Source organism: Cottoperca gobio, unplaced genomic scaffold, assembly GCF_900634415.1.
Source record: "Cottoperca gobio unplaced genomic scaffold, fCotGob3.1 fCotGob3_70arrow_ctg1, whole genome shotgun sequence".
Lineage (NCBI taxonomy): Eukaryota > Metazoa > Chordata > Actinopteri > Perciformes > Bovichtidae > Cottoperca > Cottoperca gobio.
Genome location: NW_021167062.1, coordinates 197,474 through 335,000, shown reverse-complemented (window position 1 = coordinate 335,000; position 137,527 = coordinate 197,474). Strand labels below are relative to the sequence as shown.

The 137,527-nt window shown below is 42.2% G+C and overlaps 8 protein-coding genes across 10 annotated transcripts in view; 4 read left to right on the top strand and 4 right to left on the bottom strand.

The window, feature by feature from the left end:
* Positions 1-10,142, bottom strand: part of socs7 (suppressor of cytokine signaling 7) — a 21,344-nt gene extending 11,202 nt beyond the window's left edge. Inside the window, 5 exon segments of the mRNA XM_029428349.1 lie at positions 681-826; positions 1,682-1,816; positions 3,608-3,712; positions 7,380-7,459; positions 8,272-10,142. Coding sequence (XP_029284209.1) covers positions 681-826; positions 1,682-1,816; positions 3,608-3,712; positions 7,380-7,459; positions 8,272-9,815 — 2,010 coding nt within the window. The 5' untranslated portion in view covers positions 9,816-10,142.
* A 6,699-nt stretch (positions 10,143-16,841) lies between these two features.
* On the top strand, positions 16,842-40,877 carry gpr179 (G protein-coupled receptor 179). Its single transcript, XM_029428340.1, is given in 13 exon segments — positions 16,842-17,240; positions 17,242-17,738; positions 18,438-18,546; positions 24,787-24,874; positions 25,471-25,622; positions 25,624-25,707; positions 26,177-26,245; positions 32,663-32,772; positions 33,217-33,455; positions 34,358-34,496; positions 34,633-34,735; positions 34,956-35,105; positions 35,464-40,877. Coding segments are annotated over 13 exon segments (5,532 nt in total). The 3' UTR covers positions 38,857-40,877.
* Positions 40,870-47,852, bottom strand: mrpl45 (mitochondrial ribosomal protein L45). The gene is made up of 8 exons (XM_029428364.1): positions 47,755-47,852; positions 46,375-46,570; positions 45,493-45,610; positions 45,262-45,360; positions 44,119-44,167; positions 43,881-44,030; positions 43,201-43,374; positions 40,870-41,266 (listed from the first exon to the last, which is right to left on the bottom strand). Exons 1-8 carry the CDS (start codon positions 47,815-47,817, stop codon positions 41,168-41,170), a joined length of 948 nt encoding a protein of 315 aa, XP_029284224.1. The 5' UTR covers positions 47,818-47,852; the 3' UTR covers positions 40,870-41,167.
* Positions 47,853-51,049: 3,197 nt separating this feature from the next.
* npepps (aminopeptidase puromycin sensitive) lies at positions 51,050-75,759 on the top strand. Its single transcript, XM_029428347.1, has 23 exons — positions 51,050-51,400; positions 54,525-54,609; positions 54,786-54,863; positions 55,008-55,129; positions 57,141-57,248; positions 58,037-58,237; positions 58,517-58,613; positions 58,692-58,725; positions 59,656-59,770; positions 60,513-60,677; positions 61,337-61,441; positions 61,523-61,583; positions 61,661-61,770; positions 62,054-62,117; positions 66,736-66,875; positions 68,190-68,324; positions 69,781-70,000; positions 70,147-70,289; positions 70,832-70,888; positions 71,201-71,308; positions 71,670-71,825; positions 72,445-72,492; positions 72,989-75,759. Exons 1-23 carry the CDS (start codon positions 51,278-51,280, stop codon positions 73,133-73,135), a joined length of 2,622 nt encoding a protein of 873 aa, XP_029284207.1. The 5' UTR covers positions 51,050-51,277; the 3' UTR covers positions 73,136-75,759.
* Positions 75,760-76,435: 676 nt separating this feature from the next.
* cunh6orf120 (chromosome unknown C6orf120 homolog) lies at positions 76,436-81,598 on the top strand. Its single transcript, XM_029428367.1, has 2 exons — positions 76,436-76,570; positions 79,175-81,598. Exon 2 carries the CDS (start codon positions 79,223-79,225, stop codon positions 79,778-79,780), a length of 558 nt encoding a protein of 185 aa, XP_029284227.1. The 5' UTR covers positions 76,436-76,570; positions 79,175-79,222; the 3' UTR covers positions 79,781-81,598.
* An 842-nt stretch (positions 81,599-82,440) lies between these two features.
* Positions 82,441-83,215, bottom strand: mrpl21 (mitochondrial ribosomal protein L21). Its single transcript, XM_029428366.1, has one exon. The coding sequence runs from the start codon at positions 83,172-83,174 to the stop codon at positions 82,587-82,589; it is 588 nt and encodes a 195-aa protein (XP_029284226.1). The 5' UTR covers positions 83,175-83,215; the 3' UTR covers positions 82,441-82,586.
* An 863-nt stretch (positions 83,216-84,078) lies between these two features.
* Positions 84,079-102,953, top strand: wipf2a (WAS/WASL interacting protein family, member 2a). Of its 3 annotated transcripts, none has more exons than XM_029428359.1 (8): positions 84,079-84,489; positions 90,112-90,282; positions 90,492-90,621; positions 91,303-91,419; positions 92,285-93,055; positions 94,824-95,069; positions 97,883-97,984; positions 100,562-102,953. In XM_029428359.1, exons 2-8 carry the CDS (start codon positions 90,220-90,222, stop codon positions 100,603-100,605), a joined length of 1,473 nt encoding a protein of 490 aa, XP_029284219.1. In that variant the 5' UTR covers positions 84,079-84,489; positions 90,112-90,219; the 3' UTR covers positions 100,606-102,953. The 3 variants fall into 3 exon arrangements, with proteins under 3 accessions (XP_029284219.1, XP_029284218.1, XP_029284217.1); XM_029428358.1 differs by lacking the exon at positions 84,079-84,489 and having other exon boundaries at positions 90,197-90,282; positions 92,285-92,365; positions 92,402-93,055; XM_029428357.1 differs by lacking the exon at positions 84,079-84,489 and having other exon boundaries at positions 90,197-90,282; positions 92,285-92,401; positions 92,438-93,055.
* A 12,409-nt stretch (positions 102,954-115,362) lies between these two features.
* On the bottom strand, positions 115,363-116,733 carry LOC115006238 (zinc finger protein 239-like). The gene is made up of 2 exons (XM_029428363.1): positions 116,105-116,733; positions 115,363-116,020 (listed from the first exon to the last, which is right to left on the bottom strand). The coding sequence occupies exons 1-2, from the start codon at positions 116,712-116,714 to the stop codon at positions 115,719-115,721; spliced, it is 912 nt and encodes a 303-aa protein (XP_029284223.1). The 5' UTR covers positions 116,715-116,733; the 3' UTR covers positions 115,363-115,718.
* Positions 116,734-137,527: the final 20,794 nt, after the last annotated feature.

The following is a 137,527-nucleotide window of genomic DNA, read 5'->3' as shown; positions in this document are numbered from 1 at the left end:
CAGCCCACCTACAGCTCACCTACAGCCCACCTAAGCTCACCTAACCAGCCCACCTACAGCTCACTACAGCCCACCTACAGCCCAACTACAGCCCACCTAACAGCTCACCTACAGCACACCTACAGCCCACCTACAGCCCACCTACAGCTCAATACAGACCACTACAGCCCACCTACAGCTCACATACGCCCACCTACAGCTCACCTAAGCCCACCTAAAGCTCACCTACAGCCCACTACAGCCCACCTGCAGTCACCTACAGCCTCAACTACAGCCCACCTAACCAGCCAACCTACAGCCCCTACAGCTCACATACAGCCACCTACATCTCACCTACAGCCCACATACAGCCCACCTACAGCTCACCTACAGCTCAACCCTACAGCCCACCTACAGCCCACCTACAGCTCACCTACGCTCAACTACAGCCCACCTACAGCCCACTACAGCTCACCTACAGCCCACCTAAGTCCCCTACAGCCCACCTACAGCTCACCTACAGCTTCACCTACCAGCCACCTACAGCTCACCTACAGCCCACCTACCAGCTCACCTACAGCTCACCTACAGCCCACCTACAGCTCACCTACAGCCCACCTACAGCTCACCTACAGCTCACCTACAGCCCACCTACAGCCCACCTACAGCTCACCTACAGCTCACCTACAGCCCAAACGTACCTTCTCCAGCTCTCTCAGACTGGCGGTGAAGTTGCTGGCTTCAGACCGGCGCAGGGCGCACAACATGGGGGGCGGGGCCTGTCTGGAAGGGGGCAGAGCATCCACCGGCGAGGGGGTCGAATGAGGGAGGGCCCGGAGGAAGGCGTCTACATGAGGGGAGAATATCAGAGACTTTTAAAGCTGCTGCATGAAGCATTGAACTGACATGTCATGAAACATACAGATGCTGCAGATGTTGTGCATATTGACATATGGAGACCTTTAATATCTAAGCTGCTATAAGTGAGATATTTGAGAGAACTCCCAGCAGTGGTGGAAAGTAACTAAGTACATTTACTTTACTTTATACATTTTCTCCACCACATTTTGAATATTGTACATTTCAGTCCACTACATTCACTGTAAAGCGTTAGTTTCTTTGCAGATGATTAAAACATGAACTAACATTCTGATGTATTAATATAGATTAAACGACCCAGAAGTATATCAACCTTTTAAAACAGCTGAATTTGACCAGCTGCAACATTAAAGTGATGAAAACATTTAAGCATAATTAATTGATCCAATAATATATATATATATATATACTACCATTCTGAAATAGGATATTCTGCATAAAGAATACTTTTACTTTTGGTACTTTAAGTATATTTTGATAGTCATACTTTTGTACTTTTACTTGTAACAGAGTATTTCTGAAGTATTATTAGTACTTTCGACCCCTGCCTCCCACACGCTACAGTATAATCTCATTGTTAGTACCAACAGCGTCAAATTCATTCAAGTCATTTCAAATACTAAAGGTGTTTTAATGTATTTAACAACAGCTTATATAAATATAAATAGATGTGTGTATTGAGAACATTGAGGAGGAAACGAGACATGTTGATTGTTTCCTCCTTCCACACCAGAGACTCTGTTTGCCTCGTTTGCTGCACAGCGGCGCTCACTTCCTGCTTAGTGCCAGGAAGTGATGCCGTAGATTCACCGACATGTCTTACCATTGAGGCTGAGACTGTGCTGGATGGTGGCGTGGGAGGGAGGAGGAGGAGGAGGGAGAGGCAGGGGGAGGGACTGCAGGGAGGCGCCCATAACACTCACTAGGAAAGGCCCAGGCTGAGGCCCGGCTATATCATCTGGAGGAAGGACAGGAAGGAAAGGAGAGAGCAAGGAGGGAGGGAAGGAAGGAAACAAGGGAGAGGAGAGGGATGAAGGGAAGGACGGTGGTGGGTCAGGAAGGAAAGGAAAGAGCAGGAAGGGAAGGAAAGAGGGAAGATAGGAAGGAAAGGAGAGAGCAAGGAGGGAGGGAAGGAAGGAAGAAACAAGGGCAGACGAGGGATGGGAGGAAAGAAGGAAGGAGGAAGGACAGGGTGGAAAGAAAAAAGTCAGGATTGAAGGAAGAGGAGGTAAAAGGAAAGAGAAAGAAGGGAAGGAATTAAACAAGGGCAGGAGAGGAGAGCGAGGGAAGGAAGGAGGAATAGGACAAGAAGGAAAGGACAGAATAAGGATTGAAGGAAGGTGGGAGAAAAGAAAAGAAAGAGCAAGGAAGGAAGGAAGGAAACAAGGGCAGGAGAGGAGAGGGAGGGAAGGAAGGAAAGGAGAGAGCAAGGAGGGAAGGAAACAAGGAAAGGAGAGGAGAGTGATGGAAGGAAGAAGGAAGGACAAACAGTGAGGGAAGAAAGTGAGAAAACAAAACAAAAGTGTCAAGACGGGAAGAAAGGAAGAAGAGAAAGTGAGGGAAGGAAATATAAACAAAGAAAGGAAGGACAGAGTGTTTCAACACCATCAGACAGGAAGCCTCGGCCCACCAAATTAAAAGACTTCACCTCTTTCTTAATATTGACCAATAAGATTCCTCTACTTTGTGGGTTTACTTTGAATCTTTAATGTCAACAAATCTCATGGAAAGACCAAAACCAACATTATATTCACTAACAAGCGCCGGGCGCATCACAGCTGATGTATCTGCTTCCTCTGAGCCTCAGAGCTCCGCTGTTGTCCCAAAACTATTAAAACACATCAGTGAGCCTCACTGCTGCTCTGACATGTTCCTTCATCATCAACACACTGTAGTTTGTTTTGACTCCCACACACACCGTCCTGCTGCACCAAATACTCACTCGAACACTAAATGTGGATTCATCCGCCGCTGAAAATAGTCCCTGACAAATGTTCTATTTCCTCCTGTTAGTTGGATAAAGCTACAGTGAACAGCTGTTTTAGGAAAGCACTGAGTCTGAGACAATCAGGGAAGACTTGCACATTGTTTTGGTCTTTTCATGTGATCTTAAAACAGAAACAAAAACAAAGAACATTTCCAATCTTTACTTTAAAAGAGGACGGAGAGATCTGCTGCAAATGTGGGTCAGAGAATTACACCAGGCTCCGAGCAAATACAAATACGTGAATGTATATGTATATTTGAAAGGTCAGAGAATGAAATCAGAAATGTGTGGGACTATAAATGCCCTAATATTCAGGACTATAATCTACATTTCAGATTGTGTCCAGTGGATGTCTTGTTCCATATATTCATGCATTAGAGCCGGTCTGATTTGGGCGTTTAATGACAGAAGAAGAAGAAAGAAAACAGTTTCCCTCTTCGATTGAGTCGTTGCTCTCAGATTTCAAATTAAATGTGTAGTTTGCAGCCGACCTTTCAAAGCTTCTCACTAATCAGATTACAGCAGATTGCAGAAACGTGTCTCTGTCTGTCTGTTTCCGGAAATTTACAAGAGAAAACAAAATGGACAAGTAGGAATATGACTAATGACCAGAGCGTCCTCTTCATCATTTAGACAGGCTGAGCACTGCCACCATCACTGACTATGTTCTATAAGTGTGTGTGTGTGTGTGTGTGTGTGTGTGTAGAAGGAACCAGAAGAGGACAGAAGCAGAAGAGACAGACAGGAAGGAGAGAAAAGTACCTAACAGACTGAGACTTCGGCGTGGGGGAGGGGGAGGTGTGGGAGGGTGTGGCGTGTTCGCCCCTCGCCGCGAAATATCCACATCCACCAGGGAAACTGTCTCACCTGAAGCCAAGAAAAGTAGCAGAGGAGAAAAGAAAGGAAAAGTGAGATAAAGAGTAGGAGAAAGTTAAACTCCGGTTTGTGTGATTGTGTTGGTTTGTCTGCTGCAGAGCTCCATTAAAGCTGCGCCAGACAGGATGTTTATGGAAAATTACACCCAGCTAATCAGCCTAAATCACTGCAATGAAGAAGAATCCCGGCTAATTGAGATGCTGCAGATTCACTGTTTGCCAAAGTGAAATTCTGCAGTTGGGGATGTTTCACTGGCAGGGGAAGAAACAAAACCAAGTGTAAGAGCCGAATCCCTTCAGATCTCTTCCTCTATCTTCTCTTTAGCTGCGTCTCTTCACAGACGTTGGTAAACACCAGCACGCTTCTGCGCAGCACTTCTAGGTTTTGAAGTCCTCCAGATTCAAAACTACTCATCCTACTCGCTCCTATGGGGGCGCCAACGTGAAATGTCGCCTGCATGTTGCAGCTTTAATGTTTCTGGCTAATTGGAGGTTCGCCCCGTGCAGAGAAGAAGGAGGATATAGTGATACTGAGATGTACGAGCAATGTGGGACACCGACGCCCTTCGGAGCCCTGCGGACATTGTGGGACGATTCTCATAAAGTCAGCGAAATAATTTTTGCCAGCTGAGCTACAGAGCTCCTCATCATTCTTCCCCACCGGCCTTTAGTGTCTCGTCTTATCAGGCGCACCAGTTACAGTCTGACTCAGAAATGTGCAGCTTTAAACATGTGCAGCAATTTTGTATTTATATAAAGGAAGGAATTCTGTTTAATGCATTTTCTTACTTTTTATTGTTAGAACTTTTTTAGCATTCTGGGAAATGAGGCTTATTCACTCTCAATGTTTGCGTCTACAGCCAGCTGGTTAGCTTAGCTTAACTTAGCATAATGACTGGAAACAGGGGGAAACAGCTAGCCTGGCTCTGGTAACAAAATCCACAACTTGTTGTTTTTCTCGTTGTTTTGTAAACAAACAAGTTCCGACTTGTTTTTAATGAACGTTTATCACTTTACCTTCATAAACTTTGACTTCCTGTTTGTATTTATTACATCTCATGACACATCTTCTTCCTTCCTGTTTACATTCAGTTGACTCACTGTCCACCACAATATACATTATTTCACATAAGTTACATTTTGTCCCAATATTTTAACTTCTGCACTATTTTATGTTTTAGATTCTCTTTGGTTTTTTTACTTGCATGATTTTCTTTTTATACATATTTATGAGCATTGTTGGAGGGAGCCTGAGATCTACTAACGAGTGCGTCACTGTTGTGAATATGACAATAAATAAATAACTTGATCTGTGGAGGAAGGCTAGCTTCTCCCGTTTCAAGTCTTTGTGCTGAACTAATCTCCTGCTTCACATTTAACAGACGGAGAGCGGAGAGGTGTCGGCCTTCTCACAACTCTCTGCAAGAAGGCCACTAAATGTAAATCCCAAAGTGTTTCTTCAATATCAAACCTACATGTCGGTGCAGAACAGTGAATGCTGAACTTGTTAGTCCCGGTGTAATACTCCACATACTCTGCTAATGGAAGTGCATCCCATCAGAAATGCTGGGTGTTGAACTTCTGAACTTTTTGGGTTCAGACCGAAATGTCTGCAGCACAGAGAAGCAAAAACAGTCCTGAAAGATGGACATGAATATAATCTTGTTTATGTATTGATTGGATATGTTTCCATGTATTATATGGACTCCTACAATCCTGTGCTTTGTGTAAAGACAAAATGGAAACATTATACATTTGAGAAGTTAAAAGGGGTTTTATAGAAAAACAGCACAGATACTCAGGTATCATTCATTTCAGACGATGCTTGTTGATCAGTTGTGTTTAAAATGCCAGTAACATCTAGTTGTATGACTTCATTGAATAATAACGTGTTTTACAGGCACACTCTTGTTTCTTTGGCGGAATATGTTTCCGTTACAGAAATAGGTCACGGGCTTGGTTAGCGTAGCTTAGCACAAAGACTGAAAGCAGGGGGAAACAGTTAGCCTCTTACAAGTGAAATAATAAAGTAGCTCCAAAATGGCAAAGTGTGCGTAGACGTGTCTGTTGAAGCTCGGCCAGCTGTCTCCACCTTCTTACAGTCTTTTGCTCTGCAGAGATGAAACTCCAAGAAAGTGTTCACCAAAGTGTGTGTGTGTGTGTGTGTGTGTGTGTGTGTGTGTGTGTGTGTGTGTGTGTGTGTGTGTGTGTGTGTGTGTGACTTTAACATGTATCATAATCTGCCTGCACACAATGAAGAGAAAGCAGAAACACAACGCAGGCGCTACATTATCACTGCTGAACTTTAAACAAGTCTAAACGTATTGATTGCAGCTTTAATCCTTCAGATATAATTACCAATACAACTGTGCAAACCTAAAATGTGATTACTGTAAACAAGCATATAGATTAAGTTTCTCCTAATGAAACGATTTCCCATGAATCCTGTATTAAAGGTTGGCGTTGCTGTGTTTGTGAGGAGGCCTCACGAACGTGTGTGTAGAAGTGACCATGGTGGAAACACTTCAGATCTTGTGAGTACAAATAGACAAATAGTGAGAACAAGATGTTTTTGTGTGGACGGAGGTGGAAATCATCTTAGACTTTACTGACCATCCACCAAATGTCATGAAGCTTACATGTTTTATATTTGACATGTTAAGCTGCGACGTCACTACAGATCAATGCGGGGGATTAAAGAGTCAAATATGTCTCTCTGAAAATGGAGTAAATGTTCTTTGTTTCTTCTCCCCACAGTGATGTAAAGATGCAATACTGCAGATGCATGTATATATATATATTTAAACCTTTGGAGTGATAGTTTGTTTGCATGTCTGCAGATTCTTAAGATGAAATCAAATGGAATATCATCGTGTTGTCGTGCAGCAGCTGCAGTATACAGTTGGAAATATGAAATATCAATAAACAGATGTTTAAAATCCCCAAAACACCTCTAATACAGCTCTCTGAGGTTACTTTAACTTTATTGACCACACTAATGTTAACAATGAGCATAAACATGATCAAAATGCAATTTCAAAAGTCGTGATGATAAACTATTTGGATGATTGATCATTTTAAGGATTTCTTTACAGCTGCACACTTGTGATGATTTGCTTTTTGTTCTCGTTCATTTGTCAGTGAATTGAATATTTTAGGGATTGTTGGTTGTAGGTATTAGCAGATTAAGCCATTTTATTTTCCCTTTATGCATCTAATACTTATATATATATACCTATATACACCTATACTTTCAGTACACATACAGTCCTGTCACTACACTAACATCTCTGGACATATTTCTGTGAACCTTTGCACATACCTCAAACTATTTAGTGTTTCTTGATTTTGCAACTGCTTGCTTTAATATCTTTGAATATATCTTACTGTTTGTGTGATGCATCAATACTCCAAAGATAATTCCTTCTATAGCAAAACCTACTTGGCAATAAATGTCTATTTCTGTGTAAGTACATTGAGAGCAATGCAGCAGAAGTTCCTTGTATTTGTACACACGTGTCCAATAAAGGTGCTTCTGATTAATGAAGAGTGGAAACAACTTGTAGTTGCAGAAGGTTTGGCGTGCATCGCCCTGTGTCAGGGGGCTTTTCCCCCAAGAAAGAAAGCATTTCTGAGAGAACCAGAGTGACAGCTCTTACCGGTGAAAGCAGAGAGGGAGGCAGAGAGGGAGGCAGGGGAGAAGGCACTGTGGGCCCTGGTCAGTCGGGGCTGGCTGTGGCTGCAGGACAGACGTCAGCGCAGGCGGCAGAAGAAGAAGAGCATGAGAAGAGAGTGCAGAGAAGAAGAAGAAGAAGTGTCAGTAGCTGCAGAGGTTCAGAAAATTAGTTTTTCCAGTATGCGTGCAATTTTTTGGGTCCTGCAGCTTTTTTATTTTTTCTGTTTGATGCTCTCAGCTCTGGCAGTCAAGACTTCTGACGCTATGTTTTTTTAATCATAGCCTTCTTCAGTGTGCAGCTGTGAATAATGACTAAGCAGTGAGAAGGATGGAGGATGACACGGTTTGAAAAATCTCTGCATCTAATAACATACAGCACTGAAAGTTAGAGGATGTCTGAGAGAAGATGAGCTGCGACCATCAGAATACAATGACTGCTCAACATGTTAAAGTTGGAGAGGGTTATGTCTGGACTCTGAATGAGTCGTCAAAACAGTGACTGGATTTCCAATGTTTTGCTTCTTTTGAAACATTGAACACTTCTACTGCACATCAGATATCTCTGAGGGGTTGTTGCAGGACTTCCTCAGGCCTCAATCTTCCTGACCTTCAGTATATTTTGTAAAACAAACAGATTTTTGTCACTTTATTTAACTTTGTTGACTCCCATTCTTATGCTAAATCTAAACACAACAGAGGAAACGTATGAAGGGACACTTGGAAGCAGAAAGATATTGCATATATGTATTGCATATATTTCTGGTTCCAAGATAGTTGGCCTTGATTGCTCCCTTGGAATGTTTTTTTCCATGTGTCATCCATGCATGCTTGGTAAATTGTAAGACTAATCATTAGGGCCATGTAGAGCTGCTCACCTGTCCTGCTCAGCACCAGGGCTGCTCGCCATGTCCACCAGACTCCCGGCAGAAGATACTGAGTAGGTCACTGAGGGCCTTTTGTCCAGCAGGTGATTGGAGCCGCTGCAGCTTTTAGTCCGGAACAGTTTACTCAGGCGGATCTTTAAAGAGCCCTTTTTGGACTTCCCTGGAACTTTGAGCGTCTTTTCCCCACCCACGGACCAGCCTGTGGGAGTCCTTGGCGCACTGGCGCACCGCTCCGTCCGCCTCCTGGGTGTCGACCCCTGGCTCGGGTTTGGGCTTGTGGCCCAAGGTGAGCTCTGGACCGCTGTAGGTGACGGTGACGTGGCTGAAACCTGGGCGACAACCTCTGAATCCCCGGATCTTACCTGCGAGAGCCTGCTGGCTATATTCCCATGGAGGCTGCACACCTGCACGCCAAGGTGCGCTGCTGCCGCCGCCTCGGTCGCCACCGGGGCCATCCCCTCCACCTGCCTCCTCAGCTCCGCTTGGAAGCTGCTGATGGAGAAAGCCCCAGACATTTTATGAACTATTTCCCTTTTCCTGTTGAGTAAAAACTCGCGTCGTCCGTTCTCATCATCCGGCTCACCCTCCGGACACTCGTCCATGCCCAGGCCGTCAACATCCCCGCTCCCCAGCCCCTCCAGGACCAACAAAGCATCGCTGGTCTCTGTCGGGTCATCCCCGGGCTCTACTCCCCCTCCTGCCGGCCTGTGTGCACCCTGACACGAACACTGCGGGAGCTCCCCTGCCTTGAACAGCATCTTGGGTACCGCACCGACCCCCAGCTCCCCGAAACGTCGGGCCAGCTCAAACACGGCTCCCTCTCTGTCCCTGGAGGGGCATCCCCATTTAGAGTCAATCACGGTGAGAGGGTTGGATCTCTCCGACAACAAGGGCCACTCGGGCGGGGTAGTGATGAGTCGGTGCCGGCGGCATAGCTCCGCAGCTTCCTGCATCTCCGCGGTTACGACCGACGAATGCGCTCCCCACGTCCGGTCCAGCAGGTTCTGCTGCTGCACGTCTCCGGGACTCAGGGTGTTGTTATTGATAGCCGGGCCGGAGCAGCCAGACCCCGGGCTCTGCTCCAAACCCAGAGCATCCCTCGGCTGATTCCGACGGTCTAATTCTAAAATCCCTTCTCCGTTCCGCATTATATTGGAGAAAACCAGCAGCTGAGGCCGTAGGCCGGGGCTGGGGGCGAAGTCAAAGCCCTGGGCCTCCATAGGGCTCTGCGGCGGAGGAGGCGCGGACAGCGGGGCTCGGCTCTCCGTCACCCCGGTGTCAGGTGCAGCCGTGCCCTCGCTGTTTGGCTGGGCTTTGTTCAGGCGGCCGCTGGGATGCTCGAGGCCCGCCGTCGGATCTCGGCTGATATCCAACCCCGCTTTGACGCCGCTGTGAGCCAGGACCTCCTTCCCCAGCCCTGCCACCACTCCTCCCGGTGGCAGATTCCCGTTTTCCGCGTCCAAGCGGTCATCCTCGGCCGCGGAAACCAGGCGCATCAACACGAAATCAGGCGACATATCTTGCGCGTTGTTCATAATTATTACTCAGGATCGCGAAACGAGTATTATTAGGCGATCTGCTCTTCACATAGCTAACCGCGGAGATCTCTTTCCTATAATAAAGAAAGGGCCAAGCCGCCGCTGCCTCCCATAAATAGGCTATGAGCGAAAATGCCAAAAAAACATATCAGGCGTATTTTTCATCCTCCTCCTCTACGACAGCACAGCATCCATCTGTCAAATATCGGGGAAATGAGTGCAGTTTGCTCCCGGCAGCAGGCGGACCCCTGGGTCAGACATGCGGTCTGATTTGAGTAGAATAAAAGCCAGTAGAGTCTCCGGTCAGTGACCACAGTCTGCCTCTGTGTTCCCAGCCAGGCCCCACCCGCTCCTCCTCCGCTCAGCCCATAATACCACTTTATGAGCGCCGATGATGGGAACTATAAATTAGTCTGTGGCGTTTTAATATCACAGGGCTATACCTGATTCAGCCCCACATCTGAACAGCTGATTTCTGTTTTCATTCTTTAAAAAGGAGACAAAGATAAAAGCAAAACAAAAAATATTGTTTTCTTCTTTCAGTATTTCTAGAATATTCATTGAGGGATCAACTTCCTCTCGTGTTTCTGCGGTGCGCAGCTGCAGGTTTACATTTTTACTGGTTTTATCTGCAATATTTCCTTCTATATTTAATGCAGGAGAGTTTGAGGTCTTTTATATATATTTATTTATTTTATGTATTTATTATATTATATATATATATATATATATATATATATTATATATATATATATATTATATTCTATATATTTTTTTAAATATATATTATATATATATATATATATATATATATATATATATATTTTTTTTTATATATATATATTATATATATTTTTTTATATATATAATATATATATATATATATATATATATATATATATATATCTATATATATATATATATATATATATATATATATATATATATATATATATATATATATATATATGCATCACAGAATAATTGGTGTAATCAATGTTCTCATTAAAATAGTGCAGCCAGTTGTTGCTGCATATATTAACGAGGCACTCCCCTGGTGATGTCATAGTGATGTCATCAGGGTAGTTTTGTATTGGCTTGAGACCATAATTATTATATAAAATAAAAAAATAAAAAATAGGGTTATGTTTTAGGGGAAATGTAATGCTGGTTGGATTATGTTTTCTATTAACATAATTAAGTAATGTTTTTAATTAATGTGTCTGGCAAGTTGCAAAATGTTGGTTGTTTTTTGTCTTATTCTTTGACGGTTTGCATTTAATGTTGAGGTTTGGACTAAACTAACATTGTGAAGGTGTCAATGAATGAGAATGAATTAATGGAGAAAATAATCATCAGATTAAACCATAATGAAAATAATCGTTAATATTTCAAAATGAGCTCCAACTCCACCAAGTACAACAGTAAAATTCTGCTTTTACATTATAAGTAAATACGTAATAATAATCTAATGGTATAATATATAATACTTTTAATGCTTTAAGTACATTTTCCTGGTTATTCTTGCATACTATTACTCCAGGAGCATTTCCAATGCAGGACTTTAACTTGTAAGTATTTTTACAGTCTGGTGTTAGTACTTTGACACCACCTATGTGTCCAGAAATATTTTATAGCTCACCTTTAATGAGGTGTTGGGAGTCGAAGTGGTTCTCTCTGGCTTTCTCCCAGATATGTGAATGAGTTAAGAACAAGTTTATTAAGCCCTCCGTCAGAGGACTGTCACTCCTTCAACCTCAATGTTCTCGCGCTTATTCTTGGCTGCAAAAATGTCACAAAACGCTCTGTACTCTGTGTGCTGCCGCTCAACGACCATCTCTGTACGTCCACACATGCTTTTGCATTGCTTGGCTTTTATAGATAAATCTCTCCTCGGGCTGGTTTCTTTATTAATGTGTATAAAAACATATAATCTACAGATGTTTGGAGTTTAGAACATCATGCTGCCCCTTCTTAGGTATGTCAGGGATTATGCAAATAACTCTTCGTGAATTGTGCTTAAATTCTTCACTGTAATTGCATTAAGATGATACCTGTTTCATGCATTATAACTGTTCTTTGTACTGCATAGTAGCTGCATGTTGTGCTCGTACATGTGTAGTGTGTGACAGTGTGTCTGCTGGTATTGTTTCTATTTATTGGAAGGTGATTGGTTACAAACTTGCACTGACTATGTTGCACATTACGACCACTATTGCACAGCTCCTCCACTTTTAATTAATTAAGAAATACTGTACATATCTTTTCTAGATTTCTATTTCTTGTAGACAATTTCTTAATTTGTATTTTACAGAAGTTTTCTTTTTAGTAATATTTCTGTATTTGCTCTTATTTTTAATTTCTCCTACTGTGTTTCTGTGTGCACCGTTACACACCAATAAACCAAATCCTGATTGTGATTGTGAGGAGGTAACACAATATAAAAAGAGTGTAAATATGTACCTCAAAATCTCACTTTTGTCCTTTAAAATCCACGCAGAATTGTGCGTCTACTGTTTAGTGGTCAGCTGGACATAAAAGGAGAATGATGATGAAGTTTTTAAAGGCGTTGAAGAGACGGTTTGGATTCTTTAAAGTGGGGTTGTCTGAGGTACTTAGTCAGAGTATTACCTGCAGTAGATGTGGTTTGGAGAAACACACAGACATCTGCAATCTGCGCTGGAGCAAAGCTCTGTACTGCTGTGGACGGGGGCAGAGAAATGTATTTTATCCACCTAAAAAAAATCAATATCAGTTTAAGTGTACGCTATATGTAGAAGATGCTCACCGCTTTACTTTGCTGTCAGACAAACCTTTCCAACAGGGAACTGCAGCCGTGACACGCTGCTCTCCTGCTGCCTCCATCAGTTCGGTAGTTTGTGTTAATGTGAGACTTTACTGAATCCAAACTAACCGAACTTTCAATTTAAAACCCGGATGAGTACCGCGTTTGCGTAAGCGTGAGACCTTTTATGCCGAAGTGTGAAAATGCGTGTGTTTGTGAAGTAGTGAGCGTGAAGCTGGAAACATGAGACTTGTTTTATCCTGCAGGAGTTGTGTGAGAGTTTACAAACACATGTCTTGCTAAACGCGGCCCCCATTCACTTCAATTCATCAAGACTCTTCTTTGTTTTCACATTCTTTGTTAACAATGGAGGCATGCGAGAAGAACAAAGTTTCTGGGGTCAGTTATTGATCTGCAAAAGGTCATTTTGGGGACAAAGCTTGTAAGTTCCTGAGCAGCATTATCAAAATGTCTGGCATCAAAGCTCGGGCTCAGAGAAATCCAAACACAAATATTTCTGGTAAAGCCATTACACTTGATGTTATTTATTGCCGACTTATGAACAGTAACAGTTGCTGCTTGTTGTTGAAAGTGTTTTTATGCAGCAGCAGAAGAATTAAACAAAGCCTTTCTGATTGTCCTCTCGTGAAGGAAGTTCTTGGAGGATAATGCTTTGTTTTGCAACTGTTCTGCACTGATCATTCATTTCTTTTGAGGGCCCCCTGGTGGCTGCAGGGCCTCGAGCAGCTGCTGAGCTTCTTTCTACTGCATGAATATCATGCAGACAGCAGCCGATCCGTCAATAACAACACAGACCTGCTGCATTGATGCCGTGTGGCCGGCAGATGGCACTGCAGGACACCGAGCAGTGATGGATGATGCTGCTGCTGGACACAGATAATGATGGGCGAGTGGATGAAGGGCCATTAATCCTTACAGTGTGTGCGTGTGTGTGCGTGTGTGCGTGTGTGTGTGTTTACATGTGAGAAGAAGAAGGCAGTGTTTGTTCATGTCTGAGGTTTACGTGTGGAGTAATCACACTAACAACCTGCAGAGCTGAATATTGATGTGATGCAGCCTGGAGGTCAGAGGTCAGAGGTCAGAGGTCAGCAGCATGCAGCATTAACATCACGCCGCTCTTTCAGTGTTTTTTCTCATCTTCTCATCTTAAACACACAATATGTCATTTTCAAAACAATAAGCAAAGACATGCAGTGAGCTTCTCCCCATTCGGACTTCTTCCCTGTTCATCTCTATACATCTGAAAAGCAGCGTTAAAATGTTTATCTTAAAACGGGATTTAAAATTCCATTTAAGACGGACCGACCATAACGCTAGCGCCTGAGCAACGGGGACAAAATGAAAAACGCACCTTGATTTAAATGACAGATTTCTCCGGGTTTGAAGTGGGGGGGGGGGGGGGGGGGGGTGCATAGATGTGTCCTGCAGTCCTCCGAAATGGGACCGAAGGTAAAGAAACAAAACATGTTTTAGTAAATTGTTTTTCTGAATGGAGGATTAAAAAAAAGAGTTTTGTGGCAAATTTAGTTTGCAAAACTTGAGGCGAAATTCTTTGTTTCCATGGTGATGTTATGTGTTATGTTCTTTTACTGCTGCGACGGCACTTTTGGTGTCTTATGAGTCAAATTATGGCGAGCTTTAGTTTGTGCGTGACACAATAAATAAGTAGACAAGACTTCGAGAGAGGAGCGGAAAAAAGCAGAAAGTGACTCATGTTGGGTTTAATCACACGCTGGTGTGTACGCTCCCCTCTGAGGGCTTCATGAGAGCAGACGACCATTACACTGCAACACTACATGTACGCACACACACACACACACACACACACACACACACACACACACACAACCTTTGCCTTATTGTCTTCCTCAGGATTGACTGCAGCACCTTCATTGCTCTGCAGTGAAGTCCCAGGGTGGGGGTGGTGTTTGTGTGTGTGTGTGTGTGAGTATGTGTGTTTGGGGGGGGTGATTCTCAGAAACTGGTTGCCATGGCCACTAAAACAAGGATTCTGGCATCTGGAGCCTGAAACCCTAGAAAGAGAGACAAAGAGGAATGGCGAAAGAACAAGAAAGAAAGAATAGAGAGAAAAAAAGGGAGGGAGTAGCGAGAAGAGAAAGAATCTGTCTCTCTCTCTCTCTCTGTCTACGGAGAAGAAGATCCAATAGAGAAAAAAAAGAGGAGAAGAGAGAGGGAGAGAAAAAGACAGAGGAGGAGAAAGAGAGAGAGAAGAGAAGAGGAAGAGCAGAGGGAGGGGAAAAAAGAGAGAGAGGAGAGAGAAAGAGAGAGAGAGAGAGAGAGGGATAGAGAGGGAGAGGGAGAGAGGGAGAGAGAGAGAAGAGAGAGGGAGAGGGAGAGAGAGAGAGAAAGAGAGAGAAGAAGAGAGAGAGAGAGAGAGAGGGAAAGAAAGAGAGAGAGAGAATAGAGGGGCGAGAGAGAACGAGAGAGAGAGAAAGAGGGAGAAAGAGGGAGAGAGAGAGAGAGGAGAGAAAGAAAAGAGAGAAAGAAAGGAGAGAGAGAGAGAGAAGAGAGAGAAAGGAAGAGAGAAGAGAGGGAGAGAGAGGGAGAGAGCGGGGAGAGAGAGATGAGGGAGAGAGAGAAGAGGAGATGAGAGGGGAGAGGGGAGAATGGGAAGAGGAAGAGAAGGAAGAGAGAGAGAGAAAGAGAGAAAGAGGAGAAAAGGAATGAGAAGAGCGAGAAAGAGAGAGAGGGCTAAAGATTAGATAGCTAGATCGAGAAGAAGATCGAGAGAGAGAACTATCTGGAAGAGCTCTGTCTACTAGATTAGCTCTCTCTCTTCTCTCTCGCTTCTCTCTCTCTCCCCTCTCTCTTCTCTCTGTCTCTCTCTCTCTCTCTCTCCGCTCTCTCTCTCTCCCTCTCTCTCTGTCTCTCTGTCTCTCTCTCTCTCTCTCTCTCTCTCTCTCTCTTCCCTTTTTTCTCCTCACGCTTCTCATGCAGCATCTCTCTCTCCTCCAGACACACAAACATGAAGACAGTGTGCTCATAGACACATCTGCACACACGCAATCGGGGGGGATTCCCTGACATTGCAAAAAATGTAAAATCTCTTGTTGATATTTATAATTCAAAGCAATAATCAACATGCTGCATCTATGATCTGTGTGTGTGTGTGTGTGTGTGTGTGTGTGCAAGTGTGAGTGCGTGTGCATTAAAAGAGCATTCCCATCCACTTTCTTCATGATTGAGGGGTTAATCCATCCAGCAGATTCTTCTTGATGGACGCTCAAATGCAGCAGAGCTTAACCCTTATCTCTGACTGACTGCATCACACACACACACACACACACACACACACACAACACACACACACACACACACACACACACACACACACACACACACACACACACACACACACACACACACACACTCACACATACACACACACACACACACACACACACTCACACACACAGATGTACCACTCTCATCACCTTTCAGCACTGGTGAGCGTCCCTGTCAATACGGAGGAGGGAGGCACAGGGTGAAGGGGAGGGAGAGGATGATGTGAGAGAGAGGGGGTGGTGTGAGGGAGGGAGGATGGACGAACATCACAAGCCTCCATCAGACGGGCTTTAGGCTCTTTGGAGCAACAGATAGCAGAGCAGCAGCAGACAGAAGAAGAAGAGAGAAAAGCAGGACACTTGCTCTTCATCCCTCCATCTCTAAGACACACTTCTCTCCTCCTCCCACCATAAACACGGGGATCCCACAACTTTGAGGCTTTTCCCTCTTCCTCCTCCTTCCCGCCTCCCCCTCCTCCTCCTCCTCCTCCTCCTTGTGCACGCTGCGTTTGCTTTGCTTTGGAGCATTTGGCACACGGAGTCTGAGCGGCACCGCAGGCGGGAGATACCGGACGGACTGCGGAAATGCTGGGGTTTCACCCTGCGTCTTCCGCCTCCTTCCACCACACCGCCGCCGAGGACACGCAGCTTTAATGATCTCTTTGTGCGAGCGTGCGTGTGTCCATGCGCTGCACAGATGGAGCTGTGCGCTCCGTGTGTGAGCGCTGCAGACCTCCCGGACACCTGCTGCTGATGTGAAGATGAAAAAAGTCCAAACATTCGCCAACATGTGACATTTCTTTCTCCTCAAGGGAACTACAAAGGGGTCAAGCGCCAAAAAGAGAAGGTGTTGTTGGAGTGTGACCCCCCTCCCTTCCTCCTCCTCTTCTTCTTCTTCAGAGTAAATTCAGGATGGATCCTGTTTGGCTTCTTCTTCTGCTCCCATCCCTCCTCAAAGCGCAGGTGACTCCAGACTTCACACCAGGAGTCACGGTGGAGGCTGACAACAGCACAGGAACCTCAGATGTCTCCCCCTCCAGTTCCCTCAGACCCCCAGAGCCTTCTGCGTTTGCAGTGACACCCTCAGAAGCTCCCCCAGTGGAGGAAGATGATTGGTCACCAGCAGAGACCTTCCTGTACACTGGAGAGCCCTACACTCTGGATGTGGCGCGCTGCTCACGGGCGTACAGCCCGCCGGGGCAGACCGGATCCCTGCCCCTCAGCTTCAGTGCCCCCCTCCGGCCGGCTCTGGACGCGCTGGCCAACACAGCCAACTTCCTCAACATGATCTTCCAGGCCAGTGACCTGCGGGGAGAGCACGGTGCAGGAGGATATGGAGTGGTACCACGCCATGGTCCGCGCCCTCCTGGAGGCCGACCTGCTTATCCGGCGGGCCCTGTTCACCTTCGACGCTGACCCCACGTCCCTGGTGCCGCAGCTGGTGCTCTGTGCCTCCCGCAACCCGATGGCCAAGGTGCAGACCATCATCCTGGAGGACTTATCCAAGGCCTGGGACAGCCTGCACCCGCCCGCCCCGGCCCCCGACGACAGCTGGTTCAGAAGCTTTAAATTCCCAGAGCCTAACAAGCCGATGGCGGCCCTGTCCAAGCGGGTGCTCCTCAACGACCTCAGCACCTTGGACACGCCCAAGTGGAGGCAGGGCGACAGCTACGTGACCAATCACAGCGGGGTGCGATGGGACAGCGCCCCCTTCCTCGACTGTAAGGACGGACTCTTCGTTCCAGACTGGATGCTCACCCTGTCCACCTCCTTCTACGGCCTCAAGCCAGACCTGACACCAGAGTTCAGGTTAGAGCCAAAAGAGACACACACACACACACACACACACAGACATACAGACAGACAGACAGACAGACAGACAGACAGACAGACAGACACACACACACACACAGACATACAGACAGACAGACAGACACACACACACACACGCACGCACACACAGACATACAGACAGACAGACAGACAGACAGACAGACAGACAGACACACACACACACACACACACACAGATGGAAGACTGTGTTGACTTTCATGCTCTTCACTGAAGCTAATAGTAAATTGTGTTTCCTGTACTGTCAGTAAAGCATATTAAAAACCAGCAGAACGTTTCAGGAGAACTCGTCTGTGAGTCTCAAAATAAACCCTTTTTTCTTTGAAACCGACAGCAGCAGTATTTTCTATTTCTCCTGCTGTTCTCGTTCTGTTTTGGACCCTGTGACCTTTCTCTCTCCACCACTCTGGAGAAACGTTTGATAAACATTTGGAGTAAAAAGAATGTGTGATATTTGAAAGTGAATCCGCTTAAAGGTCGCGCAGGTTTCTGCAGATAAAGGAGGAAAAAGGGATTATTGTAATGAGTCTGATATTTGGAGCCACTCTTTGTTTCTTTACTCTGACACACATGTGCCCCCCCCCTCCTGTGTGTGTGTGTGTGTGTGTGTGTGTGTGTGTGTGTGTGTGTGTGTGTGTGTGTGTGTTCCTGTGTCAGAGGTGTGATCCGTGTGGATGTCAACATTCAAGACATCGACTTGGACCAGTGTGCAACAGGAGACGGCTGGTTTGCCGACACTCACCAGTGCAACCGCACCACCATGGAGGTAAACGAAATGTAGAGAAACGACCGGCTGCTCGCTGTCGTTGAGCTGAACCTCAACAGAAATGTTACACACTTATAGAGGAACAGTGATGGTAACACAAGTCACACGCTGTTTGGGGCTAATAGCAATCGCTAACAGGCTGAAACAAAAATGGCCACCATGACATTTTTATTAGCATTAGCTGCTAAACATCAGCATGTTAGCATTATCTTGCAGGTATGTTCATGTTATCTTTATAACTACAGCACTTGAGTACCTCCGCTGCATATTTGCCTCACATGTAACGAGGATCAGATGATTGGAGAGTTTAAAACGCTCTGGTGAGTATAATTAGCATATTTACAATAACATAACTTTAGTGAAGTAGAGACGTCTTCTAACGTCTTGTGTATAAACAGGGTTGTCTGCGTGTATAAGGATATTTCGAGTGGTCGTCGCTTTAGATTTGTACATTGTTATTGTATTTTGTGGGTTCCTGGCAGCTGTTGAGATGTCAGACTTCTTCAGTTTGTCCTGATGCATGAGAGTTAAGGACAGTTTAAAAGGTGCTAAACAAAGACACAAAGAAGTGCACACAGTCAACCTGGACTCCAGAGGATTAACCCGGCTTCCACTTACTGCAAAGTGTGTTTAATCTTCTATATGTTCTCTTTATGGTGTAGAATATTTAGTATATGGTTCAAAGCAGAGCGAAGGGAAGGTGTGTGTGTGTGTGTGTGTGTGTGTGTGTGTGTGTGTGTGTGTGTGTGTGTGTGTGTGTGTGTGTGTGTGTGTGCTGGACTGCAGCTACACACTGTTCTGTACTTCTCATCGGTTAACGATTCAAAGGAAACAATAACAAAATGAAGGCGTGTTGGATTTTGAACTTCTACTCTCCTGATATTTCTCTTGAATTTGAAAGCAGCAGTTTGGTGCAGATTAAAACAATCAACCAATCAGAGCGTTGTAGTGTCCCAGCACAAGTCTTACGTTGTTACGTTTAAGGGATGAATGAACCTTCACATTCTGTGTGATGCACTGTGTGTCCTCCCTGCCCTCCAGATGCCTGGTGGCAGCGAGGACACGTCTTTTGGTGCGTTCACTGACCACTCGTTGGTTTAAGTTCCTTCAGGTTCACATTTAACATACAAACACGGACAGAAACTAAACCAAAATACTTCAGGGAGGTTTATTATTCCATCACGGTATCCAAGATGGACTTCCTGGATAATTATTAAAAATGGACCAAACATTTTTAATAATCCGACTAACACCCCGTCTATGGTAGAGGCAGAGCTGGAAGCTGATGGGGGATCATCGTCAATTTCCCTGATGGAAGTCACTGAGGTAGTCAAACAACTCCACAGTGGCAAAGCCGCAGGGGTTGATGAGATCCGTCCAGAAATGCTGAAGGCTTTGGGTGTTGAGGGACTGTCTTGGTTGACACGCCTCGTCAACATTGCGTGGAAGTCTGGGACAGTGCCTAGGGGTTGGCAGACCGGGGTGGTGGTCCCCCTATTTAAAAAGGGGGACCAGAGAGTGTGTGCCAACTACAGGGGTATCACACTTCTCAGCCTCCCTGGTAAAGTCTACTCCAAGGTACTGGAAAGGAGGGTTCGGCCGGTAGTCAAACCTCTGATTGAAGAGGAACAATGCGGATTCCGTCCTGGTCGTGGAACAACGGACCAACTCTTCACTCTCGCAAGGATCCTGGAGGGGGCCTGGGAGTACACCCATCCGGTCTACATGTGTTTTGTGGATCTGGAGAAGGTGTATGACCGGGTCCCCCGGGTGATACTGTGGGAGGTGCTGCGGGAGTATGGGGTGAGGGGGTCACTTCTGAGGGCCATCCAATCCCTGTACGCCCAAAGCGAGAGTTGTGTCCGTATACTCGGCAGTAAGTCGGACTCGTTCCCAGTGAATGTTGGCCTCCGCCAGGGCTGCGCTTTATCACCAATCCTGTTCGTGATTTTCATGGACAGGATATCGAGGCGTAGTCGTGGAGGAGAGGGCTTGCAGTTCGGTGACCTGAGGATCTCATCGCTGCTCTTTGCAGATGATGTGGTCCTTATGGCATCATCGGTCTGTGACCTTCAACAGTCACTGGATCGGTTCCCAGCCTAGTGTGAAGCGGTTGGGATGAGGATCACCACCTCCAAATCTGAGGCCATGGCTCTCAGCAGGAAACCGGTGGATTGCCTACTCCGGGTAGGGAATGAGCCTTTACCCCAAGTGAAGGAGTTCAAGTACCTCGGGGTCTTGTTCGAAAGTGAGGGGACAATGGAACGAGAGATTGGCCGGAGAATCGGAGCAGCGGGGGCGGTACTGCAGTCGCTTTGCCGCACCATTGTGACGAAAAGAGAGCTGAGCCAGAAGGCAAAGATCTTCGTTCCTACCCTCACCTATCGTCATGAAGGCTGGGTCATAACCAAAAGAACAAGATCACGGGTACAAGCGGCCGAAATGGGCTTTCTCAGACGGGTGGCGTCTCCCTTAGAGATAGGGTGAGAAGCTCAGCCATCAGGAGAGACTCGGAGTAGAGCCGCTGCTGCTTTGCGTTGAAAGGAGCCGGTTAGATCCCCCAGTCGGAGCTGGAGGATGTGGCCCGGAGAAGGGAAGATTGGGGGTCCTTACTGGAGCTGCTGCCCCCGTGACCTGACCCCAGATAAGCGGTAGACGATGGATGGATGGATGGATGGTCCAAACATAATAATCTAATGATATAATATATAATATAAATCACAGGGGACATTTTTCTACCTTGAGCACTTTTTCAAAATATTTTAAGAACATGTTACTGATTATACTTCCACTCTTTGGACTCTGGTTAATTGTGACAACATTTCTCACAATTTAAAAAGATTTAGACCAAACAATCAATAAACAGAGAAAATATTCATCAGAGTGAAAATAATTATAAATTAATAGTTTAAAATGAGCTTCGCCTCCACCAACAGTAACATCCTGCTTTTACATTAATGCACAATGAATAATAATATAATGATATAATATATAATATAACAGGCACAGGGGACATTTTCCTGATTATACTTTAAAATACATGAAGTAATGCAGGACTTGTACTTGTAACAGAGTATTTTTACAGCGTAATGTTATTACTTTTAGTACAGAACCTGAATACCTCATGTAAATACTATCTAAACTCATGTTTGTCACACAAACACACTAAGTGTTTGCGACTAAAGCTCTTTCTGTCTGTGCTCGTTACTTTCTTTCTGCCTTTTATCCTTTGCTCATGCTTTCACTCATTCACACGTTCACACTGTTCTGCCGGCTCCCCCTGCACCTCCACTACCCGTCATTTAGCTTTCCCTTTTCCCTGCCGGCCCGTCTGTGCAGACCCAATCCTCCACCTCTCCGTCTATTTAAAGATGGATGCGCTGGGTGGGTGGCTGCAGGATGATCTGATGGATTACGGCGATAATCCATCCCGCTGACATACTTCCCCTTTATGCGCCGCACTCACAGAGTCTGATACACAAGACAAGAACAGTCCTAAAAATCCCCAAATCCACATGGCACCCTTTGTCCCGTCATGTCCTACCTGGCTTAGAGGATTCACCAGAGCAGAGCAGGGTCACCCCCCCCCCTCCTCTCATTTCTACACTTTTTACACATTTTTTTTAACCTGATGCAAAGTGTTTATTGTTCTATTGTGGGGCTGAACACACACACACACACACACACACACACACACACACACACACACACACACACACACACACACACACACACACACACACACAGCATTTATCACAGTCCCTGTAACATCAACACTGTAGCAATACTTGTTGTCTGAGCAAAGGAATTAATTAATTAATTTGCCTAAATAAGTAATAAAAAAAGCTTCTTTAGTAAATAAAAAAACTATTAATTAAGAATAAATAGTGTTTTAAAATGTGTAGAATTCTGCCACGTGGGTTACTTCCTTATTCATCAGCTCCTTTGCTTGTAAATGCCTCTCTGTGCATGTGTGTGTTGCACAAAATCAAATTGCCTTAATAAAGTTGTATTGAATTGAACTTGCATGAATCACCTATTAATAGTTCAGCCCTGTTTTATGATCTGAGTTACTTTCCAAGTTTCCACGACATGGACGTGAACGTCAGGCCGCCAAAGTGCCGCCGTGGTTTTTATTTAAAGTCAACATGTAACTGAATCCACCGACGCGCTTCAGATATCTGCTGAACTGAGATGTTCATGAGGAGAATTAAGTTGCTCTGCGTAATCCATATCACATTAATGTTCGGCCCGTGCCATTAAGTCTCTCAGCATCTGATAAGGGGGTTGTGGGTTTGTATGTACATAAGTAACATCAGTGTGTGTGTGTGTGTGTGTGTGTGTGTGTGTGTGTGTGTGTGTGTGTGTGTGTGTGTGTGTGTGTGTGTGTTCAGGAACAGGGTTTCTCTAGAAAAGGATAATGCTCTCAGTAGAGGCATTATGTATCCATTTAGCTTTTAACTTAGATTAACACAGAGCCATCCAAGTGTGTGTGTGTGTGCGTGTGTGTGTGTGTGTGTGTGTGTGTGTGTGAGTGTGTGTGTGTGTATGTGTGTGTGTGTGTGTGTCGCATCAGAGGGAAATAGAGTGAGAGAGTAAATTGACCTCTTTTTATTCGTTCAGGTGCCGTTAGCTCCACACAGCTGCAGTAGAGCTGCTTCGTGACTTCTCTTCCCTCCATATTCAAATAAAATACATAAAGTCAACAATGTCTGCATTCACGCTTCATACAGTGAACCATAAAGCACAACATTGAAGGAATACTTCACCCACAAAATGACTTTGTATATCAACAACTCACACCCTGCTCACTGAGGCGTGCAACTCGTCCGAAGAGTTTTAAATAATAAAGTGATTTATTTTCTTAATAATGAGGAGAAATGTTTCACGATCTCTATTGAATATATGTCAATGTTTTCAGCTTGTAATATCTTTTTTAATCTTTATTTCTCATGTTGTTGGATGCATGATACTGTAGATATGTGTACTTCAATATGAGGTTCCTTAATCTATAACCTAAATCTATGACGTGCAGGTCGGGGACATAATAATAACAGTTGCTTTACATAATGTCAACACAATGAAAGTGGGATTTAACAGAAGCAGTCGATGGAATAATTGCAATAATATGAAGAAAAGCTTTATTTTGCAGGTTTCTAAGATGTTCATGGAAAGATGTTATTTGGTACTAATTATAAAACTGTTTAACGGATCTCAATCTAATTGATTCTAATTAATTACTTGTGTAACTTAGAGACTTAATGAACATGCACAGATGTGAAGAGATGATTTATGGAAACACAGACAATTTTACAAATATGTTATTTCAAGTCTTATTTTAGTATCAAAGTGCAGAAACTTCCAGGAAATGTTCCAAATGTGTAAAGCAAAGCGTCCGAGGCTTCACCTGTGACTTACACGCAGCATAATGCTGAACTTTGTATCTTCACAAAGTGATATCGTGTTGTTCCGCTCAGTAATAAAGGGACAAACACTCATCGTTGTTTCAGGACACAGTTACGGTTGAATGTGTAACTTTAGGAACATGAAACTTCTTGTCGTTTTCGTTTGATTAGGACAATGTTTTCATATCGTGTGCTTCCAAATATTTAATGAAAGGAATGTGAGCAATTTATTAAAAGGGGACATTTTAGGCTCCTTGTCAGGTTCATACTTGTATTTTGTGTTTCTACTAAAAACATGTTTTTATGCTTTAATATGCAAAAAGCTGGTTATGTTTCTCACACTGTCCGTCTGAACACACCTGTGTGTGAAAGGTGTGAAAACGTTTTAGCGCCTGTCTCTTTAAAGCCCCTCTGCTGTGATTGGTCCTCTATGGGGGATGAAGGTATACATTAAATCCTCACGGCTCGTTTAAAGGTGCAGTTTCTGAATACGGGCTGAGTGCATTCCTCTGTGCATTGAGTGCTTTGACACTCGCAGTATTTATAAAGCACTCAGCTCTGCGTCATGATGAGATACAATATGGGAACTTCACAATCTGTTGCAACAACCAATTAAAAGCAGTACAAACCATGAACTGTATAAAATATGGACGCCGTCTAAAGAAGCTCAAAGTGATGAATTATATAAAGATTATAAATGAGGTTCCACTCTCTCGGTAAAAACTAATAAAAGAAGCGATTCATTAGAAAGTACGAGCACTATTTGTTCTTATTTGTTGTTGTTTGTTGAATGAAAAAATAATAATCTGATTAATTATTCTGTTTCTTCTTGCAGTGCGTCCCAACTCCAGGCCGGGGCTTTCGACTGGGTCAGTACTGCTGCCGCTGTAAAGAGGGTTACTACGACCCAGAGACAGACTCAGGTGAGTCAAGAACCAACCTCTGCTGCTCCACCTGAGAGGATCATGTTCACCTCCACCTTTATCATGTTCACCTCCCCCACCTGTGAGGAGTCCTGCACACTGATTACTGTCCATTTTGTACACACATTTTTATTTTATTTGATGATGAGGCCAAAATAATTTATCAAGAATCTAACTCACCTGTAATGGAGGGTTTTAAATATAAATTAATAAGTAATAAATTAATAAATAAATCACTAATTTAATTTAATTTAATTTAATTTAATTTAATTTAATTTAATTTAATTTAATTTAATTTAATTTAATTTAATTTAATTCAATTTAATTTAATTTAATTAAACAGTTTAAAACATTTCTTAGAAAAATAATCAGAAAGTAATCAAATGTAATAAGTTACATTACTTTGGTTTTCTTTTCTTTTGTATCTGTAGCACGTCATCATTAAAACAATAAAAAATAACATTATTGTGGTGAAGTAATTAAAATGGTTGCATTACATTTTAAACATTACATTGTACCTTCCCATCACTGTTTCCAGACTGCTGCATGTTTCTGTCAGTCACATGTAAATGAAGTCTTCACATGGGTTTGTGTAGGTGTCGATGCAGATGGCGGCCGTGTGAACGGGAGCGACGGCGGTGGCGGTGTGTGTTACCCGAACATGCCCATCTGCCTCCCCTGCTGGCCGGGCTGTACGAGCTGCCAGGACGGGACCCCCTGCTGGGTGCAGGAGGCCTGGTTTCTCAGGGGCAGGCGTGCTCGGCGTCCAGGGTGTCTTCATGCTCCTCATCTTCGTCAGCATGCTGGTGGCCTACAGGCATCGCAGAAACCGGGTGAGCCACCGTACGGAGAGGGATGCATGCAGGAGAAGATGCTGCTGTGCTTATCTTACAGAAACATCTCTTATTATTATTATTATTGTTTAAAGGGGACATATCTTAAAGAGAAACATCAGAAAACATGACACATGCAGGCTCATTAAAATACCTTTGTTTTGTGAGGGGGCTTTAGAGAGTCCTGAAGCTACTAAAGTGCACAATATGCCCCTTTAAAGTCTCCTGTGATGGTTAATGGAGACTGATACCTTTAACCCTTCTATCGTTCTCTGTCTGTTGCTGAGTGTGTGTTGTGTATTATATTTTACAGAGACAGAAATGTGTGGTTTTTTATTTCAAACAGAAATATTATACACATTTTAAGATGTTAAGTATATTATTGCCTGTAAATACACTGGTACAATCCTTTAACTTCTCAGCCCGCATGTTCTTACACCTTCCTAACTTTCTTCTCCTCGCCCCTCAGAGGATCCGGGCGTCCGGCCTCCTGCTGCTGGAGACCATCTTGTTCGGCTCTCTGCTCCTCTACTTCCCAGTGAGTGTCACAGATTAGAGCTTCTTTACAGATCACTGCACAGCAGAGCGGATTATATCATAATGAACCATTTGTGGGAGGCTGAATGGGGTGAGGTGTGTGTGTGCGTGTGGGTGTCTGTGTGTGTGTGTGTGTGTGTGTGTGTGTGTGTCTGTGTGTGTGTGTGTGTGGAAACAGGGGGGTTGGTAGTCGACAGTTTTCATGATAATTATCCATCAATCTTTAGATTCATTTGACCAATTGAAGAGCCGTTAACGTAAATCAGCCGTGACTTTCTCTCCACTGTGTGTGTGTGTGTGTGTGTGTGTGTGTGTGTGTGTGTGTGTGTGTGTGTGTGTGTGTGTGTGTGCGTGTCCTGCAGGTTATTGATCATTGATTTGGTTCAACATGTAATACATGAACATTTGAATGGGATGTTCTTTGCTCCTCTCTGCTGTCACTGCTGTGATGATTTCATACACAAGATATAAATATATTCTTCTTAGAATAATATATATATAATAACATATTTCATTTAAAGGCAGCAGAGATTCAGTTCCCTTTCCCAGGAAATAATTCTTTTAGTTTGTTTAGAATAAATTAAATGAGCAGCAATGATTGAAAAGAGTTAGAGACACGCTCTAAATAAAACATACGCTCAGTTGATAGTTTATTAATAATAATTCATTATTGTTAATAATAGTGTGCTACAATACTTTCCGAGTTTGAAGAACATTAGCTGTTGGTTGTAAATGTACTGCAGTGTTTAGTCTGTCACGTACACACGTAACATGTGCAGCAGAACAAGTTAATATAAAGTATAAAGATAAAATGTGTCACAATTATAGGAAAAACCACATAATAAGATTGGTGCACGCTCGAGCACAATGAGGGGAATGCAAAATATTGACTTTGTAACATAAGATTTAAACTGTTAAACACGCTGTACAGGACGTAGGACGGGACACGTGTGTGTGTGAGATCAACTAAATGTTTTGGGTATTTTGTGACGATGCTGTTTGGAGAAATTCAAAGGTAAATCGCAGCCCACATACCTGACTGTAGTGAAGGTCGCAGAGGAAAGGTCAGAGGTCACTCTCTCATCTCAGCGAGGGGTCACTGTGGTCGTCGTGCATTTCATCTACAAACAGATCTGCTGCAGGGTTAGTTGGTGTGCACGGAGAAAGATCCGTGCTGAAAAGTGCAAGTTAGAATTGATTAAAGGAATCAAAGTGAACACATTTGAGGTATTTGTGCTTCAGTTCGACGTTGAGTCTTGCTGCTGCTGTTACTACTGTCGATTAATGTAAAATAATCTCCATCTCAACCACTACAACAGTAAAATCCTGATAATATAATAATATTGTAATATATTATAGTATAACACTCACAGTGGACTCTTTTTCTTAATGATTCATTTTACTTTTAATACTTTAAATACATTTTTCTGATTATACTTTCTGAACATTTCAGACCAACTCAACATAATGAATTTAAATGAATTTAAATAAATAATATTGATTATTAAAACTATTTAAGTTCAAAATAAGCTTCATACATTTCACATGATAAGAAAAATAAGTATAAATTATTATTTTTTTAATATTTCATCATAATTTGATAGTTTTATCACTTAAAAAAAAAGATGTGACTTCTGTGACACTTTAGATAAAGTCAGTAAATATGAAGCATCATAATTTACCTTGGAAGGTTTCTCTGTGGTTTGTAAAATGTTGGCACTTTAACTTGGAGGATAAAAAGCAATAGATTTGTTTTTTAAATAATATTTTGGCAGCCAGTGTGATTTAAACCACTCTTCTTCTGTGGTGTCCTTATCTTCCAACCTGCTGTTGTTTATCTGCAGGGCTGAGAAATGCAATTAGTAACAGAAAGGCCGAACCTAAAATCTAAAATGGTCATATAACCAAAGCGATGGGTGTATTAAAGGAATAGTACACCAAACATTTGTCTGTCCGTTTTAAAGGTGGCTCTGAAAAGTGTGCAGCTCGTTTCTTCCCTGAGTTATGATAACACAAAGGAAACAAAACAAAGCATCCATAGAAAAGTCTCAAACCTTCCTGCAGAATAACTCAAGTCTTTTGATTGATTGGTTCAATATGTTACAGAGACACTAAAGACACAACTTGTGCGCTGAATATACAAAGATACTATTCAAGGCGACATAAAGTGACAGATTTTCAGTGGAATGTTCCTTTAAATTATTATTATTGTTATTTTTTAATACTGGAGGTTATATTGAGTATAGCAGCCTCTACATACATCTGTAATACTGGGCATGGAGGATTAAACATACGAATACAAATGTGATTTTCTTGTTCATCCACGTATCTTTATCAACTGTCCAATTATAATTTATATCATTTTTTATTTTTATTTCTCTATGAGGCTCTGTGAGGCTGTACGCAGGCGAGCTGAATGCTAACAGCAGCATGCTAACATGCTCACAGTGGTAATGCTGATATGCTGATGTTAAGCAGGTGCATGTTTACCCTGTTAGGTTAGCATGCTAGCATTAGCACTAAAGGCCCTGTCGCACATATCCGTATGACAAAAACGTATGCCGGCGTATACGAAATATCGGCAATAGGTTGATATAAATTAAGGGTAAGTTACGCCGAACACGCCAGATACACGGCCCTGTCACACAGCTCCGTACGGCAGAAACATGCCGGCGTATATGAAAATTAGCTACGTCCAACTTTTCCACAGCGGTGTTGTAGCTGACGCATACATAACGAATACATAACAAATTATTATACATTATACATTATTATTTAAAACATATCAGAGCGTCTGGACAACGGAGCTGGAAACGTTCCATCTGGTTCACGTCATGCTGATGCTGGAGAACGGCTAACATGCTGAACGCTAGCTGTCCTGTAGAAACACGTTTAATAAGTTACTCCGTCGTCAGGCATCATCTTAACATCGGGTAGGAACAGGTTATCCACTCGTTATCAATACATTGGCTGTAGGATTCACCGTCAGCCGACGTAGCCGATATCTAACGTTCCTCTAACGTAGTCACGTAGGTATTCACGTACTATATTTACGTAGGTAAATATTCACGTACGTATTCCGTATTCACGTATGTCTAACGTAACGTAACGTCTGCATATCTTATGAAGCACACGTCGGGTCCGTCCGGTAATTTTGAACATGTTCAAAACATCAGCGTTCAACAACGTACACCAGCGTAACACCGCCTGCTCTTAATGAACACTACTTATACCTTACCTTATATCAACGTACACCAGCGTAACACCACCTGCTCTTAATGAATACTACTTATACCTTACCTTATATCAACGTACACCAGCGTAACACCACCTGCTCTTAATGAACACTACTTATACCTTACCTTATATCAACGTACACCAGCGTAACACCGCCTGCTCTTAATGAACACTACTTATACCTTACCTTATATCAACGTACACCAGCGTAACACCACCTGCTCTTAATGAACACTACTTATACCTTACCTTATATCAACGTACACCAGCGTAACACCGCCTGCTCTTAATGAACACTACTTATACCTTACCTTATATCAACGTACACCAGCGTAACACCACCTGCTCTTAACGAACACTACTTATACCTTACCTTATATCAACGTACACCAGCGTAACACCACCTGCTCTTAACGAACACTACTTATACCTTACCTTATAGCAACGTACACCAGCGTAACACCACCTGCTCTTAACGAACACTACTTATACCTTACCTTATAGCAACGTACACCAGCGTAACACCACCTGCTCTTAATGAACACTACTTATACCTTACCTTATATCAACGTACACCAGCGTAACACCACCTGCTCTTAACGAACACTACTTATACCTTACCTTATATCAACGTACACCAGCGTAACACCACCTGCTCTTAACGAACACTACTTATACCTTACCTTATAGCAACGTACACCAGCGTAACACCACCTGCTCTTAATGAACACTACTTATACCTTACCTTATATCAACGTACACCAGCGTAACACCACCTGCTCTTAACGAACACTACTTATACCTTACCTTATATCAACGTACACCAGCGTAACACCACCTGCTCTTAATGAACACTACTTATACCTTACCTTATATCAACGTACACCAGCGTAACACCACCTGCTCTTAATGAACACTACTTATACCTTACCTTATATCAACGTACACCAGCGTAACACCGCCTGCTCTTAACGAACACTACTTATACCTTACCTTATATCAACGTACACCAGCGTAACACCCCCTGCTCTTAATGAACACTACTTATACCTTACCTTATATCAACGTACACCAGCGTAACACCACCTGCTCTTAATGAACACTACTTATACCTTACCTTATATCAACGTACACCAGCGTAACACCACCTGCTCTTAACGAACACTACTTATACCTTACCTTATATCAACGTACACCAGCGTGTTGCCGATATTTTGTATACGTTATGCATTCGTTGGGTATTCGTCTGATATATTGTGTATTAGGAAGTGATACGATATCAATAGGTTAGACATGTGTATCTGTATATGTTCACTTTTCTCATCCGACCCGATGAAAAGTTGGACGTATTTGGACTCTGATAAATTTTCGTATGCGCCGGCACACGTTTCTGTCGTACGGAGATGTGTGACAGGCCTTAAACAGTGCAGCTGAGGCTGATGGGAATGTCATTATTTTTGCAGGGTGACGTCATAAACCATAAAAGATTTGACCCGATGATGGGTGAATGAAAGGTCAGAGGATCTGCAAAGTTATTACAGTTCATCCTGAGGGAGACGTGGATGAGTGAACACGATGCATCCATCAGTTGTGGAGACACTAGAGGCAAAGACAGAGGACCAACAAAGTCTTTAGGATTCAAAGGCAACTTCATTTAATTACACCGGGGTCCTAGCTTTATATCGACCAATCAGATTACTTCTCCGTCTATAACCGAGACCCCAATCTGCGTCTGAGTGCGTCCATTTCTGCTGATTATGTTTCCTGCAGGTCGTCTCTGGTTCTATATGTGTTCACTGTGAGTGGTTTTATCCTTTATGAGTGCTTCGAAACACAAGGATGTAAATTTGCATTCGCATTTTCGGCTTTGGCTGATGCTCTTATCCAGAGTGACGGAGACTGACAGCAGAATGAGCTTTAATTCCTGGATTACAGTCATCCACTCTACTGTTACATACTGAGCAGAGAGCCTGTTGTTGGATGTGAAGAAACACATTTAGTTCATGCATCATCAGGTTTTATCTATTAAAGCTCATGAGACACGTTGTAATGTGTCTGTTCATCTACAGTAAGGCAGTGACAGCAGTAGTGGCAGTCAAAAGAAGTAGTAGTAACAGCACTGGAGTAGCTGCTAGTAGTCCTGCATTGGAAATGTTACTCACGTAAACGTATGTGAGTATAATCAAATGCAGTTAAAGTACTAAAAGTAGAACAATGTCCCCTTGTTATACTGTTTTATATTTTATCACCAGAATCAGAATTAAATGTTAAAAATGTTAAAAGGAAAATGAACAAATCTTCACATTTATGAAGCTGGAACCATGAAATGTTTATTCATGTAAAATGATCAATTATCAAAATAGTTGCCAATTAATTTTCAGTTAATCGACGAATTATGCTCTTATAGTACATGTAGAAATATGAGTAGTCAGAGTATCTTTACTTGTAAGTAGTAAGTAGTACTTGTAATAGAGCAATACTAGTAGTACTAATAGTCGTTGCATCGGGTTAATATATTTATAGTTATATATTAGAAACTAGAGACCATCTTGCAATAGTATCACACACGTCGCGATGCCAAATCGGGCCAATTGCCCCTTTCTCTACTTTACCACCCCCCTCTCACACACACACACACACACACACACACACACACACACACACACAGACATACACACGCGCACACACACACACACAGACACACACACACAGACACACACACATACAAACACACACACACATTTTCTAGCTCAAAACATGTTCAGGTTACATAACAAATGGTTAAATGAGACTGAATATGATAAATTGCTGTAACACTTGTAATATATATTATATATATATATATAATATATATATATAGATAATATATATATATATATATATATATAATATATATATATATAATATAGATATATATATATATAATATATATATATATATATATAAAATATATATATATATAATATATATAATATATAATATATATATATATATAAAATATATATATATATATATATAAATATATATATATATATATAAAAATATATATATAATATATAATATATATATATATATATATATATATATATATATATATATATATATATATAATATATATATATATATATATATATATGTAATATCGTAGTTTGACTTACAGCGAGTGTTTCTGTGTCTGCAGGTTTTCATCATGTACTTCAAGCCGAGCACGTTCAGGTGTATTCTGCTCCGCTGGGTCCGAATGCTCGGCTTCTCCATCGTCTACGGGACAGTCACTCTGAAAATGTACAGGTCGGTTTGAGATATTTTATTTTACAGTTACATCGAGTTAGATTTGAACAATAATTCCTCAAACGCTCCCCAAACCAGCCACTTTCAAATCTAAATTAAAAACGTCGTTCTCCTCCCGTGCCTTTGATTGGTTTCTTCACTCATTTCTAAACGTATTACTGGACTGTAACTGTATCTGGTTATTTTATTTATAAAATCTCATTTATTCCATCTTAATTAATTTTATTCTGGTTTTTATTGTTCGTTGTTTTTAAACGCCACACTAATGCTTTGAATTGCGTTTGAAATGTGCGTTTGTTGTTTCCTACTTCTGGAAAAGGGAAATTAAATGTAATTGTCAGATGAAGTTAAAAAGCTTCACTTTCAGGTTACTTTACCTGGATATTCACACTTACCAACATTTTGTCTTCAGCAGCGAAACATTGATTTATTCTTGCCTTGCAGGGTGCTGAAGGTGTTCCTCTCACGCACGGCCCAGAGAGTCCCCTACTTGTCCAGCCTCTACCTGCTAAGGATTCTGGGAGTGATGCTGATGACGGTCAGCTGGTTCCTGTGTGCGTGGACGGTGGGCGTACTGCAGAACCGCGACAGGAACATCCCGGTGTTCGTCACAACCAACACGTCGGACGGCCAGGGGTTCAACCTGTGTTACATGGACCGCTGGGACTACATGATGGCAGTGGGTGAGTGGACGCAGAGGTGAAGCCTGGACACTCTGACTGAAAGATGTTTTAATTATGTCAATGTTTGATTAGTTCAAACCATTTAGAAAAACAAATCAACTCAAGTTGCTCAGATTTTGAACTTAAATAATGGTGAAGAAATTCTTACGCTAAAGTCATTACTTAAGAAATACATCACTTACTCCGTGTTACCTTGAATTCTTGAAGCAAAACGGTAAATGAAGAATAAAAAAACTGAGGAATTGAAGTAAATGGGCGTGGGGAGTTTAGGAAACTACTGGAGAAATGTACGGTATTATTACAGGATAATTCCGGTTTATTACAATATGGGTCAGATTTTTCTAGTTAATTTCTCTCAGTAATAACAACACTGTACTCATCAAAGTCATTGTTTACGTAAGTGAAGAAAGCGACGTCCAACGGGGCGAGAAACACGAAGGGTCAGATTATCAACCATGTTGTAAACAGGATTATCTACACAACTTTATTTTGGAGGTGAAACCACAAGTGAGGACACCAGTCCACAGTCATAATCCGTCATTGCACATGAAAACTGTGTGCACGCAACTACAGAAAGTGCGGTAGGTCAAAATTGAAACATAAAACTACAAACAAAATCACCTTCGATGGCAGTTCACGTTTTATATTATGTGTTATTCCTATTTTTGACTCCTGCACTATTTTGTGTTTTATGACTTGTCTTGTATTCTCATTTTTAATACGCGTCTGCCTTATACATTTTGTAGTAGCACTGTTAGAAGGAGCCTGAGAACAAAGAATATAATTGCCAACAAATGTTCCAGTGTAATTGTTGTGCATATGGACACATAAACACTTGAAATGTATTAGATTAAAAACAATTGCACTATTTATAACTCTGTCCTTACTTTGTTCTGCCACAGCCGAGCTGCTGTTCCTGTGCTGGGGCAGCTCCCTGTGGACCACCGTCAGGCCAGTTCCCTCAGCTTTCCACGAGCCTCGCTACATGGGCATCGCCATCCACAACGAGCTGCTTCTGTCCTCCATGTTTCACCTGTTCAGGTAAACAGCTAGCATTTCTCTGAACCTCTTTAAAGCAGGAAAGCTAAGCCTCCAAATGCCTGAGAACTACCCTCCGCAGTGTATTTGTACACTCCACAGACATGTACAGTCATTTTAAGTTTTCTGTCTCCCTCAGGTTCACCTTTTCCTCTCTCCATCCTGATTGGATGTTGCTGCTCTCCTTCACTCACACCCACGTGACCATCACTGTGACACTCGCCCTGCTCTTCATCCCCAAGGTATTCAAGTCATTTTTGAAAAAAATAGTAATCACAAATTAGCAAATGGAAGAAACCTCAGGAAGAGCAACTGAGGATGGATCCCTCTCCCAGGACGGACAGACGTGCAATAGATTGTGTGTAAAGAATAGGCCGTGTATGTGAATGTACACGACTACACACAATGTTGTTTTCATATGCAAAATGTTTACATGTGATTGTATGTCTGTGTGTGTTCTAGTTTCTTTATGTGTCTAAGCCGGGGAGAGAGGAGATTGCAGCAGAGGTATATGAAGATGAAGTAGACCTGCGGCGCTCGGGCTCGTACCTCAACAGCAGTTTTCACTCTGCATGGAGTGAACACAGTGGAGTGGACCCGGATGACTTTCGGGTAAACTGTCTTGTCCCCTCACAACGATGTTATCACTTTGCATTGGGACATCATTTACAAAATGGGGAAGAAATTCCAAAGGTCACATTTAAATAAGGAAAATAAATGTCCCTTAATTTCAGTTATGACCACATGTAGACTCACTTAAACATATCTTAAATGTATTATAATTTAAATCATAAATGAACAGTAAATACTATCAGCGGCAGCATGAACATATGTATTACGACCTTTCTCCACCCTTTATCCTTATCCTAAACCGTGTTCTTCTTACATGAAAATGTGTCTTGTACCTCTCCTCTGACTTGTTACTCTCCATATCTTTTCCTCAATTCCCTCCCTTCTTCATATGCACCAGGATGAACTGAAGAAGTTATATGCCCAGTTAGAAGTCCACAAGACCAAGAAGATGACTGCAAACAACCCTCATCTGTCAAAGAAGCGAAGTTCTCGATGCGCATTAGGGAGATCTATTATTAGACGCATTGCTGAGATCCCAGAAAGCATGAGCCGGCAGTGCAGCCGTGACGACAAAGATGGATCCTTCCACAATAGATTCAGTGTCAATCAGTCCGAGTCTTACAGGAGGGCTCCAGATACTGTCAGTATCAGTTACAAAAGTTCAATGAAATCACCATCACCATCACCATTACCATCACCATCCATGCGCAAGTCCCAAAGCGATCATCATTATGTCAGGGAAAGAGACCCTTCTTTGCGTGACTCCATGTTAAAGGCGAACACAGTGAAGAGATCTTCCAGGCGATCTGAGACAGATTCCTTGGATATTCCACCAGGGGTCTGCAAGTCAGCCAGCGCCCAAAATCTGACAATTGATACCAATCTCCTGCATCCTGATCACACCAGGCTTCATAAGTCCTGGAGTCTAACCTCCACTACGACCAATTCTATGGAAAACATATCCAAGGTTAACAGAGCCAGCACGGTGATGACAAGATCCAGGCAAAGCATTTCCATTAGTGAACAGACCAGAAGTGCTCTCCAGTCAGAGTCATTTGACAAGACTGATGTATGTCCTTGGGACGTGGAGCAAGAACAATCAGGGGACAAGAACCAGAAGCATGTGACCTACGCAAACGCTGAGGATGGTGAGGACCAAGGTCCATCATCTCCAAAGAGGCTTGTCTGTCCCTGGGACCATTTACCACCTGTAGAAAAGAAACCTTCAGAGGATAAGGAAAAAGGTGCGACAGAGTCCCCCAAACCCAAATCGCAGGTGTCAGCAAGTGCACCAGGAACTCCAAGACCAAAGGTCACAAAAGATCAACGTGTCTTCTCCTTCCGTACCACCACCAGTAAGTGGCTCTCTGTGAAATCAACTATGGAATCCTTCGATGCAGGAAGCAGGTCCAGCATAGAGGGAAAATCAAATAAAGACGACTCTGTTTCACAAAAAAGTCAGGAAAGTGCTTCCACAACGCCAAGATTGGGAACATCTAGTAGACGTCCAAACATGGAAAAGAGGTCACTGCAGAAAAGAAGTATGACAACAGCAGAAAAACCATGCCTTGTGAAGCAGAATGCCGTCAGACGTTCCTCTGGGGATTCTTTCGACAGAAGCCCAAGAAGGCTTTCGATTGGAAAAACTGCCGTCTACCCTTGGGACACTGATGATATGCAAAAAGATGGCACTTATGAAAATGTTTTTTTATCAAGGCAGAACAGCAAACGTAGTAGTACAAGTTCTTGGGAAACTGCCAGCGGCTGTAGAACTCCTTCAGCTCACAGAAGAGGTAGTAATCGAATTACACCAGTTCGCAATATTTCTTACGCAGATATGTGTCCATGGGATGGAGCTGGTAATTCACAGGAAGGAGAGGGACTAAAGAAGCAGCAAAGCATTAAAGTAGACGTCTGCCCTTGGGAATCTGAACCATCTAATGTATGTCCATGGGAAACTCAAGAGCAAGGGAATGTGAGAAGACAAAGTGGACGTGGTGAAGCATGTCCTTGGGAATCGCAGGATATTCCCGTTATTTGTTATACTAACACGTCCAAAGATTTACAGACACAACAGTCTTTGAAACGTCCAGCAGATGCATGTCCCTGGGAGACTGCAGAAAGTCCCCGACCTTCAATGAGGCAAGAACATGAATATGTTACTGTTTGTCCTTGGGATGTTCAGGACAAGGCTGAAGTTGTATACGAGAACCTAAATACTTTGGAGACCAAGAGAATGTTGTCGGTGCCCCTTGAACAAGAACATATGAAACCTGCCGTCTATCCCGGTGCATCAACAGAAAGTTTAAGTAATGAGCAACAACACCTTGCAAAGTCACCTGCCCTGCATTTTGGTAGACAAGTGACCAAGGCAGCAGAAAGTTGTCCATGGAATTTCCCTGATCCCCCTGAAAACATGGGAGACCTTTGTCCATGGGAACAGGGTAACACAGAGCCAACAAATACAGGCTTAACTACAAAACTGACCGTCAAGGTAGATATTTGTCCTTGGGAGACTGGACATCAAGACAAAACAGAAGATTTGAAAAACTGTGTCTCGCCTTTGAGAGCTGCTTCCGTGCAGACTGATGAGAAAGATGATACAAGTGTAAACATATGTCCTTGGGAAACTGACCCCCCTAAAACAACCGCAGCTATCAAGATGCTGTCACAAGGACAGGAAAGGTCGGCAGATGTTTGTCCATGGGACAGTGGCAAACCGGATTCAGACAAGACACAGAGCCCCAAAACATCAGAGAGTCATGTAAGGCAAGACACAGTTTGTGCAAATATTTGTCCATGGGATACAGAGGAATCAGGGGAAGTCAAAACTCAAGTATCAAAAACATCAGAGGAGCCACAAAGAAATTCACAGGAAAATGTTTGTCCATGGGACACCGAAGCCCCAAAACTTCTGAAAAAGCAAGACAGCAATCAGGCAGGTGTTTGTCCATGGGATACAGACAGGACAAAGGTTCTCCAAAAGCAAGATAGCACACGGGCAGATGTTTGTCCATGGGATACAAATGAGCCAAAACCTCTGAAAAAGCAAGACAGCGATCGGGCAGGTGTTTGTCCATGGGAGACAGAAGAGCCAAAGGTTCTCCAAAAGCAAGATAGCACACAGGCAGATGTTTGTCCATGGGATACAGACGAGCCAAAGGTTCTCCAAAAGCAAGAGAGCGTACAGGCAGATGTTTGTCCATGGGATACAGACAGGCCAAAGGTTCTCGAAAAGCAAGAGAGCGTACAGGCAGATGTTTGTCCATGGGATACAGATGAGACAAAGGTTCTCCAAAAGCAAGATAGCACACAGGCAGATGTTTGTCCATGGGATACAGACGAGCCAAAGGTTCTGAAAAAGCAAGAGAGCGTACGGCCAGATGTTTGTCCATGGGACACTAAGGAACCAGGAGTTGTCAAAAAGCAAGACAGCCCTGGAGGAGACGTTTGTCCCTGGGAATCTAAGGAACCACAAACCTCAACTGAAAGCAAAGTTGATGTTACCCAAAGTGACCAAGATGAAGTCACGGAGAACCAGGGGCCATTCAGTGTAGAAGAGACCCCAGAAGATATCGGAACAGAGCAGATAGACGAGCGGAATGAAAACTTAGCCCTGGGCCGACGTGATGCTTTGTGTCCCTGGGGCATGGTAAGGAGCAGATCTGGTTCATTCACAGATAATACCTCGGACGTCTTTACATGGGAGCCCGAGAATATTCCTGAGGAAGATGAAGATGACGATGCAGAATTTGCTGCTGAAGCTCTTGTATTTCCACCTGACTTGTGATCTAAATCTAGCCAGTATTTTCTTTCACTTTGGACCTCTTCCGCTAAATTAAGGGGAATGTGAACCCTATAAAACCATTTTGATGGTACCCTGTTGACGGTCAAGGGAACTTTGTGTTAATTTCCCCAGCTCCACAGGGAGGACAAAGTCCAAGTTCAGCTCACGATCGGCTCCCCTGTAGCTGGCACAGCTGAAAGCCCTTTTTGTTGGACATGTACTTGGGCTAATCAAAGACAGGATTTGGGGCTGTTATTTCATGTCGGAATATCCATTTGGGCCTTGCCGCTGTCCGACTAAGAAGCTTGTGTGTAGTAAAGACTTGATGAGCTGGACATAATTGTGCTGACCTGACTGTCAATAAGTTTTGTTTTAGCTGTACACATTGCATTATGTCCTCATTAAACCAGCAATGAATGACAGACAGACACTTCTTGGTTGATGGAAGGGCATTTAGATGAAGTCCCTTTTCTTCCTGCATCTACCCCCAATTTTAAATTGAAATGTTGTTTGTGTCTTTGTATGTTTTTAGGTTTCAATTTACCTATTTACCATGTACGTACTGTATGGTTGGCCCATGGATCAGGGGAATATGAACAAAACCTGAATTTAACAAGTCCATAGGGCTTGAAATAAAAAATATAGCATCGGACCTAAAGGATGGATCTCATGATCTTAATCCGGATTCGCCAGAAGTGTTAAGTGTAAAGCAGTGGATGTCAAATTACATTTTTATGATAGATAAATCTATGCATACCTGTTTGCTTTAGTGGCTGATTTAATGACTAAATGCCAATTATTAATATTACTCTGTTTTCATTTAGATTTAATGTGATAAGATTCCACCTCTTAGAGAAACAATGCCAAAAACTGTATAAATCGCCATAAACCCAAAAAATGTAACCCATTTACAGTGGAATGAAAACTGCATAATTGTTTTATAATCTGAGCATTTAGAAAGTCAAGTCAATACTTTTTAAGCAGTGGACAACAGTTTCACTAAAATGGGACAATGAGATTAACACGGTGTTAAAAGATTCATGCTTTTTAAATGTTGGGTCATTGCAAAGAACATCAAATTGTACATGACATTTGTGTTGCAGCTAATCTGACCTCTTTTCAACTCTGAAATGTACTAAATGTTGCAAATAATGGTAGTTATGCAGGTGAATCCTCAGTTTAAATGAAAAAGAGGGCTGCCCCTCATTAGTTGATTAGTTGCTAGTTAAGGTTTTTGTCAGGGTTCTTTAAAAAAAACACGTCTTTGTGTATTTATTTACAAATATTCTTACATTCGATATAAGAGATTCTTCTGCATGACTCCATTGAGATGCAGACGGCTGGTAATACTTGAGAAATAAAGACTTTTTTTTATCAATTAATGGATAAGTCAAGGATATCTTAGAACTATTAGATATATTAGCTAATAAAGAGTGGCGCTACATTATAATGTGTGACTATTTAAAAAGAAAGTGAGAGTGTCAGGTACAGAAAATAGCAACTTTTAACAGTTGTGTTTCAAATTGTGTTTGAAAAGGTTTTATGTTGAATAAAACTTACAATATTAACAGTTTGTGTTGTAATAAATCAAACGTCTTATTGCAGCAATCTGTGAAGTCAGGTTTCAGTTTCTCAGCACCTCTGCTTCAGCGTCCTTCAGTCTCAAACAGCTGCAGTGATTTCTTTCGTTCATTCAGCGATCTCATTATTTAATCAGCACGGCTATTTTGTTTTGTCAATGGAGTGACCTAGTTTTGTGAGAACTGTTGGATGTTAGTGTGTTTTTGAATGAGCGTGCTGTAATGTGTTGTCACGTAAAAATATTGTTGTAACACATCACTTGATTTGCATAGAGAGGTTTCCGTTTTCACTTTTGTATGTAATATCTTCTATGAAAGAGTTTTCTGATAAAGAAACATCCACTGAAACCTTCTGGCGTGACGATGGGACACTTTATTTTTGTATTTCCTGGAGGTTAACATGCAGTATATTCATCGCAGAAATAAAACCATTCAATTTCTGGAGATTTGTTCATTTTATTTGTTGCACACATTAAGTTAGTCTTAAAACAATTAGAGAAAACAGCTGTTATTGTTATTGCAGACTGTTGTGTGGTTTTACTGGCTGCAGCAGTTTGTTCGTCCTAAAACTCACCTGCTGCTTCAGACAGATAAGAGCCTTCAGACAGGAAGCCTGACTCCCTGTCGAAGTGGACAAACTAACCAGCTACAGCCAGAATTTAAACAGCATTTGACGCACGACTGCTGATAATGTCCTACTGTGGTTAATGTAAAGAGGAGCGCCTCCTGGTGGACTATTTATTCCACTGAACCGCCTCTGATTTGGGAACTTGATAGTTTATGGCATCAAACTCTTCTCCTGGCTTCAGATCTGGACCAGGAATCAAGACAGTCTGGAAGAGAAAGAGGACCAGATGAGTATTATTTATAAAGCGGAGACAAACTTCAGTAAAACAGATTTATAATCACACATAATAAATACACATCTCTCAAGTGCCATCTATCCCTTATGGACCTTGTTGTTCCGAGGGGGATTAACCTTCAGTACCAAGATGGAACAAACTGTTTTCTATATTCAGCATCTTATTACTGGGATCAAACATCTTAATTAAACAGCTCCATCACCGTGAAAGAACCATCTCAGTATGATTTCATTGTTTGCTCCTGCGTTGCCTTCGTGTTTTATATCCCTGAAGATGTTTCCCCCAGAAGTTAACTAAAAGGTTCACTAGTCACAGCTCCTAAACACATAAGCAGACGTAATTGTGTAAAATCTAGATTTCATTCCAGTTTAGTGGATTTCTGGAGGTGCTTCGTTTGTCAGCTGGCTTTACAGATTGTGATTGACAGGTGGCAGAGCCTGAAAAAACCACAACGAATTAGTCAAACCTCAGACGTCTGGTGGGACTGCTTTATATCTGTAGCGTGACGCAGAACAACAACACTGATGGGATGAAAGGAAACTCCCAGCATTGTAATGGCATTAACAACAAGCGCCTCATTATTAATATGATCATTTAACAAATATAAAATGGCAAAGTGACCACGAGAATGAAGACGGCGTCGCCAGCAGAGACTGTTGCACTGATGGTGACGTAACAAACACCTTCCAGGCAACATTACTGCTCCATCTGTCTGCTGTATCTGAGACGCAGCAGGCGCTGACTCACAGATTTAAGGTGATTATATTCTTCGTTTCGCAGTGATGCGTATAATGCAAGTCAACTTCTATTCCAGTCTCACGTCCTGAAGACGGACAGACGCCGAGCACGACCTCTCAGGTAATCTAACGGGGCTTTGTGCAGCGTTTTATCGACGCTCACCGACACGTGTTTGTTATTCAGGGAACTTGTGCATTTAAAGTGCAAGCAGCCGCGAGTCATGTGTCGAGAGCGGACATCACATTCCTGCATGTGCTGGTTACATGTGGTTCGATCCTGAATCCACAGAGAGAGAAAGACAGAGTTCAGCTGCTGTTTGTGGTTAAAAGGTTCAACGTGTCGTTTTGAGCCGCCTGCAGCATTTCACCTGTGAACTGGGTCCATTCACTCTAAACACAACGAGTGTAAACCCGTTTATAGCTTAGTAGTATTTTAATGTATTCTTTGTATTGTCGTGTTTGTGCGTCTCCACCAATCTGTCAAGTTGCAGTTTACATCCATGTGGGTCCAAAATGTCATCACTTCATCCTATTAGACATTTGTGTGAATGCGTCACAATTTGCATAAAAACACCTGATTTATGGTCAGAACTTGTGTTTTGTGAGGTCGCAGTGACTCCGAGCTTCGACCAGCACATTCTAAATCCGTTCATCTTCGAGTGCAAGATGAGAGTTTTGCCAAATATGAAGAAATTCCCTCATGGCGCTCCTGAGAGATTGCGTTCGCGAGAATAGGACGGACAAACTGACAACATAACGTCTTCGGCTGTCACGGGAACTTTCAACACAAAACGTGAATTATAACCTTCATAAAGAAGAAGGATTTATTAAAGGGATGTTGTATAAGACTGCTTCAGTGTTGTGGAGGTTAAACACTTCTGTAAACACGATGGGAGTCCAGACAGTTCATTAAACCGTCAACAATCCGCCTCTTTGAAGGGACGAAGCAGAGGATGTATAAAAGTATATACAGCAAGGAACAGAATAATTATTTACTGAAAAATAAGACAATTACACTAAAAAAGCTTCACCTCCGTCACGCAGTCGTTAAAGTGATGTATGGACCGGCCAGTTAATTGAGTTTAAAAATGTCCATTTGACAGGAAGTGTGCGATGGACCGCTGCCTTTCTTCTACTCAAGATAAATGTCGCAGAGCAGCGGGTCACCTTAATAATTGGATCTTTGGCCGGAGCCCAGGACGGCACTATTTTTCCATGCAACCTCCATCTGCCGTAGGGGTTGACGACGTGTCGTTCTAAGACCAGATACTCCAGGACGTCCTTCGGCTGCTCTTCAGTGCCCAGCATCAGCCTCCCGAAGCGGTCGTAGATGGCCAGAGTCTGCAGGACGAGCAGACGCAAAGGTTCAATCAAAATCCTTTGAGTCATCGTCGGCTTTCTATTGACATCGCGAAAGACTTCGGTACTGCAGTTAGTTCAAAGAGAGTAGAAGTAGAAAACTGCAGTAGGAAATGTTAAATATATCTTTTTATTGGTGCCTTTCGTGTTCAGTTCAATGAAAGGTTTCTCCTTTAATTTATTCAACAATGTTTTAGCATTATACTGAAAACAGAATACTCGTTTATTTATCTCATATTTCCCTCCCCGTGCAGCCTCAACTGTAACACAGTACTATCTTTAAACCCGGGAACAAGCCACTGCTCTTCAAATGGCTTTCTTCGTAGATACATGACATTAAAAGCTGTTCAGGGTCCTGGGATGTCGTGTCGTTTGAATATACGTATATAATAAAAGCTGCATTAATGATGGAAACAAGAACAAGCTGCACACGGATAGTTCGTACTCAGATCACAACTGGACCGCATGGATTAACACACGAGTCGTACCTGTTTGGTGTGCATGCGGACCGTCACCTGGCCGTACAGGTTGCCTTTGGAGACCATTTCGGGGCAGCGTGCATGGACCACTTTGGGCGGCTCCAGGGACTCTACAAACCTCCAGCTGATCGTCTTGTAACGGTTTCCTCTCGTCATCTCCTGAACGGAGTAGAAACTCAAATAAATTGGGGATTTGATGAAACTGAATTAGTGAAAGACTTCAGCGATGTTTAGAAGAACAACTTACAGGATAACATCTTTCTGTCACCAAGGAGTGAAGTTTCTCCCTGTTGAACCTGCGAAACCAACAGCAGATTTAAGGGTAACGTTTGGTCACATGACATGCTGCATTACTGTGCATCAGTCAAAAGCTTCCTGACAGCTAGAACAGCTGGTCTCACCTCAAACAAAACCTCTGTAAAAATCTTTATTTGAAATCTTTGGTTTGCTTTTGTGACGGGTCTGCTGAACCTGTCTTGTGTCAGTCACTGTGTTGTATCTGTTTACGGTGTCAGTGGAGCTGATGGCAGTGTCCGTCAGATCTGGAGCACCTGGGCGCAGCGCACCTCACGATCATAAAAGGTCCAGCATCCGCGATGCTGCTCTCTCTCCCTGCCTGAGCCAGGAAACCCCGGGTTTTGTCTTTGTCTTTGGTTTGCATACCTTGCTGCGCAACTTATGTCCTGTTTTACAAATAAATCGCTTATATACTTTGGCATTTGGTGTCCTTATCGTCTGTCTGTCCTGCCCTAAACATTTGTTGTTCGGTAGCGTTTAGGAAGAGGTTGAACAGGATCATTTGGATGGTCTGTTTGATGTGTAGCTGCTGTAGGTTGTTCTTGTTTGGACGGTGTGATCTTAGAGCCAGCTGTCGTTTACGCTCGTAGCAGATTAACAGGTGTGTGTTGTGTAAAGTTCACATTATAAAAGACTAAATTCTGCATATGTACAGATATTTTATGATGTTTTGGAAAATGTGACGTTATATTTCCAGCAACAACAAAAACAAACTTAAAAAATGTACAGAATTAATTGAATAGTTGATACATTCCAACAGTCTTCATCAGCAGAACTGTTAACCCGTTCAGTTTCAGACTGATGAAGACGTGAGATGCAGGAAAAACCTGTAAAGATTAGTTTGCGTACTGCACATTACGTTTGTCTGTTAGACTAGTTATGTGCTACAACTCCATTAATCCTCATAACAAGTAGAACAAAGCCAGTTTTTGAGTGCTTGCTTTGCTGCTCTGCAGCAGCGGTGAACAGCCTGAGTGGAAGTCTCACTTCTCTAACAAATGTCTCACTGCAGTATTCAGCATCCCTGACTACGAGGCTGAGAGGAGCGGCGTCAGCTGGCTGAGTGAAGCGAGACACCAGTTCAGTTCCTTACTGTGCCAGGTGGTTGTGGGCCTCAATAAAGATTTCCTGAGCTTGCTCTGCGAAACTCTTCGTCTTGAACTGAGTGTCGTGCTCTTTGATTTTACGAATCCTGTAAGAAAAGAAAAGAAATACATTCGGCGTTCTCACATGGACGGCAAAGTGTCGACGTTTTGGAGCCGAGTCAATGAAACAGGTGACAAAGAGGCAGCACAGGAACGACATGAGGAGTAAACAATCTTACGCTAGCTGTGAGCCGGCGCTCTGTCGTAGCTGTTCAGTTCGTTGTTTCAGGCCTTCTTTAGTCAGAGTGGACAGACGAGCGTCGCCCTCCGGGGGGATGTAGGGGTCGAAGATTCCCGCTGGTAAAGCCACAGACAGGGAGGATCCATTAGCATGTTCCCTCCGACCAGAGAGAGATCACACAACACATTGTTGTCGTCTGATCGATTAGGAGTCGCTCCACACTTCTGGGTTTGGGACTGACATTTAAATACAACAATATCCCCGGTGTTGACATTCGAGGACGTGCAGATGACGAATCGATCTAAAACAAAACTTTCTTTATCCAGATGATTACTGGAGTTTCTGTAACAACCAACGAAACAATACGCGAAAATATGAACATCTTTTTCTATGAAACCAAGTTTTTCTTCTCGTCTCCACAGAAGCAGCGAATATTGTTCAGCGACGCAAAAAGAAAAATATATATATATATATATATATATATATATATATATATATATATATATATATATATATATATATATATATATATATATTTCTTTTTGCGTAAATGAAATGAAAACAAAATGGGAATTCAGTCTGATCATCAGGCTTTGATAAAACAGTAAATTTAGCACATTTATTATTTTAAATCAGAAGAAATAACACATGAAGAAGAATATGAATTTGGACCGGACATTCAAAACCTTTGCTATGAACGCACTTTGGTAGAAATTATAAACTTACCAATCTTCATCATTTTATACCTTCAAAGTCTGATGCGCAACCAAAAACCCACAAAGCTTTTCCCGTCTTTACATTCAGCGGTTTGAAACCGAGACGGTACCACACCACCAACACATTCATGGAGGCCAGTTAACATTTATAAAAGCGTTATTACCGGTGCAGGCGATGTTGATGGGCCTCTCCAAGTACTGCTGTCTGAGGACGATGCCTGCTTTCCTGGCCTTTTTCTCAACGTCAATCACCTTCTTCTCTCTCGTCTTCACTGCTGGAGGGATGAAGAACCGCTTCTTAGTCCGGACCGGCAAGTAAAGTGGGGCCGGGTGCCACACGTCCAGAGACCCCTCAGCATTCTGAGAGGATGTGTAGAAGATGAGACACAACTTAGTTTATCTCGAGGGGGACTGTTGTGCAGCAAATAAAACAACATATACATAAAGACCATCAGTGAAGGTTAAACCGTTAATGGTTTTACCATCAGAGGAGTTTTAAATCAATCCAGCATTTATTAACAATCTTGGTTTGTGAATAAATTGTAAAAACTTCAGAAAAAGAAGCAAATCTTCACACGTGTGAAATGTTTTCATGAAAAATGACTTTAAATTCAAATGAATTAATGGACTAATCGTTTCAGCGGTACTTGTATAAACTTGTATAAACTGTTGGAGGATTTCACTCATAACAAACATGTGTTAGTTCAACATTAAGTCGTTGAAGCTGTCAGATGGAGTACAGTATAATACAGATGGAGTACAGTATAATACAGATGGAGTACAGTATAATACAGATGGAGTACAGTATAATACAGATGGAGTACAGTATAATACAGATGGAGTACAGTATAATACAGATGAAGTACAGTATAATACAGATGGAGTACAGTATAATACAGATGGAGTACAGTATAGTACAGTATAATACAGATGGAGTACAGTATAATACAGATGGAGTACAGTATAATACAGATGGAGTACAGTATAATACAGATGGAGTACAGTATAATACAGATGAAGTACAGTATAATACAGATGGAGTACAAGTATAAAGTAGCAGAACATGGAAATACTCAAGTAAAGCACCACAAATGTGTACTAGGGTAGAGAAAATGTGCTTAGCTACATTCCACTACTGTACAAAGCTTATAAGCTTTACAAAATGCAATGACACTGTCTGAAAGGTGATCATTCTACTTTGTGTTTATCATTGAGGTCATAATTAGGGGGGGGGGTTTCACAATGAAAGTTTGACAAAAGGTTAAACTTGTGGGATAGTAAGTCAGACATTTAACTTCCTTAAAATCTAATCTAATTTGTTGACTAACCATGCACGGTATTTGTACTTATTTATTCCTTACATATTATCCATTTTGTTTTGTTTTTTAGCTAAGACAAGCGTTAGCTTTAGCTAAGCTAAGCTAGCCCCGTCAGGACTATGCGCAGTGCAACATGCGCACAACAAGCGAAACAAACCAGCTGCTTCGACAACACATAGACTGTCTGCATTTAATATCATAAAGTGTTATTAAATGTCTCATTACCTTCAAACTGCTCAATGTTGTTCTGTGAAGAGCAACCAGCACCCTCCTCATGGGCATCGCCATCTTGACACCGTTTGACACAATGTCGAAAATAAAGACTTCCGGTTTCCCAATTTCAAAATAAAACTTATATTTTATGAGCTGTCTTCAGTGTTTGTTTTTTTGTCGGTCAATAAAACGATATTATTCAAAATGGTTACCTAATGCACACTGTCAATTTTAGGACACTTTCAGGTTCATCATGTAAGGTAACTTAAAGCTTTTTTTGTTTTTATCAAAATTTAAAAAGTGCAGGAATGTTGAATGTTCTTCTTATGAATATAGACATTTCCAAAAATAATAAATAATTGTACGATAAAAAGCATATCATTTTCACAAGCAATTTAAATCTTATCTTGCCTAAAATATAGCATTACTTCAACCATATTTACCATACTCGCATTATTCCTCAATAATAAAATAACTTCAATCAGAGCCAGCATCACTTCTGATGCAGACACAGAGAACATCTGCAAACATTGTGATGTAACCATGGGAACATTCACCTGCATCACATTAACTGAGCTTCATGAAACTGTGATGGTCTCCTCCACCTCTTGTGTTGACCCGATACCTACAGCATTCTTTAAGCGGATATTCGACAGCATTTCAAGTCACGTCCTACATATTATAAACACGTCTCTTCTAACAGGCATCTTCCCAGACGTCTTCAAAACAGCCGTTGTAAAACCCTTGCTAAAGAAACCTAACCTAGACAGTAATACGCTGACCAACTATAGGCCAATATCTAACCTTCCATTCATCAGCAAAATACTAGAAAGAATAGTCTCGGTCCAAATAAACTCCTTTCTTAAAGAAAACAACATCCTGGAGGCTTCAGAGCATGCCACAGCACCGAAACTGCTCTGACTAAAATAATTAGTGACCTCAGACTAAACTCTGATACAAACAAGGTCTCAATTCTTATCCTGCTAGACCTGAGCGCAGCATTGGACACGATCGACCATGACATCCTAATTAATCGTCTAGAAAAACTGGTTGGTCCTTCTGACTGTATTAAACTGGTTCAGAACATATATCAAAGGGAGAAAGTATTTTGTCAGGCTTGGAAGATCATGTGTCAGAGAAGCATGATGCCCACTTTGGAGTTCCACAAGGGAGCTGCCTCGGTCCATTACTGTTCTCCCTATACATGCTACCACTGGGGGACATCATTAGAGAAACACAATGTGTGCTTCCATAGCTACGCAGGATGACACACAACTGTACATCGCTGCTGAATCACCAAATGATACTACAGCTGTTAACTCCATCACCACCTGTCTGTCAGCAATAAATAAATGGATGAGCAATAATTTCTTAAAATTAAATGAGAACAAAACTGAAATCCTACTAGTAGGTCCTGTAACAAAAAGAGAGATGATGCTGAATAACATGGGGAAACTTACTCCTTTGATTAAACCTGAAGTCACAAGTCTTGGTGTTATCATAGACTCAGATCTAAGCTTTAAATCCCACATAAACAAGGTGACAAAACATCATTCTTCCACCTTAGAAATATAGCTCAAATCAGACCATGTATAAATCAAAAGGATGCTGAAAAACTAATCCATGCTTTTATCTCAAGCTGGCTCGATTACTGTAATGCACTCTTTACCGGCCTTCCAAACAAAACAACGGAGAGACTTCAGCTCATCCAGAACGCTGCAGCGAGGCTGCTGACTAGAACCAAGAGGAGAGATCACATCAGTCCAGTGTTAGCCGCTCTACACTGGCTTCCACTAACTTTTAGAATTGACTTTAATGTCCTCCTTCTTGTATACAAAGCCCTAAACGGAACCGCACCAAGTTACACTGCCAACTCTCTAATCAACTATGTGCCCCCAAGAACATTACGATCATCCACTACTGGTTTATTAAATGTTCCCAGAAACATCCAACAGAAAATTGGGGATGCAGCCTTTAGCAATTATGCACCAAAGCTATGGAACACTTTACCTGAAGACATCAGGGAGGCAAGCTCACTCAATATCTTCAAAACTAAAAACATATCTCTTTACTTTTAATGGTGATATTTTATATATTTTTATCTTAGCCACTTTAAACTAATTTAAATGATTTCATACATTTTTAAGTTTGGTTTTCCTGAAGGAGGATCATTTAGTGTTGAGGAAGTAAGAAAGTTAAAAGTAAGGTTGAGAGAGCAAGAGGAAAAAGTAATGTCAAAGAGAAAGATTAAAACAATGGAAGAACATAAAGACAGTTTATGTTCTGGGAGAAGGGAGCAGAGAACAGGGATAGGAAGAAATGTGGATTATTTGCAAAGACAAATATAGATGAAAGTACAGACAAAGGGATTATGAAAATGTCAAAGAATGTGTAAAGGCTGCTATTTTAATTCAGCTATTTTTATACAATTTTAATTCTGCTATATTATATTATTTTAATTCTGCACTTGTATCTGCTATTTTATACTATTTTAATAAGGCTATTTTTATAATGGTACTTCATGTTCTTATTCTGTCCTTGTACTAATTGTTATGTTTTTGCTGTGAAGCACGTTGGGCTGCAATTATTGTATGAAAGGTGCTATACAAATAAAGCTTATTATTATTATTATTATTATTATTATTATTATTATATTTATTTCAACATTTATCTTAAGATTGAGAAAGTATCAAATATTCTCTTTTGTCCTCAAACAAATACGTATAATACATATTGAGTTTGAATTTTTTGAACACAGGTTTTGTTAATGGTGACTTCACTAAAAATGTTTTAGTTTTTAGTATTTATTCCTTTTAATTTACATTGAAAATGGAAGATGAATATTTTTGAGTACTCCTCTTGCCATAAAAGAGCAAAGTGACCCATGTGGCCCTTCATTTTAAAACAGCAGCAACTACACAAAAGAAAGAGCACATGTTGTATAATACACACAATCCACCTGTAGTGTGTGCCAGTACTGTTTTTGTAAGGATCATTTCATTTGATCATCTGTAAATGCTGTAGCTGAAAATAACACAATTTGTATTCGGTAAATGACTACATTTCAAAGTAATCTGACCAAGTCATCAAATAAAGAGTCATATTTCCGTTGAGCACTTCTCTTTCAATGTATTAGTTCCACCAATATAAATATTTCCCACTCAATCTTCCTTATAAAACACAAATCGTAGAAGTGTAAGGACCCTTTCTGTAAATTGTAGTTTTTAAAGCAAAGCCCTGTACGTGATCGGCACGTACGCTGACACGACGTGATGACGTTGCGTGTCTGTAGGTTGACGCTGCTTAACTTGAGTTGTTTGGACTGTCTGCGGGGAGAGAAGTGCTGAGAGGGTTTAGTTGATGTTGCTGCTCCTGGGCCGCAGGGTTCCCACTGTCACTCGTACACAGACTCACTACCTGCTGTCCATCCTCACTGTCGAGGCCCGTTTTGCTCAGCTCTGTACTAATAAAACTCAGAGCGATAACTAGAGTTACACACAGCACCGTCTTCGTTAGCGGCCAAAATACAGGAACCATGCCCGAAAGGAGGCCCTTCGTACGGTTACCAACTGACGTTTACCCCGTCAACTATGGCTTGTGTCTGAAGCCGGACCTGATCGACTTCACCTTTGAAGGCAAGCTGGAGGCGCTGGTGGAGGTATGTTGAACCCGAGCGTCTGGCTACATACATGGATGGATTTGTCTGTGCATGGCGGGGATCTTGTTATGTAATCTGACCAGCTAACGTTACCAGTAGCTAGCTAATTTGCTGTGTTCGACTGATAACGGCAAATTGTTAGCCACTAGCCCATCAGTAGTAACCTAGCGTAACGTTAACTGACTGTGTTGGAAGACGTTAGCTAGTGTTAACGGTCGTTGGCAGTTGCTAACCTAGCTAACCGTTTATTGACAGGCTCACGTTGGCTGAAGGAGACTAATGAATGGAAAAAAACAAGTCTTGCTATTTCTGTGACTAGCCAGAAGCTAATTGAAGCTAGCTAGCACAACAGTCCCACCAGACTTGCACTCTCATGTTAGCTTTAGCATCCTACCGTGGACATTAGCCTGCTAACAGGCGCTTTGCAATGCGCTTAATGTGTTTTAAGAACCGTTAGTTGTATGCCAGCAACGTTAACCCCTTGTTGCACCAATGCTTCACTATAAATCATGATCAATGTATATGTTATAGATTATTGAAGTTGTTAATAACTAGCAAACAATCGGCTAGCTAACGCTCACTACTGTTTGCTAAATCATGGCAACATCATGTCGCCCCCTCCCACCCGCTGCTCACTGGTGGAAGAAGTATTCAGGTCCATTACAGAAGTACTAATCCCACACATTCAAGCCCTTACTTAAGTAATATATGTACGTTTTATCAGCAACATGGACTTAAAGTTTGAACAAATTAAAAGTAGTCATTGTGCAACACAATTTCCCTGTTATTATGTTGCTATTACATGAGATGTTTCTGGATCAATATTACGGCTGCATTACTGTGTATGTTGCATTTTATTGCTGTTGATGTTATGTTTGTCATAATTGTAACACCTTTGTTATACTCTCGGCGGTTTAATCTCCATCAATGCATCATATTCTATAAGATCATCATATGTTTGTAGCGTCTCTGTCCTGTGAGAACCACGTGTCTCTAAAAAGTCTACTTTTCATGAGCTCCTCACAAAAACAGCCTGTTTTCAGCTTTGTGACGATGCATTTTACAGCTGATCCAAGAGGCTTTTTAAACACTTTATTTATCTGGAGGAGGAGGAGAATCTTCTCAACACATAAAGCAAAACATCATCCTTCAGTTTATCATGAACACATCTGTAGATGCTTGTTTTTCACTGGACAGGAAGGGGATGAAAAACTGAAAAGTAACTAAAGCTGTAATATAAATCTAGTGGAGTAAAAAGTACAATACTAATCTCAGATGTAGAGGATTAGAAGTATAAAGTTGTGTCAAATGGTACTCAAGTAAAGTAAATGTACTTCTAATTAATGCTAAGTACAGCACTTGGGTAAATGTGGTAAACTGTCCTGACAGCATTAAAAAACGTGAGTGAATTTGCCTATTTTTTTAGAACAGCTCTAGTTAAACTATTCTTTAAACAGTCCGTCAGGTAAATTTGAGGAATGCACACTGTTAGTTATCTTTCAGTTGACTTAAGGTAATAGGTAATCAGTTGGGTTCCTGTGGCTTGTTGCAAAGGTGGGTGTAGATGGTAGCTACTATGTAACTAGCACATAAAACAAACATACCAGCTCACTTTGCATTTATTTCAGAGAGAGAATGTGTGCTTACAGTGTGGAAATGGCTCCTTATATGGCCACTGACACCTGCCAATAACATGCCTGCTTGTAAACATGAAAATTAATCAAATGTTTTGCCTGACCAAATGTCCAAAACTCTCAGATGTACAGTTTACACATTTATATAAAACAAATATGAGTGTTAAATCCTCACATTTGAAAAGCTAATAAGCAAATGTTGAGGCCATAGTGTAAAAAAAAATCAATCTTTCAAGTCCCTTTTTTAATAATCTTCCTTCAAATGTTATTTATCAAAACTGGTAATTCTTCTGTCGCCTGATGCATTGTTTCAGGTCCAACCCATTGAAAGTTGTCACTGGGTGTGTAGTACATGTTTGGCTTATTCTCCGTATCGGTACCTAAACTCTGGTGTCTTTCTTTGCACCAGTACTGAAATGACACGATTATAAATGAGAGATGAAATGCTAAATACAAATGATTAAAGCAGGGCATACTTAAACATATTTAGACAAACTGCATTGTTAAAATATTCAATCGAGTTTTTAATATATTATATTCTGTCCTTGTGTTAATGATTTAAATGTCAATCCTTATGTCTGGAAGTCTGAACGTTAAGTTATCTTGAAAGTTTTCTTAATCCTGTGTTGCTAAGAAGTGAGATTTCTCAACCAGTTTGGTTTAGTAATACCTGTTCCTGTACAAAGCCTGCATAAAATACAATAGACCGGATGAAATTTGAGCAACGTGTCACTTAGCTATTTGCCTGACATGTCTCATAAGTTCTGCTGCTATGTCAGCGTCCAACCAGCAGTGCCACAAACCGTGAATGTCACCATTACTGCCCTTTCTGAAAACTGCATTGCATCCAAGTATGCCACTGTGTTTCACCCTCAATTAGCCGGGCAGTCGCATCCTCTGTTTTCACATCCCAAGTCAGAAGCCCCATCGTCTGTCTTCCGTTCTTTGTTTTCATCCCTTTCTTTCTGTACCCAACTGGTTCCTTATCTGTGCCCGTCTCAGCCCTTCAGCCTGTGGAGGTTTAGCTCACAGCTACTAGATTCATTCCCGTCTCAGCTTTCTGATCTTCGATGTGGATTTACTTCAGAATTGGATTTGCACGAGTCGAACAAAACACAAACTGGCTTTTTTACATGTTCAGGTAGACGTTTCATCAATGCTTTACACTTCGTTCTCTTTACTTCACCCAGCGTTCGTACGGCTGCTGGAAATCCTTGAAAACACTTGAATTCTACTGTTTTCAAGGTTTGAAAATCCGACTGAATAGTATGCTTTTTAGATGAAAGAATAAGTCTAGATGTGTAAAGAAGAATTTAACACCGCTGTAAGGTGCTAGACAATCTTGAAAATGCACCTGGACAATGCTTGAAAAATGAATTTGACTTTGGCAAAGGTGTTGGATCCCTGTTTATCTTTCCCAAACATATTGAGATTATGGCACTGCAGAGATTATCAAAGTATTCATTATGCTGTTGTGTAAATATTTACAGGTTACACAAGCCACAAATCAGATTGTGATGAACTGTGCTGACATCGACATCATTACAGCTTCCTTCGCACCACAGGGAGGAGAAGGTGAGGCTCGCTCTTTGTCAGTGTTAATTCTTTATTAGTAACATTATCATAAGGGAAATTAAGTTTGTATGTATCTTGATTTTTGGGTAACACCTGACTTTTATAAATTCCTGACATGAAAAGGGAATATTGCATGCTCATCATGGTCTCGTGCTTTTATCTTTCTCTCTTTTTAGAAATTAATGCAACTGGATTCAATTATCAAAATGAGGATGAGAAAGTCACCCTGTCATTTCCTAGTGCTTTACAGAAAGGTAAGAAGAGAGTCCACTCTGCTGTTCAACAATATTCTGCTGACGAAGAAATCAAATGTATGAAAACTATATTTTCCCCCATCGGTCGTGTCTGAACTAACAGTGCCTCTATCTCTCTGCACCTACCCCCCCCCCCCCCCCCAGGCTCCGGCACGTTGAAGATAGACTTTGTTGGGGAGCTGAACGACAAAATGAAGGGATTCTATAGAAGTAAATATACATCTGCTGCCGGAGAGGTCCGCTACGCTGCTGTCACACAGTTTGAGGTGAGCTGGAAACCTCAAGGGAATGAGATGTTTTCTTTTTGGGACAGTTGAATATGTTGCTTAACCCACTACTTGCCTGTGTTGCAACATATGAGGGAGTGATGGTCATGTGACTCTTGTTGTTTTACCAGAACTCTTGTAAAGATGAGGCAATATCTAACATTTTGTTCTATTTATACGCTGTGTGTGTGTGTGTGTGTGTGTGTGTGTGTGTGTGTGTGTGTGTGTGTGTGTGTGTGTGTGTGTGTGTGTGTGTGTGTGTGTGTGTGTGTGTGTGTGTGTGTGTGTGTGCGCGTGTGGGAAGATAAGTTATGACCGAGGGTCTCCCATGCAAGTTCACAATGAGTTTTGGTTTCTATGTATCCTCCAAACACACAGGGAAGAACTTCTCAGCGCGTCACATCAGAATGTGAAGTCACAAGTCTGTCATCACCCCGTTTCAACATTCAGCAAACAAAAATAATTCAGAGCTACTTAAGTTTAAAATCTGTGTATTGTTGTTGGAATGTTACACTTCAAGCTAATTACCCCAAAACAGCCTTTAATGTTATGTAATTATTCTTGAAGGGTTTTGATCCAGCAGTGCCACTGACGGGCTCAAAGACAACAGAATAGTCAGTAGGAAGTGTCGCCTGACCCTCATAGTGTTGCACTCATCGTGTGACAGATGTAGTTGTACAATGAAAAGGAAAGCATGAGAGAAGTTCAAACCCCGCCTACTTGAATCCTCTCACAATGACACACTGCCTGTTACTGAGTGAAGTGGGCGGGCTTGTTTGTTTTGGGAAAGATAAAAAAAATTGTCAGACGTTGCCGTCTCAATTCTGCCTTTGGAAAGATGCAGCGTTATGAATGTGTTCAGAACGTATTCAACAACAGAGTTCAGCCAAATATCTGGCTCCTAAACCTGTTATCTACTTATTACTATCTACTAAACAACCTACTGCTGCTTAGTACATCAAATCGTAGCTCTGGGCTTTTAAATTAAACAACAGCCACAAATGCCACAACTAAATTTGACGCTTTCGGTTTCTGCTCTGAAAAACAGCTGACAGGGTTTTTTTACCTGCCACAGATAAAGAGGCTCGACTGCGGCGCTGCCTGCTCGTATAACAAAGGGAAAGAGTCTGGTGCTGCTCGCACAGCAAAATACATTCTGTGTCACTTTGACTCCTGAAAGGACAAATGTAATCCCAACAGTCTTTAGGTTGCCACCCAAATAATATCTGTACGTAGGAGAACACAGTGATGTAATGTGAACGCTGCGGCACCCCGAGCCACACGGGACGACCAAACCTAGTTCTTATAATCTGCAGAAAACACACGGTCTATAAATAAAGTAGTTACTTAATACTTTCCCTCTCTCTGGCTTTATATCCGTTTAGTTATCGTCATACGCAGAGAAATTACAGAGATGCAGTCGTTGGATCTGACGCTACCGCCAACAATGCTCATTAAATATGCATAAAAATCATGAAAGTAAAAATAAGACGTAAAAGAGTGCAGAAGTTAAAATATATGTCCAGTATCAGTCGGCTCTACTAGATGGACAGGTGTACAGTAGTTACACAATGAATAACCTGGTGTGTGTGTGTGTGTGTGTGTGTGTGTGTGTGTGTGTGTGTGTGTGTGTGTGTGTGTGTGTGTGTGTGTGTGTGAGTGTGTGAACTGGTAGTGAAACAGTAAGTAAAAGTATAAAGGTGAAGTGTCATCGTGATGAGCTCAAGAGTTCAAAAGTCTCATTAATCACAAACAGCTTTCTTGGCTGAGTATATGAACACATGAACACATGGAAGGATTTTAACTCTGTTTTAAGTCTTTATTGTTTTTGTTTTCAGGGGTTCTTTTTCTGTGTAGTTATCTCCATTATGACCTCCTTCAGTCCTCTGTGCCTGTGTCTGAGCAGGAGCACATAAGTCAAATGTTCAGTCAAATGTTCAGCCAGGTCTGGACTCCTCTGGGTCTCAGGGGCTCAGTTTGTGTCCTTTCTCTCTCTCTGCTCCTCCTCCAGGCCACAGACGCTCGCAGAGCTTTCCCCTGTTGGGATGAGCCGGCTATCAAAGCCACCTTTGACATCGCTCTGATAGTTCCCAAGGACCGAGTAACCTTGTCAAATATGGTACGTGTCATATGTTCACTGCTCCCTGTGAGAGTCTCCCCAGACTGTCACATTCTGCGGTCCAGCTTCTTGTCCGTGTGTTTCCCCTCCCTTCATATCTTACATAATAGAGGGCAGCAGACGGTCACTGCATGTGTGACCTCTGGCTGATGTTATGTTGAACCACATGTGCAATGAGGGTTTCAGTTATTGTAAGAATGATTCTCCTGAACAAACAGGTCGTGTGTTTTTAACTGAAGGTGTTTGCAGCCAAAGTGCAGCATAAAGAATTCATCTGGTTTATATTTATATTCCTCACATCATCAGCCCTCCAGGCTCACGCAGTTCATCTGGGGGGTGACGGGGAGCTTAATGTGGGTCTTTCTGATGACTGAATGTAAATGACATGAATGCAGTCAGTGTTTTTATGTCCCATCCTGTTGTGTGTCAGTGTCGGGACAACAAATCGTGTTCTGGAAGACAAATAAATATATAATGTTACGGACGAATGATTGTAACGGACAGACTGCAGACGTCGTGTGCAGAGCGGAGGTGAAGGGAATTAGATTATTTTGGCCGGCAGGACTAAGCTTTCCACAGATTGATGCCGGTCCAGCTCTTGACCTTTTGTGTCCACATACCTGCTGAAATGTATTTTCTCAGCAAGTCTACCGTGACCTTTTTAAAGTTCAGTGCAAAACAATTGAGAGAGCGACGAACACATTGTTGGTTTTGGATTTTTCATGTTTTCTTTGTCTGTTTGCATTATACAACATCTCCCTCTTTAACTCTTCCTCTCCCTTTTCCAGAATGTGATTGATCGAAAGCCATATCCTGAGGATGAAGACCTGGTGGAAGTGAAGTTCTCCACCACACCCATCATGTCCACGTACCTTGTAGCTTTTGTCATCGGTGAATATGACTACGTGGAGGGCCAATCATCCGACGGTATAACGGTACGCGTGTACACGCCTGTCGGGAAGGCAGAACAAGGGAAATTTGCGCTGGAGGTGAGAATGTTGTCGAAACTCTTTCTAAATGTTCCCGTCCAGCTGAGCAACGGCTGGATGGTTTTTCCTTTGCAATAAGAATTATACAAACATGACTGTGGGTGCAGACAAGTGCTTGAACAGACATATTTACCAGCATTAACCCTGACGAGTTGAATCTGCGCGCTCCTTTAGTCTGGCTGTGTTGCAAACAAAAGAACAAACTGTTTAAATTATTTGCGTGCTTTAAAATACACATTGCATATTTTTTATTAAACGTTGCTTCTTTTTTTCTTGCAGGTTGCAACTAAGACCTTACCTTTCTACAAAGAGTACTTCAGTGTTCCTTATCCATTGCCTAAAATCGATCTCATAGCTATCGCTGATTTTGCTGCTGGTGAGTATCTGTCCATCAACATCACTGATTTGAGACGTTTCCACTGAAGATGTTAAAGTAAAACTGCTTCCTCCTCAGGTGCCATGGAGAACTGGGGCCTTGTTACCTACAGGTGAACTTGAACTCCTCTTTAACTACTCATCTCATAAACAGCAATTTATTTAAGTATTAAAAGTGGAGAAATTAACATTCATTTAATCACTTTAGTTTAGCTGAAAATATGAAAGTTTTTTTTCCAAAGTGAATTTATGTAATTGTGTGTATGTGTATGTATATATATATATATATATATATATATATATATATATATATATATATATTTTGTATATGTTATATTTGTTTTGGTAATACTGGCAGATTAGCAGTAAAGTAAAAGCTTTAGACCCAGAATGTTTAGTCAAGATATTAATCTTTAATGCAGTAATTACGCATTTGACACGATTGATTTTAACTTTAGTAGAGATAATAAAATGTGCTGATTAGTCTTTTGATAAAAACAATTGATTGATAAATAATTTAAGACAACTGCCAAAAGCATGTTGTTTTATATGATTCTGAATATCTTTTGGTTTTTATAGAAAAAAACAAGTAATTTGAAAAACTAGAATTTTATTTATTTATTTTTGCTCCTTTCTGACATTTTATAAATTTAAGTGATTTAATTATGAAAATAATCATCTGATTAATTAACGAGGAACATTATTTTTAAACTGTAGTTGTTTCTTCCGTTCAGATAACTGTTGTTGTTGTTGTTGTTGTTGTTGTTGTTGTTGTTGTTGTTGTTGTTGTTGTTGTTGTTGCTGCTTGTCTTTTTGTCTTGTCTAATTGCTTCATGGTCAGCTGGACGTGCTGCCACCTGTTAGTATTCAGCTGGCATGTGATTAGCATACAGAGGCTCCATGCACCGCCATCTACAGCCACCTGCACGCCGGCTTTCTTAATAAACAGCCCAGCAGCTGATGTGGACTCTGGGCGGTTGATGGAGACCTGCTGGTGTTCAGAGTCGACCTTCAGCGTGTTAACCTTCACTCTTCTTCTCCAGGGAGACGGCGCTGCTCATCGACCCGAAGAACTCCTGCTCGTCCTCCAGGCAGTGGGTGGCGCTGGTGGTCGGACATGAACTCGCCCACCAGTGGTTCGGAAACTTGGTCACCATGGTAACCAGCCATAATCTTCAATCAGCTATTTGTGACTGAGAAGAACATCAGACCACTTTCTTTTTTATACACAAAAGCTTCTTGTGAGCAGCTTTGAACACAATAATAATCATAGAACTGGCATCAAAACTAAACTCATGATAGAATAACAACAAAGAGCACAAAGTGAGAGACTGTTTCTTAACCGTATCAAAATAAATACAAAGTAAGGAAGAGAAAAATGCTTTAAATGAAGAAACCAGGAAAGTAAGAACTTATGATGTCTGCACTGAAGGGACAGGGTCGGCCGTATCTTCACCGTTTGTTACATTCCACGAGCGAAATATTGTTCTCAGTGGAATACGACCGTACACCTGCTGATTCAGGTGGTTAACTCACTAAAACACACTTCATGCAAACGTTACAGAAAAACTCACCAAACCCTCTTGATCGGTCGTGGTGATCGTTTGGTGTAAATAAACCCTTAATTATGTGCCGGCTGTACGCGCCGTTGCCCCGCGGCTCTCACTCTTTGGAGGCAAACCATTAAAGTAGCAAAATAAAATCCCAAAGATCAATCAACCGGTGTGCTCCGCCAACAGGAGCGCTTGTTTTGTGTCACATCGTTGTCTGATTGAAGAAGAACATAATTGTGTTTAGATTATCCTTGTTCAATGTTACTGTTTGTAATGTAGGAAATCATATTTTTGGAAGGGAACTCTTCTGAAGGACTTGGACTCAATGCCTTCGTGTGTTTGTACAGGAATGGTGGACCCATCTGTGGCTTAATGAGGGATTTGCATCCTGGATCGAGTATCTGTGTGTGGACCACTGCTTCCCAGAGTACGACATCTGGACCCAGTTTGTCTCGGCCGACTACACCCGCGCTCTGGACCTGGACGCACTGGACAGCAGCCATCCCATAGAGGTGAGCTGTGGAGGGATTCACTGCTGCTGGCTCCAGCAGTCTGTTAGCAAGAATGTTTTTACTTGTGGCAACTAGTGATGCTGATCCCTCCACCAGGATGCATCGTCGTTACACTTTCTAATGTGATTATGCTGGTAAATGGACATCCTGTACGTTTTATTGAGCTGGTGCAGATACGGGTTAAGTTTATAATAAGATGCACTACTGTTTAAAAGATTTGTTTCTCCTGCCACAAAGTCTTGATCGTCAGACGACTCTGCGTTTAAAGATCAGATAGATGTTGTTTTGTATGAAGGTTTGTTTTGAACATGAGAACATGAAGCTGTACGATGGTTCAGACAAAGATCCCTCTGAGCAACACTTCAGTTAGAAGAACTCAGCAGTTGAACATCAACATGTGTGCAGCAGATTCAAACAGGAACAATGAGATCACAGTAAAGCCTCTAACGAGCTGGAACTAACGGGCAGCGTGTTGCTTTAGGAAACGTATTCTCCAAAGCTCACAGTAGAAACAGAAAGTTAGAACACTTCTGGAGAAATGATAGAAAACTACATCTCCCCTGTCTTTGATAATTATACTGTTTGTATCTGTTAAAATAACAGTTATTGATGAACTGCAGTGTAACAGCTGGCTTCTGTCTTTATGTTTTGTGCTCCAGGTGAACGTGGGCCATCCTTCAGAGGTCGATGAAATCTTTGACGCCATCTCCTACAGCAAAGGAGCGTCTGTGATCCGCATGCTGCACAACTACACAGGAGACAAGGTTTGTTGTCCCACACTTGTTGTATTGTTTCCATCTCTCCATGTTGTGCATTAAGGTTCACCTCTTACTCTCTCTTTGTAGGACTTTAGGAAAGGAATGAACGCCTATCTTTTGAAGTTCCAACATAAAAATGCTTCGACAGGTAAGGAAATCCTTTTCTTCCAGATGAAACTGCTGTGTAATCGTATTCCCTGTTTGACTCCCTGACGTCTTCCACAGAGGACCTATGGGACTGTCTGGAACAGGCCAGTGGAAAGCCCATCGCTGCAGTGATGAGCTCGTGGACCAAGCAGATGGGCTTCCCCATCATAGAAGTGGAAGAGGAGCAGGTGAGCTTCACCGGACGCAAGCCGTTAAATCTTCCACAAGGTTGAACGCTTTACACGGCCGACGTTTTGTTCACGGACCGAACTGATCCACTTTACTTCTTTCATACGAGCGGAAGGGACAGAGGTTTTGTCTGGTGGCTCGTTCTACATTTGTACTGTTTGTTGATGCACACACACACACACACGCACACACACACACACACGCACACACACACACACACACACACACACACACACACACACACACACACACACACACACTAACCGTGATGTTTGTTTACAGCAAGGTGAAGACCGCATCGTCAAGTTATCTCAGAAGAAGTTCTGTGCCAGTGGACCACACAGTGGTGAGTTCAAAGCCGTCGTGTTTAAGTTTTTGCAAAGAAACACCAGAAAAGAGGTTAATATATATTATTATTATTATATATTATACTATATATTGTATTAGGGCTGCAACTAATGATTATTTTCATTATCGATTTTAAACGTTTTGGTTTCATAAAATTGTGCAAAATGTCCGTCCCAGTTTGTCTTGTTTTATATTTCTATTCACTTTAATGTGATATAAAGCAGAAAAGTTTTATATTTCTATCTTTCAGGCTAAAAACATTATTCCAATCGATACTCAAAATAATTGGAGATAATTATATAAATATATTATACTAAACTCGTACTATATTTATGCTAATAAGTTATACTGTTATATTATATAATTTGTTATATTTCTTTCAGCGTATCATACTTAATTATATTATATGTTATTATATATATTATCTGCTAATCACAACGTGTCAGTTTTGCCTTGTAATTATGTCTTTAATTGCTCTTGTAGCTTTCTTTATCTCTGTTCTTGTGCTGAACCTCCCCTCTGTTAAAGGGTTAACTTATTGTCTTATTGTCTTGACATGCTTCTTCTTCTTCTTCTTCTTCTTCTTTTCTTCTTCTTCTTCTGCTTCTTCTGCTTCTTCTTCTTCTTCTTCTTCTCCTTCTGCTTCTTCTTCTTATTATTCTTCTCCTTCTGCTTCTTCTTCTGCTTCTTCTTCTCCTTCTGCTTCTTCTCCTTCTCCTTCTTCTCCTGCTTCTTCTTCTCCTTCTGCTTCTTTTCCTTCTGCTTCTTCTCCTTCTTCTTCTTCTCCTTCTGCTTCTTTTCCTTCTGCTTCTTCTCCTTCTTCTCCTTCTGCTTCTTCTCCTTCTGCTTCTTCTCCTTCTGCTTCTTCTTCTTCTTCTTCTTCTGCTTCTTCTTCTTCTCCTTCTGCTTCTTTTCCTTCTGCTTCTTTTTTTCTTCTGCTTCTTCTTCTCCTTCTGCTTCTTTTCCTTCTGCTTCTTCTCCTTCTCCTTCTGCTTCTTCTTCTTCTTCTTCTTCTTCTTCTTCTTCTTCTTCTTCTTCTTCTCCTGCTTCTTCTTCTGCTTCTTCTTCTCCTTCTGCTTCTTCTTCTTCTTCTCCTGCTTCTTCTTCTGCTTCTTCTTCTCCTTCTGCTTCTTCTTCTTCTTCTTCTGCTTCTTCTTCTGCTTCTTCTCCTTCTTCTTCTTCTTCTCCTTCTGCTTCTTCTCCTTCTTCTTCTCCTTCTCCTCCTTCTTCTTCTTCTTCTTCTTCTGCTTCTTCTCTTCTCCTTCTGCTTCTTCTTCTCCTTCTGCTTCTTCTTCTCCTTCTGCTTCTTCTTCTTCTCCTTCTGCTTCTTCTGCTTCTTCTTCTTCTCCTTCTGCTTCTTCTCCTTCTTCTTCTTCTTCTTCTTCTCCTGCTTATTCTTCTTATTCTTCTTCTTTTCCTTCTGCTTCTTCTTCTCCTTCTCCTTCTTCTGCTTCTTCTTCTTCTTCTCCTTCTGCTTCTTCTCCTTCTGCTTCTTTTTCTTCTTCTGCTTCTTCTTCTGCTTCTTCTTCTTCTTCTTCTTCTCCTTCTGCTTCTTTTCCTTCTGCTTCTTCTCCTTCTGCTGATTCTTCTCCTTCTGCTGATTCTTCTTCTCCTTCTTCTTCTCCTCCTGCTTCTGCTTCTTCTTCTCCTTCTTCTTCTTCTCCTGCTTCTGCTTCTTCTTCTCCTTCTGCTTCTCTCTTCTCCTTCTGATTCTTCTTCTTCTTCTGATTCTTCTTCTTCTCCTTCTTCTTCTTCTCCTTCTTCTTCTGCTTCTTCTTCTTCTCCTTCTTCTTCTGCTGATTCTCCTTCTTCTCCTCCTTCTGCTTCTTCTTCTTCTTCTCCTTCTCCTTCTGCTGATTCTTCTCCTTCTTCTTCTTCTGATTCTTCTTCTTCTTCTTCTTATTCTCCTTCTGCTTCTTCTTCTCCTTCTTCTTCTTCTTCTGCTGATTCTCCTTCTTCTTCTCCTGCTTCTTCTCCTTCTTCTGCTGATTCTTCTCCTTCTTCTTCTCCTTCTGCTGCTTCTTCTTCTTCTTCTTCTCTCCTCCTTCTGCTTCTTCTCCTTCTTCTCCTTCTTCTCCTCCTTCTTCTTCTCCTGCTGCTGCTTCTTCTTCTTCTCCTTCTTCTCCTCCTTCTTCTTCTTCTCCTCCTTCTGCTTCTTCTCCTTCTTCTCCTCGTTCTTCTTCTCCTCCTTCTGCTTCTGCTTCTTCTGCTTCTCCTTCTTCTTCTCCTGCTTCTCCTTCTTCTTCTTCTCCTGCTTCTGCTTCTCCTCCTTCTTCTCCTCCTTCTTCTCCTCCTTCTTCTCCTCCTTCTGCTTCTTCTCCTTCTGCTTCTCCTTCTTCTCCTCCTTCTGCTTCTGGTTCTCCTTCTTCTCCTTCTTCATCTTCTTCTCCTCCTTCTTCTCCTCCTCCTTCTGCTTCTTCTCCTCGTTCTTCTTCTCCTCCTTCTGCTTCTGCTTCTTCTGCTTCTCCTTCTTCTTCTCCTCCTTCTTCTCCTCCTTCTGCTTCTTCTCCTCCTTCTGCTTCTCCTCCTTCTTCTCCTCCTTCTGCTTCTTCTTCTGCTTCTCCTTCTTCTCCTCCTTCTGCTTCTGCTTCTCCTTCTTCTCCTTCTTCTCCTTCTTCTCCTCCTCCTTCTTCTCCTGCTTCTCCTTCTCCTCCTTCTTCTCCTCCTTCTGCTTCTTCTCCTGCTTCTGCTATCTCCTTCTTCTCCTTCTTCATCTTCTTCTCCTCCTTCTTCTCCTTCTTCTCCTTCTTCTTCTTCTTCTTCTTCTTCTTCTGCTTCTCCTTCTTCTTCTCCTTCTTCTCCTTCTTCTTCTTCTTCTTCTTCTTCTCCTTCTGCTTCTTCTCCTTCTTCTTCTCCTTCTCCTCCTTCTTCTTCTTCTTCTTCTGCTTCTTCTTCTTCTCCTTCTGCTTCTTCTTCTCCTTCTGCTTCTTCTTCTCCTTCTGCTTCTCTTCTTCTCCTTCTGCTTCTTCTGCTTCTTCTTCTTCTCCTTCTGCTTCTTCTCCTTCTTCTTCTTCTTCTTCTTCTTCTCCTGCTTATTCTTCTTATTCTTCTTCTTTTCCTTCTGCTTCTTCTTCTCCTTCTCCTTCTTCTGCTTCTTCTTCTTCTTCTCCTTCTGCTTCTTCTCCTTCTGCTTCTTTTTCTTCTTCTGCTTCTTCTTCTGCTTCTTCTTCTTCTCCTTCTCCCTTCTGCTTCTTTTCCTTCTGCTTCTTCTCCTTCTTCTCCTTCTGCTGATTCTTCTCCTTCTGCTGATTCTTCTTCTCCTGCTTCTGCTTCTTCTTCTCCTTCTTCTTCTTCTCCTGCTTCTGCTTCTTCTTCTCCTTCTGCTTCTTCTTCTCCTTCTGATTCTTCTTCTTCTTCTGATTCTTCTTCTTCTCCTTCTTCTTCTTCTCCTTCTTCTTCTGCTTCTTCTTCTTCTCCTTCTTCTTCTGCTGATTCTCCTTCTTCTCCTCCTTCTGCTTCTTCTTCTCCTTCTGCTTCTTCTTCTCCTTCTGATTCTTCTTCTTCTTCTGATTCTTCTTCTTCTCCTTCTTCTTCTTCTCCTTCTTCTTCTGCTCTTCTTCTTCTCCTTCTTCTTCTGCTGATTCTCCTTCTTCTCCTCCTTCTGCTTCTTCTTCTTCTTCTCCTTCTCCTTCTGCTGATTCTTCTCCTTCTTCTTCTTCTGATTCTTCTTCTTCTTCTTCTTATTCTCCTTCTGCTTCTTCTTCTCCTTCTTCTTCTTCTTCTGCTGATTCTCCTTCTTCTTCTCCTGCTTCTTCTCCTTCTTCTGCTGATTCTTCTCCTTCTTCTTCTCCTTCTGCTGCTTCTTCTTCTTCTTCTTCTCCTTCTGCTTCTTCTCCTTCTTCTCCTTCTTCTCCTCCTTCTTCTTCTCCTGCTGCTGCTTCTTCTTCTTCTCCTTCTTCTCCTCCTTCTTCTTCTTCTCCTCCTTCTGCTTCTTCTCCTTCTTCTCCTCGTTCTTCTTCTCCTCCTTCTGCTTCTGCTTCTTCTGCTTCTCCTTCTTCTTCTCCTGCTTCTCCTTCTTCTTCTTCTCCTGCTTCTGCTTCTCCTGCTTCTCCTCCTTCTTCTCCTCCTTCTTCTCCTCCTTCTGCTTCTTCTCCTTCTGCTTCTCCTTCTTCTCCTCCTTCTGCTTCTGGTTCTCCTTCTTCTCCTTCTTCATCTTCTTCTCCTCCTTCTTCTCCTCCTCCTTCTGCTTCTTCTCCTCGTTCTTCTTCTCCTCCTTCTGCTTCTGCTTCTTCTGCTTCTCCTTCTTCTTCTCCTCCTTCTTCTCCTCCTTCTGCTTCTTCTCCTCCTTCTGCTTCTCCTCCTTCTTCTCCTCCTTCTGCTTCTTCTTCTGCTTCTCCTTCTTCTCCTCCTTCTGCTTCTGCTTCTCCTTCTTCTCCTTCTTCTCCTTCTTCTCCTCCTCCTTCTTCTCCTGCTTCTCCTTCTCCTCCTTCTTCTCCTCCTTCTGCTTCTTCTCCTGCTTCTGCTTCTCCTTCTTCTCCTTCTTCATCTTCTTCTCCTCCTTCTTCTCCTTCTTCTCCTTCTTCTCCTTCTTCTTCTTCTTCTTCTTCTTCTTCTTCTTCTCCTCCTTCTTCTTCTCCTCCTCCTTCTCATTGTCTCCTTGACTTGTGTGTTGACAGGTGAGGATTGCCCCAGCTGGATGGTCCCCATTAGTATTTGTACCAGCGAGGACCCCAAATGCGCCAAGCTCGAGATTCTGCTGGACAGAGCCGAGACCACCGTAACCCTGAGCGGCGTCGCCCCTGACCAGTGGATCAAGGTGAGGTCAAGTCCTCCAACATCAGCTGTTGATGCTTCAGTGCCTCGGATTTTAACAGGTTTCGTTTTTAGATTCCCAACAGTCGTCACCTGCAATCAGGGACGCACTCACTGATCATCATACGGCGTGAAGACACTGCCATCGTAATGTGGCTCTGTAAATCATTACATGTGGCTGATGTTGACAAGGTCATGAACATGCCAACAAGTACAACTTGAAGCTCGTCACCATGTTTGGGGAATTTAAACATTTCTTCTCCGTTCGGAGGAAAGTGAAACTTTTACCAAAGGGACAGTCCCCAGTGTTCCAGAGCTGAAGGAGTCCATCATGAGAGGGAGAGGAACGTTCAAACAGAGTTCAAACACTGGAGTTCCTGTTTGTCAGCTGAGAGGAAGTCATCGCACACACTTCTCACACACAGTTCAGTCAGTTATATTGTTTCATCTTTTATTGTGGCAATTTGGGAGCGTGAATTTGGAAAGAGCTTTAATTGGCGTGTTTGATCTCCTGGATGTGACTTTCAGATTAACGCAGCTGTTGATAGATTTCGGTCGATTTCTGGTTTTGCCGGTCCAGTCGAGCTTAAACCGGTTTCACTTGGGCTGAACCGGCCTCATTTCTTATGACTCATTCTGACAAATGAATAAGTAGCCCTCATTATCGTGACGTCTGACGTCTAACGTGGAGCTGCTTCTCCTGATCAAGTGTTTATTGACTGGAGACACGTCGCTCTCTTTCATGATCTCCGTCTCATTATATTCAGCTGTGTGCGTACGAGTCCAGTGCGATGCCTAGTGCTACGTGTGGGTGGTCCTTTCGGTGTTTTGCTTGATATCAAAGCAGTTTAAACACTTGTGCACTGGCCCAACCCTGGCTGGTGTTTCTGTGTGAATTAAGAGTCATCCGGAAGTAACCGGTGTAAAGAAAGGATTGTAAATGGATTAGGCTTCATACTGCTGATGTATAAATAATGCCTTGAACCCCCACTGCTCCAGTCCTGCGGCTCGGCTTGTTTCACCTTCATGTTACCAACTAAAGTATGAGCCAGACTCACGAGGCTAAACTCCAGTTGAGTTCAAGTTATCTCTCTCCAGATGTTTCCACAGTTCAGTCAGAATTCTCAGTGTTTTGGCAAATTTTGCCACAACGAGCCTTTTGTTGACTAAACCCTCGAGCATTAGCGTTCGGATGAGGCTGTTGCACTCCCTGTAAGCCGAGCTGGATCAGAGCACTCTGTCTGAGAGGTACAAAAAAAATTGTGACGCTAGATTTTTCCCCCACAGTCTGACCCAGTTGTGTCCCTGATGTTTACAGGTCAACCCCGGTACTGTGGGCTTCTATCGCATCCAGTACAGCTCGACCATGCTGGAGAGTCTGCTGCCGGGCGTCAGAGACCTCAGCCTGCAGCCTGTGGACCGACTCGGCCTGCAGAACGACCTTTTCTCCCTGGTGACACACACACACACACACACACACACACACACACACACACACACCACACCCCTACTGCAATAAAACAATAATTTCCTCTTTTTTTCTTCTTCATGGAAATCCCCTTCCTGTGTAAACATGTGCATCGTGCAGAAGAGGACAGGAAGGCTGAAATAGGGAGAGTGAGGCATGTTGGTCTGAAAGAGGAAGAAAGTCAACTTAAGTTGTTAGAAAAGATTCCTAACATTAATGTTTTGTTGAGAAACCAAGACAGAACTCTGGAAGATATTTTATGTATTAATAAATCAAATCGTCATTTGTTGTTGTTTTGTGTACGTGCACGTCGGCTGTAGTCGTGTGTTCAAGTGCGACCTTTTGGTCCAGACAAAGGCATGAGTCTCCGTCAACACCCGTACTTTTATGTGTCGGGGCCTTAAAAGCTGATAAATGTGAAGTTACCACAGAGACCGACTCCTAATTCATCCTCGTCTTCCTCCCTTCAGCTGCTGCTGCGAGTCAGTGCGGTGAAGAAGTTTGAGGCTCCCTGTCACACTTTCATGCTCTTCGTTTCTTCTTATTCAATCTGAGTTCTTATTCGACATCCAGTTGCGTTTTGACAAATGGCAGCGATATTTAGAGCAGAGGATCAAACGGCATCTCATCATAAATCTTCCTTTATCTGAGCTTCTTTACTACAAGGAAACACTTTGTAACGTGACCTCCACCCTCAGACTCACGGTGAGCTTCTTTACTACGAGGAAACACTTTGTAACGTGACCTCCACCCTCAGACTCACGGTGAGCTTCTTTACTACGAGGAAACACTTTGTAACGTGACCTCCACCCTCAGACTCACGGTGAGCTTCTTTACTACGAGGAAACACTTTGTAACGTGACCTCCACCCTCAGACTCACGGTGAGCTTCTTTACTACGAGGAAACACTTTGTAACGTGACCTCCACCCTCAGACTCACGGTGAGCTTCTTTACTACGAGGAAACACTTTGTAACGTGACCTCCACCCTCAGACTCACGGTGAGCTTCTTTACTACAAGGAAACACTTTGTAACGTGACCTCCACCCTCAGACTCACGGTGAGCTTCTTTACTACAAGGAAACACTTTGTAACGTGACCTCCACCCTCAGACTCACGGTGAGCTTCTTTACTACAAGGAAACACTTTGTAACGTGACCTCCACCCTCAGACTCACGGTTACGACATCAGCTGATTTGTCAGACTTTTCACAGGAAGTTTATTATCAAATCCAAAAAAGACCCCAAACCTGCTGATGAACTGAATGTTTTTAGATCAGCTCGACCTCTCGTTTGTTAAATCAGCAGTTCATACATTGATCTGCTTCTCGTTTTATAAAACTTCCACTTTGAGACTTGAGAGGAAACTTGTATATAATATGTCAACACTATTTGATTTGGAGCTTCAGAAATGCATTTTCTGAGCTTGTCGTGTGGCTTCAGTCTCGTGCAGGGATGATCAGCACGGTGCAGGTGCTGAAGCTGATGGAGGCGTTTGTCAACGAGCCCAACTACACGGTGTGGAGCGACCTCAGCTGCAACCTGGGAGTGTTGTCCTCGCTGCTGTCCCACACCGACTTCCACGAGGAGATCCAGGAGTTCATCCGGGACCTCTTCACCCCCATCGGCCTGGAGCTCGGCTGGGACTGCAAACCAGGGGAAGGTGAGGAGAACCTTCAGCTGTGAATTGTGTTTAGTTTCTTTTACCCAGTGATGAAGTTTATAGTTTAGCTCTGACCTCCTCTGATGATCGCCGTATGGTGGCGAGAGAAAGACGTTGACGTGAGCGCGATGGCTTTGGTCCTGCAGGTCACCTGGACGCCCTGTTGAGAGGTCTGGTTCTGGGGAAGCTGGGGAAGGCGGGACACAAACCCACACTGGAGGAGGCCCGACGGAGATTCAGGGACCACGCGGAGGGCAAGCAGGGCCTGGCTGCAGACCTCCGCAGCCCGGTACGCAGAACAAGACACAGAGCGTGTTTCGTAACAGCATTCTTACTCTAGATGTTTTGTAACAATAATAAACTTTATTTATAAAGCACTTCTCTTAACAAGGCTACAAAGAGCTTTCCTGAGAAGCAACAACACAAGGGTCATAAAACACACGGAGCGATGAAGTTCAGATGAATTAAATATTCATGAACGCTCCTATACAAGAGAATTTACATCAAATAAATTGCGTTCTACTCGAAACATTTCCAGAAGATGCCTGAAACCTTTTACATTTATTTTAATGTCTTCTATGCATTAAATTAATACTTGTTTTTAATCTCAAAGTCTTCCTGACTCGGTGATCAGCTGCTGACGCAGTAACTTCTCCGATACTTAAAATACGTCAACATACCTGAACGAGTTACACCGCCCGCCCAACGTCCAAAGTTACTGTTTAATAACTTCTATTTATATTACTGTAGTCACAAACTACAGTTAGATTGAGTTTAATATTAAAATGCATCATATTGGAGCATTGTGTAATACTTTGTTTGTTTATCCAGGTGTATCTAACGGTGCTGAAGCACGGAGACAGCAGCACGCTGGACACCATGCTGAAGGTGAGACGGAGACGTGTTCAGGGACGGTTCCATCAACGTTAAAGTATCCGAGAAGAACACCGTGTAGTTGTGTCTTCCACCACACACAACATGTTTACACACATTTTAAAGATATTAGAATAGAAGCAATAAAATGGGCAGTAAAAGACATGATTACTTTAAGATAAGATCTCTGGGGCCAAAGTGCTGCACAGCTGCACAGCGAGCGATTACAGACGTACGACTGTCACAGCAGCAGAGTTCTGTTGTTCTGTCACGTATTGTTCTTTGGTTCCTTCTGATGCATCTGTTCTCTGTCACTCAACCTTTTAGCTCCACAAACAAGCGGACATGCAGGAGGAGAAGAACCGTATCGAGCGAGTGCTGGGCGCCATCTCTGCCCCCGACCTCATCCAGAAAGTCCTCAGCTTCGCCCTCTCGGTACACGAACACGTTTACCGCCCGCTGCTAAAGTTCTGCTTTTGCTTCTCCGGGTGATGAAGGAAATTAGAGAAGTGTCACTCAGTGTTGTTCTACTTGTATCTAAAGTCTGACCCGGTTTCTGTTTCTTTTTTTTATTTGGACTTTGAGGCAGTTTGCTTTTCAGGGCTGTTTCCAGGCGTGATTACTGCCGCTGTAGAGAACAATGAGGCACTAACAGGACGTGAACGTCATCAGTGCACATTGAGTTTTCAGTTCAACGTCCAAGTGGTTTGATTTTCCACGAGCCAGTGAGATGCTGATCTGCATCAGCTGACTGAGCTCACCTGAGCTCACCTCTCTCTGGTCTTCTCCCCGACAGGAAGAGGTCCGTCCCCAGGACACGGTGTCAGTCATCGGGGGCGTCGCTGGAAGCAGTAAACAAGGCCGGAAAGCTGCCTGGAAGTTTGTCAAGGACAACTGGGAGGAGCTTTACAACCGCTACCAGGGCGGCTTCCTCATATCACGGCTCATCAAGGTAAATGAAAACACTGCTGCTGCTGCCTGGGGTCATGTGTTCATGTTGTCCGTGTAAGATTAACCCTTGTGCTTCGCTACACTCATTCATTGTTTAACCCTTTAAATGCCCGTGTGTTTACAGAATTCCACCATTTGTCATTTTCTGTATACTTTTTACAGTCTGTATATGTCAATGATTAACGTTGACTTTAATGCATTTTTATTTGGTGCAGGAAACCCGGAGAATCTTGTATCAGAAAATAACTGGTGGAAAACGTCAGAGCACTGAAGCCTGATATTATAGAAAGCATTGTTTTATTCTATAGAGGCCTAGCGATCAGAAATTGAGGATTTAATGAGTCTCAAAAGGACATTTCTGTCTGTATTTTGGCTACACCGTTTATTATGAACTTATTATAGAAGCTGAACTTCTAAAATTGGAAGAGAATAATAACGTGCACCCTTTCCAAAGTTTACACGACGTGTTTTATCCCAACCGGTTTCATTCCTTTGGGTTTATTCTCACTCGGCAGTTAGTCTTGAACTTCAGTGTCTGTTTGCGTTTGTTTGAAACTAAATCTGTATGTTGCAGAAGTTTTTTTATGAAGCTCAAGTTTCTTGTTCACGTGTCTTTGCAGCTCACAGTTGATGGATTTGCAATCGACAAAATGGCTGCTGAGATAAAGGTGAGGGCGCTTCACTTCTGCAGATATTTGTTTTATTTTCTGGAAGTTTAATGATGATAAAAAGAAACAAGGCATTTAGTTATTTCCCACCACTAGGGGGCAGTATGACCTCCCACTACATGGATGTATGTACCATCTGCATCTCAAGATCTACTTACTCATCCAGCAAACACAACATTAACATCTCCATAGAGACTTTGGACCTTACTGTCCCCAAAGGGAAACTGGTTTCCACAGCACTGTACACGTCGGAGACGAACAGTACACAGTAACAACATGCACTGAGGCTCCAGTAGCCACTAGAGGCATGTTTCTGTACACCAGATGGATGAAATCTAGCATTGACTTTACTTTTAACGACTGCATATCCAAAGTATCCCTGAATGCACGTTTCATGCAGCACAAAGTGCTTCACAATAAGGGAAACGGGGATAGAATGTAAAATAAGTTTGACACCTTTGCTCAAACGGACGTCTCTGTGTTTGTGTTGCTGCAGAGTTTCTTTGAGAGTCACCCGGCGCCGGCGGCTGAGCGTACGGTGCAGCAGTGCTGTGAGAACATCCTCCTCAACGCCGCCTGGCTGAAGCGCGACGCAGACGACATCTCTCAGTATCTACTGCAGCGCAAAGGGCCCCCCGTCTGAGCCGCAGCCCCCGCCGCCTCCTCCAGCCCCCTCCCCGCTCCCTCCAGCGCGGACCTCCCAGCATCTTAGCTGCCTCGCCCCCCCCACCCCCCCCACCCCACAACAGACCAGAGCGGGAGACCAGAGTGTACTCACAGCAGGCTTCATTTCTCTAAAGAAACTGAAACAAGAAGGCAAAGCCAGGAATTTAACAAAGTGTTGGAAACACAAAGAGACTCTTTCTACGTTAGCGAAGCAAAGTCATTTTAGTCGGACCAGGAATGTAGTTTTACCCCCGCCTGCCCTCGAGCAGGCGACGCTTCCACCATAACGTGATCAACCGGCGCTCAGCGGAGTCGCAGAAACATCCACATCTCGTAATAATCACTGCTGACGCACTCTGCATCACCTGCCCCGTCTGCACACCCTCCTCCGTCTCTGCGTCGTAGCTGAGAAAACTGTGAATCCCCCATTCCTCCCCCCCCCCTTCCCCCTGCTGCCACTCATTTTGAATGCATGAAGTGTGATTTTCGGCATTTGCTGCTTTGTTTCCTTCCGTTTGTTTTCTGTACAAACTAATTATTTTGTTTCACATGCCCCCCCACCCTCAGTTAGTTTTTCACTCCTCCCTCCTCCTCTGCCGGTCGTTGTGTTTGGGTGAAAGCAGAAGGCCCCTGGGCAGAATGGGGTAAATAGTGTGTGTGTGTGTGTGTGTGTGTGTGTGTGTGTGTGTGTGTGTGTGTGTGTGTGTGTGTGTGTGTGTGTGTGTGTGTGTGTGTGTGTGTGTGTGTGTGTGTGTGTGTGTGTGTGTGTGTGTGTGTGTGTGTGTGTGTGTGTGTGTGTGTGTGTGTGTGTGTGTGTGTTAGTTAGGACGAGGCGAGCAGTGCTAGCATGGTACGACATTGTAAACTGTATAAAGCAGTTTTTTGCAGACAATGTCTCTTAAAAATAATTAAATGAAAAAGTTCATGGTCACCTGTTTCCTCCACCCCGTCCCCTGAAACGCCCTCGAGCTCTGTTCAGTCAGAGTTTGTACAGTTTAAATCATCAACCCCCCCCCCCCCCCCCCCTCAATGACATGAAGATATCGGCGTGTTTTTTAAGACATCAGATGCAGTGATTTATTTAAATGTTGAGATAATCTTATATTCTGAGGAGAGAGTAAAAACTAAAATAACGCGACCGCAGCAGCAGTACTCTTTCATTCTGTAGTAACATCAGGAAACGCCTCTTAATAAGAGTCCGGACTTTGTGGACAGATGGACTCGACTCCTGCTGGTAAACTTGGAAGCCTTAAGTTGGTCGGACTGGTTTGCAGTAAATATTTAACGGTGAAGTGATGAGAGCTGATCTCCACAGAACGTCAAATGTATCTAATGTGACAGATTATGCAGACTTGTTGAGCGAGTATATCTATATAGAATTTACAATTTGATGTGGTTTTTGAAAAACATACCAACTAAGTCATCCAACCTGTTGTCGAGAGCCCCCCCCCCCATCACCACCCCCACAACCCCCCCCCACACCCCCCCCCCCGAAACATTTGTTGTTGTTTTTCTTTGGTTTCTTTTTGTTTTTTGTTTAAAACTACAGTTGGTGTTCATTAAAGTGAAAAAGGATTATACAAACAAATGATGTGAAATTAGTACAAGTTGGTTTTATGAGTGTGTGAGTGTGCATGGCTGGAAACAGATTTGTAATTTATTTTGTATTATCTCGACGGCGTCAGGGGAGGAGATGATCATCTTGGATTACAAAATGGATAAAGCAGCACTGAAACTGATGAATAACGTGTACATATATACGCCCGCTGAATCACACCTGATGAGAATAAAATTGGTTGCAGATTGACGTAGGTGATTAGAGAGAAAATTCACATGTCGACACATTTTGGTTTCATAAAGTGTCTGTTGTTCAGGCAGCGTTTGACTCGCGCAGAGATCTTTAATGTTCTGTCTTTTGTTTTTCTAATGAATCAGAGTTTAGTTAAACATGTAGGATGTGATTGTGGTTCTGACTTGAAGAAGAGAATCTGGACAGTCCAATAAAGCAACTCTTGATGATAGTTATGTCGCTACAAGACACTTCTCGGGTGTATCACTGCTTTAAAACGAGTCTCTGAATCCCTCTGCTGTACTTGTATGCGGTGAAGGGCACAAGGACAAGTTTTCATATTGTGGTTCGTCTCAGACGCTAGAAGGGTTCCAGGTTGTGTGTAGCAGCTACAGGAAGAGCGATGAGGACCATCCTGCAGTCACCAGGAGGCACCGCAGCGGCTACATGTTTACCTAATCTTAAGAGGGCTGTGTCAAATCTTAATTTTTTACATTTTTAAGCATATTTGCTTTTATATCTGATAAAAGAAAGAGCTGCTGGTAAATAGTAGAAATGTGGAGATGCAATTAAACTAATGTTTCTGTGCGGGGACAAATGTTCCTAACCTTTTTTCTTAATACTGTTTTCAGTTGTTATGCTTGCATAGTGCATATTCTTAAACAAATGTGTTTGATCAAATGTAAATCAGTAACATAAAGAAAGCATGGAGCAGGGTTATGGAGCAGGGTTGTAGTCCAGTGTGGGGATCTACTAAACTGCTGCAGTTGCTCTAATTTCTGTTGGATTATATCTTTAGGTTAGTTTTTGAATTTTACTTATCAGGGTTGTCCCAACCCCTGGGCAGTGGTGGAAGAAGTATTGAGTTATTTTACTTGAGGAGCACTTTCAGATGGAAAAGTCCTGCATTCAACATTTTTCTTAAGTGAAAGTACAAAATGTACTTTAAGTACCAAAAGTAAAAGTACTCAGAGTTAAAATATTTATTATATTATTGGATTATGATAATGTTTTTGATGATTAATGTTGCATCTGGTAAAGGTGAAGCTAATTTTAATTATTTTATATACTGCTGTGTATCAATAATAAATCATATTGTATTTGTTGATAATATTTTGTATTTATCTGAATCTGTAATATCAAAGTACAATACTTCCCTCTGAAATGCATTGGAGTAGAAGTATAAAGTAATATAAATGGAAATACTCAACTTCAAGAACCTCAAAACTGTAAAAGTACAGTAACTCGTGTGTATATACTTTGTTATCACTGCCCTTGGGTCAGAAATCAGAAAACAAACACAACTTTGCATTTCCGTTAGATAAAATTCAGTCAAAAACAAAACACGCAAAATAAGATAAAGCTATAGCCTTCAAATGTCCTATTAGAATTTTAAAAAAGTGCAAAATATTCACTTCTCCTTGCTTAATTATTTCTGTTGGTCATTATGTTTGTGCTTTTTAAACTCGTATTTATGAGTGGTGCAGTTCCCATGTCTCACCGATAGGGGCGCCAGGAGCGGCTCGCGGCTGTCGGTCAGTCAAAGGAAAGCGAAGAAGAAGTGAACTTTGTTTCCAGCAGGTTTCTGTGTTTGGACGAAGATGTTTAGGAAATGACAGCTGTGTAAGTAAACGGGAGTGGGGTGTTAAAATGCTCATTAATACATGTTTAATAATCAAGTCGTCACGTAATTAATCAAGTTTTAAGTTATTCGGCAGCCACTGTTTTCTGTAAACTTGAGCGGATTTAGCTCCAACTGAAAGCGCTAGTTAGCAACGTTAGCTGTGCGATAGCTAACTGAACTGTGATAAGCTAACCTAGTTCAATAAGTAAGTAGCTTGCTGTTAGCTCGGGCTAGCCTGATTCCCGCTAATCACAATGTGAGCGGGTATTTTACCAAATATTTATAGAATCCCGTATTCTACTTTTATTGTATCTTATAGTTTGACAGTTGGGTTGGCCGGTGTTAGCTGGTTAGCATTAAACTCAAATACAACGTGAAGTTATCGATACTATCTGTGTTTTAAATACAAACCGGGATTTATAATATTACATTTCTCACATATATCTGGGTTGAAAGTCTTAATCTGAACATTAGAGCGAATATCAGGTGTGTGAAACACGTTAATAATCGTTGTTTTCACTCGTATCAAAGGTCAGTTTCACCGGTAGATTTAAGACCGAGCCGTTTATTTTTAGCTCTGCTGAGGGTCAGTCGTTTATTTTAAACTGTCCTGACAGTTAGCAGCTCAGATTATTAATGTTTGACTTATATTGACTTATACTTATATAGCAGCAAACCCTCAGACAGTGGTGAAGAAGATCTGTACTTAAGTAAAGGTACTAATACCCAGTAGTGAAGAAGATCTGTACTTAAGTAAAGGTACTAATACCCAGTGGTGGAAGAAGTATTCAGATCTTTACTTAAGTAAAGGTACTAATACCCAGTGGTGGAAGAAGTATTCAGATCTTTACTTAAGTAAAAGTACTAATACCCAGTGGTGGAAGAAGTATTCAGATCTGTACTTAAGTAAAAGTACTAATACCCAGTGGTGGAAGAAGTATTCAGATCTTTACTTAAGTAAAAGTACTAATACCCAGTGGTGGAAGAAGATCTGTACTTAAGTAAAAGTACTAATACCCAGTGGTGGAAGAAGTATTCAGATCTTTACTTAAGTAAAAGTACTAATACCCAGTAGTGAAGAAGATCTGTACTTAAGTAAAAGTACTAATACCCAGTGGTGGAAGAAGTATTCAGATCTGTACTTAAGTAAAAGTACTAATACCCAGTAGTGAAGAAGATCTGTACTTAAGTAAAAGTACTAATACCCAGTGGTGGAAGAAGTATTCAGATCTGTACTTAAGTAAAAGTACTAATACCCAGTGGTGGAAGAAGTATTCAGATCTTTACTTAAGTAAAAGTACTAATACCCAGTAGTGAAGAAGATCTGTACTTAAGTAAAAGTACTAATACCCAGTGGTGGAAGAAGTATTCAGATCTGTACTTAAGTAAAAGTACTAATACCCAGTGGTGGAAGAAGTATTCAGATCTGTACTTAAGTAAAAGTACTAATACCCAGTGGTGGAAGAAGTATTCAGATCTTTACTTAAGTAAAAGTACTAATACCCAGTGGTGGAAGAAGATCTGTACTTAAGTAAAAGTACTAATACCCAGTGGTGGAAGAAGTATTCAGATCTTTACTTAAGTAAAGGTACTAATACCCAGTGGTGGAAGAAGATCTGTACTTAAGTAAAAGTACTAATACCCAGTGGTGGAAGAAGTATTCAGATCTGTACTTAAGTAAAGGTACTAATACCCAGTGGTAGAAGAAGTATTCAGATCCTGTACTTAAAAGTACTAATACCCAGTGGTGGAAGTATTCAGATCTTTACTTAAGTAAAAGTACTAATACCCAGTGGTGGAAGAAGTATTCAGATCTTTACTTAAGTAAAAGTACTAATACCCAGTGGTGGAAGAAGTATTCAGATCTTTACTTAAGTAAAAGTACTAATACCCAGTGGTGGAAGAAGTATTCAGATCTTTACTTAAGTAAAAGTACTAATACCCAGTGGTGGAAGAAGTATTCAGATCTTTACTTAAGTAAAAGTACTAATACCCAGTGGTAGAAGTATTCAGATCTTTACTTAAGTAAAAGTACTAATACCCAGTGGTGGAAGTATTCAGATCTTTACTTAAGTAAAGGTAGCAGCTCCTCAGGGTAAAGTAAAAGTAAAACACTTAAGTCCTCGAGTAAATGTACTTAGTTACTTTCCCACTGTCAAATTGTTGTACAATTGTGATGGCTTGTTCACTACTTGAGTATTTTTATTTTACTTTCTTTATATTTAGTATTCAGACTTTTACTCTAAAAATACTCCAAGTAAATATCTAGCTTTAATTTTCCAGCTGATCCAAGAGGCTTTTTAAACACTTTATTTATCTGGAGGAGGAGGAGAATCTTCTCAACACATAAAGGAACACTTCATCACACAGTGTATCACAAACACTCGACACATCTGGAGGTACAGGCTTCACACTGGACAGGAAGTAACTGAAGTAACTGAAGCTGTCAGACTAATGTCGTGGAGTAAATATTTGCTTCGGAGAAACGGTTGTCTTTGCGACAATACTCAACAATGATACCACTTGGAAACTCCAGGCAGGAAGTGGAAAAGTATATTAAAAGGTATTAACACATTTACTTTCTTTGTTTGGGTGCTCGTCAGGCTGTCTGGTGTCGTCCAGGCGGTGACTGACTGACCGATGCCTTCATCATGATGCTGAGCAGCAGCGCCCTGGTTGTCGCCCTCCTGCTGTCCCAGGCCAAAGGCTTCCTGAGCCCCTCCGAGGACGACAGCCTCCCCGAAGAGTGGGTGCTGCTTCATGTGGTTCAGGGCCACATCGGGGCCGGAAACTACAGCTACCTGCGCCTCAACCACGATGGCAGAATCATCCTGCACATGCAAAGCCTCAAGGGGGACGCAGACCTCTACGTGTCGGATAAAACCCTGCGGCCGAGCTTCGACACCTACAAGCTGCAGTCGGTCACCTGTGGCCATGATGTGGTGGTGGTGCCGGGGGACTTCACGAGACCTGTGGGCATCGGCATTTACGGCCACCCGTCTTACAAGGAGAGCGAGTTTGAAATGCGGGTGTTTTACGATCAGGTGGTTCCCCTGGACCCGTTCGAAAAGGGCTCATACACTTCAGAAAACGGACATCAGAAAAAGAAATCCCCTCAGGCAGCAGAGGAGGACTTTCAGGAAGAGGAGTCAATCTTTTGGACAATTCTAATCGGACTTTTGAAGATTATACTTGAGATTTTGTTTTGAAAATAGTTTCCTTCATTGCTGCTGTGAAACACGGAGGACATGCATCTTTTGGCCTCGGTCAGCCTTGATACGTGAAAGAAGATTTTCTTTCATTCTGTAATGATGAGAAAATATCGCACCAAACTCCAGTGAGAATTCTGCTGTTTTAACAATTTATTCCCTTGTGATCAAACATACACACTTGATGAAATCGGTTTTAAAACTTGTTGATGGGTCGCTGCTGAATTCACCGGTGACGCCTGATAGAAGTCTGTATGTTTGGTGATAAAAAGGAACATGAGCCTGTCACGTGCAGCAGGTCTTGCTTTGGTGTCCTCTCGTACAAAGACAGAATGAAGCGTATGAAAGTGAAAACTGGGTCCGTGTTAAGTCATGGCCTACATCTGGGCCTTTGGGATTTTGTATATTGAACAGCAGTTCAACAAAAATGATAAGAGGGGAATATTTCTGGAGTCTTAAAGGGTAGGTTTTTATTTCATCAAGTTTATCTTTAATACAACACTCGCATGCTGTACGTAAGTTGAAAGAGTTATTGGGGACTTTTAGCGTTCCTCCTGTCCGAACTGGTCGTGAACGGCCTCAGTATGCTTCAAATTAAGTCCGTCTAAAGGAGAAGATAACGGCGAACACTTTCCAGCAGACTCCTCAAAGGCTTTCACAGAATGAAACTTTGTGAGTAGAGTTCATATTCTGCCTTTTCTTCCTCACTTCAACACACTGGCCAAGAAAATCCTCATTCAAAATCCCATTGACATTTGTAACAAAACAAATGTACTCCAAATCCAGACTTGGAACACTGCCGTTCAAATGTACACGGTGTCTTTATTTAAACCTTCAGAACATTTAAAAAAGAGAATTTCTCATTTAAAAGAATTCAGTTTTTCGTGCTGCCGTGTGGCAGAGATGCAACCAGGACGATGATAAACACATTTTTGCAGGCTGTGCATTTTATCTTTCATCTCGTTGGCATTTAACAGCCTGTACGAACAGGAGGAACTCTCCCAATGTACATGTGAGCGTTGTAGTTAGACTTGAAATCAGAACTAATCCTTTTGACTTGATCATAAAGCTTCAAATCAAATTGAGCAGCAAACAGAGACGAGTGTCGTGGCTCCTCTCGGCCTGTGAATGAATGAAACCGCTTGTCTTAACTCTGCATATCTACACCTCAAATGATGTGTGGGTTTGAATATAAAAAAAACACTTTGCAATAGTTATTGACAGGTGTATTATCTCATTATTGGCCATAAAGGAAGGCCTGGAAAGTGAGTGAAGGTGAAGATGCTGCTGATTATGCCGTCATGATTCCCACTGTTAATTTGCTGTCAACAGCATTGCTTCCTTAATTTAGACTCCAAATGTGAGCATGTGGGTTTATTAAGATGTTGCTACCAACCTGTTAACATCAGTAGCAGCATTCCATTTGGTTTAATCGCTCGCTTCAGTTTTGTGATTATTTGTTTTGCCTGTTGGACAAGCTTCTGGTTTTAAAACATCACCTCCAGCGTTTGGAGTTCAGTTATGAGTAAACTTGCTACCACTGAGCAGAAATGTTCAACAGTGCCTTCAAGAGAAGAGTCTTCTGCAGGTGAGCAGCCGAGCAGTGTTCCTGTTTCCAGAGACGATTCAATCAGGTTTCTAAATAAAGCAGTTGTTTTGCTGACTTAAAATATTTTGTGTCGTTTTATCTTTGTTTCAGATTTGGGGGAAATGCTCTGCGACTTCCTTAACGAGTGTAGAGCTGGGTAATGTAACTTAAATAGGATCATTTCAGGTTATAAATGAATGTCATGATATTAAAACAAGGTTCTGATAAAATGTTAGTGGAATGCTTCAAATAATTCAGCCTGATCCTCTTACGTGTGCAGATACCGTGCGACACACAGCAGCAGCTCAGCAGGGCTGCAAGACTCGATCGTACGTCTGCAAAATGTAAGAAATTACACAAACAGCAAATCGCCATTCAGAAAAGTTTGACCTTTGTGATCAGCACCCAAGAAGCAGCTGCAAAGTATTTAGATGATTTTGAAGTAAATGAATTGTTAAATGTCTCGATTACACCGAGTCAGGAGCCTCGTATTGAATATGACACCGTGCATTGTGAGACAGATATACTGTCGTGTCCATGCGCAAGACAAAACAAACTTTCAGCTGAGCTGCAGAAAACGTAATAACTTCTAAAGATCTGTTTTTTATTTTTGCTTAGACTAATAACTTTGTATTAATTGATAATCACTTAAACAGCACGTTTCCAAAGTCATGGAGTTTGTGTGCATTCAGAGAAAAGTAGCAAATGTTTAGTGTTTTTACCAAAGTACATTTTATTAAGTACATTTAAGTACTGTACTCGAGTATAATTTAAGTACTTGAGTTTTCCCCTTTTGAGACTTTACACTCCTAATCCACTACATCTCAGACAATATTGTAGTTTTTACTCCACATTTGTAACTTTGCAAATTCAGATCTTAATACAAAATAAAGATGAACTAATACATTAAAACATATTCTAGGTGAAACTACCGGCAGTATATAATTACAGTTGGCTGCACCATTAATGCATCAATTATAATCCAGAAATCTGAACGGGCATATTGTCATTTTTACTTTACGTATATTTCTTCCTCCTCTGACAACATAATACACAAAAGATCATTCAATCATAAAGTATCAGCCATCTGCAAAAGATGAATCTTTATTTACAGTTTTAAACCCAGTCAACATCAGTCAAAAGAGTCACCTTGTTGCAGCATTAATGTTTACATATTTATATAAATACAAAACAAAGTGTGAAATAGTCTACTCTTCATCACCATGTGAGTCTGGGGGCCAGCTCGATGCTGTTGATCCTCAGCACCGTCTGCGGCTGGATGATGATCCTCTTGCGCTCGAACCGGTGTCTCCTCCAGAACCGCATGTGCACTTTGGGGTTGGACTCTGTCTTCTCGATGACGGTGGCCTCGACCCGGACCAGATCCTTCCCCAGCAGAGGCCTGCCCATCAGGGTGAAGTCCTCCGCGCCCACCAGCAGCACCTTCTCCATGCGGATCCGCTCCCCGCACTCCGCCTCGATGTGGTTCTCGATCAGGATCAAGTCCTCGCCGGTGACCTTCCACTGTCGGCTGGCGAAGTGCACAACTGCGAACAGGCGGCCGAAGTCCTGTCGGTCGATCCGCTGGTTCACGGTGCTCACCACCGCGGCGTGTCGCCTCCGCTCCTCCTCCTCGTCCACCGGGATCATCTGCTCCGGCCACGGCGGGCTCGACAGGGAGGTCTGCGGCACCAGAACCCCGCTCACGGAGCTCTGAGTTCGGACTGCAGCGGGGAACGGGAGAGGGTGTCCGGGTAACAACCTGCTCCATGTCCTTAACAACCCCGCTCCTCTGCTCAGCGCCATCTTGACAGGAAACGCTTTGGTTCCCACCACGCATGCGCGAGTTCTCAACACTTTATGATATGTGCGCATGCGTCACTTTACAGTCACCTTTGAAAAACAGTGAATAATAAACACACTTCTTTAAACAAACGAAAGCTCAATAAGTGGTAAAACACTCAGTGGTGGATAATAAGTACATTTAGTCGAGTACTGTACTGAAGTACAAATTAGAGGTTCCATTTTATGCAACTGTATACTTTTACACCACTTCATATCAGAGGTAAATGCTGCACTTGTTACTCCTCTACATTTGTCTGACAGCTTTAGTTACTTTTTAGATCACAGTTGTCCATCCCCTTCCTGTTCACTGTAAACCCTGTATCTCCAGAGGTGTTGATGTTGAATGTTTGTGATAAACTGAAGGATGAAGTGTTGCTTTATGTTTTGAAAAAAATATCCTACTTCTTAAGATAAATACATTTTAAATTGTTTCAACTGGAAAATGCATCATGCATAGGGCTGTTTTTCTGAGAAACTCATGGGAAGTTTACTTTTTAGAGGTACCTGGTTCTTACAGGACAACGACAAAGCAACAGACATGTGATTTTATAAATAAGTATGCATTGCTGTAGATTAAACTACCATCAGTATGTAAAGGAGCACACGCTTAAACATCTACAGCAGTAAAATACAGCATAAACAATAATGCAGCAGTAGCATTCATCCAAAAACAGCGTATATAATAGTAAAACTAATTTATTTATATTTATATATAAGTTTATATTGTATTTTATGTAATTCCATGTATTATCTGCGAGATTATTGTGTCTTGAATTAAATTAAATAAAAAAGTCTAGAGTTTGGAATTTACGACAGCACTTTAACGCAGCGCAGATCTGCCTCCATTTTGTATCGGTCGGCCCCTTTTCCGGGTTTCCGAGAAGGGACCGATAAAACGATGTCAGCGAGTATGGCTCTGCCTGCAGGTCAGGAGTGCGGGTAAAGTTTTCCGCAGCTTCGTGGAAACGGTTAAAAGTTGCCCTTAAACGCTTAATTTTGTCAAAGTGTTAACTTCCAGGCAGCCGGACTGCGCTGACACTGACAGCTGGAAAGTAAACAGGTCGATGCTAACCAGCTAGCTGCCGCTAGCTCCGCAGTGTAGCCGCCGCTAGCCGAGCTGCAGCTAACGTTAGCCGGCTAACCTGTGAGTGTTTCTCGGTAGACTTGCCAGCTCCTATTTTTTTTGTCAAACTGCAACGACGACGGATTTGTCGCTTTCCATTCATGTTGTTTTGGAGGAAGATATTAATACACGTCTTGTTCTTCGAGCCCCAGGGTGAGTACACTCAGGATGTTAAGCTAACTTTACTCCGCCTAAGTTTCAGCTCGTGCCAGGTGTGTGTGTGCCTCTACCTGGGAGCGGCTGCACGACCTGGCCAGGCCTCAGCTGTTTACTGAGTTTATTACACACTAGGGGAACACATATTTACTTAAGTAAAGTACTGAATATACTCCACTACCAGTGCAAGTCCTGCTTTCAGAACCGTACTAAAGTAAAAGTATGCAAGTATTATTATTATTATTATTATTATTATATATTGAGTAGTTTAACATAACAATTAATCTGTAATGCATCATGTTTTATAAACTATTGTGTATGTAAAAGATCTTTAAAGTAACTAAAGCTGTCAGATAAATGTAGTGGACATTAGTTGCCTTTAAGGTGCACAGAGTAGAAGTAAAAAGTTGCATAATAATTAAATAATGAAGTAAAGTACCTTGAATCATACTTAAGTACAGTACTGCCAAATACTATCATTTACTATCTTTTCATTTCATTCTTCTTTTTCTACATTACATCTCAGCAGTGGTGGAAGAAGTATTCACTTACTCACATTTATGTACTAAAGCCAAAGCATTTTAAACGTTACTTAAGTAAAAGTATGTAAGTATTATCAGCTAAATGTACATTCATTGTGCAGTAAAACAGATCCCCCGGTCAGTGTTTCACTATGTTTGTAGCTGTCCTGTGTTTTCTAAAGGTTTTAAAGTTTATTTAGCTGAAGAAGTAGGAAAATTAAACATTTTATCCTTCAGTTTAGTTGTATTTAAGCCACTACTTTGTCGCAGGAAAGTCCTGAATTTGTCCAACAAACATTCATGATTTATATTCAATAATGTCATAAAGAATGTTTTCTGTGTGGCACGGTGTGTCCGGGAAGTGGATGAGCATGCAAAGCAGGCCATGCTGTGGCTTTACTCCGGCTGTCAGTGCCATTTAAAAAGAAAAGCCTGGACGACGCAGACCTTCAGCTCAGTCTTTCCTCCACAACAAAAGCATTTCACTTCCTCATACAGCCCCCCCTCCCTGCTGGTGTTTCCCTGTGTCCCGCGTCTGGGGGATAGCTTAATGGAAACCAAACATCCTGATCTTACTTATGGACCTCACTTTACTTTAATGGTAAAGGATTAGTTATTAAAGGGGTCAAAGGTGCATTTGTGTAAATATATGTATGCAAGAAATATGCTTTTCTAAAAGATATTGGTACATTTTAACCGTTGAATTTCTAATATACTCCTTGGAAAATGATTTATTTTCAACATAATCTGGTGTTTCATCTTCACAATAACTCGTGTAAACCAAAAATATTTAATATTTGTAATGAAACAATCGCGTCGTCAGATGCGTCTGTTGTCTCCTGGCGTCTCGCACACGGCGCGGAGCTGACTGGAGCTAGCTTAGCATTAAAGAATCCTGTTCAAAACATACAATCGAAGCGAATAAGAACAGCTGGTAGAAGAAGAAGAACAACAATATCCATTATTCCTGTGGATTTAAATTAAGTTTTGTGTCTATTTAATTTATTATAATATTTTAGATGTGATTATAAAGTTTCTTTTTGGAGCTGAAGCCAATTAATCAATAAGTTTATCTGACAAATATAAAGGATTTAAGTTGTTTTAAGATTTGCCCGTTTTATTCTATTTAGTTTTCTATTATAGTAAACTATCTTTTAGTCAGACACAACAGTCACTGGGAACCTTTTGATGGGAATATTTAATATTTTTAAATATTATTTATATTGATCAATTGCCATAAATGTCCCATAAAATGTTAAATACCTGCTGAATGAAGGTTGTTTAAAAGCAGCCTTTATTCAGCTCGCCACTACAGGCGAAAAACGTGAACGTGCATCTTTTTGGCGTCCATTATTGGCTCAATGAAGTAAAAGCTTTTAAAGATTTTACTCTTAGTCACTAAAAGACAGAAGAGTTCTTTATCCAGAGACTTTTATTTTGTTATCTTTTATCCCTTTACAATAATATCTGATGATGTTTTTGCTGAATACTTGTTTTATGTACGGCTTGAGCCGTAATTCAGAATAAAATAGTGACAATATTCCAAAAACAGAAACTAAAGTCGGCTTATTTTTAATATCATTAATTAATTAACATTAATCTATAAAGTCTGTAAAATGTCATCGTAATGGAGAATTCCTATCCGATGTTCCCAGAGTCCAAACTGACGTCCTGATAGTTGTTTATGTCGTTAATCAAACTTAAACTTATAGACAGTCTTTGTGCAACAACTAGCCTGTTGTGATTAATGAAGCAGTGAATCACTAAGTGTTGCTCTGCTTAGAAGCAGCGTGACTTTAAAACGCTGAATCAATACCAGAAAGTGTATGTTTTTAGTACTTACTGTTTTAGCACGACACATAATCTGAGACATGCTTTTCTTTCTGTTGGTTTCAGGTAAATGCAATAATCGCTGCGTCGATAGCGGCTGTATAATTATTAATATCGGGCTTAATGCAGTGAAACTAGTCTCTTTGTGGCTTCGTACACTCAGTAAATCTCGAAACATTTCTTTTTCCTCCCAGAGGAGAGATCCCCCCCCCCCCACTCAGTTTCTGTCTCTGTGCTGTTTAAACCACGTCACTGACTGACTGGCGAGCTTGCTCGGTGAGATTCCTTTGGTTTCCCTCGGTTAAAATCTGCCGCAACACTCATCCGGGCTGCCTGAGGAATGGAGCCGCAGCAGAGAGGGAGGGTGTGGTGAGGAGCCAACGCTGCCTTCACGGGACAACAATGGGCCCAGACAGCGAACTGGTTTGTCGAACTCGAAGTAGAGTTGACACATTCAGAGCAGGTCGAGGTGCGGGTAGATCACAGGCACGTCAGCGAGGACGCACGTGGGTGGATAATCTTCTATAAAATAAAACGTGATTTGTTGAAATTCTTTTTACATCCCGACAGCGATTAATAAATCAAATGCTCTGACAACAACGACGAGCTTAACCAGTACTCAGCCCCCCAACCTGTCGAAGCAAACGTGCAGCATTGTTTTCTAAATGCTCTAAGCACATTCCAATATCCATTTGATAACTGTTAATTTTAAATACCGCGGTATTCCAGTATAATGTCGAAACCTTTTACTCCACCCAGGCAGTGTGGACACCAACCATCATCAGGATTCATCCTCTGAGGTTTTTGTATTTCTGAACCAAATTTCAAGGCGATCCACCCAAAAGTTGTGAAGATATTTGAGCTCAGGATCAACAGACCAACACCTTCGAGTCTTGCTGCTGCCGTAGCTACGGACGGGTTGAAAGCGCCTCTTCTTTCTCTCAACCCTCGTTGCTTAAGTGCATCTTCTCTCCACACTTCACTGATGTATCCCAGGAGCTGCTGCAGCCAAAGAATTTCTTTTCTTGAGAGCAAATTGGGAACCAACATTTGTTTCCACTGGGAAGCAGTGAAAGGAAACATGTTGGCGTCCATCCTCATCATCTTGTTTCCTCTTTAGCGTAGCATTCATGTAAGCAGAAAGATCCACTGCAACTGATTTTATTTTCATTTAACCAGAAGTATTTCACATAAAAGAGCGAGCAACAGACAGAATCTTTAAAAACAAGAAGTTGAAACAAATCTCACATAAAACAAACCGCAGACATGATGTTAGCAGCGCTCAGTAACAGGACTTGTGCAGTTAGTGGTTTGATCCTGTTTCTATAATCTTCCACGCTCTCACGGCAACTGATCCTGGTGATCTCATCCTGCACCTGTTCGGGGTTTGTTCTACGGATAGGTGGAGCGAGTTTATTCACCTTAAGCCTCACGAACCCATGATGACGTTGTGAGAATGAGTAATGATCATGTTACAACACTACATATTGACTTTATTTGAGAATGTCCACCATCACAGACAGGATCGTCTTATTTGTCGTCATTTTAGGGAGATATTTCTGTGTCTATTCTGACATCTACGTTTATCTTCTGTTTATAATGTGTCACATTAATCCTGTTACAAATCCTGAGAATCCCCCTGGACACTGTTACAGCCACTTTAACCCCCGCCTGATGGAGGGATAGACTTGTATTTTGTGTTTCTTGCCACAGAAAGCACTTTAATATTGTGCTCTTAACAATATACAGCACTTTCACTTTGCCTTCATAATGCAGCGTCCTGCTCGTGCTTGGAACTGGAGGCAGTGATGAAGTTCACTGCAACAGACTGAGAGCTCCTCCGGCAAAAACAACAACCAAAAAAGCATTTGGTTGGTTAAATTCAAAGGCATTACTTTGCTAGTGAATAGAGACAACGCTGCATTTTACTTTAGCAAATCTTAACGTACGATAAAGTACACATCATACTTATTTGGCCTGGTGATGTTTTTGAAAGCGTCTCCTCCTCGTTCCTGCGTCTGTGGCAGCACAGGTGGAACAGTGTTGTTCTCACCTGTAACGTTTCTGTCCAAATCTCAACCGAATCTTCAGAAAATCTGTAAAAATGAAATGCAAAGTTATGTTTTCATCCACGACTGTAACGCAAATATTGGGAGTCGGTTCATTGAGAAACCGTAGGGGGCGATGATCCTTAAATTGCAGAAGAAGAGGATGCAACAAGATAAGAGTACAAGTGATTCGAGTTCAGTCGCCTCGTCGCTCCGCTCTGATGCTAGTTTCATGTACGTCATCATTTATTCTGTCTTTCTGTTGCGCTTTCTCCCAAAGGGGCAAAACAGCAGGTGGATGGAAACACACAGGCTGCGTTCCAATTGCATACTTTATACTTTTATGTACTGCAGCTGCCCGTACAAAGTATGTGCTGTTGCATGCCGTATGTAGAGACATTCTACTTCGTCTACTTTGTGCAGTTTATGGTCAAAACATTGAACTTTCACCCTCTTCATCATAAAAGCTCTCTGGCTGGCATACTGCATTTGACATACTATGTATTGGGACATGCAAAATATTTTACTGGAGTACTAAATCGCACGGTAGTATTGGAACGAACAGCTGCCTTCAGGGTTGAGGGTTCGATGCCCCGTGTTTGCTCAGTGGTCAAACAGCTGAGTTTAGGAGCTTTATACAATAGAAACACGCACTTATTTCCTCAATTATTTTCTACATCACATTGACTGTATGTTCTATATGGTAGCCCACCCATCTTCTTTTTATGCCAATATCACCAAGCGGCAGCTGTGGAGAACCACTTCTCACCGTGGCTGTTTTTAACAACCACATTTACACAGAAGGTGGACGTTATTTTATTATTGGCACAGCTTTGTTATAGTTTTAAATGTTTAACTATGACAAATCCTAGAAGAAGCCTCTCAGTGTTTGGTGCTCCTTTGGACCCACACAACAAAAAACCAAGAACGCAAGAAGACATTTAAATATTGGCACAACTCTACATTTACATGTAGCTTTGTTTTATGACTTGGTATGGAAATTGAGTCTTTATAAAAAAAATGAGATGCAAACAAGAACACATCCTTTTGAAAAAGGTTTTTACTTCTTACATGATATCAATGACAAAGTGTGTGTGTGTGTGTGTGTGTGTGTGTGTGTGTGTGGGTGTGTCCCCGCCCTTCACAAAACAGCGGAGGAGTGAATGTGCAAATGATCTTTTATTTTATCTTAATCAGATTTAAATGTGTTTGTTTCGCAGGAGTCCCCGTGTGTCGTCCCAGCTGAGATCGTAAAGTCACTTTACCCCCCCCCCCCCCCCCCCCCCCCCCCCCCCCACCCCACAGAAAGGTGCCAACAGAGGAACAGGATGCCTGCTCCTCCCCCTCCCCCTCCTCCCCCAGGACCCCCGCCCCCCCCATCCTTCAGTCAGGTGAGTGACTGAACCACACATCACAAAGCAGGTTCAACATCATCAGAGTCCAGTGCCGCAGACTTACTGTAAACAAACTAACCTGGCAGGAACTAGTCATGTGACGTTTGTTAACAAGTTGTCTTTTAAAGCCGTGTGAACGCTCCCTAAGTATCAGACCAGAGGAACTGGAGGTGTGATTGCATGTTTGTTAACTTCCTCCACAACAGAACACGTCTGCTCCCAAACTGGGCTTATCCGGGGGTAAAGGCAGAGGAGCGCTGCTGTCGGACATCTGCAACGGCGCCAGACTAAAGAAGGTCTCTGAAGTCAACGACCGGAGCAGTCCCGTTATAGAGAGTGAGTCACTGCGAGATGGTTTCATGAACACATGAACACATTAACACATGAACTGATGTGACAAAGTGAGTCTCTATTAAAATAAGTCTGCACACAGAAATGTGCCGACACACAGCAGAAGTTTTAAAAGCTAAAACATCCTGAGCCAACGATCTGCTGATGAAGACTTTGAGAGGAGTTTAAAGAAGAATCTCAACGTTTGACCTCGAGTTAAGATTATAATATGTAAGTAGGTGTTTGGGTAGGTTTCGTTTATTGATTGGGAAATCCTTGTTACAACAGAAGCAGGTTATCAAGGCATTGCACCGGGCTGACACGGTACTTCTAAAGATGTATATCTATAGAATCCACAATGTGTGCACGGAAGGAGCAAAGCAGAGTCTTCTTCAGAAACTATGAAGCTGGTTCTCTGCTCTACAAGGTGATGAGGCAGGTTGTGCATCAGTCCTTGTGACAGCAGAGCTGAATCAGTCTGAAGGAGCTCAGCTGTCTGTCAGTAGCTGGAGGAGGCGCTGCGCAGCGTCATGCGTGATGAAGAGCGGTTTCTCCGTGTCCTCCTCTCCACCACAACTTCTAGTGTAGTTGAAGAAATATTGTAACTTTTCCTATTATCTCCAAATATTAAAATATATTTCTAGTTCTGATTTGTTTATATTGACGTGCGTCTCATCTTCTCACCAGAAGCAGGAGGCGGCGGCGGCGGCGGCGGTGGTGGTGGTGGAGGTTTTGGAGGCGGAGGGCCGATGGGAATGGGAGGTCTGTTCCAAGGAGGAGTGCCAAAATTACGCGCAGTTGGAGGTAAAACGTTTTTCTTTGCATTATTACGTTTTCGTGTCTGTCTCGTGGGCGCCGTATCTCATGAAGACCTGCAGGGAACCTCTTTAAATGTGGCACAAATGTCCCGTTGGACTCGAGGATGAACTGATTAGATTTTGTGGGTCAAAGGTCAACAGCACTGTAAACCTGACGAAACACGTTTTTGACTTTAAAAATTCATATACTAATTGTAACAATTTGACAGAAACATTTAACAGGATAAAAGTGAAGCGATGAGAAGCCGTACAACATGTTACCTGTCAAGACGCCGATGTTGTGTAAATAAATAAAGCAGAGAGGCTACATAAAGTCAAAGTCCACCGAGCTAATCGTCATAATATGATTTATAATCTGTCAACACAAACTATCTGCTCGTAAAGGAAGAAGGAAGCTGCTCCTCCTCCGTCACGTGCTGCTGAAGATCATGCATGTGGTTATTTCCATCTTAATGGATCCGTTCTGCACTCGCGTCTGATGGAGCAGACGTGTTTGTGGTCGGAGCTGAAGCGGTTCTGGATGTGAATTATGAATGAACTCGCTTATTTTTAGAGATATGAAATATTTAAAGTTAGACAGAGCGACTGTGACCTTTGACCTCCTTTCTGCAGTTGGGAGAAGCTTAAATCTGAGGATCTGAGATTAATGAGTCGACTGTATCGGAGTCGTTACCACTTCAATAAGTTTAATAATAGTTTTAGACCCGTGTTCCAAATCAGAGCTCACGACTGCTTTATGGTAATATAGAGTTCGTATGTGATCTGCAGTAATGTGCAGCACTTATCCCGAGCCGTGTCTGCATCTCACGTGCACTGTGATGTTCTAAACTCCGCCTCTCTCCTCCACCCAGATGGTTCAGCCGCAGGTTCTGTGGGCAGATCCGCCCTGCGGCCCCCAGGGGCCCGATCCGCGGCCCCTCGCCCCCCCATAGGCCGCTCCTCCTCGCCCTCCCCTCACCCCCCGACAGGCCGCTCCTCCTCACCCTCCCCTCGCCCCCCCACAGGCCGCTCCTCCTCACCCTCCCCTCGCCCCCCCACAGGCCGCTCCTCCTCGCCCTCCATGGCCAACAAGCCCTCTCCACAAGACCACCAGCGCTCGCACCGCCCCTCGCTCCCCGACATCTCCCGTCCCTCTACAGGCGGCGGGATGAAGCACAGCACCTCCGCCCCACCTCCTCCTCCACCCTTCAACAGAGGAGGCCGCAGCAACGCTCCGGCTACCTCCAATCAAAAAGCACATGCGCCACCTTCCTCATCCTCTTCTCACAGCCGAGAGAAGCCCCTCCCACCGACCCCCAACAGAGGCCACACCCCTCCCAGCTCCGTGAAGCCGCCTCCGTCATCCAGCAGACCGCCGACAGGTGGCTCCTCAGCTCCTCCACCTCCTCCGCCGTACAGACCGAACACATCGAGCGGTGTCTCTAACGGGCCGTCCCATGTCGATGGTGGGGGGGCTCCAGAGCTGCCGCAGAGGCACAACTCCCTGCACAAAAAGCACGCATCAGGAGGCAGCAGCCAAGGACGCAGCCACGCTCCTCCACCTCCTCCGTCATCGTCTCCATCCTCCCAGCAGGCCGGCAGACCGCCACCACCCGCCAGAGAGCCACCTGGACGCAGAACAGGTAGAACCAGCTGCACTGTAAACACACAGAATTGTCACGACTCATACAGGTCAGAGGTCACGACTCGTACAGGTCAGAGGTCACGACTCGTACAGGTCAGAGGTCACGACTCGTACAGGTCAGAGGTCACGACTCGTACAGGTCAGAGGTTCACGACTCGTACAGGTCATACTGTGTATCTACACGTTAAGGATATTAGTGTGTTTGACTGTGTATCTACACGTTAAGGATATTAGTGTGTTCAGTATTTGAAGCATCCCGGTGATGAAAACAACATCTGAGCTGCAGGAATGTTCATTCAGAGGCCAAAGCAAGTTTTGACTCGTTATCTCTGAGCCTCCGTTGTGCAACGCAGCCTTAAAGCAGCAAACTGCTGAAACATTTCCTGCACGCAGATCAACACCTACAGTCGGGTGGTTTCTGAAAGTAGAGCCGAGATTTGTTTGTCTCTACTTTACGTATAGACGGCCTCTTCTGAAGCCGGGTGTCTGCTTAACATGACGTAGTTTATTCTTTCCTACATTTCAACACGTGGAGTTCATGTGTTTCGGCTTTATAAGGTAGATGTTTAAATGACGACCACTCTCAGATCATGATTGTGCGTCCTCCTCAGAGCACATTTACAGCTCGCTGGCAAATGTATATTTATAATTTGAATTCAGAGTGAACACACGAAACAGGAAGGCGCTTGTTAGCTGGAGGTCTGTGTTGTGATTGGACGGCGGAGCGATTCTCCACAAGGCTTCCTGGTTTCTCTGCATTCCTGAAGCCCTGTGGAATATTCCAGCATTCCTCTTCACTTTCACTCTCTGCTCATCTACTTTCTTACATTAAGTCAAATGACTCGACTGTTTTCTGTCATCGTTCCTGTTCGTCTGCTCCTCGCTGTGCTCTTCTTTTACTTTCTTGATATTTAAAAGTACATCTAAGAGAGATAAAGGTTGCCGTTCATATTAATTCACAAGCCACATTTTATAATATATATTTATAAGTTACTCATTCATAGAAAACTATGCAACTATACTTTACTGCATTTATGTTATTTATTGCTTTACTGTTTAAAGTGCTATATTAGTGACGTTTTGCCACGAGGGCTGCAACTAACAATTTTCATTATTCATATATCTGCCGATTTATTAATTAATCATTTGGATATAAAATGTCAAACAGTTTCCCAAGCACAAAGTGATTTTATTTATTTTTATCATTGTGAAGATATTCAGTTTAATATAATATAAAACGGTTATTATTGCGGTTAATTCATTACAGTGAACATAAAGTATTTATTGTTTGTGAAGGTTATGTCATTATTTCGTGCTGCAGCAGTGAAGCAGGGAAAACTCCTTGTTGTGGTGCATTCAAGAACACCTCAAGATCCAGGAATCGAGAGTCACAAGCTGTGTTTTTGTAGAGATTTAAACAGGGATGGAAAAACAATAAGCCAAAAGAATAATAATAATAATAATAATAATATGATTTTTAGTTGCTGATATGAAATCCCAGATCTGAGCGTCCTCGAATGCCCCAAAAGTTGAAAATGTTTTGGTATCAGACTGCTGGAAATATCTAAACATGACCTGATGTCAAATCATCCACAGTATGTGATTCATGGGAACAGATGGAAATACACTAAACAAGAAATAAAGAAATCTTGAAGCATTTAGAGAATTCTGGCATCAACTTCCATTAAAATCCTTTTGAAACAGCAGATTTAGTAACTGTGATGTAGAGAGTAACGTGTGTGTGTGTGTGTGTGTGGTCCCCACAGCTCCCCAGGTGCCTCCTAACGGATCTCGTAACAGCGGTCGGGACGCCCCTCCTCCCCCACCTCCATACCGCGTCCACAGCTCTGTGGCCTCAGAGGCCCACAGCCGGGTGAGCAAACCACCCCCACCGCTCTCCTCTTCCTCCTCCGTGTCATCATTATCCTCCCGAACCCCGGCTGGACCCCCTCCACCGCCCCCGCCCATCCGGAACGGCCACTCCTCCATCTCCTCCTCCAAGTCCATCATAGGTGAGTCGGGCGTCTTCATATTCCTCCGCCGCTTCCAGGATTTCACCAACAACGGCTGCTAAAAGATTTGTGCATCAACTTTCTCAGTTTTACAAAATAAACCTGAATAAAGCCTCTGGGTGCTAGATTGCTCAGGAGTTACTCGTGCAGGAGCACAAACACGGGATTACTAATTGGTGTGAGCATTTTATTTTCCATTCACAAATGTGATGTGAATATTAGGAGTTTGTTCAGTCGGTGGCACTTAATCTCCAGTCGGGTGTCATTGCACCATTGCAGAAGGAGATGGTGTAATTAAAGGAGTGCCAGTGAAACAACACATGGGGAAAGAATGATGTCAGTGTGGTGTTTATTGTTTCATGTACGTTATGATTCATTATTATAGGGTTAATTAAAAACCTTTTGCAATATTTAGATTTTTCTTCTTCTAAATGTTCTGCGTTTCCACTTCACAACAACTATTGTCACAATAAACTCCCAGCTGGGATGAGACTGAACCTCAACACCACCTGCTGGATTTGATAGTCGATGGAAACTAGTTAGCAAGCAGAGAGGTCGAGATATTTAAAATAAAATAATTAAATAATTGTTGAAGTGGTGGTCGTTCAAATACAAAATAGTGACTTAATCTACTAGAATGAAATAAAGACATTAAATAACATCCAGTTTAAAATGTGTAAAAACAAAATGAACACATTGAGTTTGTTTTTAGTGTCAAGCTTCAAAAACACCAAGAGCCTACATCTCCCACAATGCAATGCAGTGGCATCTTTTATGAGACCCCACACCTTCAGTTTGTATTGCAGACCTTTTTGTTTATTACATTTCGAAGTTGTGTTTTCAAACTTTAAAACATGGGTCTACAACAGGAGGTCCGTGACCCCTAGGGGGTCCTCAGAGTTACTGCAGGAGGGCCGCCAGATTATTGTTTGATAATGTTTTTAAAGGTTTAAAAGTGAAAATACAAATTACAGTAACAAGAAATTTGCAATTATTATCAAAGATAAATCGACCTATTCATAAAAATAAGTGTTCAGATACTCTATAATCTCACTTAAGTAAAAGTACAGTGTTATCAGCAATGGCCTCAATATATATTATTATATTATTATATTGTTGAATTAAGTACCATTTTACTGTTACAGACCAACAGTTCTGCTACACAAATTACTGATGTTTAGGATAATTTTACCTTTTGTGCTTCAGTTGTTCCACTGCTTTAATCTTCAGATGCATCAGGTTTAAAGTTTATCACATGTTTAATGAAAAATCTTAATCTGAAAAATAACTAAAGCTGTAAAATAAATGTAGTGGAGTAAAAGTATAAAGTGGCATTAAACTAAATTACACAAGTTAACTTACAACTTAACAACTTAAGTACAGTACTTGAGTAGATGTACTTAGTTACGGTCCACAACCTAGACATGCCTGTGAACTAGTGGCTGTGGCTACGTTTTAAGAGTGTTAGTATTTTATGCACCATGAAAATGTGTGTTTATACCTTTAGGGTGCCAAACTGCACTCTCACTATTGTACTCATGCAGTCAGCTCCGTCAGAACAGACATGACGCAGCTGTTTCTGCGCTGTGTCGTTCGCCTTAACTGAACTTCATGTGTAAAACCAGTTTAGTGACGCTTTTAATATCCCAAAATATCTGGAATACTTTCATGCAGCCAGACTTCTTTCCACCAATCAACACTTTGCTCGTGCCGCGACTGAAAAATCTGGCAGAACAAGATTTATAATGTGACGCGACGCAGGAAAAAGTGTTGTTGAAGTGAAGGGTTTGGTATTGGAAAGCACCAGTATCTTCTCTTCATTCCCTCCGCTGTGGGTTTGATCCTCAGTCGCAGGAGTTAAAGCGCGTTGTGTGTCTGATCTTGTGATGAATGACCGTCGATAGTCAAATATTCCTCTGCAGCCATGCAAACGACTCGTTTCCTGTTGTGCTCGAACAAATCAGGACGACGGGGACATTTTACTAGATTACTATCTGAGGTTCATGTAGTACATGTACACGCAGAAAAAACACTGTTCTTTTTGCTTTTCTATTTCCGCACGTTGAATATCGAGTGAAAACTTATTTATTTATTTCAGCTTTTAAAGGTGTTTTAAGGTTGTTCGGTCCCGCACAGTGTTCAGGACTTTTTATACTCTAATGCTTAATATACAGACGGGGAAATCAAGTGTTTATTAGAAAAGCAAATCACCCGACTGACTGGTGACGTGTTTCACTGGAGGGCGAAGAGTGCCCAAAACAGGAAGTGAAGGTGGCTGCAGTCTGAATTCTCTCCCACAAAGGAGCACAAATTAAAATAAAGACTTTATTATTAATTACTTATTGTGTATCTGTGTAACCCTACAGAGTCAGTGATGAGATGAGAATGTAATCAAAGCAGAAAGTCACTGACTTGAGTTTCTTACATTGCTGACTGTTTTGACTGAGAAACAAAACATTGTTAATAAAGTTACTACAAGTGTACAAACACAGGATGTTGTTGTAGTAAAAAGATACTTTACACTTGGTTTTGAAGTATCTTTAAGATGCAAAATATTGCGTCGTTAAGCAATCTAATGTCAGTTTAAGTGTTTTAACTTGTTTTTAAAGGGACATTTATGACATTTTATTGATGATTTTTCCTCAGTTACATACGAGGGGGCAGCAGTCCAATCAAACACCACTTACTGCCTACAGCCTTAAAATGATCATGAACACAAACTGAACATCATAAGCTTTATTGCTGTTAAATTGTTCATGTATAATAATAAACTGGTCATTTGATGTATATGAATATTTTTCTTTCTTCCTCAGATGATTTTGAATCCAAGTTTAACTTCCACCCTATCGAAGACCTTCCCCCTCCAGAGGAGTACAGGCATTTCAACAAGGTCTACCCCAGCAAAACCAACAAGAGTACGAATACATTTATCTTATTTACTTATCAATTTATCTTGTCCTGGTCTTGGATGCTTATGTGTACGTTTACATTTCCTCACAGTTCTTTGAGTGTTTCAGGTTCGTTTATTGAGATGTGAAGTTATTAAAACATCGAAAGATTTAACTCTTCAAGATGAAGCTTCATCAGGAGGAAGTTTAGTTTCATGTGACGCATAAAGTTGTGTGTGTTTACAGTTGAATTATCTTCAGGTTACCAGTTAATAATTAGGTTTTTATTTCACAACTTTTGTCCCGTTTACTGCCGTGTTTGTGCGGCTTCAGCTCAGTGAGAGAGCAACTGTGTGAAAGTCAAAACCTTCTCGGTCACTGCCGGCTGGAAACCTTCAGAATAAATACATCGTTTTTTATTTGTGTTTCTCACAGGTTGAAAATTATTTAACAACCCGTGCTGGAGATTTGAAAACCAAACTCATTCCCTGCAGTGTTTTTATATTGTGCAGCTGGGCCACCTCGCCTTAAACTGCACAAAAACTAATACGCAACATCCATCCATCCATCCATTGTCTACCGCTTATCCGGGGTCGGGTCGCGGGGGCAGCAGCTTCAGTAAGGAACCCCAATCTTCCCTTCTCCGGGCCACATCCTCCAGCTCCGACTGGGGGATCCCGAGGCGTTCCCAGGCCAGTGAAGAGATATAATCTCTCAACCGAGTCCTGGGTCTTCCCCGGGGTCTCCTCCCAGCTGGACGTGCCTGGAACACCTCCCTAGGGAGGCGCCCAGGTGGCATCCTTACGAGATGCCTGAACCACCTCAACTGGCTCCTTTCAACGTAAAGGAGCAGCGGCTCTACTCCGAGTCTCTCACGGATGGCTGAGCTTCTCACCCTATCTCTAAGGGAGACGCCACCCGTCTGAGAAAACCCATTTCGGCCGCTTGTACCCGTGATCTCATTCTTTCGGTCATGACCCAGCATTCATGACCATAGGGGAGGGTAGGAACGAAGATCGGCCGGAAGATCGAGAGCTTTGCCTTCTGGCTCAGCTCTCTTTTCGGCACAACGGTGCGGTAAAGCGAATGTAATACCGCCCCCGTTGCTCCGATTCTCCGGCCAATCTCTCACTCCATCGTGCCCTCGCTCGCGAACAAGACCCCGAGGTACTCCTTCACTTGGGGTAAGGGCTCATTCCCTATTTTTCCCTAGTAGGCTATCCACCGGTTTCCTGCTGAGAGCCATGGCCTCAGATTTAGAGGTGCTGATCCTCATCCCAACCGCTGCACACTCGGCTGCGAACCGATCCAGTGACTGCTGAAGGTCACAGACCGATGATGCCATCAGGACCACATCATCTGCAAAGAGCAGCGATGAGATCCTCAGGCCACCAAACTGCAACCCCTCTCCTCCACGACTGCGCCTCGATATCCTGTCCATGAAAATTACAAACAGGATTGGTGATAAAGCGCAGCCCTGGCGGAGGCCAACATTCACGGGAAACGAGTCCGACTTACTGCCGAGTATCCGGACACAACTCTCAACACAACTCAACTCAAACCCTCCTTTCCAGTACCTTGGAGTAGACTTTACCGGAGGCTGAGAAGTGTGATACCCCCGTAGTTGGCACACACTCTCTGGACCCCCTTTTTGAATAGGGGAACCACCACCCCAGTTTGCCACCCCCTAGGCACTGTCCCAGACTTCCACGCAATGTTGACGAGGCGTGTCAACCAAAACAACCCCTCAACACCCAAAGCCTTCAGCATTTCTGGACGGATCTCATCAACCCCTGCGGCTTTGCCACTGTGGAGTTGTTTGACTACCTCAGTGACTTCCATCAGGGAAATTGACGATGATCCCCCATCAGCTTCCAGCTCTGCCTCTACCATAGAGGGCGTGTTAGTCGGATTCAGGAGTTCCTCAAAGTGCTCCTTCCACCGCCCGATAACCTTCTCAGTTGAAGTCAGCAGGGTCCCACCCTTGCTGTACACAGCTTGGATGGTTCCCCGCTTCCCCCTCCTGAGGTTCCGGACGGTTTTCCAGAAGAACCTTGGTGCCGACCAAAAGTCCTTCTCCATAGCTTCTCCGAACTTCTCCCATACCCGCTGCTTTGCCGCCCTTCGAGTCCGTCGGTACCCTGCAACTGTTTCCAGAGTCCTTCCGGATAACATAACCCGGAAGGACTCCTTCTTCAGTCGGACGGCTTCCCTGACCACCGGGGTCCACCACGATGTTGAAGGGTTACCGCCCCTTGAGTTCTGTGGGACATTTAATCAAAAAATATTTTACAGACCTAAATATCATCAATGAGCTATTTAACCACATAAATAGACGCCTGACATCTTTTCTTTAATGCAAGTTCATCTTCAGACACGACTCGACTAAATGTATCGAGAGCCGACGTTGATACGCCGGCCGGATCTAAACTATTTCATGTGTTTCAAAGAGTTATAACTGAACTTCCTTTAGTTTCAGTAACGCAACCATCGGAATACTTTTTATATCCTGTTTGTCAGAGTTAATCATTTCTGTGTGTGTTTTAAGCGTGAGAGCTGACCTGTAGTGACCCTTCTCCTCCTTTTGTCTCCTTCTGCCCTCAGCCATGATGAGAGGAGCTCCTCCTGCGCCGCCGGTGGGGAGGTGAACGGACCTCAACTCAGGTATTTAACTGTCAGCCGACTCCAGCGACGGTCGGTGGAGTAGGGAGGGAGAGAGAGGTAGAGTGGTGAAGAAGCACTCAAATCACAGCACACTACAACACACACTAACACTAAAACCACCAGCTGGAAGCACAAAGTCAACACTACGACACCGCGCAGGTTTGACGCGGCTCTTCGCCGGACACCTTCTGTCTTTGCACAAGAGAACAAAAAAAACCACTCTGAGGTCCGGAGCGACCGCCTCCACGTCTCCTCTGCTGACCGGACGTCAAAGCTTCAGTCCGACACAAACGTATCAGGACCAAACTCCAAACACTTCCAAATCTGTGCATTCCACCTTTTTCCCTTTTAATGCATAATCGTGATGATGATGGTGATTTTTCGTAATTCTGAATAACGTTTGATTTGATTTTGTTGGTGTCAGCATTCATTTGTAGAGAGGGGGGAGAAATTCAACACTACAAATGAGAAACTGTCTTTTGACTTAATGTTTTCAGCAGGTGAATTCTGATGATGCCATGAATGTTTGGGCTTATTGTCGGTAATATATTTTTTAATGATTTTGTTTTTGGTTATATTTTGTCTTAAATAGCCATGTGCCAGGCGAGGGAGCGTCTGAATCCACTGTCAGTGTGCCAAAAGCAGGTGGAGTCAAATGAACTGCACAGGACGGTTTCCATACAAGTTTTATAATTAACATGTTTTAAATTCACTGTTTTTGATCAAGAAAAATTTACAAAATGCATCACTGGAAAGTAGGGCTGAACAATTTATCTAAATGTTATCGCAGTTTGACCAACAACAGTTTTAATATCACAGGATGTGTTTCAAAATAACATTTTTAATGTAAAGGTTGTGCTGCAGAGACATCCTGACCTTCACTTCATATTCTTCAGACTTGCAGAAATCCCACTATAATCATTTTAATGTTTTTCAATGAAATTGAGAATATTTACGTAAAAATTATCATTCCCTCAAATCATATCGCACTTTCTAATGATCGCAATGAGATATTTTTCTAAATCGTTCAGCCCTACTGGAAAGCTCACTAAGCCTCCCCGGTTGTTTGTTTTTACATCTTGGAGACGGTTTCCTGCTTTTATTTGTTTAGTTTTTGTACTGCTTCCCTTTTTTATTTTGAAGGCGTCTGTTTCCATCTTCAGCCGATGTTGCACAACATAACTGCTAAACCGACACACTGTGCGTGACGCTTATTTATGCACTTATGATAACGGGGATCAGGATTCACATCATGTGACTAAACAAACTCAGAGGGTTCATTCCTGATGTTTCCAGGTGTGTTTGACTGTACTTCACATAGAGGACACACAGCGGAGGAACACTAAATTATTGTTTGTCTACTGGACCAAGTTTGTATGATTTAGCTGCAGGTTTGCGGTGCGGAGTTTGGACGTGTTTATAAGGGATCATTTATCAACTCTGTTCTGAATCTATTTTACTTTTGCTGCTGGTTGCCCTTTTTTTCTTTTTTTTTAATAGGACTGTACGGCCAGAGGACGATATATTGTTTAATTGCTATGCAAGGAGCAGTTTGTACAGATTGTAGTTGGTAGCAGCTAACCAAAAAAAAAAAAAAAGCAAAACTTAAGTGCCAGAACTGTTGAAGCAGATGGAGGTTCTTTACTTTTCTTTAAGCTTGACTTTAAAACACAAATTACATCATATTCAAACTAAGACGAACAAAAAGAAATGCTCAGATTCTCAGTGACGCAGCGCCCCCTGCTGGTCCGAGCCTTCAAGTCTGTTGTCACTCACCGGTACCAGTGCTTTCTGTTTCAGTTTTTTAGAGGAAGATGATGACAACAAGGTAAATAAGAAACACGTTTATTTGAAAATGCAATAAATATTGTATATTTACTTTAAGGAATATGGTAATCATAGTTATTGATCTATTTGTATGTTGTAAAAAGCTGTAATATAGGAAAGAGAAATGATTATAGCGATGTTCCAGTGGGTGAGCTTCGGTCTGACTGTAGCACTTCTCTGGATGTTCGGCCATAAGGGTCAATGAGCTGAATGGATGTGTGTGAGGTTTTTTGTTTGGGGATCCTGTTTCTATAACTGGAGTGACAGGGTGTGTTTGTGTGATTGGGGGGGGGGGGGGCGGACGACAACACAACACAACACAACACAAAGTCACTCCACAGCCTGTCCTTGGATACACGCTCACCTTGTCACACAGGTGACCGACACGTTTCTGTCTCCTGTTCTCACATCGTCCACTCTTAAGAGCCCCCTGTGGTCATTTCATGTTAATCAACCATGTTTTTATCATTTGAATCATTTCAAATAAATGTGGGGAAAAAGGGAACCTGATGCACGTGTGTTTGTTTTCTCTTCCTGCAGTTATTTACTGTTACTGTGTCACTGGAAACATTTAAATCCTTTTAATTAATTAAAAGTGGCGATAGCGTACGCCAATAAATGATGTAGCCTGAAGAGACGTTCTGAATTAAATAACTTTTTTACAAGTAGAATATTATTGTTTAATCAATTCTGGAAAAATACAATTTAAATATAAATACATTTGATTTTCAACAGTGTCAGTTATTCCAGGAGAGACACTGTAAATAAAGACAAAGCTAAAAACATTTGATTGTGGAAGTTAGAAAATCTAAATGGTAATTGTTTCGTATTGTAATTGGACCCAGATAAAAAAAAGGCAGATTTAGAAAATATGTGATTTGGAATAAAGTTCCAGATGGATTCTGGGTAACAGAGAAATGTTGATTATAGTGGGTTTTATTTCTCCAAACTAACTTAAATAGCACCTGTGCAGTACATGTCTACCTGGATGTGCCTTCAGCGTTTGTTAAGTTATGTCTCTTAAAGACACATCTCTGTATTGAATCTGAGTTTGACTGATGAGGAGGCTGAAGTACAGATTTAGTTTTATTTATAACACCTAAATATGTTACCTGGGACACAGGAACGCCATATAAACATGTATGTTGACACTGTGTAATGGGAAACAGTTCACATGTATTTATATTCAAAGTAAGACGTGATGCTGCCGAACATATTTGAATTAGTTGCAACGGCAATTTGGTTTTATTTTATTTTTCAAAAACACTTTATTTACATATTTTCCATTTGTACAATTACTTTAAAATAAAGTGCATTAAAAAAAGAAAAAATATATATATTTAACCCTTGATCATCACAAATTCCTATTTTATTTTTTCCTTTCCTACTTTATGAATAGAAATCATTTTTGTATCACTACCCTTCTGAGGAACTATATGTGTCAAATGACCTGCAATAACCCACAATGCCACTTTTGCACCCATGTCTGCTCTCTGTCGTGAGCTTCGTGATCATAAGGAGATCATTCAGGAAGCAGTAAAAGGTTTCTGTTCACTCACTGTTCTCTGTCGGTTTGATTATAGAGTTGAAACATGTCGTGCTGCTGAGTATCTTACTGTTCACAGAAAGCGTCACCAGTAAGTTTATATTATTGTTATAGTCCTGTTTTAATATGAAGTTACAATGTTAAGATAATCTATAATGAACAATGTCTTATTAAGTTTGCAAATGATCCATACCATATGTGCATGTGTTTAGACATAACATGAGATCCATGCCCTAAGGAAGTTAAGGGGGTCTCTCAAAGGTCATGAGAAAGTGACCTTCACATCTGGAATAGATTGCCTTTGTGCCATAGAGTATGGGGCAATTCAATGTATTGAAAGGTTCATGCATTACAAGTCTGGGGCGTTCACTCAGAACTACTATTTAAATAAATTATATTTCGTCAGTGTTGTTGGGCTGGTATATGATAGAGGTTGCATATCTATTGTGAAATGTGCCATATATATATTTTTAATATTGATGTATTCGTAATAAATCACGATCATAACAGCATAAAAATGACTTCCGCTATCAACAATCGATCGCTGCGCCGAGAGCATCCACTTCGGCAATGTTCGGGCGATGACGTCTCAAGTAGAACACAGTTCACAAAATTTGAAAAGGTTTGATGTGGTGGGACACTTGCGGCTCGTACCGAAGTTTGATGAGAGACCCAGACACTTCTTTCTCCCTTTCTGAACGTGTTGCCAATGGGAGAGGGTGGCCCGAGGCTGACCAGGTAGTGATGTTGCAATCGGTATTGACAGGAAAAGCCCAAGAAGCTTATTCAGCGCTTAGTGCAGTTGAAGTAACTGTTAAAGATGCTGTTTTGAAAGCGTATGAGTTGGTACCAGAGGCCTATTGGCAACGATTTAGGTCTGGGAGGAAGTCTGACGAGCAGTCACATGTCGAATTTGTAAGGGAATTAATTAAACATTTCAATAGGTGGTGTTCGGCGTTGGAAGTTACTACTTTTAAAGATCTGTTTGATCTGATGGTGCTAGAGCAGTTTAAAGAGTGTATTCCACCTGAGGTTGCCACTCGTATTGCTGAGCGTGGAATTGAGACTGCCTCTAAAGCTGCTACCATGGCAGATGAGTATGTGCTGGCACATAAAGGAAAGTTTGGAAAAAACTGTGGGGCAGATAATGCTACTGCTAAAGCTGTTGATCACTCCGCAAAATTCTCTTGGTCTGAGTCCTCAAAGAGGAATCCTGGTCTGCGTTCATCTCACTTTGATCATGCCTGTAACTATTGCCATGAGAGGGGACATTGGAAAGCAAAGTGTCCTCTACTTGAAAGTAGGATAAATCGCACAGGTGGTAGATATATTAGACCAGTTGCTCTCAGTGCTCCAGTTAGGACAATTCCAGTTGTTTCGGAGGAGGTGCTGGATTCAGTTAAATCTAAAACTGGAAAATATTCTGGTTTTGAAGCTTTCGTGTCAGATGGGGTTGTATCTCTCACTGGTAATGATATTAAAGTGCCTGTGAAAATTCTACGAGATACAGGCGCTAAGGATTCATTTATTCTAGCTTCCGTGCTGCCCTTTTCTCAGGACTCAGATACCGGTGATTGTGTGCTGGTAAGGGGAATGGACTTAACCACTCTGTGTGTTCCTTTGCACAGAGCCAGTCTGTGTTGTGGCCTTTTGAATGGTGAGGTCCAGCCTGCCTTGCCTATCGATGGGATAGATATCATTATGGGAAATGGTTTGGCTGGTAACCGGGTTTGGGCTGATGGTCAGGATGGCTCCCCATCTGTTAAGTCTACTCCTTTGTTAAAAGAACCAGATAAGTGTAAACTGGAATTCCCTGAGGTCTTCACAGTTTGTGCTGTGACACGGGCAATGACTAGCGCTAAGTCAGATTCTTCAGTTCAGGAGGAACAGTGTGATTTGGAAAGAGAGTTGCATGTACCTGAATTTCTTCCCATCTCGCTGCAGGTTCTTATTGGGGAACAGCGAGCTGACGCTGCTTTGAGTGAGCTGTTTGACCAGGTGTGGCCTAGCAATGACGTTAAAAGTGCAGCCTTTGGTTATTTCCTGCCGAGTGAAGTATTGGTACATAAGGGGGTGCCCCAGGGTTTTGATTCTGTGGGTGAGCCGGTTGTCCAAATAGTGGTTCCAACTAAGTATCGAAATAAAGTGTTGAAATATTCTCATGATCAGACAGGGCATTTGGGAGTGAAGAAAACGTACAGTCACATTTTGCATTACTTCTTTTGGCCTCGTCTTAAGCGTGATGTGGCAGCTTACATTAAGACTTGCCATACATGTCAAGTAACGGGTAAACCAAATCAGTCTAAGCCTGCCCCACTTGATCCAATCCCTGCAGTGGACCACCCATTTGAACACTTGATCATAGACTGTGTTGGGCCTTTGCCAAAGGGTGAGTATCTGTTGATCTGTAAATCTGAGTTCTCGGATTCCTATTCCTCAGAAGCATGTCCCGTTTTGACTGTTGGTACAGTGGCGCAGTCAGCATTTAGTTGGGGGGGAAGCAGTGGCAGTGCCTGATTATGTTTTACGGCGGGGGCGTTTGAAGAACTCTGACTCACTTGAGAAGTTGGATATTTTGTTGGCTCACTTGATTGTGGCAAAGCGTTCAGAGTTGGTGGAACTGATGAAGTTATCATCCCTATTTTCGGACACGCCTTCGAAAACAAATCTTATTGACGTGGGCTACGGAAAAAACAATGTCAACGACAACCTGGACATCCGCCATATTAAGGGCAAAGATAATGTTAGGGTAGATGCCTTGTCCCATGCACCTTTGTAACCAAGTTACCCTGTACTTTACTTAACATGGTTCTACATTGTCCTCTGCAGTTTTGGTTTCCCTTCCTCTTAAATTGGTTCCAGGCACCAAGGTTGCTGAGGTTGGAGTTGCCGAGTCTGGAGAAGGAGTGTTAAGTTGGGTAAAGTTGTGTTTGGTAGGGGGGTTGTTTAGGCCAAGCACCTTTTAGAAAAATAATAATGTGTGGTTAGTTGTTTATAGGATAATGCCCATTGTTTAAAGTCCAGGGTAGGAACCCTGTCTTATGGGGGGGAGTGAGGTGGCCCTGTCCTGTCCTTCCCATGTTGTGTGCTTCACCTGTGTTTCAGGAGGTTGATTGGTGGAGCTGAGACCTCTTCATCTCCTCATCACTGATTCAGCACACCTAAGCAGGCTGGGCTCAGGCTATAAAGAGACCTGCAAGATCTTCTCTGTCTCTTCCATCGGGCCTGCTGCCTGCTATTTATATTGTGCTTGTGCTTTGTGGATCATTTACTTAAATTAAACCATATAGCAAAGTTATTTGATTGTGTGGTCTCCCTCCTTGTCACCTCCTCTCGAGCCAGGTTGTGACAATATATATATATATATACATATGTATATATATATATCTATGTGTATGTACACATATATATATATATATATATATATATATATATATACATATACATATATATATACATATACATATACATATATATATATATATATATATATATATATATATATATATATATATATACACATATGTGTATGTACACATATATATATGTGTATGTACACATATATATATGTGTATGTATACAGTATATCTCAAAAGTGAGTACACCCTTTAAATTTTTGCAAATATTCTGTTATATCCTTTCAGGGGATAACATTATCCTACTGAAACTTTGATATAACTTAAAGTAGTCAGTGTGCTGCTTGAATAACAGTATAGATTTATTGTCCTTTGAAAATTACTCAGTACACAGCTGTTAATGTCTAAACAGCTGGCAACAAAAGTGAGTACACCCCATAGTGAACATGTCTAAATTGTGCCCAAAGTGTCAATATTTTGTGTGACCACCATTGTTATCTAGCACTGCTTTAACCCTCCTGGGCATGGAATTCACCAGAGCTGCACAGGTTGCTTCTGGAATCTTCTTCCACTCCTCCACGACGACATCACGGAGCGCACGGATGTTGGACACCTTGCACTCCTCCACCTTCCTCTTGAGGATGCCCCACATGTGCTCAATTGGGTTTAGGTCTGGAGACATACTTGGCTAGTCCATCACCTTAACCTTCAGCTTCTTCAGCAAGGCCGTTGTCATCTTGGAGGTGTGTTTAGGGTCATTATCATGTTGGAAAACTGCCCTACGGCCCAGTTTCCGAAGAGAGGGGATCATGCTCTGCTGCAGGATGTCACAGTATATATTGGAATTCATGTGTCCCTCAATGAAATGCAGCTCCCCAGTGCCGGCAGCACTCATGCAGCCCCAGACCATGATGCTGCCACCACCATGCTTGACTGTAGGCAAAACACATTTGTCTTGGTACTCCTCACCAGGGTGCCGCCACACACGCCGGACACCATCTGACCCAAACAGGTTTATTTTGGTCTCATCAGACCACAGGACATGGTTCCAGTAACTCATGTTCTTGGATTCATTGTCTTCAGCAAACTGTTTGCGGGCTTTCTTATGCATCGGTTTCAGAAGGGGCTTCTGTCTGGGGCGACGGCCATACAAACCGATTTGATGCAGTGTGCGGCGTATGGTCTGGGCACTGACAGGCTGACATCCCACTTCTGCAACCTCTGCAGCAATGCTGGAAGCACTCGCACGTCTATTTTTGGAAACCTAACCTCTGGATATGACGCTGAGCACGTGGACTCAACTTCTTTGGTCGACCCTGGCGAGGCCTGTTCCGAGTGGAACCTGTCCTGGAAAACCGCTGTATGATCTTAGCCACTGTGCTGCAACTCATTTTCATGGTGTTGGCAATCTTCTTATAGCCAAGGCCATCTTTGTGAAGCGCAATAATCCTTTTTTTCAGCCGCTCAGAGAGTTCCTTGCCATGAGGTGCCATGTTGTCCAGCATTCAGAGAGAATTGTGCCCAAAACACCAAATTTAACAGCCCTGCTTATCATTTACACCTGAATCCTTGTAACACTAACGAGTCACATGACACCAGGGCGGGAAAACAACATCATTGGGCACAATTAGGACATGTTCACTATGGGGTGTACTCACTTTTGTTGCCAGCTGTTTAGACATTAACAGCTGTGTACTGAGTAATTTTCAAAGGACAATAAATCTATACTGTTATTCAAGCAGCACACTGACTACTTTAAGTTATATCAAAGTTTCAGTAGGATAATGTTATCCCCTGAAAGGATATAACAGAATATTTGCAAAAATCTAAAGGGTGTACTCACTTTTGAGATATACTGTATATGTATATGTACACATATATATATATATGTATATGTACACATATATATATATGTACATATATATGTATATGTACATATATATGTATATGTACACATATATATATATATGTGTGTGTACATATACATATATATATATGTGTACATATATATATATATATATATATACATATATATATATGTGTACATATATATATATATATATATATATATATATACATATATATATATATGTGTACATTTGATTTGGTTTGCAGCAACGTGCACGAATCACAGGGTGGAGGTTTTTGGCCCATGCCGGTCCGTTCGGTAGTTAATAAGCCTATTAATAAGTCTGTTTTGAGTTGAGGGGGTTGAAAGTCAAAAGGATAGAACCTCATAACTGAGTGCACAAACAAAAAGTGGGCTAGTTTCCATGTTTTTGTAGGATCCTTTGTGAGTTGAAGACTAAGTATAGAGCGCTGAATATAGTTTGTGAACCATGTGACCCATAATTTTAACTTCTTGTTGATTAGAGAGCTGCAGAGAGTGGTCTGAAGTTTCTCAGAGGGAGACTGCAGATCAGACGTCAGAGAAAGGACTGACAGGAGAACGCGACTCCACAGCAGCGGGGGGGTCCACACCTCCAGAACCAGGTCGTATATCTGCATTCACACACACTATCATAGAGCCAATTAAAAGAGGCTGAATTGTTAGAACTGAAAAAGTGTACAAAACTGTGTCTCCTATTAATATTGTTCATGTTTCATAAGTGTGTGGATGACAGACAGAACTGATTAGAGCAGAAAAGAGCGTAAAATAAAACAATGAGTTGAAAGGTCAGCCATACGAATCAGATGATTCGTAGCCGGCCAAAAATAGCCATGATCAGCATACACAGAGTTGATTTTGATCTAGATTGTCCCAGTAATTAGCCTCCACAACTAGTTGACAGAACTCCTCCTGATGTACTGCAACCCCATCTGCTAACAGTCAGTGGAGCTGAAGGGGGAACTAATGTAAACAAAGCTGGAACTGCTGCGGATAACTCAGGGGGCTTGTCACCCCCACCGTACAGAGAGCTGTTTGAACAAGCATTTCTGGACCCTACTTAGTCCAGACAAAGGAAAGTTAAGATCAGGAACTGTTCATCAGCCGGGTACACCATCCCCAGATCTAAGTTTTACCATCAGCCTAATAGTTGTTCAGGATGATGATAATCACAATGCAAAGAAGACCAAAGCCAACATTGAGAAACTTCGGATGGTTCGACTTGCTTGTTATTCACCAGCAGCGAATAGAGGAAGAGGAGGAAACAGAGGAAGGAGGACTTTCTTTAAAGACAAAGACACCTGTCGCAGGTGTAATCAAAAAGGCCATTGGGCTAAGGATTGCACTGCAGTACTATCACAGGAATGGTATAATGATCAAGGAAAGTCATACCCACCATTTGGAGATGTGTCAGTAAATAGACCATTTGCAAATAAGAACCGTCCATTTCAAAGATCATGACTTCCGAACAAGCTAACCCAGATTTTGAGTTCTATCTCCACTCAGGTCAAAGCAGTTTTTCCTACACCTTTGGACGACGGAAAGATAAATCACCCTTTCCATCCAGCTGACTGGATTCTGGTGAAGGACTTAAGGAGACGTCACTGGCATTCTCCGCGCTGGAGAGGACCATTTCAGGTTCTGCTTACCACACCGACTGCAGTAAAGGTGAAAGAGAGAACCACTTGGGTAAACGCGTCCCATTGTAAAAAAGCTCCGATACCTTCGGAAGGGGATGGCCAACCTTAGGTTGGCCATGATGACTATGCTAGTGTGGATGCTAGCACTTGCCTGGGGTTTGTCGAATTCCAGCGTTGCCGAGAGCAATTGCCAGCAGACCCTAAGGGGTCAGGACTGAAAAGACATAACTCACAGACAAAACTTTCAGAAAGAACTAAGAGAGCTGTGCTGATTGAACTAAATAAATGTTGTCAAGTAGGTTGAGAATCAGCAGGCCTTCTCATCTCCCCAACTTTCCTTATTTAAACCATGGAATCTCCCCACCTTTCCGTGTTCAAACCAAGGAGTGAAGTAGGTGACACAGAGACTGAATGTTATAAAGGTGATTCTTAAATGCTCAATTTAATAGAAGTGATTCAGAATGTTATAAGTACGATTAAATCTAAAAGATGTGATTTAAAAGAGACTCGAATTTAGGAGATAGAATTCACAATGTAATTGTGTGGAGTAACATTTGATAAATGCCATTTTATGAAGTAAACTATAGAATACATGTTCAGCTTAATGATCTGGAAATAAACTCACTGGCACCTCGCTTAAGGACTCACTTAATAACTAATTGAAAGCATGGCCTTATCACTAGGAACATACCTAGGATGTTAATGCTCACCAAGTGCGTACATGATGGGTGCCTGGAAAGAATATATATAGATAGAAGATAGGAGACTCTAGCATGGCCTTAAACGGACAAGTGATTGAGGTACATAGTTATATCCTAGGACCTTCATTAAACAATACGTCACAGGCATATTGTGGTACGTAGGAACAAATATGGATTTAGGAAGAGTGAAGCAGAGGCGGGCACCAAATGGCCTATATAAGAAGCAAGCTGACACAGGCTCGAGGTTATTTCCTCTGCGTCTTCACCCAAGATGAGAGATGTGAAGATTACAACACCAAAAAGACTCTGGAAGAAGTGATCCAAGTTGCTGACCGAAGCGCGGGATAGGAGTAACCACTTTCCCAACAGCTTGGACCCACAGATGGGATCTTCAGAGTTTTCTATGCTCACTCTGCAAATGGACGATTGACATGGACTGACCTCAAAAGACTTTCGACAAAGTCAAGAGCGGCCCGGAGGCCTTCGTCACGCAGGAAGAATAGGAATGCTAGGCCAGGCGATCCGACCTCTCTCTCTTTCTCTCACTCTCCCCACCGATAAGTAAATCAGATAGACATGGCAGTTATGTGTTAGGGATTTATATTATAGTTAATCAATTCTGATAATCATGTTACATGTTGTTTGAATCAATTTAAGCTGTATGCCTTGCCCCTGCTATAATACTTAAAATAAAATGAATCTTTTGATTTAAACCTAGAATTGTGGACATCAAGAATTTGTATCTTTATGAGGTATTTTATAAAGGTTTGGAGCGATTAATATCTCAGTGGTTCTGTTAATGGTTGTCTCTAGCAAGTAGATTAAACATGTCCCTGTGGTCAATTCCTGACTACTAACTAAACCTAGTCAATACCAAGTGCACAGATCATAGAGGAGAGCTGTCAGATGACCGTGACCGGTGGTAGCCACCGAATTCACATTGCTATTCAATTTGGTGGGATTATTGGTGCAAGCGGGATAGACGGTTGTATACAGGCAGTAGACACTAGGCTAAGTCTCCTCGCCACCAATTTATATAGTCGCTATATTCTAGTTAAGGCAGAACTTGATAGGATTAGGACTCAGACCTGTTAGTTGGAGAGTTGGTCGAGACTCGCCCCTGAGGGACCAGGGCGCGACCTACGCCGATCTAACAATGTGAAGGAAAGAATATTGTTTGACGATAATAGACATATATAAATTGGGTTGAAGTATTTTCAACACATACAGTAGACGCTCATTTACCTTGCAATATTATTTCCATTAGGGAAAACAGCGCCATCTATAGGATGGAGAATGGTACAAGATTTACAGGCAGTAAATAAGGCTGTAGTACCAAGAGCATTGACAGTCCCAGACACATTCACGTTTTTAAAAAGACATGGTTCCAGAGAGCAAATTTAGTGAAATGAACTGACTTAGCAAACGCATTATTTTTCATTCCAGTTTGCTTTCAAATATGAGGGAAAGAAGTATAGTTACACAAGAATCCCATAAGGATATTGTGAGAGCACCTACTATATTTTTACAGACAGATAGCAGGTAATATAGCTAAATTTGACTCTCCAAGAAATAGTCAGATATTGGATGTAAATGAGAAAACAGACATACCAGCAGATGAGGCAGCCAAGAAGGCAGCACAAGCAGGGAGTGAAGTTAAGCAACAGTATGTAAATGAGAAGACAGACACAACAGAACATATAGACAGAGAGATATTGAAATATATGTAGAATGCAGCTACTAAACAAGAAAAGCTAATTGGACTAAGAATAATTGCATACAGGACAAAGACGACATTTGGAAGAGTACTTGACCAGAGAAGAAGTTAGTACTAGCAAGACATTTATATCAATGTGTATGTATCCTTCCGGGTTATGTTATCCGGGAGGACTCCAGAAACGGTTGCAGGGTACCAAAGGACTAGAAGGACGGCAGCCTCTGCCGTGTCAGAGGCAAAGCAGCGGGTGTGGGAGAAGTCTCCCAGCAAGACCACGGAGTCCCCTACTGGAGCCCCCTGCAGGGCTCCATTCAGGGTCTCCAAGAAGGCCGAATACTCCAAACTGTGGTTTGGGGCATAGGCACAAACAACAGTCAGAGTTTTCCCCGCCATAACCCGAAGGCGTAGGGAGGCGATCGTCTCACTCCAACATAGCGGAGCTCCGTGGCAAACCTGGAAACCAGGTGCTCGCTGTCGGGCCCTCCCTCTGGGCCTGGCTCCAGACGGGAGCCCCAGGCTTCCTCCGGGCAGGGTCTCTCCTTTGCTTTCCCTTTTTTTCATGAAGTCGTTTTGAACCATTCTTAGTCTGGCCCCTCGCCTGAGACCAATTTTCCTTGGGAGACCCTACCAGGAGCACTAGGCTCCAGAAAACACAGCTCTCAGGTTCATAGGGACACACAAAAGGTGATGGCTTCCAGAGAGGAAGCACTTAAATGACATCATGAAATTGGCTGCGAGTGAGTAACAGTGAGTAAACCAACTTAATGTTAAATGCTGCTTCAGACACTTTTGCACCATGAACAATATATTTCTGTGAAAATGAATACTTACTTTGGAAATATTTAAAAACATTGAACATTGTGAAATATGACGTCAGTCAGCAGCTTCAGTACAAAGAGCCTCAACTTTTATGTATTTTTTATGTATACATTTACAAGGCAGGGGGATTACTTAACCTTCTTCCTTAATAGTCCCACTTTAGTTTGTGTGGTGTGGTGTCAGTTCAGGTGATCAGGATTACTACACAGATGTGGAAATGAATGTACATTTTAAATCATTTCTATATCTTGACGAGTTGTTTTGATCATAAAGTAAAATACTATATTGTTCCAGATACCTGTGACTAAATGTTTTGTGCCTTTGTAGACACACTGTGATGTGTAAGTTGTACACATGTGTAAATGATAAACTGAGGCATAATATTGATGAATTTGCACTTTTTTTCCTTAAGAATTTTCAGGTTGTTCATAATGTTTTGTAAAAATATAGTTAATTAAAGGTGAATATTTTCAGTTTCAGTTATTATGCTGTGAATTTACTGGTCCGACCCACCTGAGATCAAATTGGGCTGCATGTGGCCCCTGAACTAAAATTAGTTTGACACCCCTGGTCTAGGAGTTCTGAAAAAGTTACAATCGTTGGAACAGAGTTCAACAAGTGGAGCGAGCTCACCAGCGTTAAGCCAGATTTCTGTCACCAGTAAGAAATAAGCAAGAGGGTAGAAGTCTTATTGGATATGGATCTTGCGTTGATGAGAGCCACTTTGACTGAGATATCAGCACCACTGAGGGCGGAGATTCCAGAGACTACACCGCCGCACTTCACAGAGAGCTTTGCGGGGAGCCCGCATCGCTGAGGTCTGGTGTCTGAGATAATCAGCTAGAGAAAGGCATACCTGGTCTCACAGGAGTGCCTTAGAATGGAATGTGATTTTTAAATTGATGGTTTGAATTCTCAAGGCAGTTTGCATTCAAATATTTTTTTTTTCAAAGTTCATCCCCACCCATCGTCCTATTCTCTTAATAAAAAGTATTAAATCAATGTACGCTCTGAGAGGACTAGAAAGCCTCTCTCAACCAGCGGTGCTGGTCTACCAGCTAGTTCCCATTAATGATGCTGGTCCATCAGCATGCTGTTGCTTTACCATTTTAGCTCATTTCTCTGTACATAAATATGCAGCCAGTACTTACATGGCCCGTGTAGTTGTAACTTCTTTGTGTATTTCGATGTATAAAATAACTGAAATACAAGAGAACTGAAATAGGAATTAGGCGAGAGATATAAAGGAGATCTTTAAGGGAAGTAAATTCATTTATTGTAATTACTTGGCATGAAATACAACACACACCATTATCTCCATGTTCATACAAATGCATTTACGAAAAAAATTAAAACTGAAAAAATAAAAAAACAATGAACGTTAACATTTGATTGGTTTACATTTTTCTAAAATCACAATAAGTTTGCAGCATTTAGAAAGAAATTACTTGACAGCATCTCTTCAAGACAATTTATACAGACATTCATTATTTACAAACCATAAAATGTGATGCACCATTCTACCTTGGTAACTAACATGTGTGATATGAATACGAGTGTAACCCTGAAGTCAGAAGTGTCAAACTCCTTTTAGTTCCTCCTGTTACTCTTTGATCTCTGGACCCTCTGTGCTGCAGTGATGCAGCTTTTCCCCCATGTGGGTTCTCATGTGGACTTTCAAGTGAAAATTACGCTGGAATTTTTTTTTGCATGTTTCACAAGAATATGGCTTCTCAGCTGTGTGGGTTCTTATATGAGAGTCCAATGTTGATTTATGACTAAATCCATTACCACATGTTTCACAAGAATATGGCTTCTCACCTGTGTGGGTTCTCATATGAGAGTTCAATGCTGATTTATGACTAAATCTTTTCTCACATGTTTTGCAAGAATATGGCTTCTCACCTGTGTGGGTTCTCATGTGGACTTTCAATCTATCACTACGCTGGAATTTTTTTTTGCATGTTTCACAAGAATATGGCTTCTCACCTGTGTGGGTTCTTAGATGATAGTTCAATGCTGATTTAGCCGTAAATCCATTCCCACATATTTTGCAAGAATATGGCTTCTCATCTGTGTGGGTTCTCATATGAGAGTCCAATGTTGATTTAGCCGTAAATCCATTCCCACATATTTTGCAAGAATATGGCTTCTCACCTATGTGGGTTCTCATATGAGAGTCCAATGTTGATTTAGCCGTAAATCTTTTCCCACATGTTTTGCAAGAATATGACTTCTCACCTGTGTGGGTTCTTATATGGATTACCAAGTGAGCATTATTTCTGAAAGCTTTCCCACATGTTTTGCATTCAAATGGCTTCTCACCTGTGTGGATTCTTATATGAGAGTCCAATGTTGATTTAGACGTGAATCCATTCCCACATGTTTTGCAAGAATATGGCTTCTCACCTGTGTGGGTTCTTATATGAGAGTCCAATGATGATTTATGAATAAATCTTTTCCCACATGTTTTGCATGCAAACAGCTTCTCACCTGTGTGGATTCTCAGATGTTTCTCTAGTAATGATTTATACTGAAAGTCTTTTCCACATGTGTCACATTTTATAGGCAGTTTACCTGTGTGAGTATCACAGTGCATCTCTGGCAGATGAGGGTTGTCTACATTGTTACTGTGACTTGTACTTTCGTGATGTAGATTCTGTTGACTTGGCTCTGCAGTTAGTTGAGCCTGAGTCTCCATGCTTGCCTCCTTTCTGATCTTGGCTCTCAGCTACATGAGAGTTGTGAGAGAGGAGCTGGTGGTCACTTTCCTCATCAGTAGGAGTCAACATACAGGTATCAGTCTCCTGCTTCAGTACAAGCTGCTCTCCCTCCTGACTGGTGCAGAGTTCCTCCTGCTCCTCTTTAATCTGTGGAGGCTCTGGGTCCTCTTGGTCCAGACTGGAGTTCCTCTCCTGAATACAGAGCTGCTGGTCAGAGAGGACCTCCTCCTCCTTACAGACATGTTGCTGTGGGAGCTCTGGAGGGACAGAGAACAAAAGGAATATGATACTACTGCAGACATGCGAGCAAATTAGTACCAGTAACGTAATCTATTAAAACACATGGGGTTAAATATACATACAATTCCTGGGTTTTGTGTTATTACGTTTTACTCACCTGTCCTGTGTAACTTTATTTCCGGTTTCCAAACGACATCCAGCAGTCTGCGCTGACGATGGATCTCTGCCTCGTACTCGACGACAGCTTCTTGGAAAACTCTGAATATTTCTTCAGCAGCAGCATTTAGTCGCTCGTTGACAAACTCTCTCAAACACTCAACTGAAGACATTGTTGCTTAACTAGAAGTCAAATATTCATCCACGCAACGACTACAACAGCGTGTCCCTGCTAGTTTCATTCATCCAGAGAGCTGAGCTAACGCTAGTAGTGCCTGTACTGTTTACTTCCGCTGCATGGCTTCTTTTTCTTCTTCGTTGGTTTTACGGCGGGTGGCAACCAGCGTTAAGATGAATTACCGCCACCTACTGTGTTGGAGGGTGGACTAGACTCATCTATCCCCTTAAAAAAAGAAGAAAGAAGAAGAATACACTTCAATGCATACCTGTCAACCCTCCCGTTTTTCCCGGGATTATCCCGTATTTTTAACCTTTCAAAAAAATAATATAGGCCTAATTAAAAAAAGTGTACAGTGTCCTCCGGTAGAGCAGGTGGCGAAAACGAAAGAAGACGAAAACGTATGGATGAGAGTCACAGTGAACGGGAGATAGATGGAGATGCAGTTGTACCTGCCGAACAAGTTAAAACTTTATGCAAGTCCCTGCCAAATTGGTAGGAGACCTTCCCTTATTCATTAAAAAGCAGAGTCGGGCAAAATTATGCTTTTTGTAAAGTGGGCCATTCAGATGTTACCATCGCACATGGCGAATAAGCGATGTTCGCCTGCATGAAAAAGCGTCCAAGCACAAGCACGCCCAAGAGGCACAAAAACAGTGGAGCGGACATGTGTCCCGACTCTGACATCGCAAGGAAGTCCTCGTGGGGAAAACAAAAGCCACACCATCAATCATCAAAAACATTGATGCTATTAACTAATAAATCAAATACATACATTTTATAAACATGTCTGTACAAGTAATATGTTGGGTTTTGAAACCCAAAGGGCGCTGTGATTGCCTTTCAAATTAATCCAGTAAACTTCTAGATGATCAAGATACTTATTTATTTAAAGTGATGATGACAGTATTTCAAAAATACCCTCAGCCGAGGACACTTTCACACACCAAGTCCACAGTCCGAATCAATAAAGAGCTAGTTAGCTGTCTGTTGGTACAAGTGAAAGTGGTACAAAAACATCATAAACATTTTGCTATATTCTCTACAGAAGGGTGTCGTCGTCCCTCATTGGTCCATGTTGGCGCGGTTATGCCCCTTGGTGGGCCGTCTTGTTGTGACAAGATGGAGGTGGACCTGAAACTCTTTGAAGAGAACCTACAGTGCTTCATTCATAACTAATATAGTGCTCATTATACATTTGTGCAGAAATACATGTTGTGCAATAATACATTTTGATTGAGGTGGACGAGTACATGTGATAATCATTAAATGTGACACAATACAATCAGGAGTTTATTTACTTCACAAATTCCCTCGGTACACACCATTTATGGTGTGTATATCATTCAGTAAATATAAAGCACCAATTGGTGCAAGAATACAGCATATGGTATGAAATAATACATTCTTAGTTGTTTGGTTTTTATTTCAATCAATGACTTATAAAAATAAGAATAAAAATACCTTCGGTAATGTGGCTTTGTCTTTGATAAAAAATACCTTTAGTAGCAGCTTTTTATTCTAGTATAAAAATCTCTTTTAGCTTTTAGCTTTATAAAAACACTTTTGGTATAAGACTGTAAATTTCAGTACACTTATAACATCAATAAAAAACAGTAGAAAAACAGTAAATCTCAGTATACCTGGAACATCAGTAAAAGACTGTAAATATAGGTAACTTGCAATGTCTATGTAAGACTGAGGTAGCTGTATTAGACTGTACCTACAGTGTGAGACTAACTACAGTAAAATCAGTAGCTGAGGCATGGCAGGAGTGATCATTTAGTGGAATTTATTCACACGAAAGCTTCTACCTGCAGGCTTTGAAGTTCCTCCTCTGTGAGATGATCTAAGAGGAACTCACCGAACTCGCCTTCTCCGTGCATCAAAAACTGACCTGCTTCAGCTCTCTCTTTGGTCAGGGCGGTGGTGATCAGCTTAGTGGTTAGGGTGCGGATGCATGGGATGCAGCAACATCCACACAGGATTAGTATACCTATCGTTATCGGTATGATCAACAGAACGCTCAACACCATCATCTTGTACTGACCAAACCAACGCTCCATGGAGCCTGTGAAGTAATTCTCTACCCCACTGTTTGAGGCTAGCTCTTTGCTGAGTGCGCTGAGTCCTTCCAAGGCTCTGGTAATGGATCCATCAGGGGCTGTGTTATTTGGGATGAAAGTACAACACATAGATCCAAACAATTTGCAGATACCCCCTTTTTCAGCCAACAACATGTCTAATGCAATTCTGTTCTGTTGTGACATCAGGCTAGTCATCCCTAATTGCTCATGCACTCCAGTGAGAGTATCTACGGTGTAGTTTACGAATCTCTGCTGGTTGTAATAAAGGTAATTAATCCAAGCTACATTTTTGTTGACAGTCACTCGAACGAAAATGGACTCAAAACCCGCCGCAATTTGATTTCTAGCTTTGAATTTGTTGGGGACACCACGTGGTACTCCTATGGAGTCTATGTAAATTGAGGAGCTGAAACTTCCACTGGGAATAGAACATTTAGCTCAACTGGGGAGCTCATTCCCACTAGATAGACCGGAGAGTTCTTCAGCAGAGATTGGCATGATGTAGAAAGGCATTACCAACTGTACCAATGCACAAGTACCTACCCAGTCTGGCGGTAGGGCTGGATACAAGGTGTTTGTACCACAGTACCACCATACGTCAGCTCTGGCAAATTCCATGACAGACATCTTTGTTCCAAACACCATCCCTCCGTGGGAAACCCTTAGAGTGGAATTACACCATTTCAAATGTCCTACCTGAGTGCCTGCGCCACTGATCTTGGTGATACACTCATAATCGCCTTCATAGGCCGAAAAATGAGGTGGAATGAATCAATTCTGGTCACTGGATACAACAGGGCCAAAGAGGTGCATCCTGCGGGACTGACAAGAGTGTACAAAGCATACATACACTGGAGACCTGTTGGGTCATTACTCAGATTCAATGGAAATGGCATAGTAGCTAAACTAGGTCTAGCAGTGGCGCATGCAACACAGTTTGCATGATTATTTTGTTCAACGGAGTATCTCACCCAATCCATCCATGCATTTCTGTCCTGATATCCTGTCTCCACTGCCATTGTTTCTTTAAGATTGGTGATGTTCAGATAAATCACACTCATTTTCTTCCTTGCTAGTCCGGTGTACGTTTTCTGGGTCTTTTTCTCAAGAGGGGTTAAGCTTGGCTCTATTACCTTCAACCAAAAGATGAACAGTGGGTCTTTGGGATTTTTTGATATCCCTAAATAGTACAGGCCAGAATCAGAGATCTCAGGGTTGAAGATCATGATGACCACAGGGTTACAATTTATCGGATGCCCATTACCGGGCAGAGTTCTTGGATCAGGATTAGGATTAGGTGGTTTACTTTCACCGCACTTACATGGGCTTCGTTTAATGATTCTCCATTTTTCAACCAAGGGGTGGTCTAGATTAATCCATCCCCCGTTTGAGTGTGCAAACACATTGTGATAATGACAGGGAGGCGTACACAGATACTTGGCTTTGTTGGAATCTCAATGTGTGCTCCATTTGAAGCCATTAGCAGACATCATGGTGTTTACATCAAATTCAAACGAGGTGATTTTGTCTCTCTCTACTGTAACGGTAATCCCACCTTCCTTAATATCTACGGCTTCGTTGTTTTTCATGCGTCTCATGCGTCTCACTCGTCGCGTTAGTATGGTGTTAGGGGGTGCAGTCTCATTAGGGAATCGTTCAGTCACATCTTGGATTTGTTTAGTTGTCAGATTGTCTGGTGTGTAGTAAACTTCATTTGGGCAAAGATTAGCTACTCTATTGCTTGGTTCTTTACTTCCTACGCTCAGGCAAAACTCCCACCATGTCAAGGGGAGCACTATAACAATTGTAAGCAGTGCTAACCCAGCTATCACCCGAGGGTCTCCCCACAGAGAGATTTTCTGGTACACTATTACCTACGCTTTTTTGTCTTCTATTGGTGGCATTTTTAACTGGTTTTATCTGCTCACTTAGACGGACAAACAAATAATTGTGACAAGTGAAAATTAGTATTATCTAAGGACAATTTATCCTCTGGTGCTGATTCTAGATTCACAAATCAATTAGTCAGTACTGTTTTGTTCCGGCAGGTTCAAATCTTGACTAACTTCTGCTAAACAGCGAGAAGGCGCCAGTGCAGGTACTGTTGTGGAAGTTTTCCTGCTTTAATCTGGAGAGATGTATATAAAATCAAATAAATGGTGATAGAGACAGAGTTGTCTTTGTGCATTTATTTGTGGCCACAAATGGCACCAGTTTCACAGAATACAGCGTAGTCTATGGAAGGGCACAGGTTGGAAGAAGACACATAGGCATTTTATACAATTTGGTTTGGAGATGAGGTGATGAAAAACCACAGGGGGCCGAGCCAAACTGCCCTTCGATGCTTGTAAGGTAATAGTTATGTAAACAGAATATTGGGTGATACACTCAATATTCTGTCTCAGTATGTTAAACAGTTTGATCAGGATTTGGGTGTGTCCTGTCTTTTGTTAGTTAATCAGTTTGAAACATTTGGCTGTGTCCTGTCTTTTGTTAGTTAATCAGTCTAATCAGGATGCGTCTGTCTTGTATTAACATGAAATGGCAGTTGGCTTGTTTAACATAGGAAACTTATATAATTAAAACAGTAGACATTTAAATTGCTATTACAGTACACAATGTGTGAGGTGGTGCCAATTAGCTCCTGTTTTACCTTTTACCCGGAGCGCGTGTGAAGTACGTTCTGTCACCTCCCATGGTCCAGTCCACCTAGGTTCAGACCACTTTCTTTTGTGGACCTTGACCCTTACCCAATCACCTGGTCCAACAGGAGTCCCTGGTGGTTCGTCAGGTTTTTCTGCTGCTGCTTCCACCTGTGTAGACAAAACTTCGATGATTTTAGCCAAAGCCTTGACATATTCACCTGCCTCAATCTGCCATAGATCTAATACAGGGCCGTGCCCTCCTTCGCGTGGAGGGCCAGGCATTGGTCTACCGGTTAACAGTTCATGTGGAGACAAATGTGTTTGACTGCTTTGTGAGGATCTCATTGACATGAGTGCCAAAGGTAGGGCATCTACCCACTTTAACTTGTTACCATAACATGTTTCAGCAAGTTTTCTTTTGAGTGTTTGATTAGCTCGTTCTACCAAACCCTGTGATGCCGGATGATATACTGACCCAAATTTGTGTGTTATGCCAAAATACTTTTCTACTTCTTCAAGCTTATGGCTCGTGAAGTGTATCCCATTATCTGATCGTATGCAACGTGGAACTCATACCTTGGTATGAGTTCATTTTTTAACCATTTGATTACAGAATTGGCATCATCTTTTTTGCAGGGAATTGCTTCAATCCACTTAATGAAACGATAGACCATTACCAAAACATATCTGTACCCTCTTACAACATTTTCTGCTCCCATGTCTTAGGACACTTGTATGTTCTTTTATTGTTACATTTACAACAGGTATCACATTCTGTTACAAAGTTTTCAACCATCTCTTTCATAAATGGGTGCCACCATTCTACCTCTATGTCCCTTGTTGTTCTTAGTTGCGTAGGGCCATGGGCTTGTTTGATCAACAGGTGACATAGTTTAGCTGGTGCCACGAGTCTGCCATCATGAGTTCTCCAGATTCCTTCAGTCTTGGTGGCTCCCTTATGAGCCCATTGATTATGCTCATAGACTCCTGCTTGTGCTTGCATTTCTTTGATGCTCTCCAAAGTGAGTTGCTCTTGATTTTCACTGTTTAAACAAATCATTTGCTGAGTGTAGCCGTCTGCTACTTTAGCTGCCTTGTCTGCTGCATCATTTCCTTTTGCCACTGCTGTATCAGTTTTCTGATGACCTTTGCATTTCATTATAGCAACATGTGATGGCAGCAGTGCCGCTTTCAGTAGGGCTCTTAATGCTTCAGCATGTTTGACAGGATTTTTGGATGAATTCAGGAAACCTCTTCTCATCCACTGGGGGCCGTCAATATGGACAGCGCCATATGCATAAGCAGAGTCTGTGTATACATTTATTCTCTGGCCTTCTCCCTGTTTCAATGCTTGTGTTAACGCGACTATTTCTGCAAGTTGTGCAGAGGCTGGCTGTGGAATGATGTGTGCTTCCAAAGTTTGTGTGTTTTCTCCACTTTGTTACACTACAGCATAGGAAGCTACATTTCCTTCATCTCCTTTGTAGCAGCAGCCATCACTGTATAGAATTTTATCTGGATTATTCAATGGTTCGGTTTCCAAATCTGATCTAATTTTAAGATCTTGTTGTGAGACAAATGCACAGTCATGTGGGTCATGGTTTTCTGAATTCAGTCCTGTTGCCATATTGATTGTCCCTGCCACATATGTGATGTGGGGCTTAGTTAGTGTTTCTTCTATCTTTACTTTTCTAACTGGAGAAAAAGTGAACGCTTGTGAGTTTAGAAACGCCACTACACCATGTGTAGTGTTTACTTTGAGAGGGTGGCACATCACCACGTGTGCAGTCTTTTGAATTGTCTTTGCTAGAGCAGCCAGGTATCTTGCACAACCTGTTTGTCCTTGTTCAACATTGTCCAATTTTGAGCTGTGGTAAATCAGTACATGTCTTTCTCCCCCTTTTTTCTGAAACAGGACTCCATTTACCATTCCTCCTGTTTCAGAAACATCCAAATGAAAATCATCATTGTAGTCTGGGGAGCATAGATGTGCAGCTTGTCCCAAGGCTTGTTTAGTCTTAGTGAAAGCTTCTTCGCCTTATGTAGTCCAGATGAGCTCAGCAGTGAGGTTTCTGTTTCCTGTTTCTGAGAGCATGTCTCTGAGTGGTTGAGTCAGATTTCCATAATCTGGTACATGAGTCCTACTGTAACCCGTCAATCCAAGAAATGCCAACATGTGTTGTATTGTCTTAGGCTTTCCATGTGATAGGATTGAGGTCCTTTGTGCATTGGTTAGAGTCAGGCTGTTTGCAGAAATGAGTCTTCCCAAGAAAGTGACTGATCTTCTTGCAACTTGAGTTTTTTCTTTCTTGACTTTATATCCTGCTTCTGCAAGTAGTGTGAGGAGATTTGCTGTGGCTTCCAGGCAGGATTCAGCAGTAGTGCCTGCGAGCAGCAAATCATCAACATACTGTATCAGAGTTACACCTGGTGGCAGTTGTAAGCTTAAGTCTTTTTTCAGAGCTTGATTGAACAGTCCTGGGCTGTCTTTGTAGCCTTGTGGCATTCTGTTGTAGGTGTATTTCTGTCCTTTATATGTGAAAGAAAATATGTCTTGTACTTCAGGGTCCAATGGTAGACAAAAGAAAGCATTAGCCAGATCTATGACTGAAGTATTTGTGTTCAGGATTCAGATTTTGAAGTGCCACATATGGGTCTGGAACAGGTATATTTTGTGACACCATAACTCTTAGATCATGAACAATTCTCCAGCCTTTGTTTCCAGCTTTTGGGACTGGCAAAATGGGTGTGTTCCAGGCTGAGTCTGAGTGTCTGATTACTCCAGCTTCTAGGAGTCCATTGATTGTTGCTCCTATTCCTTCAACCTGCTCTCTTTTTAGGTTATATTGTGGTAACCAACATGATGATTGTTCTGTTTTGAGAGTCACTGAGTGTCATGTCTCGTCGAATTTGTTGAGTTGTTCATGTTGTCTTGTCACTTCCTGTTTTATTTTGTACCTACCTCTTGTTTCTCAACCCAGATCCCTTTACTTCCTGTCCTGGTGTGATGTCCCTCCATCGTCAGCGTCTCCCTCGCCCCTGATTGTTTTCACCTGTTCCCACTCACCTCTTGTATAAATTGTCCTGTCTCCCTTTGTCGTGTGTCAGTTCGTCTTACCATATCCTTGTCGTAGCATGTCCAAGTACAGTGTTCCAAGTATCAGTGTGTTTTTTCAGACAACTCTGTTAATCCTCCTAGTGAGCGCTTTGATTTAATATTCTGGTTTACAGAAGTAAAGTATTGTTTTTTCACACTTTACCATTGTGTCCGGAGTCGTGCGTATGAGTCTTCCTTCCCTGTGTCTGAGGAGTAACACTGAGACCTCATGATGAGGCACAAAACCTACATCGTAGTCTCCAGTTGTCCACAAATATGATGGGATATCTTTGAATGTTTCTTCTGTGTCAGGATGGTTGGTGTGTTCTCTTCCATGGTCTCTTTCCAGTTCTTGTTCTTCCAAGATGCCAACATCCATACTATGGTGAGTGATTTTCCACATTCCTCATCTTCTGCTCTCCATACGCAGGCAATATTGGTTGGGAGCCAGTTGATTGACAAGGCTCTCTTTATCATGGGACCTAGTGACCTTGCTTCAGATCCTACTGCCAATGCCAGTGGGATATGTGGCACTGCTTCAGCTGATAATGCATACCATTGCAGTTGTTCTTTAGTGAGAGCACAGAATGCAGCTACACCGTGAGGTCCCACGTAGATGTCCTTGACTTCTATTTGCTCCTTTGTCATATTTCTTTCTTCCTCCCAGGCTTGTTGATACTCTTCGTCAGGTTGACGCAAGTAGTTATAGGTGCAGTGTAAAGGATCAAGTGGAGGTCCATATGGAGCTAATGTGTTGATCCAAGGCTTCCATTCCATGTAAGTCTTCTGGACTCCTGGAGTGTCTTAACCTTCTGTCAACAGGCGGCTCCAATACACTGCTGTGGTAGTTTCTTCAATGTCTTGGGTAGGGCTTGATGTCATCACCAAGATCCTTTGATCTGTTTGATACTGTCCATGCAGAGGTATTTGTCCAGGAAACTGTAAAATCAGTCCATCACTGGAACATAGAATTCGTGCTCCAGTTTTAACCAGCAGGTCTCTACCCATCAGGTTTACAGGACACTTTGGGGAGAAGAGGAAAGGGTGTAGCAGGGACCAAAACTTTGCTGTCCTCTTCCTCCTGCAGGACCTTGCTGTCCTCTTCCATAGGTGGGATATCCTCCTCCTCTACTGTTAGGGAATCCTCCTCCTCCTTGGTAGGAGTTTCCTCCTCCTTGGTAGGAGTTTCCTCCTCCTTGGTAGGAGTTTCCTCCTCCTTGTTGCCCATACTGGTAGCAATCTTTGACCCAGTGAGATGCGCTTCCACAATTAAAGCATCCCTGTGGCAGAGCTCTTTCATCATTTCTGTAGCGGTTGTTACCCCCTCTCCATGCTCCTCTGTTTGGTACTTGCCATGGAGGTCCATTCTGAGGAACTTGTTGCTGTCTATGAGTCTGTATTGTTGTTTCTGGGAATTCTTCAGCATCGTACTGTCCCATTAACATCTGTCTCTTCTCCTTCTTATTTCTTGAAGCCTCAGTGTCTTTCTCAGCCATTTAAGCCTTTGCCAATGTTCTGGTGATTGTCAGATGTTCTTCTGCACTTCTGTTTGCCTGTGTTGCTCGTCATGATGCACAAGGTGCTCTCTCCAAAGTGCATTAGGCATTGTGTCTAGTCCCACCACACTCTTCAGACAGTTTTGGACATGAGTAGATAGAGCCTTTATCACAGCATTTCTCCACACCATGGTAGCTGATACAGAGGAGTCATGTCTTTCTCCAGTGCTGTCTAACCAGACGCCTTCGCTTCTCTTCAGGAAAGCATGCATTTCTTCATCATTTCCTTTCTTTAGGCCTGTCACTGCTGTCATGCTGCGGGTGGTGGGAAAAGTGTCTCTCATAGCATCCCAGTAATGATTCCTGTGAGGATTGAAGGATTTTTCATCATCCTCGTCATTGCATCCAGCGGTGAGATCCATGTCTCGCATCCTCTTTTTTCCTTCCAGTCTGCCCATGAGAGTCCTCAAATCTCCCACACACACACGGTCTCCTGCTGTGTATTTCTCAAATTCATTAATCCATTTCTGTCCTCCTGAGGTGAGGGGAGGCAGTTTGGCCGCCAAACTCTCCAAATCACGATGACTCCAAGCGTGGTATATCATGTGTTCTCCTGGTGTTGCCATGAGTGGCATCTGTTGTGCTGCTTTTTGCTCTTCTATCTTCTTTCTGGTTCTAGTCAAAATTGACTGTTCTTTAATCTTCAGTCGTCCTGCTACAAAGTATGTCTTGAAGTCACTCTTTTCTTCTGGGGAAATCGTGCTGAGACTCCTTTCAGAATTCCTTGAGCTTTTTCCAGCTTGTTCAAATTCTTCTTCATCCTCATCAGTTTTATCTTCTTCATACTCTGGTCCCTCCTCGCTTGTTGCTTCTTCCTCCAGTTTTTCCAGGCTGTCATAACCCGTTCTTTGGCGTGTACATCATGTTTGATAATTTCTTCCCTTCTTATTGCATCTTCTTTGCGTCTTTCATCCATTCGTACTGCTTCAGCTACCAGTATTTGCTGTTTGTTTGAAATGGTGTAATCATGGGAAACTGAGTATGAATCTGCGGTGCATAGTACCTCTTTATGTGGATTTGGAGCACGGTGAGCAGCAAAATGAGAGGGGGAGTGGGCGTTGAGTAGCTTTTCCTCTAATTTTTCCTCGAGTAGTTGGACATGTTTCATCAGGTACTCTAGTCGTTTCTCTGTTTCTACTTCCAGACATCCTCTCTTTATGACCATCACGGGTGACTGTATTGGAGTGGGATTAACAGGATTGTGACTGGGTGAGTATGCTGGAGGGGCGGAGGCGTGTGTCAAATCTGGGTAGAGTTGAGGTGTAGGCTGGATAGGTGTAGTTTCTTCATGTTTGGTGCCTTTTTCTTCTTCTTTTGCTTCCCTGATTACACAAATTGTCTCAGGTGCGGTCTGAGGTATGTTCTTGAAGAGTAGAAGGAGATGCATAGCTCTGGATTTTCTGTTTGCAGCTTTCAATGCGGCTTTCTTTGCAGCTCCAAATCTTTGTTTTTCTCCTGTCTTCTCCCATGCTGCCATCTTTTGTTGATATTCGCCATTTTCAAAGTCGTAAACTGCCCTTCTTTGGTCCTCATTTGGACCTGGTTGATCATCAGTTGGAAACAGTCCTCTTTTTTGCCATGCGAGTAGTAGCTTTTCTGTCTTTGCTCGAACCTTCTTTCTTTCACTCGGTTTGGTGCAGGCATCCAATCATTGGTACATTTGTTCTTTGTACCGAGCTGTGGACACAACCTTGACTTGCTTTGAGCTTTCAGATGGATCCATCATGTTGAAAATTTGAAATTCCTCAAATGTTGTTCAGTCAGTGGAGATACTCAAATTTCAAATAAATTCAGCGCGAAATGAAAATAAAAATTAGAAATCAAAAAATGTTTAAAGTTCAAAATTAATTTAGAAATAAAAATTGGAAATGTAAATCTCCTAAATTTAAATCTGAAATAAAAAGAAAACGGAAATCAAAACCATAAAATGTAAATCTGAAATATAAGTATAATCAAAGGCAGGACTTATTCAAACTTTTTCTCTAATGGGTAATTTATGACAATTATTATAATTGGTACATTATCATTGTACTCTTAGTAGGCATTTGAATTTTGGGTGTAAATTCAATTTTGTCCACCAGATGGAGGCTATATATCCACAACAAGAGATTCAAAGTTCAATTTAAGTTTACTCGGTCAAAGTTCAATAGTTCAGGAAACCAAAAAACATTTTACTCCTTGTGGAGAACTTACGGAATTACAAAAACAGGAAATGGACTACAAATCAAATCAATGAAACTACTTTTGCAGGGAGCACATTCCTTAGCAGGAGTACATTCCCTGGAGCTTTGTATTCGTTACTTTTTATCAATACACAAATTCTTCGTTTTAATTCCCACCCCAAATGTTTTCAGCGTGAGACTCAAGGTTATGTTTGTTCCGAGATACTTTCCACAGTCTAACAACTTCTTGCCGTTTTTACACGCTCGAGTTGCTGGCCTTGTTAAGCACTCGTACCAACCAGTTCCTTCTGGTGAGACTTTTCAACTTTTAATAACACCAACACCTTCCCGTGATTTCCCTTTATCTATCGATAGTCAAACAGTCAGTTTGCATGGTTAATTCTTCCGCTACAAACTAAATAAATGTATCACCAAACAAGCGTTAGCTCCACGTTAGCTTCAGGCGGGCGCCCGGAGCTGTATAGCTGTTAGCTCTAAAATAGCTTGACTTTAACGCCTCAATTCATTCACTTACAAACAACATTGCTTTTCAACAACTCACACACACATTCATCAACATATAGGTTCCAAACCACACTGCATTGATACTCGTTTTATGCCGTTATCGTTGGATTAAATAGAGTTTTTATAGCCCCCGCTAAGAGAAGCTCACTCTTCTCTCAGACAGCCGAATACCGCGATCTTTTTAAACCACTTCAAAATGCTTTACTTACTTTAATTATGTGTCTATAGTCGTTTACGGAAGATGAATAAATATATAGTGAGACAATGGGGAATTCGTCGACCTCCACCACGCAGTCACATCAAAATATTCACTGTTCAGGCTCTCTCTTTTCAGCCAGAACAGGCCGCTTTGGTCTTTTCCTCCACAGACTCCCACCAGTCGCTCAGACTGCGCTTTCTCCCAAAGACTTGATATTTTAACTTGCACTATTAAATTGAGCGCTACTCGAAAACCTTATTTCTTACACCGGAGTCACTTTTAAAACCTTTTCTGTGCACAGTTTCATGTAGTATTTTCAAAACTTAGTCACCATCACTTTATCATATGCAAACTTAGCATGGGTAGTTTATTTTTTATGAGACAGCTTTCAGGGTGTGTTCTTTGATACTTACAAGTACTATTATCCTACAGTAATCTAATGCAATTTCTTTTAAAACAGGTTTGCTTACATTTTCTTTTGTTTTCAGGCCTGTTGTAAGTACCATTGAACTCTCTCCTCTGGCTTCTCTTCCAGTCGCCCTCGTGTCCAGAACTTTCAGATCATCGCAGTCGGGGTCACCAGGTTTTGTTGGGTTTTGAAGCCCAAAGGGCGCTGTGATTGCCTTTCAAATGAATCCAGTAAACTTCTAGATGATCAAGATACTTATTTATTTAAAGTGATGATGACAGCATTTCAAAAATACCCTCAGCCGAGGACACTTTCACACACCAAGTCCACAGTCCGAATCAATAAAGAGCCAGTTAGCTGTCTGTTGGTAAAAGTGAAAGTGGTACAAAAACATAAACATTTTGCTATATTCTCTACAGAAGGGTGTCGTCGTCTCTCATTGGTCCATGTTGGCGCGGTTATGCCCCTTGGTGGGCAGTCTTGTTGTGACGAGATGGAGGTAGACCTGAAACTCTTTGAAGAGAACCTACAGTGCTTCACATTCATAACTAATATAGTGCTCATTATACATTTGTGCAGAAATACATGTTGTGCAATAATACATTTTGATTGAGGTGGACGAGTACATGTGATAATCATTAAGTGTGACACAATACAATCAGGAGTTTATTTACTTCACAAATACATACTTTACATAAACATGTATTTCCTCAATGTATATATATGTTGACAGGTATGATTTCACTGTAAATTTAATTATATTGATAAACTCAGTTTCTTTCAAATATTGGACTAGTCTCCCTAACCCAAGGTCCAATACATGTTTAAGACTCAGGTCTTTCCCTCTCCCTTCCACTTTTTCTACTGCAGATGTATTTTTGGATGTCTTCTTCTTCTGTTTATTTCAAAGGCAGTTTGCATCCCACTCCTCGTCCTATTCTCTAATAAAAAGTATTAAATCAATGTACGCTCTGAGAGGACTAGAAAGCCTCTCTCAACCAGCGGTGCTGGTCTACCAGCTAGTTCCCATTAATGATGCTGTCCATCAGCATGCTGTTGCTTTACCATTTTAGCTCATTTCTCTGTACATAAATATGCAGCCAGTACTTACATGGCCCGTGTAGTTGTAACTTCTTTGTGTATTTCGATGTATAAAATAACTGAAATACAAGAGAACTGAAAGAGAAATTAGGCGAGAGATATAAAGGAGATCTTTAAGGGAAGTAAATTCATTTATTGTAATTACTTGGCATGAAATACAACACACACCATTATCTCCATGTTCATACAAATGCACTTATGAAAAAAATTAACACTGAAAAAACAAATAAGAAAACATTAATGAACGTTAACATTTGATTGGTTTACATTTTTCTAAAATCACAATAAGTTTGCAGCATTTAGAAAGAAATTACTTGACAGCATCTCTTCAAAACAATTTATACAGACATTCATTATTTACAAACCATAAAATGTGATGCACCATTCTACCTTGGTAACTAACATGTGTGATATGAATACGTTCTCCTTAAGCTTCTATATCTTCTGGCCTTTCCAGCAATATGTTCTGTCAGTCAGTCTTCAAACAATGTGCAGCAGTATAACACATTATATTAATGTGTTATTGTGTTGCTACAATCATCCATGCTCAGTGTCACCGTTGTTCAATTAAAAAGTTTCATACAATACAGTAACATTCATCTGGTTAACAGTTTGTTCATCATTGTCGATTACATTAAACTTTCCCCTTAAAAAGGTCCAGTGTGTAGGATTTAGTGGCATCTAGCGGTGAGGTTGCAGGTGCAACTAACTGAATACTCCTTTTGCAAGCGTTGAGAGAACCTACAGTGGCTTCCGGTAATGTAAAAACAGGAAAGACCCTTTCTAGAGCCAGAGTTTAGGTTCGTCTGTTCTGGGATACTAAAGAGACAACATGGTGGTCTCAGTGGAAGAGGACACGCTCCTCATGTAGATATGAAGGGCTCATTCTAATCTAATGAAAACACAACGATTCTTAGTTTCAGGTGATTATAGACGAAAGAAAACATAGTTATGAATACTATATTCCATTTCTGCCAATAGATCCCCCTGAATCCTAAAGCTGAGTTCTCCTGCTCGCGGAGCCGTGCAGGGACCGCCTGCATGTACCAGTATGCATTACACACAAGCTTCTGAAGCCCAGCATCCCACCAGCCATGTCCTCTATCACGGCTGCATTTACACCTGTACGTTCAGGTGATCAAGCACTATCCCATTGCAATCCAATAACCCAAAACAGACGGACAATCTTCCTCTAACGAAGAAATAACCTCAGTGACCTCATTGCTGAGGTAGTGTATAGAAATAGTGTGTGATCCAACACTTTCCACCACCATGGGGATCAGCAAACTTTTTATATGGACTGCTCTGTGTTTCACCGTCACAAGCATCTCCCCACCACTGAAATATTTTGTAACGGAGCTGCTGTCTCTCCGATCCCACTACATGACCCCGCCAGCTCTGCTTTCCCATCGTGACATCTTCAAACGACCCAGATATGTACATCGTGGATCACGTTGGAACTAACCAAACAAAGCACCAACACCTTCTCCCACCTTAATGAAGCTGTCCCACCTGGCTTCACCTTCTTCCGTAAACCCCGTACTACCGGGAGAGGGGGTGGTCTTGCTGTGCTCCATCGTGAGACCATTAAAGTCAATACTATCACTGTACCCCATCATTCCTCTTTTGAATGCCTAGCTGTGAAACTCACTGGCTCTGCACCCATCATTATTGTTACCATCTACAGACCTCCTAAAACCTCTGCTGTTTTTCTCACTGAACTATCAGAACTTTTAACATCTGTCTGTGCGATGTCCCCCACTGTCATCCTTGTGGGGGACTTTAACATCCATATCGACGACCCTTCCAGTACTCTTGCCAATGACTTCACTTCACTTCTTGAATGTCTTGGTATCACACAGCATGTCAACTTCCCAACGCATAACAAAGGTCACATACTGGATTTAATCTGCTGCACTGGTCTTACTCCCTCTAACCTCACTGTTGCAGAGTTCCCCACCTCTGACCATAAAGTTGTGTCCTTCAAGGTCAACGCCCCCCTATCCACCATAAAAAAGCAACGGACCATCTCCTTCAGAAACATTAAACACATCAACCCCACGGATCTCACCACCCTCATTAACTCCTCCCCCAGTCCTCCCCCATCCTTCTCCCCTGCTGAACTGGTGAGTCACTACAATGACTGTCCCTGGATGCTCTGGCCCCCTCTCCTTTGTTCACACTGCTCCCTGGTTCACCGCAGACCTTCGACAACTAAAAACCACTGGTCGTCGACCCGAGCGGCTGTGCAAAAAGACTGGATTCTCAGTGCAGATCCAACTTCACACTGAACACCTACACCTCTACAAGAATGCTCTCTCCACCGAAAAATCCTCCTACTACTCCAACCTCATCAACACTGGTAAAAATAACTCTAGAACCCTCTTCTCAAACGTCAGCCACCTACTTCAGCCAGCTACAACTCTCCCGCCAGATGTCTCCACCGACCATTGCAATGACTTCCTGCAATTCTTTGACACCAAAATCAACACCATCCATCATCAGCTGGCCTCATCCTGTACTTCCCCTAAGTGATCCACCCTGGATGGCTACCACCAGCCAACCATTCACCAGCACCCTCTCCAACTTCTCACTAGCAACAGAATCGACCATCTCCAAGCTCATCCTTAAATCCAAACCCACTACCTGTCAGCTCGACCCCCTCCCCACTATCCTCATCAAAGCCTGTCTACCTTCCATCACCCCCATGATCACAAGAATAATTAACTCCTCCCTCACCACTGGATCTGTAACCACCTCCCTCAAAACTGCTGCAATTACGCCGGTTCTCAAAAAGCCTGGTGCTGACCCAGCTGGCCTAAACCATTACCGGCCTATCTGCGACCTCTCCTTCATCTCCAAAAGCCTTGAGCGAGTCGTTGCTGCTCAACTTCAGCTGCACCTCGACACAAACAACCTCCATGAACCTTTTCAATCTGGTTTTCGCCCGAACCACAGTACTGAAACAGCCCTGGTCAAACTCACCAACGACCTGCTCCGTGCAGCGGACTCTGGACTACTCACCATCCTTATCCTCCTTGACCTCACCACTGCCTTTGACACCATCTCCCACCAGACACTCATCCAGCGCCTGGCTGACATTGGGATCTCTGGTGTAGCACTTTTCTGGTTTTCATCTTATCTCTACAACAGACAACAATATGTGCAACTGATCAACCACAGGTCCAGGTGTTCTGCTGTTTCACGGGGTGTCCCCCAGGGGTCAGTACTGGGTCCACTATTGTTCATTATCTACCTCCTTCCCCTTGGCACAATCCTCCCCCACCACAATGTCCACTTTCACTGTTATGCCGATGACACTCAGGTCTACATTTCTACAAAACCCACCACTGCCCTCCCGCCCACATCCCTCACCACCTGCCTACAAGACGTTCAGAGCTGGATGACCAGGAACTCCTTGAAACTCAATGGCGACAAAACCGAGGCCCTTCTCACCGGCTCCAAAAGCACTTTATCCAAAACACAAACTTCCACTGCCCCAAACTTCATCATCGATGGCTTCTCCGTACCGTTCTCCAGTCAAGTCAAGAGCCTTGGTGTCACTCTGGACAGCACCCTCTCCTTTGCACCCCACATAAAGAATATCACTCGCACTGCTTTTTTCCACCTGCACAACATCTCCAGACTCCGCCTGTCCCTGTCCCAATCCAGTACAGAAGTCTTGGTCCATACTTTTGTGACATCACGGATCGACTACTGTAATGCGGTTCTCTCTGGCCTTCCAACCAAACTGCTCAACCGACTTCAAATCAGACTTCGGATCACGACCCGCACCAGATCCTCTGAACACATCACCCCCATTCTCCTGAAACTTCACTGGCTCCCTGTTCAATGCCGGATCAACTACAAAAACATCCTGCTCACCTACAAAGCCCTTCACAAACTCGCTCCCACCTACCTAAGTGACCTCCTTCAGGAGTATGCCCCCTCCCGCTCCCTCCCCTGATCCTCAGCTGGTCTACTGACGATCCCTACATCACGCTTCATCACCATGGGTGACAGGGCCTTCAGCTGCACTGCTCCCAAGCTCTGAAACTCCGTCCCTCCACACATCCGACAGTCCGAAACTGTTACAACATTCAAGTCCCAACTCAAAATTCACCTGTTCAAACTGGCCTACTCTCTGTAGTATCAATCATCCTGTATCCTCCTCCCCCCTTTTCTCTTTATTGCTTTCTTCCTGTCTCTCAACCATATCTCTGGTATTGTTTGTTTGCTCTCCCTTCCAATGTCCTGCTGTTTTTATCTCTTGAATTTTGTACGGTGTCCTTGGGTGTCTTGAAAGGCGCCTCCAAATAAAATGTATCATTATTATTATTATTACTTACTACAGAGTGTAACCCTGAAGTCAGGAGTGTCAAACTCCTTTTAGTTCCTCCTGTTACTCTTTAATCTCTGGATCCTCTGTGCTGCAGTGATGCAGTTTTTCCCCCATGTGTGTTCTCATGTGGACTTTCAATCTATCATTACGCTGGAATTTTTTTTTGCATGTTTCACAAGAATATGGCTTCTCACCTGTGTGGGTTCTCATGTGGACTTTCAATCTATCATTACGCTGGAATTTTTTTTTGCATGTTTCACAAGAATATGGCTTCTCACCTGTGTGGGTTCTTATATGAGAGTTCAATGTTGATTTAGCCGTAAATCCATTCCCACATATTTTGCAAGAATATGGCTTCTCACCTGTGTGGGTTCTTATATGAGAGTTCAATGTTGATTTCTGAGAAAATCCTTTCCCACATGTTTTGCAAGAATATGGCTTCTCACCTGTGTGGGTTCTTATATGAGAGTTCAATGATGATTTATGAATAAATCTTTTCCCACATGTTTTGCATGCAAACAGCTTCTCACCTGTGTGGGTTCTCAGATGTTTGACCAATGATGATTTATGAGAAAATCTTTTCCCACATGTTTTGCATGCAAACAGCTTCTCACCTGTGTGGGTTCCCAGATGTTTCTCTAGTAATGATTTATTCTTAAAGTCTTTTCCACATGTGTCACATTTGAAAGGCAATTTACCTGTGTGAGTATCACAGTGCATCTCTGGCAGATGAGGGTTGTCTACATTGTTAGTGTGACTTGTACTTTCGTGATGTAGATTCTGTTGACTTGGCTCTGCATTAGTTGAGCCTGAGTCTCCATGCTTGCCTCCTTTCTGATCTTGGCTCTCAGCTACATGAGAGTTGTGAGAGAGGAGCTGGTGGTCACTTTCCTCATCAGTAGGAGTCAACATAAAGGTATCAGTCTCCAGCTTCAGTACAAGCTGCTCTCCCTCCTGACTGGTGCAGAGTTCCTCCTGCTCCTCTTTAATCTGTGGAGGCTCTGGGTCCTCTTGGTCCAGACTGGAGTTCCTCTCCTGAATACAGAGCTGCTGGTCAGAGAGGACCTCCTCCTCCTTACAGACATGTTGCTGTGGGAGCTCTGGAGGGACAGAGAACAAAAGGAATAGGATACTACTGCAGACATGCGAGCAAATTAGTACCAGTAACGTAATCTATTAAAACACATGGGGTTAAATATACATACAATTCCTCCGTTTTGTGTTATTACGTTTTACTCACCTATCCTGTGTAACTTTATTTCCGGTTTCCAAACGACATCCAGCAGTCTGCGCAGACGATCGATCTCTGCCTCGTACTCGACGACAGCTTCTTGGAAAACTCCGAATATTTCTTCAGCAACAGCATTTAGTCGCTCGTTGACAAACTCTCTCAAACACTCAACTGAAGACATTGTTGCTGAACTAGAAGTCAAATATTCATGCACGCAACGACTACAACAGCGTGTCCCTGCTAGTTTCATTCATCCACAGAGCTGAGCTAACGCTAGTAGTGCCTGTACTGTTTACTTCCGCTGGGTGGTTTTACGGCGGGTGGCAACCAGCGTTCAGATGAATTACCGCCACCTACTGTGTTGGAGGATGGACTAGACTCATCTATCCTCTTAAAAAGAAGAAGAATACACTTCACTGTAAATGAAATGATATTGATAAGCTCAGTTTCTTTCAAATATTGGACTAGACTCCCTAACCCAAGGTCCAATACATGTTTAAGACTCAGGTCTTTCCCTCCAAGCTTCCTGATTTCTCTTTTTAGCGTTTCTTGTTCTCAACAGTATTTTTGGCAAGTGAAAAATGACATGCTCCACTGATTCCTCTACTTCAGTGTTTCTCAAACTTCTTCAGACCAAGGACCACTTAACCAATACAAAAACACTCACGGACCACCTAACTCCCCAAATATCCAAAAACAATAGACCTGCTTACCACTCCAACAATATATTACAAATGACAGCTTTATATGACCTTCTCTAT

Coding starts and splice junctions, on each gene's coding strand:
- mrpl45 (XM_029428364.1), bottom strand. CDS start 47,817: ATGGCGATGCCCATGAGGAGGGTGCTGGTTGCTCTTCACAGAACAACA. Junction 44,031..44,118: donor TGACAGAAAGATGTTATCCT/GTAAGTTGTTCT, acceptor TACTCCGTTCAG/GAGATGACGAGAGGAAACCG. Junction 43,375..43,880: donor TCCGCATGCACACCAAACAG/GTACGACTCGTG, acceptor CTCGTCCTGCAG/ACTCTGGCCATCTACGACCG.
- npepps (XM_029428347.1), top strand. CDS start 51,278: ATGCCCGAAAGGAGGCCCTTCGTACGGTTACCAACTGACGTTTACCCC. Junction 61,771..62,053: donor TAGAAGTGGAAGAGGAGCAG/GTGAGCTTCACC, acceptor GTTTGTTTACAG/CAAGGTGAAGACCGCATCGT. Junction 68,325..69,780: donor AGAACGACCTTTTCTCCCTG/GTGACACACACA, acceptor GTGTGGCTTCAG/TCTCGTGCAGGGATGATCAG.
- cunh6orf120 (XM_029428367.1), top strand. CDS start 79,223: ATGATGCTGAGCAGCAGCGCCCTGGTTGTCGCCCTCCTGCTGTCCCAG.
- mrpl21 (XM_029428366.1), bottom strand. CDS start 83,174: ATGGCGCTGAGCAGAGGAGCGGGGTTGTTAAGGACATGGAGCAGGTTG.
- wipf2a (XM_029428359.1), top strand. CDS start 90,220: ATGCCTGCTCCTCCCCCTCCCCCTCCTCCCCCAGGACCCCCGCCCCCC. Junction 91,420..92,284: donor AAAATTACGCGCAGTTGGAG/GTAAAACGTTTT, acceptor TCCTCCACCCAG/ATGGTTCAGCCGCAGGTTCT. Junction 95,070..97,882: donor CTCCTCCAAGTCCATCATAG/GTGAGTCGGGCG, acceptor TTTCTTCCTCAG/ATGATTTTGAATCCAAGTTT.
- LOC115006238 (XM_029428363.1), bottom strand. CDS start 116,714: ATGCACTGTGATACTCACACAGGTAAACTGCCTATAAAATGTGACACA. Junction 116,021..116,104: donor TCATCTAAGAACCCACACAG/GTGAGAAGCCAT, acceptor GAACCCACACAG/GTGAGAAGCCATATTCTTGC.